This window comes from Stegostoma tigrinum, chromosome 28 (genome assembly GCF_030684315.1).
Source record: "Stegostoma tigrinum isolate sSteTig4 chromosome 28, sSteTig4.hap1, whole genome shotgun sequence".
NCBI classification, from domain to species: domain Eukaryota; kingdom Metazoa; phylum Chordata; class Chondrichthyes; order Orectolobiformes; family Stegostomatidae; genus Stegostoma; species Stegostoma tigrinum.
The window spans coordinates 30,904,906-31,011,941 of record NC_081381.1 but is presented as its reverse complement, the minus strand read 5'-3'; the positions used below and the strand labels follow the sequence as shown (position 1 = coordinate 31,011,941).

General features: G+C 41.5%; 4 protein-coding genes across 12 annotated transcripts; 2 read left to right on the top strand and 2 right to left on the bottom strand.

Moving 5' to 3' along the window:
* Window positions 1–6,732: 6,732 nt before the first annotated feature.
* dnajc16 (DnaJ (Hsp40) homolog, subfamily C, member 16) lies at window positions 6,733–46,476 on the top strand. Of its 2 annotated transcripts, XM_048561873.2 has the most exons (16): window positions 6,733–7,107; window positions 7,333–7,436; window positions 12,650–12,820; window positions 14,300–14,366; window positions 16,660–16,993; window positions 20,754–20,938; window positions 22,520–22,624; window positions 23,675–23,833; window positions 24,361–24,491; window positions 25,623–25,806; window positions 27,356–27,544; window positions 33,042–33,118; window positions 34,940–35,020; window positions 40,118–40,228; window positions 40,953–41,123; window positions 41,730–46,476. In XM_048561873.2, exons 3-16 carry the CDS (start codon window positions 12,651–12,653, stop codon window positions 42,154–42,156), a joined length of 2,391 nt encoding a protein of 796 aa, XP_048417830.1. In that variant the 5' UTR covers window positions 6,733–7,107; window positions 7,333–7,436; window position 12,650; the 3' UTR covers window positions 42,157–46,476. The 2 variants fall into 2 exon arrangements, with proteins under 2 accessions (XP_048417830.1, XP_048417832.1); XM_048561875.2 differs by lacking the exons at window positions 6,733–7,107; window positions 7,333–7,436; window positions 14,300–14,366 and having other exon boundaries at window positions 12,712–12,820.
* agmat (agmatine ureohydrolase (agmatinase)) lies at window positions 45,883–56,339 on the bottom strand. Of its 2 annotated transcripts, none has more exons than XM_048561878.2 (7): window positions 55,795–56,339; window positions 54,550–54,752; window positions 54,356–54,404; window positions 50,301–50,496; window positions 48,805–48,984; window positions 46,962–47,046; window positions 45,883–46,437 (listed from the first exon to the last, which is right to left on the bottom strand). In XM_048561878.2, exons 1-7 carry the CDS (start codon window positions 56,049–56,051, stop codon window positions 46,409–46,411), a joined length of 999 nt encoding a protein of 332 aa, XP_048417835.2. In that variant the 5' UTR covers window positions 56,052–56,339; the 3' UTR covers window positions 45,883–46,408. The 2 variants fall into 2 exon arrangements, with proteins under 2 accessions (XP_048417835.2, XP_048417834.2); XM_048561877.2 differs by having other exon boundaries at window positions 45,883–46,423; window positions 55,795–56,336.
* A 6,059-nt stretch (window positions 56,340–62,398) lies between these two features.
* Window positions 62,399–77,020, bottom strand: pink1 (PTEN induced kinase 1). 3 transcript variants are annotated; one of them, XM_048561332.2, is made up of 8 exons: window positions 76,351–77,020; window positions 74,031–74,522; window positions 71,464–71,561; window positions 68,316–68,480; window positions 65,977–66,140; window positions 65,348–65,475; window positions 64,784–65,020; window positions 62,399–63,500 (listed from the first exon to the last, which is right to left on the bottom strand). In XM_048561332.2, exons 1-8 carry the CDS (start codon window positions 76,675–76,677, stop codon window positions 63,249–63,251), a joined length of 1,863 nt encoding a protein of 620 aa, XP_048417289.1. In that variant the 5' UTR covers window positions 76,678–77,020; the 3' UTR covers window positions 62,399–63,248. The 3 variants fall into 3 exon arrangements, with proteins under 3 accessions (XP_048417289.1, XP_048417288.1, XP_048417290.1); XM_048561331.2 differs by having other exon boundaries at window positions 68,316–68,498; window positions 76,351–77,014; XM_048561333.2 differs by lacking the exon at window positions 76,351–77,020 and adding an exon at window positions 74,641–74,773 and having other exon boundaries at window positions 68,316–68,498.
* On the top strand, window positions 76,124–106,775 carry slc66a1 (solute carrier family 66 member 1). 5 transcript variants are annotated; one of them, XR_007250482.2, is made up of 9 exons: window positions 86,000–86,514; window positions 87,015–87,231; window positions 91,149–91,278; window positions 92,080–92,167; window positions 94,200–94,351; window positions 94,926–95,018; window positions 95,497–95,682; window positions 97,282–98,632; window positions 102,234–106,775. XR_007250482.2 is itself a non-coding variant. In XM_048561335.2 (8 exons), exons 2-8 carry the CDS (start codon window positions 87,074–87,076, stop codon window positions 97,342–97,344), a joined length of 870 nt encoding a protein of 289 aa, XP_048417292.1. In that variant the 5' UTR covers window positions 76,124–76,942; window positions 87,015–87,073; the 3' UTR covers window positions 97,345–106,775. The 5 variants fall into 5 exon arrangements, 4 of the variants coding, with proteins under 4 accessions (XP_048417292.1, XP_048417294.1, XP_048417291.1 ...); XM_048561335.2 differs by lacking the exon at window positions 86,000–86,514 and adding an exon at window positions 76,124–76,942 and having other exon boundaries at window positions 97,282–106,775; XM_048561337.2 differs by having other exon boundaries at window positions 85,999–86,514; window positions 92,152–92,167; window positions 97,282–106,775.
* Window positions 106,776–107,036: the final 261 nt, after the last annotated feature.

The following is a 107,036-nucleotide window of genomic DNA, read 5'->3' as shown; positions in this document are numbered from 1 at the left end:
AACACTTCCTCTGGCAGCTCATTCCATACACGCACCACACTCTGCATGAAAACATTGCCCCTTAGGGCCCTTTTAAATCTTTCCCTTCTTACTTTAAATCTATGCCCTCTAGTTTTGGACTCCCTCATCCCGGGAAAAAGACCTTGCCTATTTACCCTATCCATGATCCTCGTGATTTTTTTAAACCTCTATAAGGTCACCCCTCAGCCTCCGATGCTGCAGAGAAAATAACCCCAGTCTATTGAGCCTCTCCTGATAGCTCAAACCCTCCAACGCTGGCAACATCCTTGTAAATCTTTTCTGAACTCTTTCCGGTTTCACAACATCCTTCTTACAGGAGGGAGATCAGAATTGTACGCAATAATCCAAAAGTGGCCAAATCAATGTCCTGTACAAACGGAATATGACCTTCCAACCCCTTTACTTAATACATTGATCAATGAAGGCAAGCATATCAAACACCTTCTTCACTGTCCTATCTACCTGCAACTCCACTTTCAAGGAACTGTGAACCTGCACTTCCAAGGCCTTTTCATTCAACAATTCGGATGGCACGGTGGCTCAGTGGTTAGCACTGCAGCCTCACAGCGCCAGGGACCCGGGTTCGATTCCAGCCTTGGGCGACTGTCTGTGCAGAGTTTGCACATTCTCCCCATGTCTGCGTGGGTTTCCTCCCACAGTCCAAAGATGTGCAGGCTTGGTGGATTGGCCATGCTTAAAATACCCGTTGTGTTCAGGGGTGTGTGGGTTATAGGGGGATGGGTCTGGGTGAGATGCTTCAAGGGGCAATGTGGACTTGTTGGGCCAAAGGGCCTGTTTCCACACTGTAGGGAATCTAATCTAAACTCCCCAGGACCTAACCATTAAGTGTACAAGTCCTGCACTGATTTGCCTTTCCAAAATGCAGCACCTCACACTTATCTAAATTAAACACCATCTGCCACTTCTCAGCCCATTAAACTAACTGATCAAGATCCTGTTGCACTCTGAGGTAAGCTTCTTTGCTGTCCACTACATCTCCAATTTTTGCAGAGATAGCAGGAACTGCCAATGCTGGAGAATCTGAGATAACACGGCGTGAAGCTGGATGAACACAGCAGGCCAAGCAGCGTCAGAGCAGGAGGAAAGCTTGACAATTCGGGTCGGGACCCTTCTTCAGAAATGGGGGAGGGTAAGGGGATTCCAAAATAAATAGGGAGACAGGGGGAGGTGGATAGAAGATAGATAAAGGAGAAGATATGGTGAGAGGAGACAGACAGGACAAAGAGGCGGGGCTAGAGCCAGTGAAGGTGAATGTAGGTGGAGAGTTGGGCGGGGGAATAGGTCAGTCCAGGGAGGACGGACACGTCGGGGGGTGCAGAATGAGGTTAGTGGGTAGGAGTCGGGGGTGGGACTTGAGGTGGGAGGAATGGTTAGGGCCCGCAGGAAATAGATGGGCTGGTTTTGACATGTGGTTGGGGAGGGGAGATTTTGAAGCTTGTGAAGTCCACATTGATACGCTTGGGCTGCAGAGTTCCCAAATAAAGGAACTCTGTAGCCCAAGGGTATCAATTGGCATTCCACTCCCAAACATCCCAGATGTCTTCTTTTTTCAAAAACCGCACATTCCCCTCCACAGTGATCAAAAATGCCCTCAACCGTGTCTCCAGCATTTCCCGCAACTCATCCCTCACACCCCCTATTCGCAATAACAACCAAAACAGAATCTCCCTCGTCCTCACGTACCACCCGACCAACCTCCAAATCCAATGCATCATCCTCCGACATTTCCGCCATCTGTAATCCGACTCCACCACCAAAGACATTTTTCCCTCTCCACCCTTATGTGCCTTCTGGAGGGACCACTCTCTCCGTGACTCCCATGTCTGCTCCACACTCCCCTCCAGCCCCACCACTTTTCCCTGCAACCGAAGCAAGTGCTACACCTGCCCCTACGCCTCCACCCTCACCCCGATCCCAGGCCCTAGGAAGACTTTTCACATCAAACGGATGTTCACCTGCACATCTGTCAATGTTATAAACTGTATCCACCGTTCTCATTGTGGCCTCCTCTACATTGGGGAAACCAAACGGAGGCTTGGGGACCACTTTGCGGAACACCCACGCTCTGTTTGCAACAAACAACTACACCTCCCAGTCACGAACCATTTCAATTTCCGCCCCCCCCCCCCCCCCCCCCACCCCCCCACTCCTCGGACGACATATCCATCCTGGGCCTCCTGCATTGCCACAATGACGCAACCCGCAAGATGCAGGAACAACATCTCATATTTCGCTGGCGAACCCTGCAGCCCAAGGGTATAAATGTGGACTTCACAAGCTTCAAAATCTCCATTCCGCCGACCACATGCCAAAACCAGCCCAGCTAGTCCCCGTGTTATCTCACATCTCCAATTTTGGTGTCATCTGAAAACTTAGTAACCATACCTCCTATGTTCACATCCAAATCACTTATATAAATGACGAAAAGCAGTGGACCCAGCATCAATCCTTGTGGCACACTGCTGGTCACAGACCTTCAGCCTGCAAAGCAACCCTCCACCACCACCATCTGTCTCCTCCTTTTGAGCCAGTTTGGTATCCAAATAGATAGTTTTCTCTGTATTCCACGTGATCTAACCTTCCTAACCAGCCTACCATGAGAAACTTGACCAAACTGCTTACTGAAGTCTATATAGATCACATCCACCACTCTGCCCTCCTCAATCCTCTTCACTACTGCTTCAAAAAACTCACTCAAGTTAGTGAGACATGATTTCCCCATGCACAAAGCCATGTTGACTATCCCTAATCAGTCTTTGCCTTCCCAAGTACATAAAAATCCTGTCCCTCGGCATTCCTTTCAACAACTTGCCCACCACCAATGTCAGGTTCACCCCCCTATAGTTCCCTAGCTTTTCCTTATTGCCTTTCTTAAACAGTGGCACAATGTCAGCCAATCCTCAGTCTTCCATCACCCCACCCGTGGCTATCAATGATACAAATATTTCAGCAACGGGCACAGCAATCACTTCCCTAGTTTCCCGCAGATTTCTAGGGTACACTTGATCAGTTCCCAGGGATTTACCCACCCTTATGTGTATTAAGATGTTCAGTACCTCCTCTTCTGTAATATGGACATTTTTCATGATGTTGCTATTTATTTCCCCACATTCTACATTTTCCATATCCTTCTCCACTGTAAACACTGATGCAAAATCCTCATTTAGTATCTCCTCCATCTCCTGCAGTTCCACACATAGGTGGTCTTGCTGATCTTTAAGGGGCCATCATCTCTTCCCTAGTTACCCTTTTGTCCGTAATGTATTTGTAGAATCCCTTTGGATTCTCCTTAATCCTATTTGCCAGAGCTATCAGAGGTCCACTTTTTGCCCTCCTGATTTTCCTCTTAAGTATACTCCTACTGCCTTTATATTATTCTAGTGAGTCACTCAATCCCTGCTGTCTATAGCTCACATATGCTTCCTTCTTCTTATTGACCAAATTTCAAGATGGTTGAAATAGTTGTATATAAAATAATTAAAGATAAAAACACAATTCTTGATAAATAATATGCAGTAGCAAAGCAACTGAACACAGATCACTAAAAGTATTAATGCAAGTATATGTTTATAGAGAAGCAAATAAAGCACAGCAATTCATTCCTAGAAGAATGAAATTAAGAAATAGACTTTAGGGAATATAGTGCGACAGAGATCTTGCTCACTGACTGGACAGCTGATGAGAACTGCATGCTACCAGCTTTTTTGGAAAGCCTGCAATATGAAGTGTCATTATTTGGATAATGGCTGGCTTACCCCAGGTTAGAGGACCACAGCAGCAGATAAGTCATACAGCACAGGATGAGCTGCTAATCAGGGACTGGCAACTGTAAGTATACTGCCAGCAGATAAGCACTGTTTGCTGCCGGTTCAATATATACCTAAGGCCTTATCTAAACACTCAACTGCAGGCTACTGGTGAGTGATGTTGGCTGGCGGGGTGGGAGTCAGAAGGGAGGACAGTGGAAGGAGTTAGGTGATCAGCAAGAGCAGGGGTGGTTCTCAGATGGCTTTTACTACCCTCTTTCCTGATTTTTTTTAAATTACAAAAATATACTTTATTCATAAGATATCTTTATGTACATACACAGTTACTGAAGTGTTTCTGAACAGTTTTTGCACATGAATAATAAACAAACATTGGAATTTTGTATTCCCTATAGCCGTAAAAAAACCCAAGGCATTTCTTACTTACACAAGATTATACTTACACATACATTTGAGGCACTGAGGAGGTCTCAGAACTGAATGCACTTCCATTGTACTTTGACAGAAAGACATCAGACAGTGGACTTTTCGGATGTTGAGGTTGCCAACTCAGAAGGAAACTGTTCTAGGAGATTTTTTTCACTGAACATAATGATGTCATCAACTGACATTTAACATGTTATTTCCAAACCCATGCAAAATAAAGCAATCAGTTTTTGATTTAGTGACAATGAGGGGTGTAAGCAGTGCATTTATTTCACCAGCGTCTTTGTTTTAATATTAAAAAAGTACCATACACAAAAGGCAAAGCAGAAGCACATCTGATTTTATTCCATTCATGTGTTATTTATTCTGTGAGTTATTTTTATCATTCAAACAACATGAAGCTTCAGATATGGCATCAGCGAAGCCAGGAACGAGAAGCAATGTTCCCTCTAACCTTGAAACTTGACTTTTCAGTTTAGGTCCTTTGTTCTGCAAGTTCTATCTCTCCTAACTCGAGGATCGCTTCCTCATAGGCTCGGCGCTGATTGGAAAATAGATATTAGTGATAAATAAAGTATGCTTGGGTAGCCACAAAGTACATGCTGCCTGTCAATGTAATCACCCATCTCTTATTATGTAAATGGACTCAATTAAATAGAATATGAGTTAATTGGGCAAAGACTACAAAAAGCTACAACACAGAGGAATTTGGGAGTCCTCATTTCTAAATCAGAAAAAGTTAGCAAACAAGTTCAGAAGGTAATAGGGAAAGCAAATGGATATTGACCTTTACTTCAAAAGGAATAGAGTATACATATAGGGAGGTCTTGCTAAAACTATACATGGCACTAGTCAGACTACAGCTAGAATACTGTGAACAATTTTGGTACCCTTTCCAAAGGAAAGATATACTGGCATTAGAGGCAGTCCACTAAAAGTTCTGAGGAAGGGTCACCAGACCTGAAACATTAACTCTTATTTCTCTTCACAGACGCTGCCTGACCTACTGAGCTTTTCCAGCATCTTCTGTTTTTGTTGGTGTGTAATAACATCTCTGAACAGGTTAAATGGAAAAATAAAGGATATTCTATTTAAATTGTTGGTATATTAGTAGCTGGGGATAATAATTTCAAGATTGTCAGAAATAGGGCTAGGAAAGAGATGAAGAGAAACTTCTTTCCTCAGAGTTGCTTGGATTTGGAAGGCACTCCCTAGCAGAGTGGTGGAGGTGAATTCCATGGGTGGTTTTAAAAGATAACCAGCTATATATTTGAAAGTGATAAATTTAGAGGGCTGCAGAAAAAGGGCTTGAGAATGGGATTAGCTGGCTAGCTCTTTTAGCAACTGGTACAGACGTAATGGACCAAATAGCCCACCTTCTGTATTGTAAAATTCTATGATTCTGTGTTAAGGGCCCAGAATAACAATGGACAGGAAGGAATTAAGGTTATTTGTCAATAAGATTGAGTTGAATGATCTGTTTCTGGGCTGCACAATATTCTATAAATGTAATTTCCTGAAATTAAACTATGGAAAGAGATGATAATCAATGTTCAAATTTGAGAAGGCACTTTGAGGATATTCATCAAGAAAGTCTCCATCACAGCACAGAAATAAAAATATCAAATGATCTGCAATGACCTTATTAAGCATTAGAACGCAGAACTAGCATGTGATTAAGTAGTGCCTCAGGAACGAAAGGGAAAATAAGCTGAGCGCTGACTTTTATCTCTCTAGGTGGGATTAATAAAATTTATTAAAATGTTGTTTTCATCAATCATAATAACCTTGCAAGCTAGTTCAACGTTGACTTTATTTTAAAAAAGAATCACAACATGAGTAAATTCAATTCAACCAGAGATGAGTGACATTAAAAAGAAAAGTTGTTTCTTAAAAGGAGAATGACACTGATGAAGGGTCTAGGCCCGAAACGTCAGCTTTTGTGCTCCTGAGATGCTGCTTGGCCTGCTGTGTTCATCCAGCCTCACATTTTATTATGAGAGATAATGGGAACTGCAGATGCTGGAGATTCCAAGATAATAAAATGTGAGGCTGGATGAACACAGCAGGCCAAGCAGCATCTCAGGAGCACAAAAGCTGACGTTTCGGGCCTAGACCCTTCATCAGAGAGGGGGATGGGGGGAGGGAACTGGAATAAATAGGGAGAGAGGGGGAGGCGGACCGAAGATGGAGAGCAAAGAAGATAGGTGGAGAGGGTGTAGGTGGGGAGGTAGGGAGGGGATAGGTCAGTCCAGGGAAGACGGACAGGTCAAGGAGGTGGGATGAGGTTAGTAGGTAGCTGGGGGTGCGGCTGGGGGTGGGAGGAAGAACCGGTTAGGGAGGCAGAGACAGGTTGGACTGGTTTTGGGATGCAGTGGGTGGGGGGGAAGAGCTGGGCTGGTTGTGTGGTGCAGTGGGGGGAGGGGATGAACTGGGCTGGTTTAGGGATGCAGTGGGGGAAGGGGAGATTTTGAAACTGGTGAAGTCCACATTGATACCATATGGCTGCAGGGTTCCCAGGCGGAATATGAGTTGCTGTTATGTTGGATTCTCCAGCATCTGCAGTTCCCATTATCACTGACACTTTGCGTGTTTTGTTTGCATCAGAGTGACATAAACCTCACAGTCACAGGCTTTAATTGTGCTCGATTTTGATGTAGGCCCCGAAACTATAGCAACCCCTTCAGGGAGCGGGGCCGGGGAGACAACTGCGCAAAAGCGGAAGTTCGCGTCAATGAGGGAATGAGCTGTTTATTTTCCTCAATTTTTACCGGTCTGGCGGTTTCGTTTGTGTAAAACGTGACCGATTCCAGGATCGCTATTGGTATCGACCAGGGTCAGCGCGTGTGAGCGGTTCGAGGAAAAGCCCAGGGTGAGACGGCTTCCCTCAGTCAGAGCATCGCCGAGCTGCTTCATGTGAACACAATAGGACAAATGACAGGCCAGGAATACAGCAGGAGGCAGTGCCTAAAATAGGACTGTATCAAGGGGAGCAAGGATTCTGTATTCAGAAAAATAATAGTTGTTACATAACTTGCCCCTGTTTTTAAATCTCAGGTTCTTGAGTAATCCCAGTTTTTCTTTTACTGTCCTTCAGATTTTGCTCCCTTCTTGGCTGCGAGCTCGTGTACAGATCAATGGCAGTTGGTTGTCCTTTGGCACTGTGTCCATGTAGCCTTTCATCGTGTGTGAGTCCAGACTGTGAGTATGCACAGAACATTATGTTGCATGACAGCTAACCTGACAGAGCACTGTTTCTGCCGCCTTCGCGTCCACGCTTACTTCTTTAACCAGGAGCTTAATCCTCCCTCCACTAACCCCTTCACCCGCCTCTAACACAAGTCCTTCTTCTGGACACCACCCCCAGGCCTCCTACCCTCCCTCGACCTCTTCATCTCCAACTGCCGTTGAGACATTAGCTGCCTCAACCTCTCCACCCCTCTCACCCACTCCAACCTCTTCCCCCACAGAACAGGCAGCCCTCCGCTCCAACCCCAGCCTCACCATCAAACCTGCAGACAAGGGAGGCGCAGTGGTAGTATGGCGCACTGACCTCTACATTGCCGAGACCCAACGCCAACTCTCCGACACCACCTCCTACCGCCCCCTTGATCATGACTCCACCCCCGAGCACCAAACCATCATCTCCAATACCATCCATGACCTCATCACCTCAGGTGACCTCCCACCCACAGCCTCCAACCTCATTGTTCCCCAACCCTGCAGGGCCCATTTCTATCTCCTTCCCAAAATCCACAAACTCGCCTGCCCTGGCCGACCTATTGTTTCCGCCTGCTCCTGCCCCACCGAACACATCTCCACCTATCTGGACTCCATTTTCTCCCCCTTGGTCCAGGAACTCCCCACCTACGTCCGTAACCCCACGCATGCCCTCCACCTCCTCCAGAACTTCCAATTCCCTGGCCCCCAACACCTCATTTTCACCATGGACATCCAGTCCCTATACACCTGCTTTCCTCATGCAGATGGCCTTAAGGCCCTCCGCTTCTTCCTATCCTGCAGGCCTGACCAGTCCCATGGCCACCGACACCCTCATCTGCCTACCCAACTCGTCCTCACCCTCAACAACTTCTGTTTCGAATCCTCCCACTTCCTACAGACAAAGGGGGTGGCCATAGGTACCCGCATGGGCCCAAGCTATGCCTGCCTCTTTGAAGGTTACGTGGAACAGTCCCTCTTCCGCACCTACACTGGCCCCAAACCCCACCTCTTCCTCCGTTACATTGATGACTGTATCGGCTCTGCCTCTTGCTCCCAAGAGGAGCTCGAACAGTTCATCTACTTCACCAACACCTTCCACCCCAACCTCAAGTTCACCTGGGCCATCTCCAACACATCCCTCACCTTCCTGGACCTCTGTCTCCATCTCAGGCAAGCAGCTAGAAATTGATGTCCACTTCAAGCCCACCGACTCCCACAGCTACCTAGAATACACCTCCTCCCACCCACCCCCCTGCAAAAATTCCACCCCCTATTCCCAATTCCTTTGTCTCCGCCACATCTGCTCCCAGGATGAGGCATTCCACTCCCGCACGTCCCAGGTGATCGAGTTCTTCAAGGACCGCAACCACCCCACCACCCCCCCCACCCCGCTCCAGTGGTCGAGAACGCCCTAGACCGTGTCACCCACATTCCCCGCAACAGATCCCTCATGTCCCACCGCTGCAATAACCACCCTAAGAGAATCCCCCTTGTCCTCACATACCACCCCACCAACCTCTGGATACAACGCATCATTCTCCGACGCTTCCACCATCTACAATCCGACCCCACCACCCAAGACATTTTTCCATCCCCACCCTTGTCTGCCTTCCGGAGAGACCACTCTCTCTGTGACTCCCTTATCCACTCCACACTCACTCCAACCCCAGCACACCCGGCACCTTCCCCTGCAACCGCAGGAAGTGCTACGCTTGCCCCCACACCACCTCCCTCACCCCCGTCCCAGGCCCCAAGATGCATTTCCATATTAAGCAAATGTTCACCTGCACATCTGCCAATATAGTATACTGTATCCACTGTACCCGGTGTGGCTTCCTCTACATTGGGGAAACCAAGCGTAGACTTGGGGACCCATTGCAGAACACCTCCACTCGGTTCGCAATGAACAACTGCACCTCCCAGTCACGAAACATTTTCATTCCCACTCCCATTCCTTAGACGACATGTCCATCATGGGTCTCCTGCAGTGCCACAATGAGGCCACCTGAAGGTTGCAGGAACAGCAACTCATATTCCGCTTGGGAACCCTGCAGCCCAATGGTATCAAGGTGGACTTCACAAGCTTCAAAATCTCCCCCTCCTGCACTGCATCCCAAAACCAGCCCAGCTCGTCCCCCTCCCCCCCACTGCATCACAAAACCAGCCCAACTCGTCCCTGCCTCCCTAACCTGTTCTTCCTCTCACCTATCCCCTCCTCCCGCCTCAAGCCGCACCTCCATTTCCCACCTACCAACCTCATCCCACCTCCTTGACCTGTCCGTCCTCCCTGGACTGACCTATCACCTCCCCACCTATACTTTCCTCTCCACCTGTCTTCTCCTCTGTCCATCTCCGGTCCACCTACCCCTCTCTCCCTATTTATTTCAGAACCCTCTCCCCATCCCCCTCTCTGATGAAGGGTCTAGGCCCAAAATGTCGGCTTTTGTGCTCCTGAGTGTGCTGCTTGTCCTGCTGTGTTCATCCAGCTTCACACTTTGTTATCCCAGTCCTGTTCTCACTGCTCCATACACCTTCCAGCAGGAGCTGCTGATAATCACTAGTAGAGTTATTCTCCCATCATTAAGACAGTGTTCTTGTACCAATTGTATTGAATTTAGAAATCTAACAGCAGAACTTGGAATGAAACCTCGGAACTTATAGGGTGTGTGTGTTCAGCTACTCATTGTACCTGATTGGCATTTGAATAGCTGTAATCTAAAGTATGTTTAATGTATTGGATGATTTAAGGTGGTTGCTGTAATCCTGTAATTCCTGTTCAAAGAGTATTGTAAGTGTATACCCCAAGGACTGCAGTGGTTCACGAAGGCAGATCACCACGACCTTCAAGTGAGCAATTAGGAATGGGCACTAATACTGGCGTAGCCAGCAATGCCCTCATCCCCTAGAATGATTTTAAGAGTTTTTGACAGTTGGGCATTAAACATCCTTAACTCACGTCCCTGCAATGTATCCTGCCTATGCAGGAAGATACCCATCTTGCACGTAATGCCTCTTTTTCATATTCATGTGAAGAACAGAGCAGATTGAATCTTTATCGAGTTATCCTAGTAACCTCTGTGTTTATCCATTGAGTAGCTGAGTTGTTGTACCAGGCAGGCCTCTGGTTTGAAACTGACTCAATATTTGAATTGGTTAGTCCTAGCAATCGGTGCTGCAATCAACCTTAGTGAACCTCAACTAAGAATGGAAAAATCAACCAAGGTTCCTAAATTGCTGGAAAGCATCAGTATGTGATTGTAAGTAAGTTTTTAGTTGAATAGCCTGCTAACACTGCCCACTGCAGATGTTAACTGCAGGTACAGTACCTGAAATCTGGTAGTCTAAAAACCAGAGTTGTCCAGAAACCAAACATTTTGAAATGGCACAGTCAGGGTCTGTATTATTAGTTATGCTGCACTTCAGTCTTTTTCCCCAGTTGTCTTCCTTCATTTTGGCCTTGTCCAGATTATCTCCTGCATTAAGAGAAGCTTCAGCTTTTTACTCCCAGTCTTCTAGGGGGATCTTTCCCTTGGACTTTCTGTGGTTTTGGTTCTTCTCCAACAAGGAGCAATCAAATATGATTGAGTGGGTGGCGATGGGATGAGAGAAGTACATGACTGCTGGCGAATGCAATATGGTTTCACCATCCTCGGGATCACTACTGACATCAGCATCCAGAGAGGATGATCAGTTGTTGACATGTTTCTCCTTCATTTGCATGTCAGTTCTGGGCCTAAAGAAACATTGATAGAAGTGCCTACCTTGGGGTTAACCTGAATCCCAATTTAGTATTCTTTAGTATTTGCTTGAGGGTCTTTATTTTGTTTAGTCATTGTATAGGAGGTACACCCAAAATCTGGGAACATCTGAATTTTAACAAAGCCTCAGATTCCAAGGTTGGCAAATTTAAGGTACTGCACCTGTTTGTTTAGGAAACCTTCTGAGGCATGTGAAACTCGAATCTGGAAAGGAAGAGCTTTCCTAAAAGTATATAAGATTCTTAAAGAACTTAATAGGGTAGATGCAGAAAGATTATTTCCCTGTATAGGACCAGAGGGCATAATCTCGGAATAAGGGGTCGCATATTTAAGACAGTCGAGGAGGAATTGCTTCTCTGAGGGTGTTGAATCTGTTTAATTCTTTATTAAAGAAGGCAGTTGAGGCTCAGAAATTAAATATGTTCAAGGCTGAGATTTTTAATCTAAGAGGATCAAAGGTTATGGGATAAAGGCAGGAAGCTGAAGATTATCAGATCAGCCACGATCCCATTGAATGGCAGAGCAGACTTGATGGGCTGAATGACCTACTTCTGCTGCTACGCCTTATGGTCTTATAATGGCACGTAAGGCACAAAAAGCATGAGCTTGTGTCTGACTTCGTAGTTAGTTTTCCTGGAACAGGTTGCTATCCTGAAACCAGAGGCTATAACTTCAGAAGCGCCACTCCAAGTCAGTCACGGCTGACTAGGAAACTCTCCCACTCTGACTGCCCGTCATAGGTGTACTGGAAGGATTTACTGTTAATAGTCTGTTTGTCCAAGTTAATGATGCACCAACCATGGCCATCAACTCCTGGAGTGGAATTCAATCCTGGAGCTTCTGGCTTGAATGTACAAATGCTACCACAGTGCCACAGGTTTACAACAAGGAAGGAATTAAGTTGAATCCCTTATTTCTGCTTTATACTCTTCAAATTCTCCTAACCTATAAAGTTATTGCATCTACACTGAGGGCCAATTACCTTTAGTAAGTATCAGTTTTACAGGTGGAGAATCTTTATTAATTTTAACAGCATTTTTGCATAAGTTTGTAATTGGTAGTGACAGTTTCTCCTTAGATTGCGAACTGTAGTCGAAGGCTGTGTGCTGTTTTCAAGTTTGTTTTGACCAGATTGCTGCAGTTCCATTTTTGTTCTTTAAAACATCTTCCTAGGTTCCTTCATACAGAGCTGGCTATCCTGAAGATATTGTGTACTTGCTGGTCTTCCTAATTTGGCATCAGATGCCATTATAATAAATGTTTTCAGTAGGACATATCGATTTTTGAAATCCAGCATATGAATGAAAATATTTTTTGATGCCCTAAATCATTTTGACCTACTTCAGATTCTCCAACATGGCTCAGCTTGGATACTGAGGAAGGATTGTTATGAACCATTGCTAATAATATGTATTATTTAAATCACATTTTCAGAATGGCTGGTTTATGGTTGGCTTCCTGTGGAAGGTTGGTTTTTTTTGTCCTTCTGCTGAACACTCCTCTCCACCATGGAATAGCATTTGATCCTTACAGATCATTGGGAATCAGTCGAACTGCAACCCAAGCAGAAATAAAGAAAGCTTACAAACAACTGGCCCGGGAGTGGTGAGTTTCTGCCTGTACTTTAACTTAAAGAACGTATATGGACTATATGTCCAGCAACTGTACTTCTTCACTGAAGTGTTCCTGTTTATAACTTTACGATTTGTTTAAGACATCAAATTAAATAATACAGTCCAGTGACATGGAGCCAAGGCATAAGATATAATTTGCTGGACTTGGAAATACAAACTCCCAGGAAACTCTCTTGTTATAAAGTTTGCAGACTGTAAGGTCTGTAAATGCTCTGAACTAAAGAAAATATTGGTTTGTTAAAGCACTGGACCATTTGTGAATTTGTAAATTTGATTTAATCCAAATACTCTTGTAATCAATTCAAAGCTGTTTTCTTTTTATCCTCTGTGTAACAGACTCTGTAATAGTAGCTGCTAAACTAAAGTATGACATGGTATTAAAAGAAGTTGTAAATATTCCTTGCATGGTGCTTAGTGCATGTCGTATATTATTGGAGCTCTGTAGCTTAAAGAGTGAATGCATTATAGGTATGTAAGTATGCTATTATGGGTGGAGGGAAGATATACAAGAATATCACCAGGATTGGAAAACTTTAGCTTTGAGGAAAGATTGAATAGATTGGGGATGGTTATGTGTGGAACAAAAAAGGCTAAGGGATTAAATAGAGGTATAAAAAATTGTGGGATCTGAGTAGAGTGGATAAGAAGGATCTATTTTCTTAGAGCGTTCAATATTCAAAAGAAAAAGATCTACAAATTTGGTAAATCGAATAGAGGGAAGTTAAGAAATATTGTGACACTTGTAGGCTTGTGTGGTTTTGGAACTGACTGCTTGAAGTGGGGAGTAGAAGCCCTCATTGCATTTAAAACGTACTTGGATCTGTACTTGAAGCGTTGCAACCAACAAGATAATGTACCAAGAACTGGAAAGCAGTTTTAAGCAGGATAGCTTTTGGCTGGCCCGATCTTGATGGGCTAAATGGCCACCTGCTGCTCCATAAATTTCTGTGCTTCCTTGAAATTCCCAAGTGGCCTACGCTAATCTCAATTCAAGCTGCAATGGGGATACTGCAATTAATCTTTATGCCCTAGGGCTACAAGAGGGGAAAAACTGAATCAACGTTCCTGCTCCTGATTGCTGCACCATTGAAGAATGTGTGTAAAGTCCGAATGGAAGTCACCTATGGTGAACATTACGGGAAAACAGTGTGCTGACATTTAATCTAGAGTCCTACATAATGAATTACCACTTTGATTTGAAGACTTCAGAAAAGTCAGTGAAATTGTACCTGATGAAAGGTGGTATTTTTACAAGGGTAAAGGAAATTAGTTGAAAGAAAAGCACACAGGCCAAGTTTTGTTTTGTAACATGTAAGTCGGTTCTGTGCAGTGGGCTGGTTAAAGACTCTAATGCCAGAATTTTAATCTTGCTGTAGAATGAGTTGAGACAATATTGAAATTTTGCATTCTTTTACGAAGAGTCGTGCTAGTGTTTGTTATTGCTTTTCAGGCACCCTGACAAAAATAAAGACCCAAAGGCAGAAGATCAGTTCATTCAGATTAGTAAAGCATATGAGGTAATCAAAATGTTGAGTGGAAGTTGTGATTTTTTTTTTAAGGATTTCCTCTACAAAGGGTGATAGTTGAAGATTTTGTAAACTCTGGATTTTTTTTCCCATTGTGGCAGGGATATTTCCTTGAAGAAAGTATAATTTAATATATATTCTTTATATAGGTAGAACCTAGAATATCTTTCCAAATATAGCAGTTCACTGAGTCATCTGGTAACAAAAGATCAACATTGATCAAAAGCAATTGCCTGGTCAGGTGGGTTATATGTTGTACTTTCCATCATATTTCCTTGCTGCTTTTGGGAGAGGCTTTGAGTTTGAATTGCGCCTACTGTGGTCACATTCAGGGATCCATCTGCAATTGCTAACTTTCCTTACGGTCTACAAGGGAACTAAATTGAATAATTTGTTTCTATTGACCATTACAATAATCGTTGAGCCTCTGTATATAAATAATAAATAAATATAAATAATACTTACTTGTGTACGTGGAAAATAAATAATTCTGGATAATGTTCAAATATGCACTACAGGTGTGGTACTTCCCAATATTTGAAGGTTAAAAAGGAAGACTTGCATTTATATAGTGCCTTTTAGGACAATCAGACATGCCACAATACTTTGTAACTAATAAAGTACTTTTCTGAAGCTTGACCACTGCCGCCAACAGTGGCCAACTCCCTAAACAGCAAATGACAATGACCCGATAATCTGTTTTTGTATTAAGAGATAACACGGTGTGAAGCTGGATGAACACAGCAGGCCAAGCAGCATCAGAGGAGCAGGAAGGCTGACGTTCTCGGCCTAGACCCTTCTTCAGAAATGGTCCCGATCTGAAACGTCAAACTTTCCTGCTCCTCTGATGCTGCTTGGCCTGCTGTGTTCATCCAGCTTCACACCGTGTTATCTCAGATTCTCCAGCATTAGCAGTTCCTACTACATCTGTTTTTGTATTGTTGGTTGAAGGATAAATATTGACCAGGACACTAGGGGTAACTTCCTGCTGTTTGAAATAGTCTCTAAGTCCACCTAACAGGCAGGCAGGGTCTGGATTTAACATCTCACTTAAGAGATGGCACCTCTGATAGTGCAGTGCTCCTTCAGTACTGTGCTGGAATGTAAGCCCTGATTTTTGTGTGTCTGGCGTGGTATTTAAATCCACTGCCTTCTGGCTTGGAGGTATGTGCGCCAGTAACTCATGACATTTCTCAATTGATTTCCCTTCATCCTCTATCTTCATGCCAACATTTCAGATCCATTTCCTATAATAAAAGAAATCTTCCGTTCTTAGAATACGAGCATGTGTTGCAATAATCTCCTGGCCCTTGCGACACTTCGTCTGTGCGCCTGCCTGGAAGATTGTTCTGGAGTTCTTAATTTAAGACACCATCCCCCACCCGCCCCCCACCCCACCCCACCCCCAATCTGCCATCCTGTTAAGATCAATGGATGGATCCGTGAGGCTGTAGCAACAATTAAAGGATCGCAGCTTTGTAAAGAGCATCATCACACTGTTGGAGGTGGGTGCTGCCGCTGTCAAAACTAAATGGTGTCTTCATTATGATCCCTCTGAAGAGGTTAAAATTTAATAGGAAAACCGACCATAGCTGTGAAGGTGTGAAAGATAAATCTCTTTGCAGATTGGCTGACAGTGCAGCAGTGATTGTCGGAGATCTTGAGGGCTTCTCAATCTAGCTGCTAGAAAACTGGGTCAAGGCATTGACTGATCTTAGGACTTAGCAGGGACCTGTGATGATGTAAGTAATCAGCCCACTCGTAGGGAAGTGATTATGCCAATTGGCTACCCATGTTTGCAGGTGATGACCCTTCACCCAGGAAAGTTGCTGGAGGCAGGAACATGTTGATCTGCTGATCCAGTGTCAATTTCTGTGAAATTTCTCCTGGCTTTGTCTTTAATCCTACCTCTCTTCTGGCTTCTTCATCAAATTTAACCTATCAAGTTTCTGCCCATTTCAGCAATTTATCTGCGTCCTCCTGGAGACTGCTACTATCCTCATTGTTAGCTACATTTCAGCATTTCCAGTCATTGGCAGACTTTGAAATTTTGTCCTGCACATGGTAACCAATGCATTAATACACATTTTTTTTAAAAAAATTCTTTACATTGCAATTTATATGCAATTTTCTAGAAATTGCAAGTTCAGCTATATGAAACCACAGACTTTTTGAGGACCATAATAGGAAGATGATGGGCACACTATAACACCAGTCTGTCTGATAAAGTTCCAGTGAAAGCCCAGCTCACTAGATTTACTGATTAGCTCTCTTTTTGCTTTAGATTCTTTCAAATGAAGAAAAGAGGTCAAATTTTGATAAGTACGGAAATCCAGATGGACAACCAGGGAATCTCCAACATCCACAGCAGCATTTCCGGAGTTTCCATAAATACGACAGTTTCTTCTTTGATGACTCTTTCTTTCAATTCCAATTTAATTCTGCCAGAGACTCATTCGATGATAAGTACCTACTGCATTTCGCGCAGTACATGAATGAAGTTATGCCAGACAGTTACAACAAACCATACCTCATCAAAGTGACTTCTGACTGGTGTTTCAACTGCGTTCAAATTGAGCCAATCTGGAAGGAAATGGTACAGGAGTTTGAACCTCTGGGTATGTCAGTCTCTGTATCATGAATTTTTACTAAGCTTTGTTTTAAGGGGAAATATGTTCAAAGTTGAAGAGTTTTCTTTCCATTCATTTGTGGGATGTGGGCATTGCTGGCTGGGCCAGCATTTCTTGCCAATCCCTAGTTGCCCTTGAGAAGATGGCAGTGAGCTGCCTTCTTGAATCACTGCAGTCCTCCAGTTGTGGGTTGACCCTCAATGCTATTTGGGAGTGAATTCCAGGATTTTGACCCAGTGGCAGTGAAGGAACAGTGATACATTTCCAAGTCAGGATGGTGAGTGACTTCGGAGGAACATGAAGGTGGTGGTGTTCCCATGTGTCGGCTGCCCTTGTCCTTCTACATGGAAGTGGTTGTGTGTTTGGAAGGCGCTGTCTATGGGTCTTTGGTGAATTTCTGCTGTCCATCTTGTAGATAGTAGCGGTAGTGTGTACTTAGTGTCCATGGTGGAGGGAGTGAATGCTTGTGGATGTAATCAAGCGGGCTGCTTTGTCCTGGATGGTATTAAGCTTCTTGAGTGTTGTTGGGGCTGCACTCATCCAGGCAAGTGGGAAGTATTTCATCACACTCCTGATTTGTGCCTTGGAGATGTTGGACAGGCTTTGAGGATTCAGGAGATGAGTACCTTGCTAGCTATTCCTAGCTGCTGACCTGCTCTTAATGTAGTGAGTCCAGTTGAGTTTCTGGTCAATGATAACTCCAAGGATGTTGATAGTGGAGTATCAGTGATGATAATAGTGTTGAATGCCAAGGGACAGTGGTTAGGTTGTCTCTTGTTCATGATGGTCATACCGTGGCATTTGTGTGCCACGACTGTCACTTGCCGCTTGTCAGCCTATGCATGGATATTGCCCAGATCTTGTTGCATTTGAACATGGACTGCTTCAGTATCTGAAGAGTAGCGAATGGTGCAGAACATTGTGCGGTCATCGGTGAACGTCCCCACTTCTGACCTTGTGATGGAGGGAAGGTCATTGAAGTAATTGAAGATGGTATAGCTGAGGGCACTACTTTGAAGAACTCCAGCAGAAATGCCCTGGACTGAGATGATTAACCATCTTCCTACGTAGCAGGCATGAGTCCAACCACTGGAGGGGTTACCCCTTGATAACCACTGATTCCAGTTTTGCCCAGTATCCTTGTTGTCACGTTTGGTCTAATGGAGCCTTGATGTCAAGGGCTGTCACTCTCACCTCACCTCTGGAATTCAGCTCTTTTGTCCATGTTTGAACCAAGGCTGTAATAAGGTCAGGGGCTAAGTGGCCCTGGTGGAAGCCAAACTGGGCATCACTAAGCAGGTTATTGCTGAGCAGGTGCTGCTTGCTGGCACTGTTGATGTCACTTTCCGTCATGTTACCGATGATTGAGAGTAGATTGATGGGGCGGTAATTGGCTGGGTTGGATTTGTCCTGTACATAGAAAGCAGGATGTACTTGGGCAATTTTCCATTTTGTTAGGTAGATACTAGTGTTGTAACTGTACTGGAACAGCTTGGCTAGGGGAGTGGCAAGTTCTGGAGTGCAGTCTTCAGTTCTATTGCCTGAATGTTGTCAGGGCCTGTAGCCTTTGCAGTATCCAATATCTCCAACAGTTTCTTGATATCACATGGAGTGAATTGAATTTGCTGAAGACTGGTATCTGTAAAGCTGGGGACCACTGGTCAAGGTTGAGATGGATTATCCACTCGGCACTTCTGGCTGAAGGTTGCTGTGAAAGTTTCAGCCTTATCTTTTGCACCGATATGGTGGGCTCTTCCATCATTGAGGATGGCGATATTTGTGGAGCCTCCTCCTTCAGTGAGTTGTTTAATTGCCCACTACCATTCAGAGCTTAGATCCAATCTGTTGTCTATCACTTGGTGCTTTTGCTGTTTGGCATGCAAGTAGTCCTGTTTGGTGGCTTCACCAGGTTGATACCTCATCTTCAGGTATGCCTGGTGCTGCTCCTGACATGCCTCCTGTAGTCTCCATTGAACTAGGGTTGATTTCTTGGCTTGATGGTAATGATTATGAGATATGCCAGGCCATGAGGTTCTAGATTGACTGGAGTATAATTCTGCTGCTGTTGATGGACCGCAGCACCTCCATGAATGCTGAGTCTTGAGTTGCAAGAACCGTGTGAGGTCTGCCCTATTTACCACGGTGATAGCGCCACACAACACGATGGGGGTTACTGTCAACGTGAAGGTGGGACTTCATGTCCACAAGGAGTTTGCTGTGGTCACTCATAATGATACTACCATGGACAGATGCAACTGCACCTGGCAGATTGGTAAGGATGAGGTCAAGTATATTTGTCCATCTTGGTTCCCTCACCACTTGCTGCACACCCAGTCTTGCAGCTGTGTCCTTTAGGACCTGACCAACTTGATGTGTAGTACTGCTAGTTGTTGAAATCCTCCCACCCAGAGTATATTTCATGCCCTTGCCATTTTCCGTGCTTCCTCCAAGTGTTGCTCAAACATGAAGGAATACCGATTCATCAGCTGAGGGAGAACGGTATATGGTAATCACCAGGAGGTTTCCTTGCCCATGTTTAACCTGAAGCCATGAGACCTCATGGGCGTCCGGAGTCAATGTTGAGGACTCCCAGAGCAACCCCGTCCTGACTGTTTACCATCATGCCACGATCTCTGCTAGGTTTGTCCTGCCAGTGAGACAGGACACATCCAGGGATGATGATGAGCGTGTCTGGGACTTAGTCATACTCACAGAATCATACCTTGCAGATAATGTCGGGTGGTTGCTTGACTAGTCTGTGAGACAGCTGTCCCAATTCTGGCACTCTCCCCCAGATGTTAGTGAGGGGGACTTTACAGGGTCGACAGGGCTGTTTCCATCGTTGTCTTTTCTGGTGCCTAGGCTGATGCCAGGTGATCTGTCCAGTTTCATTTCTTTGAGACATTGTAGCGATTTGTACAGCTGACTGGCATGCTCAGGCATTTTGGAGGGCATTTGAGAGTCAGCCATGTTGTGCATCTGGAGTCACATGTAGGCCAGGCCAGGTGATGATGGCAGATTTCCTTCCCTGAAGGATATTAGTGAATCAGGTGGGTTTTTCTGACAATCGACAATGATTTTATGGTGATCAGTAGATCCTTAATTCCCAGGTTCTGTGGTTTTTTTTTTAATTATTGGACTGAAATTCCACCACCTGCTGTGGGATTCGAACCAGGGTTCCCAGAGTGTTAGCTGGGTTTCTTGATTAATAGTTCAGCAATGTCCCCACTAAGTCATCACCCACCCTGATAGTGCAACATGCAACTGTGTTGACTGGTGTATTCTGATGTATAAATCAGAAAGAACTTCGATGCATTTTTTTTCTTCTTTCATGGCATGTGGCTGGCATTTGTAACCGATTCAAATCTGTGGTCTGTTTTGAATTTACTAGTGTCAGCTAAATACTGAAGTTGGCCTTCATGATTCTTGGCTATAGAGTACTTGAATCAGTTGTGTATTTGATGTTGGATAGGGCAGAACAGACTGCTCTGATGACTGTATTATGAATAACGCTGTCTGTTCAGGATCATGTTAAGTTTGACTAAGTACTTGTGCAAAGTGCTAGAGAACTACCAAAGCTTGTGGAACTGTGCCCAAATAATGATTAATATTTACTGGAGGGAAAGTAGAAATTGGAGGCAGTTGAGGGGGTAGGGGGAGGGCATGGAAACCAAATGAAAACTCATGAAGCATGACAATGTTCATGGAGTGGTTGAGAATAAGTAACCAATTGTTTGTTTATTTTCAGGCCTCGGGATTGGAGTCATAGATTCAGGGTATGAGCGTCGTTTGTTAAATCACATTGGCGTGTATCAGCATCCAGCAATAGTGGGAGTCATCAATGGACGAGTAACGTTCTTTAAAACCACGGTGGTTCGAGAAAACCTAAGACAATTTGTGGACAACCTTCTGCCAAACAAACTGTTGGAGCAGGTGTGTGACCAAATAATCACAGCTTGGAGGAAGCAAGGGCTTACTGATTTCTTGTGCCTATTAAAGTGCAGCTTTATTGAACTGTTGAAAATGGTCAAATCACTTCTCAGCCTTTTGGCTCAGAGCATGTGTAGGTTCTTCTAATGGTTAATACAATGATTTTTGTTTTGGTATTTGTGTTACAGATTTAACCCAAAGTAATGTCTGGAGTGATATTATGCTATGGCCAATTATATGTGCAATATTTTGTCTGTGCAGTACCCTGTACAAACGTGTCATTAAAAAAAATTCTCTGTTGTCTTTTAAATTAGTTCACTCGAATCACATAATCACCTGTTTATTGATTAAAAGGATGTATAATAATGAGTTGTTGTGATAAAATAGGCAAAAAGATTTTGTGGGAAAATCATCAAAAGAAAGTATTAAGAATGGAGGGACAGTACTGAAATGTGCGCAAATTTCTTCAGCGTTTCTTTCTCCCATCGCCACTGAAATAATCTCATAGGGGCCAGTATCTCATCACCAAGTTACCCTTTATTGTCACACGCATAGTATTTGACACTAGTCCACATTCCTCAGAGCTAACTCTGAGAGAGCAGAACCTCTGATACTCCTATTTATATCTGTAAGCAGGGCTCCCTGATTGGACCAGATTAACATTCTATGAGGTCTGCCTGGCTGACATATTACAATTACTACATATACTACCCAAATAAAGCGAAGTATTGGCTATCTCTGTAACAATTTTAACCCCGCTGCGAAACCTCTGATGCTGCTTGGCCTGCTGTGTTCATCCAGCCTCACACTGTTATCTGAAATATTGGCTGTCTGGCTAATGTTGTAAAATGTACTGAGACAGTCAAGAAATTCTGACAAACTTAAGATTATTAAAAGATCATTAGAATAATGCAAGCTACATGTGACCTCACACATTCTCCAACTAATACATAAATCCCTTACGGGAAAAGTATACACTGAAACAAAGCCGAACAAAAATAAGTGGGGATTTGTTTTGTCGGTGCAGGTGCCAGAATTATTCAGATCAGCTTTGTAGCTTTTGAAGATAAATAAGGTTGACTTGCATTTATATTACACCTTTGATATCCCGAGGATTTCTTTGCAAGCAATGAATTGTAATCTCTGTTATAGGAAACATGGCACAGCAAGGTTCCTTAACAGCACTGTATTTGTGACAAGGACTATTGTCTGTTATAGTTGTTTTGGGATTACTTTTCTTTGCATAGTGCCATGGGAGCTTCTAAATCTATCTCAGAGAGGTAGGGCTTTGATTTGACGTCTCATCCATAATAAAAAGCTTTAAATGGTACTATCACAGAGGCTGAGATTGTTACACACTTGGCAATCTGAATGGGGCTGTAACTTACAACCTTGCAACTTTGAAGCAAGAGTACTACTACTCAACCAAAACTAAAGGTTTGAATTCTTACCTTTTGCGCTCCAGTAATGAGTAGTATGTTAGCTTACAATTGTCAAACTATAATGAAATAACAGGGCAATGGAGAAATGGGCTGCAGTATCTTGGGATGTAAACATTTACCAAAATAATTGTCACATTTTTAGGTAACCAACAAGAATTATATACAATTCCTGTCTTCATGGGAGCAAGACAACAAGCCACGTGCACTAATGTTTCACCAGAAGTCCACGATACCACTGTTGTACAAGGTAATGCATCTTAGACTCTTTATTATGAAATGAAGGGTATAATGGTGAAACTGCAGTTAAATATTGCTTTAATTTGCTCCGAGAGTATACCAAAATCTAAATTATGCTGAAATGTTTTGCTGAATCTCTTTTTGCATGGTCTTTCTGTCATGTTTCTTTTAATAAAATCTCAAAATATATTAAGGCATAGAAGGACACCATTCAATCTTTGAGTTCATGTTGGCTGTCGATAAAGCAGTCCTGTTTTTGTCGGCCTGTAAGTTAATTTCCCTCAAGTGCCATCCAGTTTCCTTTTTAAAATCATTGTCTTTTTCACCCTCACAGTTCTAGATCGTTACTCAATTGCTGCATAAAAACGTTTTTCGTATTTCATCTCTGCAACTCTTACCTAAAACCTTAAATCTGTGTCTCTCTCTCTTCTCCTTTCACTGTCAAATAATGGGAACAGCTTTCTTTTATGCTCGTCTTTAATTACAAAACACATCCGCAATGAATTGTCCTCCCACTTTTGATGGAGGTGATATTAAAGAAACCCTGTTGCAGTAATATTACCCAAGCCACTTTAGTAAATGCAAATCAAGAAAATTACAAGTATTGTTAGTGAGCCATTTACAACCTTAACAACTGATTTTAGACTTTTGAAAATTCTTCCTTTAAACCCTGAAGCATGTTATTTTTAAAAAGAAGCTTGCAATATTTTAATTATGAAATAAGCTGCTTTTCTCTAAATTTGTCCGAGCTGTGCTGTTCGAAGTTACTTATGTCATTGAATTAATCAATGTTCAAGTAAAAATTACTTGTAATTACTGTTTGAAGACTCTGGATTTTTGGTTCCCCATGTTCAACACTTTGATCACACATTGTATATATTCAGTGGAACCTGCAAATGCTTGACTTCCATTCCTAATGCAGATAAAGAATATAGTGCAAATATCTGCAAGCTGTTGGCAAAATGCATTTTTTTACTGCTATTAACTGTTTTTGGTTAATGCAGACAAACACAGGAAAGGATTAACTTGCTGTTCTTGATGTACATTTTTCTTTCCAAAGCTGATTGCCTTCCACTTCAAAGATTATGTAAAATTTGGAGCTGTGCAGACTGGGATAGAGCTGACTGATGAAATCTTGACTTATTACAGTATAAGTGTTTACGCCTCCACCATAATGATTTTTAAGGAGAATGTAGACAAGGCAGCTGATAGCATCCAGGTATGTACTATAACTTTTTTTCTGAATTTCTTTTCAAAATGAGAAATGATGTTGATGGAGAAATGGTGCAACCTTCTAAGAATACACAGCAAAGGTTAAGAATAGTCCCAAACATTACCTTGAAATTAGTCTTAAGAGTTTCGTCTAACTTTCTTTGAATACATTGTAGTCAAAAAGCAAATCCCTGATTTCATTTCGCTATTTTCTCTTTCCTGAAATACTGACACTTACCAAAACCATTTGGTCTTGGCTGCTACACGTATTGCACCCATATGACCATTCTTTCTGCATAAGAAATCCCTATCCACTTCTTCTGTGGTTGAGTAACCTTTTTGACAGTCCCTGCTATTGTGTAGATTCAAAGATGGGTAATGGCTACAAAACACAGAATGAATTTGAATGGCATCATGGCAAGAATCAGCGGAGGGAGGGAGGAAGTATGAAGAAAAATTGTTCAGAATAAATGAAATGCATTTGTGTTCTTGGGACTGCATTAAAAACTCATGGTTTTGAGTGATTTCTTGCAGGCTAAAGGAATGAAGAAACAAATAATAGATGATTTTATTTCTGGTAACAAATACCTACTGGCTCCTCGCCTTACAAGCCAGAAACTCTTTGAGGAGCTGTGTCCTCTGAAACAACACCGTCGTCAGAGAAGGTAAGTGACAGCAATGACGGGTTTCTTTCCTTTTGGTGCTGGCCACTAAATAAGTTGTATAAGGTTGCCTGATGCTAGTTGATCCTAAATTTAAAGAAAAAGGAAAGACTTGAATTTAAATATCTACAGAACAACTTTGCTGACTTCAGGACATCCTATACATCTAACTAAGCACTTCATTTAAAATAGACAGTGATATTGTAGAAAATATAGGATCAAATGTTGTACACAACAAAACGTCCCAAGTGACAATGTGATCATGACTCGATGGTTTGCTTTTGTGACATTGATTGAGGGTCAAATATTGAGCACAGCAGTCAGGAAGAATGAACCTGCTTTTCTTTTGAAATAGTTCCATGTGATTCTTTTTTTAAGTACACTTAAAAGGGAAAATTTAGCTGTATTTAATATTTCACCTGAAAGATGACATCTCAGTGCCGCCCTCTTTCATTAATGAACTGAGCGTCAGCCTAGATTTTGTGCTCAAGGTACTGACTTTCTGCTCCCATAAGTAAGTCCAAACCACCTAAGAATCCAGGGACCCCACAGATGCTATTGAGAGACTGGAACACTGCATGTAAATCAGTATCATAGATTTCCTGTGCCATTGCAGAGCAGATATTTGAGGTTTGACATTCTTTTTGAATAGAACAAAAAAAATCCATCTCACTTTCAGTGGAAAATTGCATTCGAGCATGGCATTGTTTAAAGCTTTTATTAAGGGCATCTGGCATCAAGTATCTTCACTTCCTTGTCGAATTGTAACTGTTTTTGAGAATGTTTCTGTTAAGTTACACAGTTTTTGGATCCCAAATTTATAACTGAGTTCTGAAGAAGAACCTTTGGATGTGAAATGTTAACTCTATTTCTCTCTGCACAGATGCTGCCAGACTTGCTGAATTTTTCCAGCATTACTGTTTTTAGTTCAGATTTCCAGCATTAGCCATATTTTGCTTTTAATTGATTTCGTTGTTGCAGATAATTATGATTTGCCATATTTATTTGAAAGTTTCAATAAATTTTTTTTTGTACTTAATTTATTTAAAGGTTAAATTTTCATATGGTAACTTTGTCCAGGCTTTATAATGGGTCATGATTTATGTACTTGATTTGTCTTGAATTTTTCTCTAGATATTGCGTCCTGCTAATCATTCAAAGGAAAGATGAGTTGCAGTCTCCGTATCGCTCCTTTGTCTCCTTCGCGTCTGTAAATACGAAAGAGTCAATGAAATTTGTTTACGTTTATTCTGAACGTCAGCAAGCATTTGTTAATGCCTTCCTCCCACCAGCACTGCAAAACAATCCATTACCAAATGTGAGTAGAACAACTGTGTCCAGTTTTAAGCTGTATATTTTGATGCATGGCTCTGTTTTCTTTCTGCATGAGCCTCTAGCCTTAACAGAACACTTCACTCCAGGCACAAAACCAACTGTTCATTAAGCAGTGAGTTGTTTGCATGTTCTGTGCTTAATATTAATTGAACAGTAATTGGCGAGATCGTCAGTGGGCCCAATCCATTTGCCTGAAATTCCTCTGCTAGCTGTCTTTAGTTTGCTTAAAATAAGTAATAAGGCAAATGAAAATAATGAATGAAAGAATGTCACTGAAATATTAAATTATTTGTCCACAACAGTCAACATCAGTAAATCTTTGTTGTGTATGTCTTTTAAGTTGGTAATCTTTCATTTTCAAATTTGTGGTCCAGTATGCAAGGGCAGTACATTCATGGGAACATCACGTACAAGTTCCTCTCTAAGCCTCTCACCATCAGGACTCGGAACTGTGGGCTGTTCATTCATTCTTGTTGGGTCAAAGTCCTGAAACTTCCCAACCAACAGCACTGCAGGTGTACTTACACTGCATAGACTACAGTTCAACAAAGTTGCTAACTGCCAACACCTTGAGCGTAGGGAAAGGCCAGCATTTATTGGCTATCTAGAGATGCCTGTATCCCTTTATAGAATTTTTTTAAAATTCAAAACTTTTTAAAATAAAAGATATTATTTGGCTTGAGCACATGTTTTAAAGTAAATACTACAGAAAATAAAGGTTCTTTTCAAGGTAGACAGATTTTTGTTTCAACGCGATATATTGCCAAAATGTGGTTTTCATGTTTGCTGAGGAGATAGGTTTGAACAATTTCATGAGTATATTTGAAGATTGTTTGTTGAATGGAACAAGTTAATTTAAGATGGGAGAAATTTTCTTCAATGAATAGAGGTCTTTCAAACCTTTTCGCTTAATCTACACTAAGGCAACCTCCTAAATTTTTTTTCAGGTAATTCATCTGTGATTGTGCTTTGGAATTTGTACAACACTATCAGAAACCCTTTTTAGCCCAGACCAGGAATGAAACAACTTGCAACTTGATAGCACCTGTCACATTCTTATGATATCCTGAAGTGTTTTACGGCTTGTGAAGCGCTTTTGACATATAATCACTGTTATAGTGTACCAAAGCAAATTACTCCAATAAAGGAATTAGGCAAGAAAACTGTTGAAATAACTTGTATGATGCATTTTTGGTATTCAGTTCACAGCTCCTATGTTTCTTGACCATTTGTTTTTTGGGTTTGAAACAATCCTCTGGTCCAGTCTAGAAGTCTTCCTAGCTTCGAAGAAAGTTCTTCCCTTTAAGTATCTGACACCTTGCCACAATTTTCTTACAAGGACAACAAAACGCCTTCAATCACTTTACTGTAGGTCAGTCACAGAGCTGCTCCCTGTAAAAATAACATGGATAAAGGAGCTGTAATTTTCACAACTCTATGCATTTCACTTTTTCAGTTAGAGGGGTCATGTCAAATACTAGAATTCTTAAGAATTCTTTGTTTTTTTTTTCTGACAAAATTCTGTTTGGCAGGTTGTGATTCTACAGCGAAGCAGCATTCCTGGTAAAGTGTTCTATAAACTATTGGAAAATGGATGGAATGGGAGTGAGGAGGACAAAATGCTTTTATTTAATGAGCTGACTGAGTTACTGGGAATGGAAGGCCACACAGTACTCTCTCATGATGTTGTGTTACCTGAACTAAATGATGAATTTGCTCCAGTAAGTATTTTATCTGCACAAATGATCAGGTTAGTTTCTGTTATGTTATTTATAGTTATCATTAGTTGTTGGAACAGTAATGTGAGCAAGATGAGGAAAAGTGCCTTTGCATCATCCATTTTTAAGTTTTGTTAGCGTGAAGGTAATGAGCCAGAATCTACTCCCATGTGAAATTGGTGACGACTAAACATGCCATAATGTTGGGTAACTACAGTAGCTCAGATTACCAACAGTAGTTGGACCTAATCCTGGAGCTCTATCAGTTGACAAGTTGGGCATATGATAATCGGTGCAATTTGCAAATAGAACAGTACAGCTCAGGAACAGGCCCTTCAGCCCACCATGTCAGCTGACCATGATGTCATTCCAAACTAATCCCTTTTGCCGGCACACGGTCCATATCCCTCTATACTGTGCTCATGGTCTGTCTAAAAGTCTGTTAAATGATGCTACTGTGTCTGCTTCTACCACCTTCTCTGGCAATGATTTTCAGGCATCTGCTCCCCCTGTCTAAAAGAAGAAAAATCTTTGTTTGCACATCTCCTTTAAATTTTTCTCTTGTCACCTTAAACCTATGCCGACCAGTATTTGACATTCCTGGCCTCAGAAAAGATTCAGAGCTTACACTTTTTCCATGCCTGTCCAAATTTTTTATACTTTAATCATGTCGCCCCTTGGTTTCCAATGCTCTCGTGTAGATGATCCAAATTTGTCCACCTCTCCTTATAGTATGTACACTTCAATTCAGTCATCATCCTGGTAAACCTCTTTTGCATCCTGTCCAAAGGCTCCATATCCTTTTTATGGTGTGGCGACCTAAAACTGTACACCATACTCCAGATGTGGCCTAACTAAAGTCTTATACAGCTGCAACGTGACTTGCCAACTTTTAGACTCAGTACCCTGACCAATAAAGACAAGCTTGTCATATGCCTTCTTTACCATCTTATCTACTTGTATTGCCACTTTCAGGGAGCTATGGACTTTATCACAAAGATTCCTCTGCTCCTAAGGGTCCTGACATTTACTGTATACTTTCCTTTTACATTTGACCTCCCAAAATGCATCCAGTCTCACTTATATTGATTAAACACCATCTGCCATTTCTCTACCCAACTTTCCAACTGATCGATATGTTGTTGAATCCTTTGACATCCTTCTTCACTATCCACAACACCATCAATTTTCGTGTTGTCCGCAAACTTTTGAATCAAGCCAACTGCATTTTCATCCAAATCTGAAGTCCCAGCACTGATCCTTGCAGAATGCCGCTAATCACAGTCAGAAAAACACCCCTCCACAACTTTGTTCTGTCTTCTATGACCAATTCAATTTTGCATCCAACTTCCCAACTCAGTATGGAACCCATGTGACTTAATTATCTGGACCAGCCTAACATGAGGGATCTTGTTAAATGAATCATAGAGTCATACAGCACAGAAACAGACCCTTTGATCCAACTCTTCCATGCCAACCAGGTTTCCTAAACTGAGCTAGTTCCATTTGCCTGCATTTGGTCCATATTCTTTTAAAAACCTCCCTAAGGAGTTGGATCACGACTGAGAACCACATGGCGGGAGCTGAACGTGCAGGTTATGTCCTGCAGCCATGTTGGATCAAGGGTGGGCCGGAGTAACGGCGGCGGGTCAAGAATGGGCCAGCAAGAGCAAGCCGGTGAGGCAGCGGCTGTGAGAGCAAGCCGGTGAGGCAGCTGAGACTGGGCTGGTGAGGCAGCAACAGCGAGTTTGGGCCAGTGAGGCCGCCCAGAGCAGGATGCTGGCAGCGGCATGGCATGGGCTGGAGAGCCGTAAGTCGGACTGGGGCAGTGGAAAGGAAAGTTGGACTTTAAGTTTTCTTTCCTTTCTTATCTTATTCTAAGTCAATGTGAATGGTGCCATGTATGTACAACGAAGGTACACACTTTTCATTGTATTTTTACATTGCATACACACGATAATACATGATTTGATTCAATTCAATCCAATTCAATATCCTTCTAAATCTTTCCTATTTGCGTACTTGTCCAAATGTCTTTCAAATGACCACCTCTACCACTTCCTCTGGCAGCTCATTCCATACACGGACAACTGTGTGGAAAACGTTCCTCCTCATGTCCCTTTTTAAATCTTTCCCCTCTCGTCTTCAGCTTATGCCTTCTAGTTTTGGACTCCCCTACCCTTGGAAAAAGACTTTGGCTATTCACCTAATCCATACCCTTCGAGATTTTATAAACCTCTATAACGTCACCCCTCAGCCTTCGACGCTCCAGGGAACAAATGCCCCAGCCTCTACAGCCTTTCCTTGTGATGCAAATCCATCAGTTCCAGCAACATGCTTGTAATTTTTTTTCTGCATCCTTTCTAGTTTAACAACATCCTTCCTAAATGGTCTAGTGAAGCCTACCTTCATTAGTCATCTTCATTACTTCCTCCAAAACCTCAATCAAGATTTTGTGACAGGATTTCACCTCCATAAAGCCATGCTGACCACTTCTGATATGTCCATTCTTTTCCAAATGCAAGTATATCCTGCCTCTAAGTATCTTCCGTACCACTGATATAAATATAGTTTACTAGATTATCCCTGTCGTTCTTCTTAAAAGAACAACATTGGCAATTCTCCAGTCTTCTGCTACCTCACCTCTGACTAAATAGAATGCAAAGGTCTCTGTTGAGGCTCCAGCAATCGCCTCCCTTTGACTTCTTCAGTATCCTTGGGATAGATCCCGTCAAATCCTGATTTTCCTTTATCTTACCTCTTGAAAGTGCATTCATATTCAATAAATTTTACATTATCCCATGTTTGGGATGTCAGGGATGCACTGTCATGAACTGGAATACTTCTCTTCAAGCTTGTCAGCCATACTATCCAGGAGATCTAATAGTCATTCAGGTGATTTCCAGGTAAGCTGTGAGTATTGTAACTGTCACTCTGAATCAAGGGCAACTTTAAATACAGTTCTGAGGAAATGTTCAGGTAGAACCATAGAAAAGTCATAGCACAGAAAGAGGCCTTTCAGCCCATCGTCTCTGTAGTGAACTAGCCATCCATTGTCGTTCACTTTCCAGCACCTTTCTCGAACCTTGCAGGTTGCAGTACTTCAGCTGTGGATTTGGGTTCCTTTTAAACAGGCTTTTACCTTAAGAACCAAGCTGGACAGTAGACACCACCACCCTCCTGGGCTCAAAAGGTGTTTCATTATATCCTCTCTAATCTTTCTATCAATCACCATTGAATCTCCAGTAGGGGAAATGGGTCTTTGCTGTCCACTCGATCCAAGCCTCTCATTATTTTATACATCTCAGTTAGGTCATCCCTCAACCTTCTCTGATCTAAGGCAAACAATTCCAAGCTATCCAGTCTTTCCTCACAGCTGCAGTTTTCTAGTCCAGACAGTTCTAAGAAACCCCCAGGAAAACGTGGTGAAATGATTTTAGTAATTTAGGTAATTAACTCATAGTTTATAAAAACAGATGTTGTTCACAGTTATTTCACAGAATGTACAAGTAGCTGTTCTTCACTCTTGTTTCTGCTTGGTTCCTCGTACGTTATAATGATCTGTTATTACATATTATCAATTGTAATCCCAATTAATTATTTGGGGCTGTCACATTTAAAATTGTGCAACAGAAATATTAATTGCAAATGGAAAGTTATGCTGCAAATTTTGAAATGTCAGTGCTTGCTGACTTATAAACGAAACCAATAGAAAGAGAGGGAGGAAGCAGATGTGAAACCTCAAACTGCACAACTTAATCACTACATTATTTTACTCAACATATTAACATTTGTTTACTGAACTATTTTTTGAGAAGTTTGGGTTTATCCTGAATCACATAGTCTGAAGAAGAAAAATAGTCTTCCATTTAACCATTCTAGATGAAGTTTTAAGATTTGTACTTCTGTTGCCCTGACATAACCCCACAGGAGAGAGATAGCAAGAACTGGAGATGCTGGAGTCAGAGTCAACACATTGTGGAGCTAGAAGATCACAGCAGATCAGGTAGTATTAGAGGAGTAGAAATGTCGATGTTTCAGGTCGGGACCCTTCATCAAAGGGTCCTGACCTGAAACAGCAACTTCCCTGCTCCTCTGATGCTGCCTGACCTGCTGTGTTCCTCCAGCTCCACACTGTAGTGACAATAACACTATAAGAAATAGTAGCAGGAGTGGGCCATTTGGCCCCTGAAGCTGACTGCACCAATCAGTTGGACCATAACTGGTCCAACTTGCCTCGTGTCCACTTTCCTGCCTTTCTCCCCATGACCTTTGATTCACCTATTGATCAATAACCGAACAATCTCAGCCTTAAATATACACAAGGATTCTGACCCACAGCTCTATGGCAAGGATGTCCAAAGACGCTCAAACTTCTGAGAGAAGAAATTTCTTCTCGTTTCAGTGTTAAATTGACACCCCTTAATTTTGAGATTATACCCTCTGGTTCTAGACTCTCCCATGAGGGGAAATATCCTGCAGCAATTATCTTATGAAGCCCGTTAAGAATCCTGTCGGTTTAAATGAGATTACCTCTCATTCTTCTAAATTCCAACAACTACAGTCCCAACTTGTTTAACCTTTGCTCATAAAACAATCCCCCCCCTACCAGGGATCATCGTATTGAACTTTCTCTGAATGGCCTCCCATGAAGTAATATATTTTCTTAAATAATACATAAACATGTATAAGTTTGATCTTCTGTTTGAAAACAAGAATGAGGTTACATAATACCATAATACATAGGAATAAAAGTAGGACATTCAGCTAAACGAGTCAACTCCACCATTCAATAAGATTATGGCTGATCTAATGATCCTCAAATCTACTTTTCTGCCTTTTCCTAATATCATTAATTCCCTGTCTGATGTAAAACTCTGTCCGTCTCAGCCTTGACATTTCATTGCAGTAAATAATTCCACAGATCTGTGACAAATGAAGAAAATAAATTCCTTCATTTCAATTTTAAACAGCTGACCTGTCACTCTGAGTTTATGCCCTCTGGTCCTAGACTTTCCCACAAAATGAAATAAAGTTTCTGCATCTACTCTATCAAGACCTTTGAGAATTTTGTATGTTTCATTAAGTTCTCCTCTCATTCTTCTAAACTCCGAGTACAGCCCAATCTACTCAACCTCTCCTTACAACCCACCCACACCCAGAATCAACCTAGTGAATCTTCTCCAACCACTTGGAGATTAACACTTCACAATTTTCAATGCATGGTTTGACAATGTTTTGTATAGTTTTGTACTGTCAAAGTTCAGTTTGTGACTTCTTTCAATCTGATTTATCAGTACATGCGTTTAGTATAATTGACTGACTGTTCCACAGTAATTCACCTAGTTGGTGTGCATGTTCAGGTTTGACGAGTCTTTAAATATAACCTGCTGTTGCAGCTTCAGGAGTAACCTTTACTTTCCCTGTGTAGTAAGAAGTTGCAGTGTTAGTTCATTTGAGGTGTCATATAAAAATTGAACTCAATGCTTTTTCTCTACAGATGTTCCTCCTTCGCTGGTTGTATGCCATAATAGATTATGCATCTCAAATTTGGGCATCTGGGTTCACTCAGAACTGGTATGTAGCTGGTGACTATACCATTCATCACTAATACTACTTGTACCCTGAAATCTAGAAACACCAGTTGTCAGAAATTGAATATATGACATTGAGCTGCAAGAAAGTTACCGTGGAACTAAAATGCAAATCCTCAAATTCAAAAAATCTGGACTACAGAAAATGCTGGAAGTGCACAGCAGGTCTTTGTTAGAACCATTGTTGCGTTTAGAATTGACTATTCCGTCAGAGTCCTAGCTGGTCTCCCACATTCTACTCTCCACAAACCTGAGGTTATGAAGTTTGTCTTCCCATATCGTAATTTTCTTCAAGTTCTGATTATCCCCAACCTGTGCTTGCTGAGCTACATTGATTTGCAGCCTGGCACCTGGGTGATTTTAATGTTTGCACCCTTATTTTCACATCCCGCAAAAGCTTCGTATCTCCAGTACCTCTGATATACCCGTGTTCCTCTAATTCCATCGCTTCACTGTTAGTGGCAATGCCTTCAGCTGCCAATCTTTAATCTTAGGACTTTTTCTACTAAAATCCTACAACTCCTCTACCTGTCCTCCTTTTAAGATGCTTCTCAAAACCTACTCCTTTGGCAGGGGGACTAACCATCCTCTCTCGGACTGCTCAGTACTCGAGATGCATGTCCCATGATGTCTGTATCCAGGATACTGTTTGTCCAGTGTTTTCCAAGCTTCATATTTTGTGCATGTGCAACATACGCTCGCACATGTGTACCTTGTCTTTGCAATGGTCACTCTCACAAATCACCCGCAACCACCATCACAACGTTAAAATCAGCAGCAACCACTCGAGCAGAGACACACAGGGGAAGCAAGAGTGTATCTTAATTGATTCCTGAAGAGTTAGTCATCCTGATTTTTGAGGGAGCTTCTGGTCATCTGTCTTAATATCCTTCATGTGCCTCATTTTTCTTTATACATTCCAGTGATAAACCTTAGAACTTCTAATATGATAAAAATGCTTTTAATTACAATTTATTGTTGCCAATTGGAGTCTGAAAGAGGCATGTGTTTCACAGCAATTTGATGACATTCATTGTCAATGAATTAGGCAAAATATTAGATGTGACATCTAAAAACTATGAACTGTACCACAGCCAAAGTCCAAAATCTTCAAAGGGGCCATGGCTGATACTGAAAACACCTTAATAACCTGTTTTGACCCTGTATTTCCATGTGTCACTCCATCACTATCTTATCCAAAATTGACAGAATAGTTTGTAAATTTTCTTAAGAATCAAACTGACTCTCTCTACTTCATAATTCATGGTCTAGATTGCTGTCCTCAGTTTGAAAATCCAAGCTTGATTCAACATGACTATTATTCCCTATTTGATCTTTGTGATTTTTCTTTTATTCTTTTTCTGTTTTCTTTTAAAGTACACCATTCACTTTTAACCTCAATAACAGAAAAAGTAATTGGCTTCTTTTTAAAGCAAAAAAATGGATTTAATGTTAAGGTCGACATTCTTTGCTGAGAATTCTCTGTTGGGATCAATGCTATTTTCCTTTGCTGGACTTGCCCTGGTGTTGTCTGTTGCTGCTATCGAAAGCTGTGGATTAGAATTTTATGATTTTTTTTTTGGGTTGCAAACTTTCTCTCGCTTACCCAAAATGTTCACTGCTGTCACAGTCTAAATATTTGGTCCGTATCAAACCGGATGTTGTGTTTTTGGATTTTTGTATCTCCCTTGTTGCTCAGTGATTGTTTTAAAATTTCTGTCCATCAGCTGATCATTACTGTTAAGTATGTTTATTATGACACCAAAAATAACTACGTTCTGTCAACTTTCTTTTTCTGTCTCAGGCGGGAAATGATGCCTTTGATTTCTCTGCTTTTCTCTGTGGTTTTCATTCTGTTTGGAGCTTTCATCATTCAAGCTTTTGGGTAAGAAACGTGGACGTTCATTTAGCAGATTTAAGAGAAAGAAAAATCAAGGCTTATCTGTTAGTATTTGAAAGGGAAGAAAATTTGTTTCATGTTTTGAGTAAAAATGGGATTTCTGAAAAACAGCCTTGGTCCTGAAAAAGGAACCTGTCCTTTCTCTTTATGATGCTGCCAGACTTAGTGCTACTGTCTATTTTTTTTAAGATGGGATGGGAGTTTCATGTAAAGTTGTATGTTAAATACGTTGTGGATAAATGTCCGAATGATGCCTATTGATAAAAGTAACCTGTTCTGTTCATTTCTGTCCTCAACATTTAAGTGATTAGCAGAGCACAGGCAGGGAAGTGAGCGAACAGAGGATGCAGACCTTTTAGGGAGGATTACTTGCTTTCATTTCCAGTTCAATAGGCTCAGAGAAGGCTGATAAATCCAGTGCGCATTTTGCAGACTTTGCTCCATATAAGCCCGGTGGTGCTTGAAGAAAGGTTGAGTTTCATTGTAGGGTGGATCTAAAGAATTCAAGGTCATGAATTCCCCAGCTCTGGCAGCGGAGCACTCCACTTGGCCACTTTAAGGATTGATTTCAAGGGTCAGTAACTACACTTCATAGGTAAATGAGCACAGCAGTGATGGCTGTATAGGACTTTCTGTGAGCTAGGAAATGGGCATAGAAAACACTGAGAGGTCCAATTCCCATCACACATTGCATCCTTTCCACTGATTACATGTCGCTCCCACAGCCACAGTCATGCATTCACAGACGATTCACAAACTGGCCTCTAATATGATTCTGGGCTTTGAGCTTAATTTTTAACTCCATATTGTTAGAACCCTCACTGACATTTTTTTCGTTTTTCATTCTTTTATCATTTCTGATTTGGAGTATGAGCTGGGAATTGAAAGCTGAAGATGACATTTTGACTTCTTGAAACAGCTTATGGTAAAAGGAAAAGAACAGACCAAACAAGCTTTCGTTTGTTTGCGAGGGCAGCCCTAGAGGCTAATTGCAGGCCGATTCTTGATTAAAACGGTTCCCGCAGACACAGCGACACCAGGAAGAACATTGTGTTTAAACAGATATAGGGAGTAGGCAATGGCCTATTGGTATTATTGCTAGACTATTAATCCAGAAACCCAGCTAATGTTCTGGGGAGAGAGAGAGATAATGGGAACTGCAGATACTGGAGAATCCAAGATATCCAAGTGTGAAGCTGGATGAACACAGCAGGTCAAGCAGCATCTCAGGAGCACTTCATCGGGTCTAGGCCCGAAACGTCAGCTTTTGTGCTCCTGAGATGCTGCTTGGCCTGCTGTGTTCGTCCAGCTTCACACTTAGTTATCTCTAATGTTCTGGGGACCTGGGGTTCAATTCCCACCATGGCAGATGGTGGAATTTGAATTCAATAATTGGGGGAAACAGAAAGTCTGGAATTAAGAATCTACTGATCACCATGAAATCTTTGCTGATTGTCAGAAAACCCATCTGGTTCACGAATGCCCTTCAGGGAAGGAAATCTGCCATCCTCACCGGTCTGCCCTATACGTGACTCCAGACCCACAACAGTGTGGTTGACTCCCAGTTGCCCTCTGAAATGGCCCAGCAAGCCACTCAGTTGTACAACTCGCTATAAAGCCTCAAAGAAATGAAACTGGACGGCTCACCTGGCATTGACTCAGACACTGGAAAAGACAATGATGGAAACAGCCCTGTCAACCGTGCAAAGTCCTTGTGACCAACATCTGGGGGCTAGTGCCAAAATTGGGAGGGCTGTCTCACAGACTAGTCAAGCAACAGCCTGACATAGCCATACTCTCAGAATCATACGTTCGAGACAACGTCTCAGACACCACCATCACTGTCCCTGGAAAAGTCCTGTGCCACTGGCAGGACAAACCCAGCAGAGGTGGCGGCACAGTGGTATACAGTCAGGAGGGTATTGCTGTGGGAGTCCTCAGTGTTGACTCCAGATCCCATGATTTCGGGTTAAACAAAGGCAAGGAAATCTCCTGCTTTACCACGTTCCGCCCTCTCAGCTGATGAATCAATACTCCTCAATGTTCAGCAACACTGGGAGGAAGTACTGAGGATGCTAAGGGCACAAAATGTACTCTGGATGGGCGATTTCAACGTCCACACCAAGAGTGGCTCGGCAGCAGTACTACAGATCGAGCTAGACTGGCTTTGTGGCAGGTGGTGAGGGATACAACAAGATGGAGAAACATACTTGACCTCATACTTACTAATCTGCCAGCTGGCAGTTGCATCTGTCCATGACCGTATCAGTAAGAATGACTGTCGCATAGTCCTTGTTAAGATGAAGTCCTGCCTTCACATATTGAACAACTTCCATTGTGTTGTATTGCACTATAACTGTGCTGAATGGGACAGACTTCACACAGATCTAGAAAGTCAAGACTCTGCATCAGTGAGGAGCTGTGGACCACCAACAGCAGATAGAATTGTACTCCAGCACAATCTGTAACCTCATGACCCGGCATATCCCCCACTTGCCCGTTACCCTTAAGCCAGGGGACCAATCCTGGTTCAATGGGTAATGCAGGAGCGCATGCCAGGAGCAGCATCAGGCACATTTGAAGATGAAATATCAACCTGGTGGAGCCACCAAACAGGACTACGTGCACGCCAAACAGCAAAAGCAGCAAGTGATAGACAGAGCTAAGAGATCTCGCAACCAGCAAATCAGATCTAAGCTCGGCAGTTCTGCCACATCAAGTCATGAATGGTGGTTAACAGTTAAACATCTCATTGGAGGAGGAGGAGGCTCCACAACTGTCCCCATCCTCAATGATGGAAGAGCCCTGCACATCAGTGCAAATATAAGGCTGAAGCTTTTGCAGCAATCTTCAGCCAGAAGTGCCAAGTGGATGATCTATCTCAGCCTCCTCCAGTAATCCCCAGCTTTACAGATACCAGTCTTCAACCAATTCAATTCACAAGAAACAGTTGGTGGCACTGGATACTGCAAAGGCTATAGGCCCTGACAATATTCCGACAATAGTATTGAAGATTTGTGCTCCAGAACCTGCTGCTCCCCTAAGCATGCTGTTCCTGTACAGTTACAACACTGGTATCAATCTGACAATGTGGAAAACTGCCCAAGTATGTCCTGTACACAAAAAGCAGGACAAATCCTACCTGGCCAGTTATCGCCCCATCAGTCTACTCTCAATCATCTGTAAAGTGAAGAAACGTATCATCAGCAGTGCTATCAAGTAGCACCTGATCAGCAAATACCTGCTCAGTGATGCCCAGTTTTGATTCTGCCAGGGCCACTCAGCTCCGGATCTCATTACAGCCTTGGTTCAAACATGGTCAAAAGAGCTCAATTCCAGAGGTGAGGTGAGAGTGACAGCCCTTGATATCAGGCTGCATTTGACTGAGTGTGGCATCAAGGATCTAGTGAACTGAAAGGGACACGCGTCAACGTTTCCAGAAAAGCAGCCAAGGAGTCTTCATCTTTTGCATGTGAAAAAACACACAGTCAGAATCATTTAAGTCATCTGGCCAATTTTGTTTAATTTTTTTTATACCCTAACTGTTTTTGTTTGTCTATTTTGTGTGAATGAGGGCTGTAAACAGATGTTTTAAGCTGAAAGTATAGACATTAATCAGATTGCCTCGTTTGATATTTTCTGCTAAAGTTATGTGTATTGAATAAACTGTTAAGCTTTTTGTTTAAGGTACAAAACTGGTAGCTGGAATTAATTATTCGCAAGGTCTGGAATTGGCTATTCAAATATACCACTGGAATATTGGTTCCAATAATTACTGGGGGTCTTCAGTTTTAATCTTACCATTTTGCAAATGCAAGGTAGAAAGGTTTATTTGGTTCAGCTGTCTGTCCCTGTGTCATGACTTGATTCTCTCTATCACAAAAACTGCCAACATCACCAGTCTGCATTTATGTTTTTAAACGTCCTTATCCGGGATTCTGTCACTACCACACTTGACTAATCCTCCTGTACGTTTGCTGTCCTGGTCAGCCTCTTAACCCACAACATCTTTATTGACCATCAACCCTGTCTTCACAGAATTGGATGCAGTACCTCAACTCTGCCAGTTTAAAATTCCATCCTTTTGTGGCTGTGAGCTCCCAAGTTCCATAACCTTTAATCCTGCATACTTGATAGAACTCTGTTGGTGGAATAGCGTTGATAGATCACTTGAACTTTTTCTGTTCTTCTGGGTCTCTGAATAAAGTCTGTGTGTGTCATTCTGTTCATGACTTGTCAAGCCCCCATATTGTAGTGCTTTACTTAGGAAATTCTCTATCTCTTTCTCCTCCTTTTATTCTTTTATGGATATCATTGGCAAGGCCAGCATTTATTGGTATTTTGTAAACATCCTGAAAAAGATTGTTGAGTTACTGAATTGAAGTACTGCAGTCTATCTGGTGAAATTATTCCCTTTCAGCTGTTAGGGAGGGTGGGCAAGCATTTTAACCCAGCAACATTGAATACCGGAAGTATTAAAGAGACACGATTATTCATGGCACTTGTTCTAGAAATCTACCTGACAGGCAGGGTTACTTAAGATGAATGAGAAGGATATGTCACATGTGAGAAATGAAGATTTCATTTGATAGATAATGAATTCTCTCTTTATCCAGTAGGTCCCCAGAGCAGAATTTTGTGGAAGTGACTGAATTGACCTATATCAACTATAACAGTAAATTTCTCAAAACTCACCTATTTTAAAGAAGCTTTTGGTCTCCCCCTCTGTTATTTCCTACATTTTTTCTTAGCACCCATTGAGGGCTGATCACACCTCTAGGAGCATCTCATATTTTAAAGGCACTATAGAAATTCAGCTAATGTTGTTACAGTTTGGGTGCATTTCATTGCTGAATGTGATTTTTAAATTAACCTGCTGAAAATGTGACGTTCAATGAATGTGTGAAGTATTGAAGTTTGACAAGTGCAGTTGCTGCAGGATACATTAACTAATTGATATCCGATGCTGACAGAGATGGGAATAAATAGCAGAACATAACATAATCTGGGAAGTGATGAAGTGTACTCCTGGTATGGAGGAGAGAGTTTTCTGCAGATCTATTTAATTTCCTTCAACTTCAGGGAACCAAGTGACATGGAGAGCAGGTCTGAATCTGAGAAAGAACAGGAACCAGCAACAGATAAGAATCGGGAAACAAAAAAGCAGCAAATCAACACCAACAGGAATTTAAGGTATGGCCTTCTCAACAGTCAAACTCCACAATTCACTTGCATGTTTTTCCTGTCCGTTGCTGACATGTAACATTTGGGGCTATTGGCCTGCATTGTACCCAACCAGCCACTTTGAGTCAGACACATTTAATATTATCTAAGTCACAATCTATAGCCACACACTGTAGATGCTCTGGCTGTTTCAGAGCCCTGACATTTAGCTATGCATTCACAAGAAAGGATATACAGTCATGTTCACTATGTATGTTCAATGCAGTTGATTGGTCCTTGCAAGTAAAGGTGAGAATCAGGTTTGTGTTCAGACTCACCAAAGTGATTAACCTGTTGACATTCCTAGTCCAGATATACACATGATATACTATGGGGAGAACTAAATAGATTAATTTACATATGACATGGAGGGCAACATAATTATTTTAGGAAATTTATTTTTATTGCTACTTCCTAAATGCTCTCAAAAAGATTGTTGAGTTGCTGAATTGAAGTACTGCTGTCAGTCTAGTGAAGTTATTCCCTTTCAGCTGTTAGGGAGGGACAGCAAGCATTTTGACCCAGCAACATTGAATACCAGAAGTGTTAAAGGGACATCATTATTCATGGCAGTTGTTCTAGAAATCTACCTGATAGGCAGGGTTACTTAAGATGAATGAGAAGGATGTGTCAGATGTGAGAAATGAAGAAGATTTCACTGGATGGATAGATAATGAATCCTCTCTCTATCCAGTAGGTCCCCAGAGCAGAATTTTGTGGAAGTGACTGAATTGACCTACATCAACTATAACAGCAATCTTGTGCGGCTAATGCCTGGAAACATTAATGTACTGGTTGTGGTCACCGATGCTACAAAGAATGCTTTAATTCAGAAGTTTGCACATGAAGTGTATCCTGTTACCTGGTGAGTAAAGTATGGGGTGGGACGATATCATGTGGACTCTCCGCTGCAAAAAACTGGAGTACACTGCACATTGCAAATTAGAAGATCCCAGCACAGCTCCTACTTTGCAACATTTAGATATTCACAGGTAGAGGTGAAACTAAGCATAATGCAGGTGATTCTGAAGGTATACCATTTACATTTCGCAGAAAGTATCTCTGGGTTCTCATCAAGAATCTTAAAAATTAGTTTTCTCTCTCTGTTTAAACAGAAGAAAAAGCATAATTTTGCAAAGAATCGTTAGCCATTTAGTTGCAACAATTCTGTTGAGTACTACTGATTGAAAGAGTTAAGCATATTCATCAATAAATCTATAACGAAAGAAAGTAATAGAAATATGCAGCAAGGTGAAGATCTAGTTTAGTAAGTGATAGTTGAAACACTAATCTGGTTCTTTACACATGGTAGCACACCCTTGTTCAAAATGCAATAGCTTCTAACTTAAATTTCAAATATTTTACTTTGGATTTTATCTTTGTTTTGAAAGTACTGTTTGTAGTAACGAAAAATACTGTACAAGCTCTGCGCACTTATTAAAATGTACATTCTTTTAAAATTTTGCTGTAGGAATAAATCACTACACTTCTCCTTTTTAAACTTATCAAAACATCGGGGGTGGCTGCTAGATCTGTTAGAATTTGCCCAGGATCCTGCTCGGATTTCCAGTCTACAAGATGAAAGTTGCCATACCCAGAACTACATTGGCTATGTGTTGGCATTAAACGGACACCGGAAGTACTTCTGCTTGTTCAAACCTCAATTCTTTAAGGGAACTGAGAACAGGAGCATTCTAAATGGCTTGGAACCAACGCAAGATGGGAAAAGGCCGACTGAAGCAATGGAAACAAACAGCCCACATCAATCTCCACCCAGCTCCAATGTATCTGTGAAACAGACCGAGCAACTACTCAACAAACTTCACCTTTGGATGGACAGACTGCTTGAAGGGATTCTGCAACGATACTACGTACCCTGTTGGCCGGAGCTTCACTGATATTCTGTAGTTTTGCTGGTAGAATTTTGTGCTGAAATGCACCTGAACCACAATTGAATAGAGCAGGAATTTACAGCTCTACGTTATTTTTTCAGAATATTTTCTCAGTCTTGTTTAGATCTGTGATGCAAAGAGCCATGTAAAGTGAAACAAAAGGACCAGGTGAATCAACAGGTTAGAAAACTGTGTACGCACAAATCTCTTTTAGTTTGCACATTAACAAATGAGGAATTGGTAGAGAAGTAGAATTTAAAAACAGATGGCAATGCTATGATGGAGTTTGAGCCACTGACCTCACACAAATTTGCATACTAGAATTATTGTAGTTCTAGGTTTTGTTCTTCTAACCCTCCTTTCCCTGTCTTCCTCCTAGTAAGAAAATCCTACTTTTGCTTGTGCATGTAACTCTGCCATAATATCGAGGGGAAGGCAAGAAACATAGGCCTCCGACCACTCCAACCACAGATATTCTACCTTCTCCGCAATGAAAAACTGACCTCTCTGTTAAAATTGAGTGCTGGTTTCATGTTTTTGTGAAGTTATATGCAGCGATTTATTCTAAACTTGTACTTTTCTGCCTACTGCATTTCTCAGCTGTATTCTCACCCATTTACTCTATCAATTCCTCAAAATGATAACATTTGCTAAGATTCCAGTACTCAAAGTTATCGCTTAGATATGAGATGTCAGCAAGTTTTTTTTTGTTGTTGTTAGGATATCACAGCTGCTATCCTTATCTGATGTCCAGAGGCACGTGCACTTACTTTCCAGGAGCAGTGAATAGACAGTGATCAAAATTGGAAACTTGGAAGAATGTTTACTTTCCTCATTCTTCACAGTGTTGCATTGACACCATTTGTGAGGCTGTGTTTTCCCTTTTTTCCCTAACCTCCAATGTCCAAGACAAGATTAGGATAGACCAGGGATTGAATTTTCTGATCCGTGTGGCCTAGTGCAACATTGTAGTGACTTCATTTGAAGTGCTGAGAAGCACTTTTCCACCAATCTTTTTAAAAAAACGTTGTTTTTGTAATCTGAATGGCAGAACACTGGGTTATAAATTTCTGAAGAATAGCTACTAAACAGGGTTAAGATACACAGTTACTGTCTCCTAGATTAGATGAGGTGCTAGCAGATTTGAAACATAAATGTTAACCAGTGGATGAAATAATGGAGTCTGCACCTGCCTGAAACAACAGTGTTTGGTTGCTGTATACAAGTACCTAATGCAAATAATATAAACTATTTAATGTATTTATTAAATGTTAGACGTTTAGACTTGTATATAGCTGACTTCACTTGCTGGCTGTATATTCTGTCACAGCAAGATAGTGGATTCTGAAATAAAGGAAGTAAATACTGAAATTGCATGGCATATTGATGAACATCTGACAGGAAAGGGCAAGTAAGAGAGTGCCCACAAGTCAGTCTGCCCCCCTTCCCCTTTTGGAATGCCAGTGTACTACTAAGGTTTCATTATGGTGGTTGGAAGGCATATACAATTATAGCCATAAGTACACCACCAGCTATATTGGGCACGAACAGCAAATGTTTTAGCCACCCCTGCAGCAGAGACTTGGATTTTTGCCTCTACAGGGGATCAGTTAGCTCCGTTAGTTGAATAGCTGGTTTGTGGTGCATTGGTTCAATTCCCACACTGGCTGAGGTTACATAAAAGGGTCTCCTTCGCAACCTCTCCACTCACCTGTAGCGTAGCAACCCCATGATTAAACCACCACCAGTCATCTCTCTCCCTAATGAGAGAGCAGCCCTATGCTCAGGTAGGATTGTGGTGACTTTATCTTGGTGCAGTAGGAAGTCTATAATCTGTTTAAGGTCATCCAGCCAAGAGTGGTATGGCCTGAGGCTGCGCATGACCAACAAACTCTGCTCGGGGAAACCCAGACCAAGGACATAGATGTCTGGGCCCAAGAAAGAAAGTAAATTACTTTGCATGGACTCCCTGACCTTTCAGCCCCACACTGCCTGGGAAAATTTCATGTGCCCTTTTCTGCCCAGAAATGAGTGTGCCCCTTATTTCTAAACCAACATGTTCTTCTGTTCAAATGTAATTATGGTTCTAGCATTTTATTTATTTCAGATGTCCAAGATGTGCAGTTTTTTAAAAAATTCCCTGATTTTTACCCATTCTTTGTGCAGTTGCTAATACTAACCAGATTTCTTTAAAATTATCCTCCACATTTGTGACATTCCTTCTTAAAGTAAATACTGCTGGAAATGTTATTTTATTCAATTGGAGTAATTCTATGAAATCATAATCCTGAAGTTAAGTCTCACCCAGTCAGGTCAGAGACCATGTTTGTAGGGTTCTTGTTGTCTTTAATGATAGTAAGTTGCGTAGAGTGCAGACCTGGATTCTGTATTGCATGTACTTCTGACAGATGCATCTGTGAAACTAGATTATGATTGAGTAACATCAGCTTTTCGTTGAAGATTTGAGCGCATTGGCATTAACCAAGATTGTGTTTGTGAAGCCACAGAACTTGTCATTTAGCACAGTTCTATTTCTCAATTTTCTTGCCCTCCATTTTTCTTAGAGTCAGGTTCCCTGGGCTTTGAATGTCTTCCATTACTTTGTGGCCATTCTTTGTGCAAACTGATCCTGTCCTTGTCCAACATCTTAGACTATGATCACACATTAGTGACCAAGAATGGGAACTCTGGCTATCTTCTTTCTGCCTGCTTAACCCTCAGTTCTTGAGTCAATTGTTGCAACCTTCATTTTTTTTTTGGCAAAGATCTGCTAACTCAGTAAAGAACAGGGCAAGTAACCTAGGACCATCTGGTGCATTGTTGTTGAAAAAAAAGCCAGCTGGTACATTTACTACTTCACCCAATTGCTGAATCTGTACAGGATGAGTTATGAAAAAGGTGATTAATTTTGCAACATGCAGTTAAATTGGGATTTTCACTACTGTCTTATTGTATGCACTTGAATGTTTCTGATACTAAATGTCACTTTAAATATTGCAAACTGTAGGCATTTTTAAATTAGAATAAAATTTATATTCATGGATATGTTTAGTTGCACCCAGCATTAACAAAAAGTTGAAAAGCTGATGCCATTACAGTAAGTGAGAACTTGGTGTGATTTAGCTAATTGTGTATGTCACAGCCACATTGAGGGTTGTGTTTGTAATATTCCACATTCATGAAAAGTTCAGAAATTGGTTTTAACTTGACAGAGAACATGCGCTGGATATTTGCACCTTTTGGGGCAAATGAATTATGTTAGTGTCTCAGTGGACCATAACTTACGGCTAGGTACAGGTTTGTATTGCTAAGTTTACAGTACCCAATACAAAAGTCAGGATCAATGCGTGTATTAAATGCCAAACATCTGATCCACCCTATCCCATGCTGCAGTGAGTGTGGACCCAAAACAGAGAATGATTCAACTATCTTTGCACCATTACTCTTTCCTTTTTAACCATACGTCTGGTCTCTGATTGATTCCATACTTTCAGATTGAAATTCACTTGTATCTAATTTGTTTCCACTCGCTTTTCTTCTAAGGCACAGTGATGTTTGCTGTGTTTTGATACAGCAGGAATCCTTGTCCATTCTTTCCCATCCTAACCTAAAGGCACTGTTTAAAATTGCAACTTTGTTACTGTTTTGAACAGTAGGCTACTGATCATACCTGCTGTCCTAACAGGATGAGTGCTGGCTTTTAATAAATAACTTCAAATCATTTGAGATCTGTGAAGACCAACAAGATTAATTTATTTTCAGAGTCACTCAATTACAAGCAATCTCAGTAACAAATCATTACTGTTTATTCATATTACGAAAGTCAAAAGTTACAATAAGAAGGGAATTGCCAGTATGGATCCTAAAATATTTCTCAATCAATGCTATGAGTCAACTGCAGTTTGGTAGGCTGATTTAACGTGGGGTTTTTTTCAACATTAATGAAAGCAATTAAGATAGTACCAGACATGACAAGGCATTTCTTGATTATAGATCTCTGCAAATTATCACACACAACATGTCCATTGTAACTGAGGCTTTTGCATGTAAAATACTGCATGTTCCAAATTGTTTAAAGTTTGAATTAGTAGAACGCATTTAAGTCTTTTCCAGTAACGGTTGCACTGCGTGAGAAAGCAGTTAGTTATTAAATGATTATCACTCATTCTAATAAATGTGACCTAAACACCATACAAAGTTCAGTGATACTTAACGTTGGGTAGAACACAAAGCATCTCGAAAAGCAGATTGGCAGCTGTCAAAGCTGTGTTACCTGAAAAATACAGACTTGTGAAATTGTTGAAATAAATTGGCATATACCTTTCATCCTTAAGACTTTCCTTTTTACACTGTTAGTATTTATCAATATCACCACTGGTAATGGTGGTACTCAAGTGTTAGCACTTATTTCTCAAAGTTATCTATGCAAGTGAGTTTTCATAGCTAGTATTATCAAGCAAACTTGCCATTATGCCAACACATCAGGGACACCACTCACAATTATTACTTTTAATTCACTCAACATTTGTGTGCCAGGTTACCAAACTTTATATATTCATCCAAACTGTCCAACAGTGCCTCATTCAGAGGACAACGCCTCTGAAAAATGCTGCATTCCCTCTGTTTTACAATGGAATGTCAGCCAAGATTATTCACTCAAATCTCAAAGTGGAGTTTGAGACTACAATGTTTTGATTTAGTGCTAACAATACAACCATATTAATCAAGATATTGTTGACAACTGCTTGTTTGTGGCAGTTGATAGTAACCCACAGTAACAATAATAAAACATTTTAGCTTTATTTTCTTACCAGAAGTATCATATATTGGTGAAACCTCAACCAAGTCACAACCGATTACTTTCATTCCCCGACAACCCCGGATGATTTCCAAAGCCTGTAAACACAGTAGTTTTTCAATTCCTCCTTATATTGAATGATTTCTTAAGAATCTGAACAACCAGAACTTGGCTTTTTTTTTCAACTTAATAATATCTAGTATTAAAGTCCATTCCTGGTAATATTTTGCTATTCTGTGAACATAAGACAATTGTACAGTTGGCTTAGTGTTAGATCAGCATATGGTGGTATCCTCATGTAAGTCATATGCAAGGTGAGAAATTAGGCTCATTAGTGGATTGACAGCTTGAACTTGTGTTGAATTCTTTATGCAGGAAAATGGTCAGAACATCCTGAAGTGTGTTTGTGATGCATTCTCAGCTATATTTATTGGTTTACAGTTTGGAGCACAACTTGGGGGAATTCTATTTTGTATTCAGCCAAAATTCACTTAAGACTTGGTTATCTTAACATTCTCAAAGTAAGACATAGCTTCAATCCTGTTTTGTACGTGGTCAACAAAATTCTCTCTTCTTGTGGCCCATACCTCTAACTTTTTCTTTTATAGGTTTTTTTTTTAAATAGAATCCCTACAGGGTGGGAATAGATCATTCAGCTGAAAAAGTCCACACCAACCCTCCAAAGAGCATCCCACCTAGTTTCACTTCTTCCCCAAGCTGCCATCCCTGTAACCTCACATTTTCCCATGGCGAATCCACATAACCTACACATCCCTAGATACTATGGGCACTTTAGCACGGCAAATTCACCCAACCTGCATATCTATGTATTTCGGGAGGGAATTGGTATACTGGGAGGAAACCCATGCAGACAGGGAGTGATTGTGCAAACTCCACACAGACAATCACCTGAGGCTGGAACTGAACCCGTATCCCTGGTGCTGTGAGGGAGCAGTGCTAACCACCTTGCTGTGTTTCTTTGTTGCTTTCACCTGCATCTCTATTTTTCTGTATCTTTTTGTTGCTTATCTTTTCACTGTTTTCCTCTATTACTTTCTCACTTTACTCTATTACTCAATGCCTTGGTTACCTGCTGTGAATATCTCTATTACACTTCCCTTTCTGTTTGCATTGATAGTGCCTGGGGTTGTTATTCTCCTTTCCTGTGGTGTCTCTGCTACCTGCTTTCTGTCTTTGTAATTATCTGTTTGGTATTAATTTGTTTCTGAACAGATAAACTGTGTGCTGTCTAACTGAGGCTCTACTCAAGCCTCTAAAACATAAAATTAGCACATTAGCTGATTTGAAATGATGTTTTAGGAGTTGTGTGAACATGAACAGACAGTGATGTAGTAGTAATGCTCTAGTAATACAGAGGTTAGGGCAAGTACTTTGGTGCCATGGTTTAAATCCCACCCAGTGCAGCTGGTGGAATTTTAAAGTAAATTAATAAAGTCTACATCTAAAAGCTAGTCTCAGTAATGGTGACCATGAAACTATAATTGACTTGCAAAAGCTCATCTGGTTCACTAATACCCTTTAGGGAAGGAAATCTCCCATCCTTGCCTAGCCTACATGTGACATCAGCCCCACAACAATGTGAGTGACTCTTGACTGCCCCAAAGGCAAATGAGGATGGATAACAAATGCTACCTTTTCCAGTTAAACCTACATCTCCTGAAAGAAGAAAGGGGGAAAAAAAAGTTGAATCAGAACACTATGACTAGAATATGCCCAAGCACTTGAAAAGGTGAAACAGCCTCGTATCGTCTTTTCTCTCTGTTCAGTTTTGCCATACGTTTCACTTGTCAGCTGTGTTCTATAAGAGTAGAGATCCTCTTATTCTGCTCACTTACCTGGCTGGGTTGAAGACCTGCAATCTCTGGAGTTCCAGTACCAGGAGCAAAGGCTGGATCCAGGCCATCAATATCAAAACTAATATACACCGGGCCATTCCCCATCTGCTGCCTCACCTCCTTCATAAGGGGAACAAGGGAACGTAACCAGCAATCCTCTCCAGTAACCACTCGAAAACCCTATGAATATTAGAACACTAAAATGAAAAGCATTGATGAAGAATGTTTTTTTCTCAAGTAATAACAATCAAAATAAATGGTCTACTGACCGTTCCAATGCAAGCATGAAGAAAAAGAATTAAGAGTTAATTAGTTCTTAATTCTCCATTTTCTTAATTCAGTCAGGCATTCCCTGGTTTTTGTGTTCATACAGGGCTATGAGATAGCATCCACCACCGCCCCCCCCCCCGCCAAACACAGGAATAAGTACACAAAATAGCAGAGATTGACTACATTTCCAACAAATGCAACCCAATTTTACTTTTGTGTTAAGCTGAAGCTGGGTCACCCCCTGAAACATAGTCCTTAGTTGGGAGTTCATGCTTATATTTTGTTGATGTCATATGTTCCCTAACAATGAGGGGGAGAACCATTTGATGGAATGTTGTCAGGTGAATGCTTTCTCACAAAAAGGGAGGTCACCCTCAGCTTTTCAAATTTGCACTGGGAATGGTTTTCGGATGCCTAAAATCTTGAGCACTCGGCATTCCCACTTGGAAATATGTTAACATTCCTTTAGTGTCATCGGTTTAAAATCCTGGAACTAACTTCCTAATGACATTGTGGATGTATCCACCTCAAATCCGTAGATACACCACATTAATTGTAGAGGTTCAAGTAGGCAGTTCACCACCACCTTCTCATGGGCAATGAGGGATATGCAATATGACCCAGCCAGCAACACCTACATCCCATGAATGAATAGAAAAATCTCTTAATCTCTCCATATCGATCTCTTTTAAGACACTCCTTAAAACTAATCACTTTGATGAAGCTTTTTGTCACCTGTCTTAGCAGGACCTCATCCGGCTTGGAGTCTAACTCACTTGGTAATGTTCCTCTGAAGTGCCATAGACTGTTTTACTATGTTAAGGGTACTAAATGAATGCAAATTTATGTAGTTGTAGATCAATATTAATCATCAATTATCCAACTGTCAATGTGCTCATTGTACAGATAAGGAGAGTCTTGGGTGAAATACTTATTCAGAGTTCAGAGGATCTCAGCCTGGTCGCAATGGAGTGTTGCCACTGGCAAGAGACACTCTGGCTCTGTGATGAGATGGATGGCCCCCCAGCTTACACTGTGTAGGACCACAAAAGAACAGTGCTACCTGTGCAAACACAACCTGGAAGTAGCTTGTTTCAGAACATGAAGAAAAGAGAGAAGTCACATGGGAAAAGCATGATTGGCAAACTCCAGTAAACACACACCCTATCCAGCTGTGCAAAGAATATAGAGAGGAGAACACGAAATTTTAGAAAGAAACACTTTACCTGTTCTTTGCTCCAAAGGTAACCATCTGGTTCATAAGTAGAACCGCGGAGCCCAATCTGTATCACACGCTTACAATCAAGCAGTCCCTCTTCCACACAGCGCCTGAAGGGAGTTCCATGACAGATCTTTTCCCCTAGGACAATATCACTTGTGTCAGCATGTGCATCAACGTGAACCAAACCTAATGGACCATATCTGATCAAAACAGAACAACAGGAAACCGTGGTGAAACACAGCTTGCAACCAACTGGAGCAAGAACAAGCAATGAGATTTTGATGTTTTGACATGCCTTCACTCCCTCTCCTTCTCTGCCACCAATTATTCCGTTGTTTCCTTGGTACTTACTCTCCCCAGCAAATATTCTGTTATTGGACCTGTTTCTTAAAGCCACCTTTCTATTATTTTCTTTGACTTGGGCATCCAGACAACAGTCCAGTGACTTGCCCTAGTGAGTAACTAAGAATGTGTCCAGTTCAATCTCAGCTCTTTGTTGAGCTCACTGATTTCAACTTGGAAAGCAGTAATTGTAATGCAATTGGCTTTGTGTCCCATGATCATATAATAGGCAAAATTTATGATCCCCATCATTATCCATTGTTGGAAGTACATGTCGCAGAATAGCATGTAAAAAAAATCAGGTCGACTGTGATGCTCCTCATGGTAAAATATCCATTCTAGGCTCATAATAAAGGCTGCAAATGCAATAGTGAAAGGCCAATAGCCAATATGAACCCTTACAGAGCTAACGGGATTCCCTCGATCATGACCCCACCTCTGATCACCAAGCCATGATCACCCATCAACAACCTCATCACCTCAGATCTCCTGTCCACACCCTCCAACCTGATAGTTCCCCAACCCGACATTGCCTGTTTCTATCTCCTACCCAAGATCCATAAACCTGACTGCCTTGGTCAATGCATTGTCTCTGACTGCTCCTGCCCCACCGAGCTCATCTCCTCTGATCTCAACTCCATCTTTTCCAAAAATTTCAATTCCCCAGCCCCCAATGCCTCTTCTTCACCATGAACATTCAGTCCCTATACACCTGCATCCCCCACAATTATGCCCTAAAAGCCTTCCACTTCTTCCTCTCCCGAAGGCCCACCCAGTCCTCCACCGACACTCATTCGTTTGGCAGAACTGGGCCTCATTCTCAACAAATTTTCCTTTGATTCCTCTCGCTTCCTGCAAACCAAAGGGGTAGCATGGGCATCTGCACAGGCCCAAGGAATGCCTGCCTCTTCGTGGGATTTGTGGAACAGTCCCTCTTCAGCAACTATACTGGTACCAACCCCCACCTCTTTCTCTGCTAATATTGATGACTTGATGCTGCCTCGTGCTCCTGCGAGGAGAGTGACCAGTTCGCCAACTTCACCAACATCTTTCACCGCGCCCTCAAATTCACCTGGACCATTTCTGACACCTCCCTCCCCTTCCTGGACCTCTCTGCCTCCAGCTTCAGTAACCAACTCACCACTGTTATCCATTTCAAACCCACTGACTCCTACAATGACCTCAACTACACTTCCTCTCACTCATCCTCCTGCAAAAATTCTAACCCATACTCACAATTCCTCTGCCTCCACTGCATCTGCTTCCAGGAAGACGCATTGTACTCTAGGACTTCCCGGATATCCTCCTACTTTTGAGACCATAGTTTCCCCACCTCTGTTATTCAGAAAGCCCTCAACGTATCACTCCCATTTCCCATGCTTCTGCCCTCAAACCCCCTCCCTCCAACAACAATAAAGGCCGAGTCCCCTTAGTCCTCACATACCACCCCACCAACCTCCGAATACAACACATCATCCTCCAACATTTCTGCCACCTTTAATCACACCCCACCACCAAAAAGACATTTCCCTCCCCATCCCTCTCGGTACCTTTCCATACAGGAGGTGCTACACCTGCCCCTATACCTCATTTCCGTTTGAGACCCCATACAATCCCTCCAAATCCAGCAGAGATTCACCTGCACTCATCTAACATCATCTACTGTATCCATTGCTCCCAATGTGGTCTCCTGTACACTGGGAGACCAAATGCAGAGTTGGGCATCAGTTTGTGGAACATCTACATTCTGCACACACCAACCAACCTGACCTTCCAGTTGCCATCCACTTTAACTTGCCTCCCACTCCCCTGGTGAGATGTCCATCCTTGGCCTCCTCCACAGTCAGTGTGAAACCAAACATAAATTGGAAGAACAAAACCTCATATTTTGCCTTGACAGCTTACAGTCCAATAGCCTGAATATTGACTTCACCTGCTTCAAAATCTCTCCTCCCCCAACTTGTCCATCTTCTGACTCACCTATCCACTCCATCCTTCCCACTGACCAACCACAATAACTCCCTACCTGCATCACCAGCTTCAAAACCTCTCCATCTACAATGTGTCATCTTTCTACTCACCTATCTTCTCCGTCCTTCCCACTGACCAACCACATTAACCCCTGACCTGCATCCACCTATCTCCATGTCATCTACCCTCCACTCTGCCCCACCCTCCTCCCTCTATTTCTGGGGTCGCTTCCCCCTCCCCAGTCTTGATGAAGGGTTTCGGCCCAAAATGTTGACTTTCCTGCTTCTCCGATGCTGTCGGACCAGCTGTGCTTTTCCAGCTCCACATTTATTGACTTAATTGGATCCAGAACTGGCTGCTTGGCAGGAAGCAGAGGACAATGGTTGAGGGATGTTTTTTGTAACTGGAGGCCTGTACTGACCTCCAGTGGAGTTCAACAGAGATCAGTAATGAGGGCATATGCTGCTTGCAGTATATATAAATGGTTTCATCTTGAATGTAGGAGGGTGTTCAATAAGTTTTCAGATTATATGAAAATTGGTGGGTAGTAAATAGTGAGGAGGGTACCTTTTGATCACAGGAGGATATAGACAGGCTGGTCAGATGGGCTCATCAGTGGCAAATAGAATTGAATCTGGATAAGTATGAGATGATGCACTTGGGCCGGACAAACAAGGTAAGCAAATACACGATGAACAGTCAGACCCTGGGAAGCACCGAGGAGTAGAGGGACTTTGGTGTACATGTCCATTAGCCCCTTAAGATAGGTCAACAGTTGAAGAAAGTGATTAAGACAACATTTGGGATACTTGCCGTTATTAGCCTCGGCATGGAGTTTAAAGAACAGGAACGTTATATTAAACTGTATAAAACATTGTGTGCAGTTCTGGAATCCACATTACAGGAAGGATGTGATTGCACTGGAGACCATGTAGAGATTTACCAAGATGTTGCCTGGACTGGACAGTTGTAGTTATGAAGAGAGATTGATCAGGCTGGGGTTGTTTTCCTCAGAGCACAGGAGACTGAGGAAGGACATGATTAAGAAGGACATAGACAGGGTACACAGGAAGAAACCTTAACCTTTAGTGAAGGGTTCAATGACTACGGGCCATAGATTTAAGATAAGGGACAGGAGGCTTAGAGGGGGTGGGAGGACTTTTGTTTTTCACCTATAGGGTGGTGGGAATTTGGAACTCATTGTCTACAAGGGTCACGAAGCAGAAAGCCACAGAACATTTAAGTATTCAGATGTGCAGATGCAATGTCAAGGCATACAAGGCTACGGGCTAAGTGCCGGAAAATGGGATTAGAATAGTTAGGTCATTGATTTTGGCCAGCATGGACGCAATGAGCCAAAGGGCCATTTTTTTCTGTGCTGTAGATCACAATGACTCTGACTTACAGCATTCAGGAAAGGAGAGGGGGCAAAATTCAAGGGCAAAATGATGTTGAAAATTCAGCTGTATCTTCTGTAAGAATTTACTTTAAAAAGGGTAGATTTTGCTGGTAATCAAAATTTGCAACTCGACACACCAGCACCATATGGAACATGTTTATAGCCTCCCCCACCCCAACCCATTCAAGTGACCAAGTGGCACACTTTCAGGCAATGAGACCTCCATACCGTCTCATTAAGCTCTCCCAGGACAGTTGCAAGACAGTTTGGATAAACAGCCTCTCACCTTTAGTTGAATGCAGCAATTATCATCAAAATGAGCAATAACAAGACAAAACAAGACTTACTTTTCTGCCATTGTCTGCAATATGGGATATGTTATCGTGTGGTCACCACCTAGGCACAACAGACATAATTAGTACTTTTCACCTGCAGTACAGAAAGATTTAAAATTCTGTTTTGATCTAGTCTTCTGAATATTATTCCATTTTCTCTTCTATTCATCCCAAAGAGCCGTTAGCCTACGAAGGTAAAACCATACCCAGTGTCAAAGGTATGCAGCCTGTGGACACAATCTTCTTGAAAGCTTTCCTGATCATCCTGCAGCTGTCCTTCAGGTCATAAAGATTCACGTTGATATCACCAATATCAGCCACCATAAGAGATTCAAAAGGGGCTGCCCTGGTGCCACCATTATAGGCTCTGACCATGGCCGACTCAGCTCTGATATGCCTGGGTCCAAATCTAAATGGAAAAATAGAATTGAAAGATTTCCCTCCCTCATTCTCAATATAATGACACTGTGAAACAGAATCCCCCAGGCAATGTAAAACCTTGGAATTTGATTTTGCCAATTTGATCTTTAAACCATAAGATTTTTTTTAAAAAATTCATTCACAGAATGAGGGCATCACTGACCAGGCAGCATTTACTGCCCATCTCTAATTAGTGAGAGGGCAGTTCAGAGTCAACCACTTTGCTGTAGATCGGGAGTCACATGTATGCCAAACCAGATAAGGATAGCAGTTTTCTTCCCTCAAGGACATAAGTGAGCCAGATGGGTCTTTTTTCCCCCTGACAATCTATGGTCAGGGTTTACGGTCATCATTAGATTCTTAATTCCAGATATTTAATAAATTCAAATTCCACCATCTGCCATTGCAGGATTCAAAACCAGGTAGCCGGGATGTTACCTAGGTCTCCAGATTAACAGTCCAGCAATAATACCATTAACCCATTGCTTCCCACAACAATTGCTCAGCAGCTCTTGATCATCATCGAAGAATCCCAGATGAGAATCATTCTTAAGTGCTTAAGCCTTGGTGTTCACTTTGCATCCATCCGTCAAGTGAAAAGAAGACAGGATGTGAGTTGTTTTATCAATTGGCAATTTTCCTTTTGTTCTTAATTTGCTGTGGCAGAGTATCTAAAGGTGGCAGAGACACCCATTGAATTATACCAGCATTTCCTCTTCTTATGCCATTAATTAGACTCCCTTGCAAATATATGTTATGTAATTTTTTTTCATGGAGTGACATAAGTTGCTTTTCCCAGCCCTTTAGCTGATATCTCCACGTAGACAGAACAAATTCACAACCTTCCAAGGGAGGTCGAAGGTGAAGCGGGGGGGAAAAATACCATTTTCGCAAATGGGGTTGTGCTGTTCAGACCGTAACATTCAGACATTAGCACTAAACCTGTTCATTAAACCTGAGCATATTTATTCCGTTTGGCATACCCTCAATTAGTGACTGAATGATTGATTGTCTATTGGCTTGTATCCTACCTGGCTCCGGGCCTGTTCGAGGTGCCAATGTCTAGAGGAACTCCAACAAAAGCGGCATCCAGGCCCTGTGAAGAGTCCTGTGTGGGCAGGCGCATCATGGAGCAAATTCCAACCGGCCGAGCGATCTCAGCGGCGCTTGGTGGCACATTAAACCGAGACGAGGAGGAGCTGCAGCGGGACACAGTCTGCAGAAACTGAGCATAGCGATACTCTGGCCGCAGCAAAGAGGGCAAACAGCGCAAGAGAACCCACTCCATTCTTACCAAAGAAGTTAGAAATCCCTCTGGAGCTTTACAAAGTACAGGCGAACTCTGCCCCGGTCAAAGTTTCATGGATGAATGAACCAGCCACAGCTCCGCCTCCGCTAGTGGAGGACACAACGGGAGACCAATTACAGCACCCTTGAACTATTCACGTACGTCAATTTTGCCTGTATGTAGCAAGTCTACTCAGGCCTCGGAGTTTATTTAAAGTGGATTTTCTCTTTTTTTATTTGGAGCCATCAACTTCCCATTTCCAATCTGACACTGGTGACCCACCCCAATGCACCTGCCAATGTCACTCTGAAGCTTTTTATATCCCAGCTTTGTCTGATTTGTCTCCCTCCTGTTCTTCGTGACCTCGCTTCACTCTGCCCAGGGAAGCAGCAAAACAGACTTACCTTCAGGTGGCAATGTCACAAACTCACCGTCAAACTGCTACTGGTCCTTCTCTCTCCTAAAGACATCTACCTGAATTGAAAATGTTTTTCTCTGTGATTGCAACAATCGTTATAACTGTGTCAGCTGATCATATCCCCTTACTATATAACACCCTAAACCAAAGGCTTTCACAGTCTGGCTAGTGGAAGCAGATATTTTGCAGCAGCTGCCTTATGACAGTTTGGCTAAAATTGTCTCTGGACCTCCAATCTTCACACCATCCTGATTTGGAATTAGGTCACCCTTCCTTTGCTGTTCCTGGGTCATAAATTCTGGAAACCCCTCCCTAAAAGCACCGTGGTGCTCTAACAACACATGAACTGAAATGGCTGCCACGTTCTCCTGGGCAAGAAGTGTTGGCGCAGCCAGCAATGCCCCTGTCCTGTGAATGATTTTTTAAAGAAGTAATTCAAATTTGTAAGTTTTTTTTGTCCAGAAGGTACTGGTCCTTCATGCAGTTGAGTTCCATAAAGATGAACACATTCTTATTCTACATCAAACTGGTTACTCTTCACGAACAGGTTACTCGGTGACCATCAGAGTATTTTGTTACAGGAAGCGTCATACTCATACCTGAGCCCATTGTCATCTTCATGTCTTTGCCATGACTGCTTTTAAGTTGGGGGTCACTGGATAATGATTGGGAACACAAACCGTGTTTGATATTTGCTTCTACACTCCAGGGATATTGATGAGCATTGCCACTTGTCAGCTGCAGCTCTGAAACCACCTAACATGACAAAGACTAAGATCGAACCTAAGACTATCCTGCTTTGTACAGCTTGGTGGGCAATGCATTTGTTCCCTGAAGCATCTAAATAATTCCGGGATAAGAAGAGCGAATATTTTCTTGGCTGTTTATTTTCAAATAAGTAACAACTTCCAATTGTCCTTATAAATTGAATTATGTTTCAATGATTCAGATTATCTTCTATTTTCCCTATGAAACAAAATTACACAGGATAATTGTAGCAAGAGCAGGTCTTAAGATGCAGAGGATTGCTTCCTTGCCTCTCAGCAAGAAGGTCCAGTCTTACATCCCTCTCCAGGACTTGATGACCAAAGAAGATGTATTTAAACCATTGCAAAACATCCAGCATAAGCAAATCATAAACCATATGCCACAAGAGCAGAATTATGCCATTCAACCTACTGTGTCTGCACTGCCATTCAATAAGATCATTGATGGTCTGATATCCTCAACTCCACTTTTCTGCCTTTTTTCCCCATAACTCTTGATTCCTTACTGATTAAAAATCTGAAGAAGGGTCACTGGACACGAAATGTTAACCTGTTCACTCTCCACAGCTGCTTACAGACCTGCTGATTATCTCCAGAATTCTCTACTCTTGTTTCAGATCATCAACATTCACAGCTTCTTTTTTTATTTGATTAAAAATCTATCTACCTCAGCCTTGAGTGCACTTAATGATTCAGCCTCGAGAAATTCCACAAATTAACTGCCCTCTGCGAGAATAAATTCCTCTTAATCTCTGATTCAAGCATTCAATCCATTAGTCTGAGATTGTGCCCTCATGTCTTAGATTCTCCCACAAGGGGAAACAACCTTCCAACATCTGCCCTTTCAAGTCCCCTAGGAATCTTGTATGTTTCAATGCGGTAACCTCTCATTCTTGTTTGTTTCAGTAAGTACAGGTCCAAACTTTGCCTCATAAAACAGTCCCTCTGTAACTGGTATCAGCCGAGTGAGCCCTCTTTGGATTGCCACCAGTGTTTGTGCATCTTTCCTTAGACGTGGGCCCAAAATTGTGCACAATATTCTGGCTGTGGTTTGAACGGTGCCTTGGATAGATTTAACAAATCCTTCCCACTTTTACATTAGAACATAGAACAATACAGCGCAGTAAAGCCCGTCAGCCCACGATGTTGTGCCAACCTATTATCCTACTGAGATCAAACTACCCTGAATACTCTACATTTTACTATCCTCCATGTGCTTTTCCAAGAGTCGCTTAAAAGCCTCTAAACCAACTGACTCCACTACCATTGCCGGAAGCGCATTCCACACGCCCACCGCTCTCTGTGTAAAGAACCTACCTCTGACATCTCCCCTTTACCTTCCTCCAAGTTCCTTAAAATTATACTCCCACGTAATAGTCATTTCCACCCTGGGAAAAAAGTCTTTTTACCTTGAAATAAAGGTCAATATTCCTCTTACATTCCCTATTATCCAATGAACTTGAATGCTTGCTTTTTGACACTCCCAAATTCCTCTATTCTGTAGTTTTCTTCACAGTTCTAAATAATTTAGCTCCTCTGTTCTTTTTACTAAAGTGTGTAACCTCACATTTCACATTATATTCTATCTGCCAAGCTTTTGCCCACTTGCTTAACCCATTTATATCCATCTGCAAACTATTTGCATCATTTTTGTGTCATCTGCAATGCTTGCTGTAGTACATTCACTTTCTTCATCCAAGTAATTTGTAAATAAATGTGGCCACAGCACTCGTCCCTATGGCATACCAGTTGTCCACTAATACTTCCAATTTTAGTGTCATCTGCAAACTTACTATCAATACCTCCCATGTTCACATCCAAATAATATATATAAAGTATGAAAAGCACCAACCCATCTGGCACACTGCTGGTCGCAGGCCTCCAGTCTGAAAATTCAAAATCTCCCTTTCCCCCACTGCATCCCAAAACCAGCCTAGCTCGTCCCCTCCCCCCACTGCATCCCAAAACCAGCCCAGCCTGTCTCTGCTTCCCTCACCTGTTCTTCCTCTCACCCATCCCTTCCTCCCACCTCAAGCCGAACCTCAATTTCCTACCTACTACCTCATCCTGCCTCCTTGACCTGTCCATCTTCCCTGGACTGACCTATCCCCTCCCCACCTCCTCACCTATACTCTCCTCTCTACCTATCTTGTTTTCTCTCCATCTTCGGTCCGCCTCCCCATCTCTCCCTTTTTATTCCAGTTCCCTCTCCCCATCCCCCTCTCTGATGAAGGGTCTAGGCCCAAAACTTCAGCTTTTGTGCTCCTGAGATGCTGCTTGGCCTGCTATGTTCATCCAGCTCCATACTTTGTTATCTTGGATTCTCCAGCATCTGCAGTTCCCATTATTACTTCCACCACCACCCTCTGTCTTCTATTTTTGAACCAGTTTTGTATCCAATTGATTAGTTTTCCCTGTATTCCAATGTGATCTAACCTTGCTGACCAGTCTACCATGAGGAGCCTTGTCGAGTGCCTTACTGAAGTCCATATAGGTCACTTCCACCGCTCTGCCCTCATCAGTCCTCTTCATTACTTCAAAAAATGCAATTAAATTAGTGAGACATGATTTCCCACACACAAAGTCATGTTGACTATCCTTAATCAGTCCTTGCCTTTCCATTTACACGTAAATCCTGTTCCTCAAGATTCCCTCCAACAAAGTTGCCCACCCCTGATGTCAAGCTCACTGGTCTAATAATTCCCTGGCTTTTCCTTACCACTATTCTTACATAGTAACCCACTGAGTGAGCCTGTATAAACATAAATCAGACGATTTTACAAACTGATTTGTACACTGGGTACATGTCCCATTCCAACATTGAAGTTGAGGTAATCGCATGTCATATGATGGCTGACAATCAGCTCACCATAATCCTCCCTCCTCCAAGTTCACACCCCTTCATCGCTTACATTTTGACCTAACAGCAAATCACTCTTTTTATTTTAATTTTATCTCCTTTTTGTTACGACCACTTTCATGGTTTTAAAGTCAGTTTCTCTACGTGTAATGTGTACCTAACATCTACTGTATACCGTATCATTTCAGCTGTTTTTTTTAGTCTTCCAGGAGACAATAATTTTTTGTCAAATAGATGTACATGCCCAGGAACCATCCATCAATGCATTTTCACTGCATATTCTCCCATATTTGTTACTTATACTGTAACAATCACTATTGCACATTTACATCAATATCCCAAGATCATGCCATGCATTCTTGACTTAACAGTTGATCTTTAGAAAGATCAGAAGTTGAAGGAGGGTGCTTGTATATCTTCCTGGCCTGGACCCAGTGTTCCAGGTGGTGACCAAATCAACCAGTCCATTTGCCATGATAGCTGATTCAGCTATAATGGGAAGTGAATCAGCTGAGTTGACTACCACCTGGAACATAGGGACCAGGCAAAGAGAATACGCAGGCACCCTCCATCAACTTCTGATCTTTTGAAAGATCGACTGAAAGTCACAAATGGTGAAGTAGGCTTAAGGACTTTCATGGTCTTCTCTTGCTCTTATGTTCTGATGTAGCCTCTACTTATTTAACATCTTGACTTAAACACCCACCATCAAAATCCCTTTCAGAATTTTCTCATTGTTTTTACTGCTTAGGTGGCTTTTTTCTACAACAGTTAAATTTCACCTTTCAAACTTCATACCCTGAAATCTTTTAAGCTCCTTATGTTCCATAGGTCTGAATTCAACATTTTTATTTTGAAATGTTTCTGTGGCTTTCATATCTCCACAATGTCACTTCCTCCACTGCATTCATTCTCAAGATCCATCTTTTCAACAAAGTTTTTGCCTCAGCTTTGTAAGGTGGTGTGAGATATCTGTACATAAAACAATTGTTTTTCCACTAACCTCATACAGATAGTGGTTAATAGGGTGTGAGATTAGGTCACTTACATCCCTGAAGTAACTTATCCCCATTTTTCCAATCAATTTCTACATAGAGTACATTGCACAGAGCCGTGTCATGCATGGCAAACATGCAAACCGGTGATTAAGCTCCAAATGAGACTCATCCCATCCAACTTGCTTAGCCCAATCCACTTATCCTATTTAAATTCTCCCATGCTCTGTTGAGTGCTGGATGTGTAGAGGTAGTATATTAGATGACAGTGTTGAGTTGGGGGGGAATTTTCAGGATGGCACTGTATATCTACTGATCAGAGACTGAGGTTGACCTCATAGAGGTTTATAAAATCATGAGGAACAAGGATTGGGTAAATAGACAAGGTCTTTTCGCCAAGGTGGGAAAGTCCAAAATTAGAGGACATAGGTTTAGTTTGAGAGTGGAAAGATTTAAAAGGGACCTAAGGGACACATTTTCACATAAAGGGTGATGTGTGTATTGAATAAGCTTCCAGAGGGAGTGGTGGAGGCTGGAACAATAACAAAATTTAAAAGACAGCTGGACGGGTAGATGAGTAGAAAAGATTTAGAAGGATATCGCCAAATGCTGGCAATCAAATGGATTTATTTAGGATATCTGGTCAGCGTGGATGAGGTGGATCAAAGTGTCTGTTTCTGTGCTGTGCTTCTCTATAACTCGAATATGATCAAAGCTCACATCCAGCTTCAACACCACTTTCGTGCTCAGTTCCTATAATCCCTGAATTCCAAGACCAAACATCTTAATGTAATGAAAGTTGAGATGCACCATGGTGCATCCACAACTCCTTGAGGCTAAAAATTTTAGATATTCACAACCCATTGAGTGAAGAAATTTCTCATCTCAGAACTAAATGACCACCTCATCTTGAGATTGTACCCATGTTCTAGATTCCCTAGCCAGAGATAACAGCCTAGCGGTATCTACACTGTCCCTCCAGAATCTTGTGTGTTTCACCTTATCGTTGGAACATTAAATGATAACAAACTTCTAATGTTGTGAAGGATCATCCTGACAGTATTTTTGAAGTTTATGTCACACCTGAAAAACATATTTGAATTACTGAAAAAAAAACAAAGTGCTGGAGAACCTCAGCAAGTCTGTTAATATCTATAGAGAGAGAAACAGAATTAACATTTTGAGTCGAAATGATTCTTTCAAACTTTAATGGCTGATGTTGATTCATGAGAGATCAGAGTGCTGGGTATTAATGATTTATAGAACAGCAAAAACAAGTCAATGTAAATGAAAAAAAAAATCAAAGGTTCAAATTTCAGGTGATACTGTTTATTTATGTAGCTTTAAACAGACTGAAAATATATCTGTGCATCAATGTGAATGACTAGTTAGATAGCTCAGTACCTAAATGTAACTGTAAGATAAACACAAGCTGCAGAAAAATGTTCCAGTTATTTCCAAGACCTTTTCCAGAAATGGAACCTGCAGATGATAAACAAAGTAGGCCCACAGGATTAATACTTCCTATAGCCACAAATTTATTTCTCCCCAAAAAAATCCTAAAACTGGAATTCTTTACACTGACTCGTTTTCCCATTGCTGTGGTAATCTACATGTGTTGAAAACCTACACTTTGTGTCACCCATCACTACACAATAATTTGTTTTAATTCTTCTCATACACTTTACAACTTGACAGTGTCATGCACTGTGGACTTCAGACTCTCATCTGGGCTTTTACTGGTCACAAGAGGTGTTGAGTTCCAGATTTAAAGGTCAAGGTACAGTACAAAGTTATGCAAGAAACACAAGTCATAGCATGCTGACCTTCATTTCAGATTGGCAGGCTTAGCACATTTATGGATTAAATACAAGATTAGCCACAATATCCATGTACTTATTTATCAGCTCTTGCAGATCAAAAAAAAACATATTTAATCTAGTCATTTATTTCTCTTCAATGTCAGAAAAGTAATATATGGCATTAAGTATTTATTAACTGCTCAGGCAGGATATGTTCTAGACATTTTGAATTTTATTCATGTAGTTAAATTATGAACTAAATGCATAGTTTTATTCCTAGATCCATAATTAGTAGCAGTGGTTTCACCAAATTCTGTTTTCAAACTGAGTGTTTTATTGATTGATGTGAACTCATTTAGGTTTTCACATGTAGAAGCAGATCTAGTCCGAGCCTTAGTTCTTCAAAACTGAGATTTGCCAAGAAGCTTCTCTTTAGTTCGATCTCCACAGGTAATTTATGATTCTTCGAAACCTGCAGGAGGGTGAGCAGAGTCTGGCATCGAAGCCATCTGAAAACATTCTCCACAGTGATCGGAGCTGAGGCAAGGAGCTCTGGCCCCCACAAGTGTAGGTGAAGCATGTCTGCAGCTACTCTCGCTGACAGACGCTGTGAGCAGAAAGAAAAGCAAAAATGTTCATTTCTAACTTACACCATTAATGAAATCTACAGTTGATGTCAGCTGTGTCAGGAATTGGACCGAATATTCAGCCTTAGTACTAGATGATAAAAACAGAGAGAAAAAACATTAAGGCAGAAAATTCTTTAGGAGGCTTTAGACGAAGCGTAGCAGAAGATAATCCTTCCCTACAAGCTTTGTTGGTCCCCTCTGCTGTAGAAAGTCAGATATTAAAAGATAATCAATTTGAAATGCTAGCTATACACTTCTATCCAAAGTCGCTGCCTGAACTGCTGAATATTTCCAATATTTTCTGTTTTTATTTCAAAATTGTCATTTTCACTTTCAGGGACAGTTGGGTGAAGTCATGTTGGGTGGAAGGTACAACTGCATGTGTTGAAACAAGCCTATTGAGCCTGCTCCACCTTACAATATAATTATTGTAGATCCTGAGCTGCAACTCTTTTTTTTAAACCCACTCTCCAGATCCCTCAGTATGAGACATGTGCCAAACATAATTAACTTTGATCTAATCATCAGATAAGCTTGCATATCAATGCCAAAGCAGCTACTCGGTCAGAGTAGGAATTTAAGCACCACAACCAACCTCAAGATCAGCCACGACAGCATCCCTGCTGCAACAACAGGATCAGGTTTGGGGTGGCTATGACATGGTTCGTTCAAACTGGTTTATCATCATTCACTGCTTCGGGCTTACAAGTGATGAGTAGGCATGTACTCTGTTCCTAAACCTGTATTTCAGGAAGTCATCCTTTTTAGGAATGGCAGTGGAAAAGCTTGCAAAACAGAAGAGAAGCAGGATGCTATAAAGGTGCAAAGAGATATTAACTAACCAAGTGAGTGACCAGAATTGATGCAGGAATAAAGGGACATCCAATGATATGACCTATGCTTCATTTTAAGTTGGCAAATTCAAGTAAATACTTATGTTTTCTTTAGCGGCTTTGTAAATAATGGGTTATAAAGCTGAACATGCTACACATCCACAATCTGAGGGGGGTTATTTTTCAGAATTTTTTTCCTCATTTGCTCTGGGTTATTTTTCTTCCAGTGGATTACATACTTGGAATTTTTGGAGAAAGGGGGTTATGGAGGACACAAGTGCTCTGAGCATCAATGGCACGATCAACAATCTGCCTAATAATTTTGTTTGTTCACGAAACAAGAAACTTGTGATGTTCCAAGGGTATTTACAAAAGAATCTTTTAATTTCAAATCAATGAGCAGTTTCAACTATTGGTGCTGCACTCACCCTCTTAGGATCTCTGCACAACAGAAGTTTCACCACCAGTCTCATGTCTCTGTGAATTGAGCTTGGCAGAGGTGGCAGCTTATCCTCTTGATAGTTACAGCTTTCCAGGTAATCCACTCCATATCCATAAAATGGATTACGAAGACCGAGGATCTCATAGGCCAAGGTGCCCACTGACCAGGCATCTGATTTGCTGTAATCAATTATGACTCCCGGTCCAGGGATTGCTGTAGAAATCTGGGAAGTACAGGAGTATGGATTAAATTTATGATATAATGCACTATCAAATCAGCCTTGTTTAGTCACCAATAAACTGGTGGCTCTGACTGCAGTTACAAATATATCCAACCACTACAAAAATTAACTGCATACAAGTTCTAATGAAGAGTCACTGGACTTGAAACATCGACTCTGCTTTCTTTCCACAGATGCTGCCAGACCTGCTGAGTTTTACATGCAATTTCTTTATTGTTTCAGATCTCCAGCATTTGCAGTTCTTTGTTTTATACAACTGCATACAAGTAATGGCCTCACATGTTTTTTGTTTGTTTGAAGTGCACTTGCCTCAGGAGCCATTAGGCAGATATTTCCACCCCGGTTGACATCGTTACTGGTAAAGGGAAGCTTCAACCCGAGAGATTCTTCAGCCAGACAGCAACCAAAATCAGTGATCACCAAACGTGGGCAGCCAACTAAACAGTGTGTAAAAAATAATTTTACAAGATTTACATTTATACTTACTAAGTACATCTTAAATCAGCAATTCCACAATTGAGGTTAGCATGCCACAAAGTGAAAATTAAGTATTTTCCATACAATTAAAATTGATAAAATACAAAATATGTTAGAAAAGGGATACTAGCTATCACAGAAATGTTGCAGCCGTCCATGACCTACATGAAATCATGTCTCAAACTCTTCCATCTTGTCATTGCACATTTTCAGAAAATGAAACAAAAACATGACGTACCAAAGGGATTGTGTCATTATATATTGTGTAAATGTTGAGCCAGACCTTTGTACTGCAAAGAATCCTGGACCAGTCCTCTCTTATTTCATTTTGCTAGCTTATGCCTCATACTTCTATCAGAATAAGTGATTTATGCATGCACAATTCAATGCACTTTCAAAAATCTAAATATTACTGACAGTTTACAGGCTCTTCCTTGCTCCCCCTCAATGTGTACAATCACCTGAATCAAACTCCACCAGAATATTATCAGACTTCAGATCTCGGTGTGCAATTCCATGCTGAACTAGATGATCCACTCCCTCCAGCAACTGAAGAATCATCACAGTAGCACATTCTTTGTTAGGGATACAGACCCGCAGGTACTGTTGCAGGGTACACGGATAGCTGAGGCAGAAAACGCACAACTGTTAGCTCTGCATTTTTCCTGCTAAAAAGATGTGGTTAAATAACTAACTACAAAGATTTTCAAATGTAATGCATCAGTTTTTTAAAAAGGCAACAACACTTGCAGAAGTGTCTTACAGGTTCACATGGTCAAGTGCCATCTCTGGAATGGTGTCTTTTCTCATCCCTACCCTTTCCATGTTGATTTCCTAAAGAACTTCTGAAAGGCATTCAAAACAGTACCATATGGTACAATTCACATGGATGATCCCTGGAATGGTAGGTTTAACGTATGATGAACGGCTAAGGATCCTGGGATTGTACTCATTAGAGTTTAGAAGGTTGAGGGTAGATCTAATAGAAACTTACAAGATAATGTATGGTTTAGAAGGGGTGGACGCTGGCAAGTTGTTTCCGTTAGGCAGGGAGACTAGGACATGTGGGCACAGCCTTAAAATTAGAGGGGGTAAATTTAAAACTGAAATGAGACGACATTTCTTCATCCAGAGAGTGGTGGTATTGTGGAATTCATTGCCACGGAGTGCAGTGGAGGCCAGGACGTTGGATGCCTTCAAGGCAGAGATCGACAAATTCTTGATCTCAGAAGGAATCAAGGGCTATGGGGAGAGTGCAGGGAAGTGGAGTTGAAATGTCCATCAGCCATGATTTAAATGGCGGAGTGGACTTGATGGGCCGAATGGCCTTACTTCCACTCCTAATGTCTTATGGTCTTATACTACAAACCTGTAATATAACTTCTGAAGAAGGGTCTAGGCCCGACACATCAACCTTCCTGCTCCTCTGATGCTGTTTGGCCTGCTGTGTTCATCCAGCTCTACACCTTGTTATCTCAGATTCTCCAGCATCTGCAGTTCCTACTATCTCTGATACAACTTATAGGTCATGGAATTAAAGGGAAATTGGCAACACAGATACAAAATTTTCTCAGAGATAAATAAAAAGAGTACTGACTGATGGGTAATTGTTTAGGTTGGAAGAAGTTTTGAAGTAGACTTCAAAATATACAAATGATCTAGGGGATTATTTAAAGTTTACTAACAACACAAAACTTGGGAGAATTGTAATTCGCAAGAACAATAGTGTAGATCTGTTGGTGGAGTAGGCAGATAATTAGCAGATGAGGTTTAAAGCAAATTAGATACCCTTTGGTACAGATAATGTTGACAGACAGTACAAACTAAATGGTACTATTCCACAAGGTGAGCAGGAGCAGAGAGAATTGGGAGGTATGTGTATATTTAATTAATGATGGCAGGCAGGTAGAGAGAGCTGTTAAAGTATACCATGTTACAGGCTTCACAAATAAGGGCATGGAATACAATGATGAACTTAAATAACAGACTAGTTAGATCTCAATTGCAGTAATGTATACAGTCCTGGACGTACTACAGGAAGGATGTGAATACATTGGAAACAGTGCTGAACAGGTTTAAGAGCATGATTCCAGGGATAATACATTTCAGTTATGAAACAAAAAAATTGGAGAAGTTAGGCCTGGTTTCCATAGAGAGAAGGCTGATAATGGAGATTTGATAGATGTTTAAGATCACAATGGGTCTGAATAAAATGGACAGGGAGAACCTGTTACATAGCTAATATTTGAACTCAACCTCTAAGCTTTATGTTCAGTCCCATAACCATGACATGACCATAACTGAGATGGATTTCTTAGTTTTTATATTGTATTTTGCCAAAATTTGAACTTAAACAATGGTTCAAAACAAGGACCTTTTGTTCCAGTTTGAGAAGCTCAAAGTAGAAAGCTACAAGAATCTTTGCATTACAATTTGTAGAAGACAGCTAGGAATCAAAATCGTTTCAAACTCACTATAAAAAAATCTTTTGGTTTGAATGTGTTGACTGTCTTTAATAGTTCTATAAAACCAATTTCTCAATAACTAAAATCAGTGGCATTAATATGTTCTATATATATTTTTATTTTCAAATATTAATAATTCAGTAATTCTTTAAGTCACCTCCCGCTCAGTGCTTACCATTCCAGCTCACAGCTGTGCCTCTCTCAGTTCACCATCTCCCTCACAAACCCTCCAGCTCACCATTTCCAAGCTCAAGCATGACAGATGATGGACCACAGCTAATCCTTCAGCTCTCAGCCCCTAAACATACACATCTTCCAGTGCTTGAACTGCTTACCTCTTCATTACCAGAAAGAGGGTGCGGTCGTGTCCCAAGCCACAAGGATTCAATCTGGTTGGTAGCACATCAGGATACTCCATCCAAGCTCCAGGCAAGAGTGGAACATTGTCTATGAAAGCTCGGACAATCTGAATGATGTTTGGATGTGGTTTCATTTTTTTTCTGTTATGAATATAGGATCTAGTCAAAAGTAGTAGGGAAAAAAATTATGAAGCAAAGAACACTTTGGTGGAAAAGTCATACAATTTGACAGTGTCTCCCTATATAGTATATAAGAAAATATTACATGATTTCAATTGAAGTTGTTGCTATACTCCAATATGGTGGTGGAACTACAGCACCATAACCTGGTATGTCAGCATGCTATGCCACATCATTAAGAAGCAGATTCACTGCCACAGTGCAGAGTTTCCATCATAGCTATAAACAGGAGGTAAGAGGTCACTTAAAGCCACTCTTTCATGTCATGGGAAACAGAGGAATTGGTATAGACATTTTAACCCATTAAGCAATTTCATCATTTCACTGAATTGTGGTGAATCTGTTCCTTATCTCCATTAATCCATGGTTGTTCCATAAACCGAGAGACTTGATCAACATGAATCCATCAACCTTTACCTTGAAAATGAGAATTTACCCTAGATCACAGCATTTTGGAGGAAACAGTGTTTAGTCTGCCACCATCCCTTGTATTGATGATGTGGAATGCACTGCCCAAAAGGGTGAAAACCGTACAGTGAAACTGGAATGTCATTGCCAGGGCCAAAGCCTGGGCAATAAATTATGGAGATCCTTCTCTCAAACTCACCACTTGCCTTCAAAGCAATGCAAACCATTACTTGTTGCATCAGCTTGGTTACAGGAATTGCTAAAATTATGTGTTTAGACACCAGGTCTACCTTAGGCTCCACTTCATATTTTTTGTCAGTGCATACACCCTTCAACTTCAACAATCGAGGAATACCACAAGGCAGTTCAGCTATTTGACTTTAGCGGGGAGTTCGTACACGAAGACCAAGGCACACCCATACATGTGCATTTGCATGCCCTGGGTAAGCCTCTTCCAGGTTACTCTGACGCATCCTGGACACATAAGGGAGCCAGGTTCTGTGTCTTGACATAAGGAGGCACAACTGAGAAATTGCTGACAGACCGGCTTTGTCATTTAGCTGTACTTTTGTATTGATGCTAATCAGCATGGAGGCTGAAAATGAGATATAAACCAGCACAAGAGCTTAAAGCACAATAACTCCCTTCACCCACTCACTAGATGCATCATATCAACTTATTGGACACATATGATGTAGAAAGATACAGTAGTTACTTTCAAAGGGAAATTGAATAAATTCTTGAAGGGGAAAGTTTTGTAGGGCTTTGAGGATGGGAATTAGACTAAAACAATGTCAATACCTCATTCAAAGCACAAGGGCAATGGCCCAAATGACCTCATTTTGTGTCGTAATTTTACGGTAATTCTATAATAATTGAAAAGCCTTGGTTAGATCAGCCCTCAGGCTTCTAACTTAAGAGAAAACAAAGTGTTTATATAACTTTGTCGTCGAGCTGGAATCTGTCCAGCCCTGGTACCATTAAGTCATCATATCATTCTTGAAGTTCTATACCTAAAACTGAATCGGTACACTATACTGGGTTTGATCTAATATCTGTTCAGTTTAAGTGGCAATTTCTAATTTTAAAAATTTAAAACCCTTAAGAAAAATAAAAACATGCCATTAATGTTATGATTACCATTTTGTTCTTCTACACTAGTTTCCAGTGGTGTGAAAGGGTAGTTATTGAAATGGGGAACGATCAGGAGAGTGAAACTATTTTGATTACTCTTCAAATACTGGCTCAGAATTTATTGTCTGACTGGCCTCTTGAATTCTGCGATTCTACAAATCACTTCTGTTCCTGACAATATAACCAATCACTTTCCTACTGGTGATGTTGAATTGATGGGTATGCAGGTTCCTCAACTATTCCTGCCAATATGCTGGAGTGAAAAACCACATTCTGGGACCTGTCAAATTAGAGTTCAATTATTTTCTTCATTGTCATTTTTTAAATATTAAAAATCTACTAATACTGCATATATTTTGCTGTCTGTTTTCATTGTAATGTAATGGAACAGACCAAACACCCTCAAAAGACATCAAGGAGATAGCGTAGACCCCAACATCATCTTATTTTTCAAGGCAAGTACCATGCGTTGCGTTCCAGATGCAATTCGATTGGTCAGACTTGTAGACTTTTAAAGTAAAACACACTTTATGCATATGCTATAGTTAAGATACAAACAAAATTAAAATAAAGAATTGGCTTAACTGTAACTATCAAAACATTTTACAATAAATAATAAATTACTCATTAACTGCTCCAAAAAGTAACACCCTTAGCAAAGATAAAGTCAGTGAAATAAATTGTCTCACATGCAATTCTGGCAGCAGGAAGAGAACCCCACCTTTTAGCTGTGACAGAGAGGAAAAACAACTTCCATATCCAGCTTCAAGGGGCCAGTAACTACTGAAAGCTAAAACCCAGAAATCCTGGTTCTGTGGGAGCCTGACCCCACCCATTCAGGCTGATTTTATTGTTGCAACTTTTAAAAAGAAACCCAAAGCTTCACAAGCTATTTACTTTATTAGCTTGAAGCAGACCCTTCATCAAAATACACCTCTTAAAGCCATCGTATCATCACAGTAAAACATACATGTATTTCTTTGTTAGCCAATATAATCTCTTCTCCATCTACAATTAATGAACTCACATTCCCTTTTGCTAAACTTTCTCAACATGTTTATTAAAAACTTATATTGTTAGTTATAAAGGTCAGTTGCAAACTTTTATTTTTCATGCTTCCTTTTGCAACTCTAACAGTTTCTTTCAGTAACCTATTGTTGTTTGGTACTGCTCCCCCATCAGCTTGGTTTCTATTTTTCCTTCAGTTGTATTAACCTTTTCATTTAGCTTGATTTGGAAACTAACTGTTTAGGGCGAGACGCAATACGTGATGACTAGACAAACAAGAATTAAGCAAGTCTGGCAAGCTAATGCATTGAAATCAACTGTACTATATCTGAAAATCATTTATCCTGTGACATACCAATCATTTAGGCAAATAAATGCAGAATAGATGACTAACCCTTTCATTCTGCCAAACTCTCCGATTAATGCATTTGGGATGGTTGGAACCAGCTCCTTAACCATTGATGTTAGTATTGCATCACTGGAGGATCCCGCCTGCAACAGAAAGTTCAAGCACCAAAGCAATGAATTCAGCAAAAGTTAATGTGCAAAACACTAGTGCCAGCTTTCAAATCTTTTCCATTTTAAGTATTTTAACGTTTCACTTTATTGCAGAAATCCCAGGCTTAAAACGGGAGAAGACAATGATCTCAGTCTAAGGGATCCTCAAAACATTAGCCGTAAAGTTTTCGTCAATTCACTCCAATTCTCTCAGGTCGGTTCATATCATTTTTCCTGACAAAAGCACATCAACAACCGTGTTAGCAAAGTGTGGAGCTGGATGAACACAGCACGCCAAGCAGCATCTCAGGAGCACAAGAGCTGACGTTTTGGGCCTAGACCCTTCATCAGAGGGGGATGGGGTGAGGGTTCTGGAATAAATAGGGAGAGAGGGGGAGGCGGACCGAAGATGGAGAGAAAAGAAGATAGGTGGAGAGGAGAGTATAGGTGGGGAGGTAGGGAGGAGATAGGTCAGTCCAGGGAAGACGGACAGGTCAAGGAGGTGGGATGAAGTTAGTAGGTAGGAAATGGAGGTGCGGCTTGAGGCGGGAGGCAGGGATGGGTGAGAGGAAGAACAGGTTAGAGAGGCAGAGACAGGCTGGGCTGGTTTTGGGATGCAGTGGGGGGAGGGGACGAACTGGGCTGGTTTTGGGGGAAGGGGGGATTTTGAAGCTGGTGAAGTCCACATTGATACCATTGGGCTGCAGGGTTCCCAAGCGGAATATGAGTTGCTGTTCCTGCAACCTTCGGGTGGCATCCTTGTGGCACTGCAGGAGGCCTATGATGGACATGTCGTCTGAAGAATGAGAGGTGGTGGTGGGGGGGGGGGAGAGAAGAGTTAAAATGGTTCGCGACTGGGAGGTGCAGTTGTTTACTGCGAACCGAGCGGAGGTGTTCTGCAAGCAGTCCCCAAGCCTCCGTTTGGTTTCCCCAATGTAGAGGATGCCACACTGGGTACAATGGATACAGTATACCACATTTGCAGATGTGCAGGTGAACCTCTGCTTAATACGGAAAGTCATCTTGGGGCCTGGGATGGGGGTGAGGGAGGAGGTGTGGGGGCAAGCGTAGCACTTCCTGCGGTTGCAGGGGAAGGTGCCAGGTGTGGTGGGGTTGGAGGGCAGTGTGGAGCGAACAAGGGAGTCACGGAGAGAGTGGTCTCTCTGGAAGGCAGAGAAGGGTGGGGATGGAAAAATGTCTTGGGTAGTGAGGTCGGATTGTGGATGGCGGAAGTGTCGGAGGATGATGCGTTGTATCTGGAGGTTGGTGGGGTGGTGTGTGAGAACAAGGGGGATCCTCTTTGGGCGGTTGTGGCGGGGGCGGGGTGCGAGGGATGTGTTGCGGGAAATGCGGGATATGCGGTCAAGGGCATTCTCGACCACTGCGGGGAGGAAAGTTGCGGTCCTTGAACAATGTGGACATCTGGGATGTGCGGGAGTGGAATACCTCATCCTGGGAGCAGATGCGGCGGAGGCGGAGGAATTGGGAATAGGGGATGGAATTTTTGCAGGAGGGTGGGTGGGAGGAGGTGTATTCTAGGTAGCTGTGGGAGTCGGTGGGCTTGAAATAGACATCAGTTACTAGCTGGTTGCCGGAGATGGAGACTGAGAGGTCCAGGAAGGTGAGGGATGTGTTGGAGATGGCCCAGGTGAACTTGAGGTTGGGGTGGAAGGTGTTGGTCAACCGTGTAGCATGTTAACTGATTGATGTGACTGAATCACATCAACAAGTAGTACAGAAATGTCTCAAATCTAGACCTGACAGTTTAATGGTGGTAGCTCAGAAGACAGCCAATACTAGCTTTCTAGGCTAGAGAGCCTCTGGATCAAAACTCAAATGAATTCAAGAAGCTAATTTCTAAACTTATCTCCAGTACTCCTCTCCTGTTGAGCATCACTTTGATGCAAAAGAAATTGCAAAGGTTTTCATGCTTTAAGGCATGGAGAGGCTTAAACATGAGAGAAATACAATTAAATACATCTTCACAACCATCTACAGTCACTTACCCCTCAATGATCCACTCCATAATGATTTTAGGAAGTGTTACCACTATAGCACTGCCAAACTTTAAATCCTCCACAGGCTGCACATCAGATATGGTTAGTTCTGATGGTCACTTGTTTTCTTATGTGCAATTATTTCGGGCCTATGTAGGGACTTCACTCATCCATGGCAAATATTTCGATTCTTAGTTTTGCTTTGATTTCGTCCTGATGTTACACACTTATTATTAAGGCTATTAATTACATTGACAAGCAATTGTGTTTTACAGGAAAAAAATGTAAATTTAAAGAATGCACCTTTTTACAATAAAAGACAGAAGTATTTTAAATTGAAAGCACTGCAGACAAATTATTGGAAGCAAAAGAAATTCCAATTGCAAGTCTCGTGCCACATCACCAGCATATGGTTATCTTCCACTTGGCTCAAACAACAAATTGTGCATTTCAATGTTTGACTTACATTTATGTTCCAAAGCATTTTTAGAGCAAGTGGATAGCTGGTTTCTCCTTCAGGTACCTTCAGGGGGTAGTTGGTGTCTTCCTCGAAGGCCCTCAGGAGGTAACTGCTGCCTCCACAAGAAACTCTCAAGGGGTTGCTGGTGTCTCCTTCACAAGCCCTCAGCGAGTCTGTTAACATTTCTTTTTTCAAAATCACAAAACTCAAACTTGAGTTTTCCTGTGTAATCGCTACCTTCTTTCTTTCTCCAGAATCCTCACCAGAGACACACTGACCTTCACTCTTCACCTGCCTGTTAACTACTTCATCTTTCTCCTTTGTCGTGATCTTGTCACTTGCTTTTGTTTTGGGTACTTCAGGGATAAAGGCCTTGTACACAGCTGCATTACACCCCTTTCCAATGTTGTATCCAATCTTGTAATCTTCAAATCGATATCCACTCGTGTGTGAAGGCATGGAGTTTTCATACTTGATTTTCTTCCTTTTAAACAATGTCTGGCAAATGGAAATAATTCAACAATTATTCTCATTAACTAACCAAATATATGCAAATAAGTGCACATTTATGCAAATTGGAACTTTTTCAAATGTAGTTATAAAGAATGAACCAAACCTCCATTCAGTTTTGAGTAGAATTGATTTTAAAACAAAAACAAAGCTCTGCCAAGAAGAGATCCGCCATTAATATGACTCCACCAAATTCTTCACCACTAGCGAACAGTGCAATTCTCCAGGGCTTGCTTAGGAAATTATGAAGCTACGGCTTCATTGTCAGACTATGAAGAAAGAAAGACTGACATTGTGGTAAACTCCTACGTTTCATAATAATGTTGAATGTTTAGGAACATAGAGTCCCTCAAATCTGTGCTCCCATTCTAGATTATGACTGATCATCCACCCAAAAACCATTTTCCAATACTATCCCCATATCCCAAGATGTTATTAGTACGAGCTTCCTTGTGGTAGAAAACGAATTATATCAAGCAAGTCAAAACAACGCTCACTGATGTAGCAGAAATTTTGCTATTTGGGCATTTTGTTGCTCAACTAAGTCTTATTTTGTCTCAGTTTTCTAATTCTCCAAAAGGTGTGTCCTCTGTTAACCTATTGGTTCATGTTTACAATTGGCAGTGTTAAATAGTGACAGATCATATTTGAAAATTAAATTTAGGAAACATTTTACTGATTTTTAAAAAATTTTTAAACATTTTTATTTGCCATATCTCCACTCCTTAATCTCATCTTTCTTTTGCTTTCTGAACATAATTGCTCAGTGAATTCAATATTAAAACTTACACTTCCTGGTTCAAACTTTGAAAGTGTCAATCTTTCTATTTCTTCTCGTGTTCTTCAGTACTCAAATTCTCTGTAGGATATTGTGTTGTCCATTTCTAAATCACACATTTTTTATTGCTAAAGCTCATACAAAGTCTGTAGGCAATTTTATGTCTTATGCACGGCTAGGATGAGAGGTTGAGGATAAGAGGTAGCAGATTTAAAGAGAGAGGAGGGGAAAATTACTTCTTTCAAAGGGTTGTGAATCTGTGGAATTCACTATTTCAGTATGCGCTGGATGCTGGGACATTGAGTAAATTTAAGCAGGAGATAGACAGTAAATTGGCTAAATGGTTATGGAGAGGACAGAGGAGAGTAGAGTTGAGACCAAGAAGAGATCAGCCGTGTTCCTATCAAACGGTGGAGCAGGGTCAAGGGATTGAATTGCCTATCCCTGCTCCTTGTTCTTCTGACATTTTAAAAAAATTTGCTGGGTAGTTATTGGGATATGATTGCACAGCATCTATTTAATAAAATGGACCAAAAGAGCCTAGACCATCATATCAAAGTTTAAATGGAAGTTGACCGTCAAAATTTGGTGACGTCCAAACTGACAGAGAGCTTAATCAGGTAAACTACATCAGGTGCATGTCAGAGATCATAATAAAAGTTTAGGTAAGAAAGGAGAGCATTCAACTTGGGGCTTTCGCCTAAAATTGACGTTGAGAAAATTAGCTTCCAACACCACTATCACCTACAGCGAAGCCGGCGAAAAGTCAGAGATAACGGGAACTGCAGATGCTGGAGAATTCCAAGATAATAAAATGTGAGGCTGGATGAACACGGCAGGCCAAGCAGCATCTCAGGAGCACAAAAGCTGACGTTTCGGGCCTAGACCCTTCATCAGTCCAGCCTGTCTCTGCCTCCACATTTTATTATCCGGCGAAAAGTCAGGCGGCTGTTAGACAACAGCAAGACGGAAAAGCAGCATATCGCAAGGAGCATTAATCTATTTGTTCAAACGATGCCCGGACCGACGTTTATTTACCTGGATCTCCTCGCAGGCAGCGATGCTCGTCCTCACCTCCTCCACCTGCTGTTCGATGAAGCCCAGGCCCAGGCCGAAGGCCAGCAAAGCACCGCCCGGCCCGCGGAGCTGCCAAGACGCCCGGCGCTGTAGCTGAGCCGCTAGGCCGCCCAAAGACAGGCGGAAATAGCGGTAGCGGGCGGGTAGGACGGCTTGGAGCGGCTGCTGGGCCCAGGGTTGCACAAAGGCCGCGCCCGCCTGAGCCCGAGCTCGAGCTGCGGGATTGACGAGGCGCAAGGCCGAGCGGCTGAGGTCCAGGCCGCGGGCCAGGAGTCGTCGCACCGACATTTTGAAGGTTTAAAACCTCCGATTTATCTTTTCAACATTGTTGAAGATAAACAGCAACCGTTTGAGACGAAAGGGAACGTTAAATGTTACCAACCGGGAAATATCACCTTCAAAACAAGCCCGGTAACCATAGCAACAGTCATCATAAACCGCCTCCGAACTGGGCAGTTACAAACCAAACACCAGCTTTATTTTCAGCTGCAGATCCGCCCCTTCAAAGACCAATGAACACAATAACATGGAGACAGCGTGGTCCACTTCCAAGGTATTTACGATTTTGTTGCTTTCCCATGAAGGCCAGCAGAGAAAACTAGGAGAAAATATCTTCCAGAAAATCTCAAGCCCACAAGACATGGAATTAGCACTGACACAAAATTTGGGAGAGAAAAGGCCAACCTCGAAGCTTGAAAAATAGTGAACAGAACACCCTCTACGAAAAGTAAAAAATAGCAGTGATGAAAACATTGGATGGGATGGAAATTTTGGGAAAAGATGACCAACAGCTTGAAAAACAATGATAGAATTTCCATAAAAGCCCACAATTCAAGAATATCCGTTCTATTACAGATACTTCGCCATACAAAGTTGATGTCTCTACCCAGCATTGTTAAGCACGTCCTCTAGACCCATATTTTGCTTCTTAATAATCTATTAACGCTCCCCATTATGTTTTGCTGCCATGTTTTCAGCTCAGTTCCACAACTCAGCTTCTTGTCTCTCTCCTTGCGTAACCCTCCTTTTTATCCGGCTTTGTACTCGCTTCTAAACTGTTAAACCTCTTATCTTGTTCTCATTATGATAAGTGATCATTGACCTGAAGCTTAACTGCACTTATCTGTACTCTGATGCTGTGTAACCTCCTCAGTGCTTTCAACGATTTTGTTTCATAGCTTTACCTTTTAATGACTTGGAAAATGAAACAAGTACCAGCAAGCCTCAAAGGAGGAACACAAACATTAAAAACACAGATCTGGTTATGAGTCCTTTAAGGAGGGAACTCCTAGGGTTCATACCCTCATGGAAAATTTTAAGTTCACATTTTACAGTTGAAAATTCTGGTTACAACAACTCAGATTTATATAGTCACTTGGCGGAACAGAATCTGAGTATGATTGTAACACCAGCAGGATGGGTTCAGTTGTCATACTAGCTGAGGTTACCATGAAGGTCTGTCCTTCTCAACCTCTTCCCCTTGCAAGGTGACTCACAGGGTAAGCCATCACCGATCATCTCTCTCTTGAGAAAGCAGTACTGTGGTCTTTGGGACTATGGCGACTTTGCTCTGTGGGGAGTCGAGTAGCTTACTTGGCTGGCTGGATTGCGATACCAACATGTGAATTGAATTCAAGTACTGCATGAGGTCACTATGAAGGTCCCATCTTCTTGAGCTCACCCCTTGCCTGAGGCGAGGTGACCCTCAGGTTAAACTACCGCTGGTCGTCTCTGTTTAATGAGCGAGCAGCCCTACGTCCTTTGGGACCAGGGTAACAACTTTATTACTGCAAAAGGAAACATGCTGTTGAAATTAGAGATAATGGGAACTGCAGATGCTGCTTGGCTTGCTGTGTTTATCCAGCTCCACACTTTGTTACGCTGTTGAAATGTTTTGTCCTGCAGTCATCATGACAATTACAAGAATATCAAATTTCAAACGGAGCAACAATTTATACTACATGGGGGGGGGGGGGTATAGATTAGAGTTAATTGCAATTTTCTTTTACCTGGGATGGGGTATTTCAAAACTAGAGGGCACGTTTTTAAGATGGGAGGAGAGAGATTTTAAAAAGCCATGAGGGGCAATTTTTTATTTTACAAAGAGGGTAGTTCACGTGTTGAATGAATTTCCTGAGGAAATGGTGGTTGTTGGTATAATAACAACATTTAATAGACATTTGGATAAGTACATGAATAGGAAATGTTTGGAGGGATATGGACCAGGACCAGGCAGGTGGGGCCAGTTTAGTTTGGGATTACATTTCGCATGGACTGGTTGGACTGAGGGGTCCATTTCTGTGCTGTATGACTCAATGACTCTATGCATGGAAAAAGGATACTGATTGTTTGGCAAGTAGACGCTGACTGAGGTGTTTACATGGAGAATTCCCCTAGAGAAATGTTGTTCCCTCCCCCCAACCTTTTTGGTTTGTTGAAAAAGGCACAATATCTGCAGGGTTTTATTTTGTTTTGCTAAAAGCTACATCTATTCATACACAGGACTCTCAAAAAGCCTATTTCTTCCCCACATTCAACATTTCCTTCTTATTTATTGCTCAACCCAACCCCTCCCCTTCTTAGTTGTTACCATCCTACCTCTCTCCACATTTATCACTTATTCATTGCCATCCAAGTACTACCACCGTTATCCCCTTCATTATCTCTCTCCCCTGCTCTTTATTCACTCCCACTACCCTTTATTAATGCCCATCTTCCCTTCACTATCTCCACCTCAAAGTGCGGATATCCATTTGCTCTGTATGTAGAAATGAAAGGTACTACTCCTCTGCATTTACTTCACTCAAACAAACCTCTTAAATTAACAGCATAACCAATGTCATCAGTATCTTTAAGCATAGAGACATTTAAACAATGGTAGGCACATGGAATGGGAAGAGGAGGTTTTGGTAAACAACCTAAATATCTCCTGTCAGCTAGTTTCGTAATAAAGAAAAATCTTGTATCAGCTGTAGGTCAGTTGATAGTACCCTTATCTCCCAAGACAGAAGGTTATGAATTTCAGTCTCATTCCAGGATGCAAGTACATAAGTTTAGATATCAGATCGTTATTACATTGCTATTTGTGGGAGCTTGCTGTGTGCAAATTAACTGTTGCTTTCTCTACATTACAATAGTGACTAAACTTCAAAAAGTACTTAGTGGCCATAAAGCATTTTAATTCATCCTGAGGTCATGAATGTGCTATAGAATTGCAAGTCTTTATTATCAATTTTGAGGTAACCCTCCTGTTTTTTTTTCTTCTATTGTGGGTGTTTCTGGCAAGGCCAGCAATTGCTGCCCATCTCTAATTACTGTTGAACTGTGGCTTGCTCGGCCGTTTCAGAGGGCAGTTAAGAGTCAATTACTTGTCTGTATGTCTGGAGTCAAATGTAGGCCATTCCAGTTAAAGGTAGCAGATTTAATTCCCAAATGGACAATTGTGAACGAGATGGGTTTTTATAACAAATTGTCATGGTTACCAATACTCAAACTGGCTTTATAATCCAGATTTATTCACTGAATTAAAATTTCATCAGCTGCCATGGTCGGTTTTGAACCTCAGAGGATTAACCTGAGTGATGATTACCAGCCCAGTGGCATTACCATTACTGCACTAAACATAAACACCAGTGCTGCACTGCAAATTTCCAAAATGAAAGGCAAATATGTACCGTGAGAAACATAGGTCATCATTCAGGTGTTAAAAATAAATTACCCTACATACGAGGTATTGTAGTGGATTTCACTAGCTTATTTTGAGAATACACTTGCCTTTTTTGGCATGGTCCCCCTATTTCCCATTTCTTTCTGATCTTGGCTTTAGTGAGCCCTGCTTTCAAACTTCTAGTTTCCAGCTTCACCTTTGTGATCTTGGTCTCCCATTCACCCCTGTCTGGGCTTTTTACTCTTCTGTTCCTTTCCTTGTCCTCTGGTCTGTTGATCTCCTGGCTTACTTTTGAGGTTTCCCATCCCCCTTTCCCAGGAGAATTAGGACGTCTGTAGCCATTTGTCATATCTTTCGGAAATGCCCAAATCAGTTTAAATGTATGAATCCGATTTCAAAGTATTGACTTAGCAAAGTCCCACACAGAGCAAATGAGATGAATAACCAGTTATCTTGTTTTTGGTCACATCACTCACAGGAGGATTTTGTACAGGACACCTGAAGAACTTACTTATTCTTTCATTTATGTGCTTTCGTATCCACTTAAATCACCTGGACAGGTGATAGAATCTATCTAATTTGTCTGCAAACAACACTTTCCTTTAGCATGTTTTGTTTTTGGGCGGTGTCTTGGAAGGTTTTACAGTGCACTACTCAGTGCAAAGGATATAGCTAGAGACCAACTTTTTCAAAGTAGTTCTTTATTTACATTATGTTAAATACATACATTCTAGCAAAGCACGCAACCTGGGTTGTTGCTCCTTCTTCAGAAGCTTATGTGATCATAACATTATCAATAAGTAGCTTCCTCTGTATATGTTCAATAGTTAGTGTTAGAAATAACCCTTTGCACTACATCTTACCTCTCTCCTGTTCAATTATTTTTCTCTCTGCACAATGGAATTCCTGCTCTTCCTACTCCTGTATACTACTGCACTGGAATCACATCACCAGCTCAAGCTCTGAATTAAGCTTGAATGTACAATCAAAGGGGATCTAATTTTGAGATCCCAATATGTAAGTCAGTTTTTACCATGATTAAGGACAGATGCAGAGCACTCTCAAAAATTGAATGCAAAGTAATTCAAATCTATTTGCAGTGGCATGGGAGAAGTAAAACTTTACTTTGTCTTTTGGGTACTGTGCATGCATTTGAGCTTTATGTTCTCCTAAACCCCATCTCCTGGCTTTGAAAACCAATATTATTCATTGATTTCAGAATAATGGGCATTCCAACGCAAAATTTGAATATCTGGTTGTATGCCCTGAGATTTTCATTTTATTATATGAACTCTGTCCTGTAGGCTTTCATGTATTCATGCTGCAAACATCTGCAAAACAGGTGAATGTTGAACATATGCTTAAAGCTATCTTAAAGATACAAACAAAAGACTCAACTTCTAAATACAAACAGAAAATGGTTAAACTATTCAGCAGGTTAGACAGCATCCATGGAGAGAAAAACATTTAACGATCAGGCTCATGTTCTTTCAACAAAACTTGAGGAAAGATAGAAAAAATAATAAATTTTGAGCAAGTGAAAGGTCTTGAGGAGGACAAGAAAAATTAAATGGCAAAAGGTGTCATGGAAAAAAGAAATGGATGGTAAGTACACCCAAGGACTACAGCAGTTCAAGAAGGCTACAGAATTGGATAGAAAATTGGCAGAAAGCTGGGAGACAGAGTAGTGATGGATGAACAAAAACAAAGTTGCTGGAAAAGCTCAGCAGGTCTGGCAGCATCTGCGAAGGAAAAAAAACTGAGTTAACATTTCGGGTCTGGTAACCATTCCTCCTGGACGTGAAATATTAACTATGTTTTTTCCTTCACAGATGCTGCCAGACCTGCTGAGTTTTTGCAGCAACTTTGTTTTGTTCCTGATTTACAGCATCCACGGTTCTTTCAGTAGTGGTGGAGTGTTGCTTTTCAGACTGAAGGCATGTGACCAGCAGTGTGCTGCAAAGATCAGTTCTGAGTCCACTGCTTTTTAATCATTGATGTAAATGATTTGGATGTGAACAAAGGAGGGATGGTTAGTAAGTTTGGTATCATCTGCAAAATTGGTGGTGTAGTGAACAGCGAAGATGATTACTTCAGAGTACAACAGGATCCTGATCAGATGGGCTGAGGAGTGGTAGACAGTTTAATCTAGATGAATGTGAGGTGCTACATTTTAATAGGGCAAATCATGGCAGGACTTATACACTTAATGGCAAGGTCCTGGGGAATGTTACTGAACAAAGAGACTTTGGAGTGCAGCTTCACGGTTCTTTGAAATTGGAGTTGCAAGTAGACAAGGTAGCGAAGAAGGTGATTGGTATGCTTGCCTTTATTGATCAATGCATTGAGTATAGGAGTTGGGTCATTTTGCGGCTGTTCAGGACATTGGTTAGGCCACTTTTGGAATACTGCATTCAGTTCTGACCTCTCTGCCATAGCAGGATGTTGCGAAAATTGAAAGGGTTCAGAGAAGATTTACAAGCATGTTGCCAGAGTTAGATGGTTTAAGCTATGAGGAAAGGCTAAATAGGCTGGGGCTATTTTCCCCAGAGTGCCAGAGGCTAAGGGGTGACCTGATAGAGGTTTATAAAATCATGAGGCGCAGTGATAGGGTGAATAGTCAAGGTCTTTTCCCCAAGGTAGGGGAATCCAAAACTGGAGGGCTTCGGTTTAATGTGAGAGTGGAAAGATTCAAAAGGGACCTAAGGGGCAACCTTTACATGCAGGAGGTGGGGCACGTGTGAAATGAGTTGCCAGAGGAAGTGGCGAAGGCCGGTACAATTGACATTTAAAAGAGTACATGAATAGGAAGAGGATTATGGGCCAAATGCTGGCAAATGGGACTAGATTAATTTAGGATATCTAGTCGGCATAGACAAGTTGGACTGTAGGGTGTGTTTCCACTTTGAACTTTTTCTACAACTCTGAGGCAATTTACTATCACTTTTGCAAGGCAGTCAGAGATGAGTAACAGACGCTTCTCTGCTAGTGATATCCATATCCCCCAAATAAATGTATATCCAACCTAGAGAGATTAAGAAACTAAAGATGTGACCAGATAAAGTGTACTGACTGAACAGCATGCGTATGACTGCAAAGTGAACATACTAACAGAAAGCAGAAGTAGGCCATTTAGCACTTCAAACCTGTCTGCTGATCAAATGGTTGATCTATAACTTTAAATCTGTATTCCAACTTACCCCAATAACCTTTCAACCCTTTGGCTTAACTAGAATCTATCTGCCTGAGCCTTAAAAATATTCATGGACTTTGCTTCCATGAACTTTTTTAGAAAAAGAGTTCTAAAGTCTTGTGACCCTCTGAGAGAGGTAATGAAAGATGATTTCATCTGTGGCTTAAATGTTCTGAGGAAGGGTCACCGGACCTGAAATGTTAACTGATTTTTTTTTTTCCTTCACAGATGCTGCCAGACCTGCTGAGCTTTCCCAGCAACTTCTGTTTTTGTTCCTGGTTTACAACTTCCACAGTTCTTTCAGTTTTCATCTGTGGTTTAAATGGGAAACTCCTAATTTCTAAACAAGTTCTAGAGAAAACAATAAATACATTGGAGACAATGATTTAAAATAATTGAATGCAATGTTGAAGAGGGATATCTTCCCTGTTTTTCTTAAAATAATGTCAGAAGATCTTTTACATGCACAGTGGCTAGGAGGCATAAAATGTTACCACCAGTTGGGGAAAAAAAGTGGCCAAACCTGATAAAATGGATATAAGATATCAAAGTATGTAGCTGGATGAACACAGCAGGCCAAGCAGCATCTCAGGAGCACAAAAGCTGACCCTTTCGGGCCTAGACCCTTCATCAGAGCGGGAGATGGGGAGAGGGTTCTGAAATAAATAGGGAGAGAGGGGGAGGCGGACCGAAGATGGATAGAGGAGAGTATAGGTGGGGAGGGGATAGGTCTGTCCGGGGAGGACGGACAGGTCGAGGAGGCGGGATAAGGTTGGTAGGTGGGAAATGGAGGTGCAGCTTGAGGTGAGAGGAAGAACAGGTTAGGGAGGCAGGGACGAGCTGGGCTGGTTTTGTGATGCAGTGGGGGGAGGGGGCGAGCTGGGCTGGTTTTGGGATGCAGTGCGGGAGGGGGAGATTTTGAAGCTTGTGAAGTCCACATTGATACCATTGGGCTGCAGGGTTCCCAAGCGGAATGAGTTGCTGTTCCTGCAACCTTCGGGTGGCATCATTGTGGCACTGCAGGAGGCCCATGATGGACATGTCGTCTAAGGAATGGGAGGGGGAGTTAAAATGGTTCGCGACTGGGAGGTGCAGTTGTTTATTGCGAACTGAGCAGAGGTGTTCTGCAAAGCAGTCCCCAAACCTCTGCTTGGTTTCCCCAATGTAGAGGAAGCCACACTGGGTATAGTGGACACAGTATACTACTTTGGCAGATGTGCAGGTGAACATCTGCTTGATATGGAAAGTCATCTTGGGGCCTGGGATGGGGGTGAGGGAGGAGGTGTGAGGGCAAGTGTAGCACTTCCTGCGGTTGCAGGGGAAGGTGCTAGGTGTGGTGGGGTTGGATGGGAGTATGGAGCAGACAAGGAAGTCGCAGAGAGAGTGGTCTCTCCGGAAGGCAGACAAGGGTGGGGATGGAAAAATGTCTTGGGTGGTGGGGTCGGATTGTAGATGGCGGAAGTGTCGGAGGATGATGTGTTGTATCCAGAGGTTGGTGGGGTGGTATGTGAGAACGAGGGGGATTCTCTTAGGGTGGTTATAGTGGGGGCAGGGTGTGAGGCGGGAAATGCGAGAGACACGGTCAAGGGCGTTCACGACCACTGCGGGGGGGAAAAGTTGCGGTCCTTGAACAACGTGAACATCTGGGATGTGCGGGAGTGGAATGCCTCATCCTGGGAGCAGATGCGGCAGAGGCAAAGGAATTGGGAATAGGGGATGGAATTTTTGCAGGGGGGTGGATGGGAGGAGGTGTATTCTAGGTAGCTGTGGGAGTCGGTGGGCTTGAAGTGGACATCAGTTTCTAGCTAATAAAATGTGAGGCTGGATGAACACAGCAGGCCCAGCAGCATCTCAGGAGCGCATAGCTTTTGTGCTCCTGAGATGCCGCTGGGCCTGCTGTGTTCATCTAGCCTCACATTTTATTGTCTTGGATTCTCCAGCATCTGCAGTTCCCATTATCACTGATACAATCAGTTTCTAGCTGCTTGCCTGAGATGGAGACAGAGGTCCAGGAAGATGAGAGATGTGTTGGAGATGGCCCAGGTGAACTTGAGGTTGGGGTGGAAGGTGTTGGTGAAGTGGATGAACTGTTTGAGCTCCTCTTGGGAGCAAGAGGCGGCGCCGATACCGTCATCAATGTAACGGAGGAAGAGGTGGGGTTTGGGGCCAGTGTAGGTGCGGAAGAGGGACTGTTCCGCGTAACCTACAAAGAGGCAGGCATAGCTTGGGCCCATACGGGTACCCCATGGCCACCCCCTTTGTCTGTAGGAAGTGGCAGGAATCGAAAGAGAAGTTGTTGAGGGCGAGGATGTGTTCGGTGAGGCAGCTGAGGGATTTTAACTAAGGGGGAAGTGCTGGCTGGATTTAGTGGAGTCTTACTTCCTATTGACCTGAACTAGAACTAAGTCAAAATAAGAGCAGGTAAATGGTTCTATTGGTTTGGCATCCCATCTAAAAGAGAGCAAAACCTGGTTGCAAACATTTTTTTTAAAAAAGTAGCTAACATTTACGCGTATCCACTGCTTCTCAATCACGAGATAACCGATTTTCTAAGACTTGCCTTGAGCAGAGAAATCATATAAATTTTACTGTCCAGAAGAAGACAATTCGACAAATCATGTCTGGTCAGCTCTTCAAATGGACTACTGCCAATTTCCTGCATTCCCCCCCCCCTCCCCCTTGGATGCCTCGACACTTCTGCCTCCACCACGCTTCCAGGGTCTGCATTTCCACACCGGAACTGCTCATTCGGTGAATTGTCCTTGATTTTTCAAACTCATGCGCAAAGCGGATAGAGTAGATTGGGGGAACTTCTTCCGTCTCGTTTAAGAGTCACGTTTTTGTTTAATCGGAGGGCAGAGATTTGATGTGATTTGCAAAAGGAAAAAAATGTCACGGAAGAAGTAGCTATGCTGTGATCTGTACTCAAAGCAAGCGGGCACGAGTTATCTCATGATTGAGAAACTGAACCACATGGCGTTTGCATTATTGCTGACTATGGTTGTTTGGTAAATGGCTCGCAAGCAGACTTTGCTGAAGTAGTAAATTTTAAGGGGAAGATGAGGAAATTGAGTGGGACCGATTTGAAAAAGGAATAGACAAACCCATTCAAACATAGAGCAAATAGCACCTCAATGCACGCCTCTGGAACTCGAGTCTCCGATCAGATGCCATAGATAATATCACGTGACGCATCATGTGATCTCTGCCAGGCTGAAGTTTCTGCGGCTCTGTCTTCAAGATCTTGCAGGCAAAGTGGGAGCAGGTTGTTTCAACAGTTACTTTGGTTCTTGGTGACTATATTCCCCCGCTGAACTTGAGAATTGACTCTGATTTTATTTTCCTCCTCATTAAGCGATTTCGCAATCCCCAATCCTGCTGAAATGCCATTTTAAATGTAACCAATAACTCCATATCCAGCCAACCTATTGCTGAAAGGGGCTTTCCTGCTCCTCTGATGCTGCTTGGCCTGCCGTGTTCATCCAGCTCTACACCTTGTTATCTCTCTTGCTGAAAGGACGGGGTAGCGATGTACGGTGATTGAATATTCTTCATTTCCTGTACATCCCCTTGGTGGCCCAATTCGGGCAGTTAATTTAACTTCCAAATTTGGATGTCATCATAAACGTTGCCGTCCCTTCGCCCCTGCCACAAGCCGCTTACCTACAAAATCTGCTGCCTGTATCGGTGTTGATGTATTGGGTTGTTTCTTCGATATTTTTGCTCTGCTTCTTGGTCAGTTTCTTGTTTATTTCCATCCCCTAGGCTCTTACTGGGGGAAGTTGTCTGACGCAAAAACTCCTCTGAACCGTGTGGTGTGAGTGATGGCGGACTACCTCATGGGAAACTTCACCACTGATTGCCCGAACGGATCCCTGTTTGTTTGGAACGTACTGAAAGAGTGCACCGAGAACGGTAGAGATATGGCGAGTGTTGTTCTGGGCTTGTTCTCCGTCTTTTGTTTCATGATGGCTGCTTTCCCGTAAGTATAATTTGCCGTTCATGCATAACTCTACCAACTGAAACGCTCAGTTGGCTCCGAGCGCCTGAAAATGTATAAATGCGTACATGTTTTCTCTCAATTATATGCTTTTTCCACCGTCACCAAAAACTGTTGATTTTGCACCGCATAATCCTGAACAAGGGACCTATTGGAGCGCAAGGAAGCTATTCAGCACTTTGAGTCGATTCTATGAGAGCATTTTTCCATAGAATCCCTACAGTGCGGAAACAAGCCCTGGCTGACAGATATAAACAAGGAGTGTCAGAGATTCTGTTCACTTGAGCCGCTTCTGTACTAGCCGTGTCAGTGTCATCTACTGTGCACATGTAGACAAAAGGTGACGGGATACCGGCCTACGTTGTTATTTCACTTAGCATCTCTCTTGTGAATACTTCCAAAGTTTCCCTCCTCTCCCCAGAAAATCCTCCTTTCAGCCCTAAATTACCAACAGCTTGTTCTGAAGCCGTTGCTGCGTCAACCCTGCCGATCCCTGTAGGAACTTTGAGTTTTAAATGAGATTGCCTCTGATTCTTCAAAAATCCAGATAATATCTGATCTGTTAAACCTTTCTTTGTGGATCATTCGCATCATTCCCAAGAATTACTTGAGTGAACATTTTTGAAAGTGGAGAAAGCCAATTTATTGATTCAGCAACATTGATCTCTGAGTAATGTTTAACGAAGGCTGGTGAATAACGTATAGAATCGAGTAGAAGTCGATCTCGAGTAAAAGTCAGCCAAAAAAGTGTGGAATTTTCCATAGATCTCATGTAAAAATTGATCTTAGTTCTTCACAGATAACAGATCAACACATTATCCTGTAAGTAAATGTTACAGTGAAGAAATGAATTATTTCGTGCTATTGTGCTTGAAATTGCTTCATCGTTTTGCGTAAAAATCCCCTCCCAGGAAAAAAAACAAAAAGTAAACAGCAACATTTTAAACGGAAAATTATTGAAGTTGCAGAGAAGACAGATAACTGTGTAGCAGCAAGAGAATTTTTGTTTCAGAGAAACATGAGAGACTGGAGAATGATATTGAACCAACTTCGGACAATGCTAAAGCGAAAGTGTGCCAACAGAGGTAAACCTAGCCAGAATTGGAGAAAAAAGTTGCTGAGTGGGTGCTTGAAAATTATCAAAACTGAAAATGTGTTAGTTGTGAAGTCATCCGAATCCATACGCCAAATGAATCGAAGAAGGATGGAATTTCAGATTTTAAGGCAAGAGCTGGATGGTGCATAAGGGTCATGAGAAGGCATGACTTAGTACTTTGACAGGGAAGTAAGACTGCACAAAAGCTGCCTGCTAACCTAGAATATATTACAGTAATTACTGTTATTCATTTGAGATCAATTGGGCTTCTGCTATTGATACAGTATTTTGGAGTGTAGTATGAATTTAAGCCCCTCCAAAAGAGCGGCACGGTGGCTCAGTGGTTAGCACTGCAGCCTCACAACGCCAGACACCCGGGTTCGATTCCCGCCTCGGGCAACGGTCTGTGTGGAGTTTGCACATTCTCCCCGTGTCTGCATGGGTTTCTTCTGGGTGCTCCGGTTTCCTCCCACAGTCCAAAGATGTGCAGGCTGGGTGGATTGGCCGTACTAAATTGCCCATAGTGTTCAGGGGTGTGTGGGTTACAGGGGGATGGGTCTGGGTGGGATGCTTCAAGGGGTGGTGTGTGGACTTGTTGGGCCCAAGGGCCTGTTTCCACACTGTAGGGAATCTAATCTAATTGTAAAAGTGGCATTTGTGTAACCGTTGACTCCATGAGTTTAACCTTAAAGGACAGTCTAAAAAAAGTTGTTCTTTTACAGGAGTATATATGGTAATCCAAATAAGGAAATAAATACATTTGCAGCAACATGAAGTTTCGATTTGCTTGGTGAATGTTGATTAGTTCCAGCACACAGCCTCATTTTGTAAATGCCTGTTATCTTCCTCCTTAGGCTCTTTAGGCACAAATTTCAACAACCTCTAGGGTAATTGAGGATGTAAGAATAAAAAAATCACATCCCAGACAGTGTATTCAACTTAATCACAATTGTGCCAGATTCTGCCCTCACTTTGCCGATGGAGTCCATCCAAGCAATCAGAAGCAGGAATTCTTGCTCTTTTTCTTCAACTTTTGCAGGACTCTGAGGTCCCAAACACCGTTTTAAGAGACTGGAAAATGTGCACCTTGTGTCAGTAAAAGTGGCCACAAAGCAGCTTGAATTGTTCTAAGGATCCTGGTGCTCTGAGCGTCCATTACAATTTGCCATTGCTTACGTGGTCAGACCTCTGTGGTTTGGGGCTAGTGCCAGTGTGGCTGACCTTTACTTCCTCTGAATTGGTCTTTTAAAAAAAACCTCTGTTGTATCGGAATGGTACAGTGGTTCACACTTCCTCAGAACAACCAAAGGTACTTAATAAATGCCACCCTTGCCAGTGAGCACATCCCAGGAATTTATTTTAAAAATGCTTACTGGGAACTCATTCTGGATCTTATTGGTCCATTTTGGATCAGTGCCAGACACAAAAAACAAGAACATTTCAGATTCTTCCTGCAGCCAGTATGGTCTCCTACTAAGAAGTTGGGATGTCTTTGCCAAGTGTGTCCAATTTCTGCTCACCCTCATTTGAGGTTGCTATTTGTAACATAATTGAAATTGGTGGCACACTGTATCACAGCAGTGTTGATTTGGCTGAATGATGTCTTCCAATGCGGGGGCTGCCGACTTAGCCTGCCTCCCTGTTTGTGTTGTCGTGCATTCTTTCTCTTGTCACGAATATATCTAACCAATTCTCTTTTGAAAATACTCCATTCAATCTGCTTCCACCTCCTCTTCACACTGTATACTCATTGCTTGGAAAATGTCCCATTTCAGTCTGGTCCTTTTGCCAAATTGTCTTTAAACTTGTCTCCTCTTGTTCCTGACACTGCTCATTGAAACAGCTAAAGAGGAGAAACTATCAGAATCCTGACAAATGAAAATATTTTATGTACTCAATGAATATGAAAGAAACAATTGTTTCACTCTTTCCTACAGTGTATTTTTTATGTCTGTTGGTCTATTCGGTTTCTGCATTTTATATTAGCTGTACCTAGAAGTAGTGTCAAAGAATATTAGAGATGGTCCTTGTTAATGTATTTAATCAATCTGTCCAGGTATATAATGACACACTTCTGAAATAGATTGGATTTGAACTCCACTACTATGGCCAGAGGTAAGAGTCTGTCCAAACCGTTCACGTAGCTTGGACAGATATGATTTGAACTTGATCTCCTGGAGAATGACGGGTATAGTAGGCGAAGGGCTGTTGTGGTGCGGATTCTTTACCTATGAGAATGTTGATCTGAGTTTAAATCCTACTTGCCTCAGTTATGTGAAAAGTTTGGAGAGATTCTTGTGAAGTGGTGGTATGCCCCTTCCTCTGGCCCATGATACCTTGGTTCAGGTCCTGTCTATTTCAGAAATGTCATAGTATGTCTAGACAGGTTGATTTAAATATATTAACAAATCTCAAATTTCCTTTGACCGTATGTGTAGCTAATATAAAATCCAAATGCTAACCAGGCCCTGAGCCTGCGTAGCTTCTGGGATCAGGCATTTTCATACTCAAGGCTGTAGGCTGCCCTTGTTAGTAAGTTTGGGGAAGGATGATCGTCTGTGAAGGGCGAAGCAAAGAGTCATTCGAAGTAGCCATTGAGGAAATGTTGTACCTGTGTTGAGGGGTAGAATGGGTGAACCTGAATGGATTATCTTGGTGTTAAAATTATTTTGGGAACATGCTTAAAACTTTCTCCTCTATATCTAGAAAGGGCTATACTCCTGTTAAGATGTGAGCTAATGTCTACAACTGTCTTTTATTGAAGTTTTGCAAAATGATTTATAACTTGTCAATTTTACTTTAGGCAGTGTTATAGTTCTTATCTGAAAGGAAACATGGACCAAGCTGTATCAATCTGGTTCCTGATGGGTTGGCTGGCTGGTGACTCATGCAATGCTCTTGGTGCATTCTTAGCTCAGCAATTGCCAGTACAGGTGAGCAGTCTTCACATCATAAGATGCTAATGTGTGCAGCCCAGTTAAATGATCAGTTGAAGACTAGAATAATTTGAATATGACTGCAAACTTTCTGAATCACAAGATCTGTCGTGTTTTACATTCTGGGCTAATTTTGTATTGACTGCCTAGACTGAAACTCTATTGAATTACCTGTTTTGAGTTGTTATTATGCATTGTGAATCTGTGTCATGTGCATAGCGATTGCTGTACCTTATGCAATTAAATCTTTCTGTCACCTTTGGCCTGGGATTTTCCCTAGATCCTGAAAGATTACAATATTTTAAGAACTACTTGATCCTGCTGAAGCTGGATGTGGGTGTGGTGTGGGGAGAGAATAAAATTGCAGGGAGAGTCACTTGAAGGATCCATTGGTGAGTCTTTGTGTCATTCTCATGATGGTAACCAGCTGGATCAATGCCACTTCTTTTTAAAATTAAAACTTAATTCTCTGCTAACAGTTGCACAACCTACATGAAACTGAGTTTTACAAAGTAGAAGACCAGTTGCAATTCCTAACCATCCATCCATGCTGCACAGCAAACTTGATCAGCTACCCTCATAAGAACCAGCTTTGGAACCTGGCCAATGTGACTCAATAATTCTTTACCATTACTTTATGCACTGAGGAGTTGTTCCATTTAAACCTGATACCAGCGCTGCCTTTATTTGGTCATGTACAAACATGCTTTAAAGAATATTTGCTGATGTTTCGGTAAGTGCAGTGAGCTCTTAACAGTAGAGGTAGAACAGATATTAATGACTTGTTTGCTTTTCCAGATTTACACTGCTGTGTATTATGTTGTGGTGGATGTGATAATGGTCTCACTGTATATTTATTATGCAATAAAGAACAGGTCCAGACGAGGTGAGTGGCTTTTTGTTAAACTACTGTTTAATAATATTTCTTACTATTTTTGTTTCTGCCCAGATTCTCCTTTTTATCTCCAACCTAGGAAGTATACTTTTCGTACTGCATTGGATGTAGTTGCAGTTCGGTGTAGCCAGGCATGTGCATAATTTGGAATTGGCAAATCATACAAAACAAAAGGAGATGACTTCGCTGATTAGCTAGTGGCTACATTTGTCACCCTCTCACTGGATATAGTACTAAATTTCTTTTGGCTTTTACAAAATAAATAGCTATTGTTATTTATATATTGTATCCCTTTGGGGTGTAGATTTGGATCTTGATTTCAGTTGGCAAGATTATATATGAATTAAGTAGCTTTTTTTAGTTGCTGCAAAATATTCAACTGAAAAATGAAGTGCTGTACCTTGAGTTTCATTAAAATGTGTAGGAGGCTGAGGACAGAAGGGAAAGGGGAATAGCATGTAACTGGGAAACAGCTGGCAGCGCAGTAAAGAACTCACCCAAACCAGCTTTAATCTCCCAGTGTGGAGGAGACTTCACTGTGATCTGTGCTCCCACAATAACCTTGCCCTCCTATATTGCTCTGGTGAAGTTCAGCAGGAGCTTGAATAACCGCACCTTTCAATGACCTGAGAGACTGTCATTTTGGACGTGGTGGGATGAGAACGTAGGCAATCGGAAATCAATTTTGCCTGCTGAATCCAGCATCCTAACTTCCCTTTAGACAGTGGACGTTTCCTGAGACTGATTTTGTTTCTGCCAAATAAACCAAATAAAGTTCACCTTCAGATATGGTTGGAGAGGCAATGTGATGCCTAGATGAAAGTGAGTGATTTGTAAAGAGGGGTGCAAAGAATAATTTGAGGTCAGTGTTGGTAGAAATAATGCCTTATGTGATCACCCGAAAATGGATAAATCCATATGTAATTTTTTTTCTGAGCTTATATTATCAACTTTTTTTATGGATGTGTCTAAAGTCAACCAGTAAGTAATGTTTCAAATTTTCCTGAAAAATGAGCTAATGCACCCCCATCCAAACATTAATGCATCAATGTATAATCTGTTCAGTGTTAATTCGGAGAATTATCTAAAATGTTATGTTCGTGGGCCAAATTTAGGTTTATTAAAGTCAGCAGGGGCATAAATGGGAACATTTATCCCAAATCTTGTCAGGTAGGATATAATAATAACTTTAAATCCAATTCCAATCCACTTACTTCAGGCTTGATCTCCATTTTCAATTTCACCATGGCTGATCTGGGCCTTGGGAAAGCTCTACCAACTAAGGGAAGACTAGGATGCAGGATCCAAGCCAATTTTCAATTACCTGCATTCCCACCCACCACTTCCACATGACATTCTCTCCAGTGAGTGAAACGAGTCGTTCGTCTTTGCTCTATTTGAGGCTCAACAGAAGCACATGGGAGGCTGATTTTGAGACTAGGAGTCCAGAAGTGGAATGGGTGAGCCCTTTTGCTGTGTTGCCTGTTGCTTTCCATTTAAATCTGCACCCCTCTCCCCCTCTAATCAGAGACAATGTTTTAATGAAATTTGAGGAAAGCACCTCATTTTTTTAGGTAATTTGCAACCTTGCAATCAATCTTAAGTTCTACAATATCAGACCCCAACTATTGATCCTGTTGTTCAAATTGACATCCAGTGCTACTAATGACTTTTTTATGTTTCTGTGCACCAAAATCCCTTTATTCAGTTAATTTCTCCCACCTTTCACCCACTGACCCTATTCCCTCTTGTTCTTTCCTCCCGTCTTTCCCTGCACCCACCCCATCACTCATTTCCTGCTTATTGTTTAACACTAAGTGTCTTAACATTCTTTCAGTTCTGGAAAAAAAAATCATCAACTTGAAACTGCTTTTCTTGATGCTGTCAAACCTGCTGAGTATTTCCAGAATTCAGTTTTTATTTATAACTAACCACCACTGTCACTGAACAAAGGCCTCAAATAATGTATAAAAGTTCAAATATTTCAAATGTGCAAAGAATTCAAAGCTGTGGTTTCTTTCAGATGGAACTGTAATCAATACCATTGTTGTATTTGTGATGCTTGGAGCGACGGTCTCTTTGTTACCAGGGAACCATTTGGGGTCTTCAGTTCAGGACGTACCAAAGTTTACTAGGCGTTCTCTTTTGGCTTTTTCACACTTCTCCGCTAACCAGGTCAGTTCTAACTTGACCATCACCTCCTGTAAGAATAATACCATTTACTGAATCCCTACGTGTGTTGCAATGTCCACTCCCATCCTTTAAGGTACAGATGTCAATAATTCTGTCACCTGTAACAATTTTGTTTTGTGTATTTAAGTCCAGGCCAGCTATATATAAAATTGACTTATTCAGTCTATTTGTAAATTTTTATCTGGAAAAACTCCTCCTATTCTCTCCTAGCTCCTTTTGTCAAATATTAAGTATATGCTGAGTGTAGTTCCCCTGTTTGATTGTAGAGGGTGTCAACTTTGTGATAAACTGATTCAAGTAACTTGCTATTGTACCTTCTACCCTTCTGTTTTATTTTTCAGTACAGAAGTAGCCCTTTGAATAATTGGTTTGGAGACTTGGTCGTAACATTTTCTCCCAAACCAGCAGAATTGGTACAGTTCATTCAAATTCACCAACTCCCATTGCAGAGAAGAAAACTTCCAGTGCCATTCAGCAAGCATTTGTAATGTTGATTCTCTCTTTTTTGTGTTGTATTAAGCTGTTAATATTTCATCTGTATTGTTCCAAAATTCAGGAATTTACTACTCAAGAAATCATCGGATTTACAATTGGCTCCTTCTCATCTGTGCTCTACCTGATGTCAAGGTTACCACAGCTGTGCAGAAATGTGAGTGTTTATGGCTTTCAAACAGGTGGTTCCATAATGCAGTATTGAAACCTTGTGGTCCACCCCAAAGCCAACAAGCCTTGGTATCATAGCATTCCAACAGTATGGAAGCAGGTCATTTTGGCCTATTCCCATCTTATACTGATCCTCCAAACAGCATCCCACCCTGTCCCCATGACCCTGCATTTCCCATGGCTAATCCACATGGCTTGCATGTCCCTAGTCACTATGAGCAATTTAGCTTGGCTTTGGACTGGGGGAGGATGTGGGGAGAATGTGGAAACTCCACACAGACTATCACCCAAAGCTGTGATCTAACCTGGGTTCCTGGCACTGAGGCAGCAGTGCTAACCACTGAGCCACCATATAACACTTGAAGGAGCTTAGTGAATATTTGCTGCATTGCTGTTTTGTATTCTCTCTCTTTTTTTTAACAATATACTTTTCTCTTCCCCCCCCCCACTCCCCACCCCCACAGTGGAAAAGGAAGTCCACAGAAGGCATATCCCCTCTTCTCTTCACCCTGATGATTCTGGGAAATCTGACATATGGTCTGAGTGTGCTGCTGAAAGACCCAAGGAAAGGTCAAAGTGAGACGAATTATGTCGTACACCATCTTCCTTGGTTGATCGGTAGTTTGGGAACCATGGGATTCGACATGGTGGTATCCTTTAAGACATCACTGGCTGATCACATCAGAATGACAGGTTATGCAGATCATTTCAGACATCCCATTGGTGGCAGCAGACAAATCTACCACCCAATTCTGGATTGTGTTGTATGGTTCTGAAAGGCTGCCATTTGATGTCTAGTTTGAGTTACTGGTATTGGTCAGATTGATAGCTTTACTGTAGGTGGCCTGAGTGCATGCTGGGCTGGTGATCATTATTTGTAACAATCCAGTCAGTCCTTCTGAACCCTGTCGATATCACCCAGTCCTGAAATGTTATGATACACCTCTGGAGCTGGAGGAACTTGAACCTGACCACCTAGCCCAGATGTAGGGACAGAATTGTTGTACCACAAGCATCCTGTTCTGAGCACTATATGTTTTGTGTAAACTTTTTTTCCTCTTTGCGATATCAGTGCCACTGACAAGGTCAGCATGTGTTGTCTGTCCCTAATTGCCTTTGTACTGAATGGCTGTTGGGCTACTTGGGGATAGCTCAGAGTCCACCACATTGCTGTAGACAGGTTAGGAGTCCAGATGAGGTAAGGATGGCAGATTTCTGTCCCTTCAGGGTATTAATGAACCAGATGGGTTTTTACACCAGTCAAAAACATCATTATCGTCATTACTGAGACTAGCTTCCAGTCTGAGTTAATTAACTGAATTCAATCACCCTTCACCAACTGCGATGTACAATTTGAAACCAGGGCACAAGTCTAGGATCTGGATTTTTATCTCAGTGACCTGACCACAACAACATCATTTCCCCCTTGTATCTAAAGCTTACAAAAGTTATGTTGCCTGTCTCAATCTTGATTCAGATATGAAGAATGAACATGAGCATAGAACAGAAGAGTGACTTACTCGTTAAACCAAACTCTTAAAAAGTGCATTGTGTGCAATCGGGGAGGATACATCTGGAAATGAAATAAACAGTAAATGTGTCTTTCTACACACCCTTGACCTAACATCTTCACTGACCATTGGCTCTATCAAGTGTAATATTGGAACATTCAGCTGAGGGGAGCATGAGACAGTGAAATGTTCAATACTGTTATAATTGGACATTTACAGTGTTTGCTTAAAAAAAATTATCAATAGCTGCCTTATTTCTGGGGAATCTGTCAAGGATATTACTCATACAGCAAATTAACTTGAAATTCAGGGGAGAGTTTGGTCAGAAACCATGGCAGGTATCTTGTGAATGAGACTCCATGAACAGTGAGCCTTGACGTAAATGACCAGGTGGTGCATGATGGGTTTTTATGGTGGGTGGGTATGTGTGAGGGAAGAACCAGGAAAGGAGAGAGAAATGGTTGGCCATAAACTAGCAAACCAATGAGCTATTTGCATGGCTAGTCTGGAAGGAATTGTCTTGTGGGCAAAATGGAGGAGCAGGAGTTGAAGTTTGTTTCGAAATGTGTTCGATCAGACTAGAGGGAAGTTTACTGTGAATCCCAGTCTGATTGTACCTAACCTGGGTTGCTCGATGATGAGATGTTTCCTTTTATCTATGAATATGACTCAATTTGAGCAAACTTTTAAGAAAAATGGTTTTCTTGTCCTTAATGTTTTTTCAAAAAAAAACTGCAGATTTTGTTTCAATTCTTCATCTATCTAGAAGAGAAATCTGATGAAAGAAGACCATTGGTTTAATTCAAGTGGACATTGAGCTCCTTAGCAGTGAGGCAGTGCTTTCCAGTAACTGTGACCACCCTCTACGGAAAAATCTGTTAATTTTTTTTATTTTTTGAAAGCAATTTTGAAGCTGGACCTACCCAGGCCTTTGTTGGATTTCAAGCTGTTATTATAAGGAAATTATTTGGAAAAATTCTCCAACTTAATATCACCACCAGAGAGAGAGCTCCTCTGTAAGAGCAATTTTTTTGTGCATCATTACATTGCTACTGTAACTGAAGATAAATGTTCAATGCCTAACATTTAGACCTCGGATATCAATCAACACAACGCCATTGCCAAGGATGAAGTAGGTGCCAAATGCATCTAATCAAATCATCTCACTCCTTCACTCTGGACCAGTGGTTTTTATTTGGCTTTGACTGCACAACTACACCAGGTCATTCCTTCCTTCCTTCCCATGTGTAAGGAAGGCCATAATCAATCAACTGGAGGCAAGCTGCTTCTATACTAATCCAATCAGTAATGTGAATGTGTGGTTCTAAAGAGTAACTAACTGGAAATCTCCCATTCTACTTCAAACAATGTTACATCCAAAATGACTGCAGTTATTATCTATTGCAATCCAGTAAAACCATAGCAACTCTGGATAGCAAAAGAAACTTAACAATCTTCATTACTGCTAGATACAGTCTAGATTTTAGAATTTTATTGAATCCAGAACACTAAATATAAAAGGCCTCAACACACAAGAAGTGGTTTCAATCTGAAGGTATATTCCTGTCTGATATTATACTTGATCTTTCTGATTTGATTCCAGTCTTGGACTGACTTCGCTACAGCATTCCCAGGATGAGGAGGAAATCGACCACACCCCTGATTGTTATACAATAACTCTAACGGATAAGTGTCTGTCGACATTGAGTGTGAGAACATTGGTAGGTGGATAATCTGGTGCTTGCTGGCCAGGATCCCAATTGGAAATGCCCACTTGAACAAGGCTGCAGTAAGGGCAGAATTGTAGCCCAGCAAGGAGTTGATGCCCTGGAGGAGGTAGGGAGAAGTGGGAATCCAATCTGCTGGTGCTTGATTTTTTTAGACTTCAGTGGAGTCCGGTTCAGAGAAAATCTGGAGCTAAAAGCTGAGGTGTAGCTCGTGTGCTGGTTCTTCAGGCTGTATCTCACACCCGGGCAGGATGGGGTCTGATCTAGCCTGTTAATAGTTACCCAATCGAAGGAGGTCAACTAGGATTCTTCAGCCAGTCTTCGGGAGGCAGGAGCCAGCATAGTTGCTGGTTGCGGACTGGGTGAGTAGCACTCAAGTCTGAATTGGAGGTTTGGTGTGTATGAATGAGAACAGTCACAGTTCACCATATAGAGGTGGCCTGGCTGTAAAAGCCATTTCTTTAAACTTTTAGCCCTGACCTCATTTGGATGGTGAACCCACTGTCTTGTCACTGTCACGGTGGAGAAAATCACAATGAATGTGCACTTTCCTCATGGTGCCAGCTTTGCATCTGACAGTGCGATTCAAAGGCCTTCACTATCTCCATGCAATGGGCTGCTTGTAAACACAGCTATGGTTTAAAATGGTGTGAACTGGAACTGAAATACATGACTATGTTATGTATGACATTTACAATCAAGTCATTGAGATTTTTTTGCTTAAATTTGACGGATATGGTTGGAATTTTTAAAATATTTACCAGGATTCTGGAATTTTGATTTCAATCATCAGGGCCAATTCAGAATGTGAAAGATTTTTGTCTCCCGAAGGCTGAGGGAGCAGCAAAGCTTAGTTACACCAAAGGATTTAAATTTTAATGTTTTACTCATTTTAATCAGTATTCCTTTGACAGAATCCAGCTCCTAGGCTGCAAATTCCCTGTCTTAAGCTTACTTTTACTTGCTGCATCCCTGTGTTGAGATCAAGATTCAATGAATTATCTGTTCATAACCTAGTTTTAGTCAGAACTGTTACTTCCTTTAGTTTTCCTTTCCTCCTACATTTGGGCAAACTTTAAAGAGAAACAGAAATCCGACATGGTCTTCTTTTTCTCTTTCCATCTTGTCACTTGTTTACTCAATTAAAAATGATTTTGCACAGTACATTGTATTATTCCCCTTGACCTGTGTGTGTGTGGGCCAAAGGTATGTCCTCATTGTTCATTACTTTGCACTTTACATAAACAAATTATGTAAGTTTACTTGGTTTCTCATTCTGTCCAAAGATTCAACAAAACATTTTATTTCAAGTTGCCATATTTTTAAAAAACAGCTTCTAGGTTTTATCTACTGTATATTTGTTTGCCATTGAGAGTGACTTGTGCACACTTTAATAAAAAAGCATATCCAGACTTCTACCTGTGTGTAGCCAGCAGTTGGCTGCGCTCACTGCTTGCCTTCTGGGTCTGCACGAATTGAAAGAAATTTTCTATGGCCACCAGTTATCAAATAATTTGAAATTGGGATCTGATTGGCAAACAATTCCTTTATTTAATCTTAAAAGGAGAAAAGGGATTGATTGGTGATTGGTGAATGTCTTTAGCTATTGATAATGTTTAGCACTGGCAGACTGAGCCTGCCCGTTTAAATGCAAATAGTGGCAGCTTCATTATAATGCCAGAAACTGAAGTTTCAGTCTTTGCTTTTGCATTAGAAAGTTTTTTTTAAAAAAAAAAATCACAGATCTGGACTGTTGCATTGTGCGTTTGGTCCATTTCCCTGGGGTGCTCTGTCACCAAGGCCTAGCCAATGTCCTAACTGAAATGTGCATGGTGCTATTCTTGCTGCACATGTTTGCTGCCAGTGAAGTTTTATCACTAGTTTACTGGCATTGTTTTTAGAAATGCAACAGGTTGCACTAAAAGACAAAGTATATCTTTTAAATTGGAAAAACAGAAGCCCATTTTCTGGAACTATCTCAGGGAAGTGAGAGGTCCTGAACAACTATTTAAAATTGTTTGAATCATCATTAATCTCTCAGTTCTGAGTTGATTCCATGTTCTTTAATTCCTTGCATAACACAGCCCTGTCAATTTTTGGGCTTGATTTGTCAGTCAACGTCACTTATTCAATGCAGCTTACCAGCTTTTTCCAGGTTTACACTGATGTTTTTATGGTAAGAACTCTCCCCAAGTATTTCACAAACCATGCAAGGAAAATGATCACAACCACTTGGGGTTGCTTAAGACTAGAAGTTAGTCCCTAGATGAACTTTTTTTTAATATAAATCAGGTAAATTCTATGAAGTGTTACAATCAAAGGGCATTATCTTACAGTTAGGGCTTTACGCTGAAATCAGAGTGTCAGCAACAGGCCTTTAGAGCATGGGTGTCATTGGGACTCTAAATGAGTTTGGTTTTATGATTGAGTGTGTAGCTTCTGGGCAAAAGGATTTGTTGACTTATACGCAATTCATAGGACAGAATATTGTAGAAGTGCACAGCAGATTTTTCAGTTCTGGAAAAGGGAAGGCAGCTTAATGTTATTGGGGAGACTCACTGGGAGTTCCCACTTTGGATGTTCACCTCACTTGGATCATGATTTTGTTTCCAGAACAATGCTGAGAATCAGCTATGATACATTCGCCGTAGGAATCAGCCCTTGTCACTTTAGCAGTCAGTCCTTGCATGTTCAAATTACCTGATGTGTCTTGGCTGCCTGATTTGGAGGGATTTTCATTCTTCAAGTAAATGGTGCTAAGACAACTTGTAAATCATCAAATTGTAGGGTAACTATTTCATGATTCATTATGCATTACATTTTTTAATCTTATGAGACACAATTTATGATTTAGATTTTTCTTTTCACAATACATTTAAGATTCTTTTGAACTGTTTGTTTCTTTTTCAGTTGAAATAGTATTCAAGATTACTATAATGTAGAGGCTGTTTTATAATTGATGTAAACTAAAACAATTTCTGGGTTTATGATCCTTTTTGTTCAGCCTTGATATATTTGTGTTTTGTTTCTTCCTGAATATTCTTGTTTTAAATAGGATTGGCTCAGCAACATTCACTCAAGATAAAACTTGTTATTTGCAATCTGGAAAACATTTTTAATGGAGCAGATAAAATAGTTGTACTACCAGTTGCTAAATGCTTTGAAAGGGGGGACAAAGGAAGCAGTCTGGCCATATGTGATAGTGGGAACTCTTCATAGAATCATGCAGCAAAGCAGGAAGTTTTCAGCCCATCATGCAATGCCAGCTCTTAGAGGATGTCATCCAATTCTGCTTTTCTTTCTCGGTCCCTTCCCACCCAATAATCATGAAATGTTTTCAATTTCTAATTCTATTTTGAAAATTACTATTTAATCTGTTTTCACCAATTTTCAAGCCATTCTAGAGCATCCTAACTTCCCAAGTAAAATGAAGGGGATTTCTATCTGCTTCATTTGTAAATTTCCTTTATATCTGTGTGCTGGTGGAGATTGACTCTCCCAGCTGGATCGGGTGATACTGTTATCACTAACAAAATCTTTTCAACTTTGAGCATTACTCAATTTCTCCTTAACCTTTTCTGCTCTAAGAACAAGCTGCACTTTTCCAGTCTCTCCAATGACACAGCCCACTTCCACAGCACCCTTGGCATCCTTCAAAGTCTGGTGACTGGAACTAAATGCACTATTTCAGCAAAGGCCTGGTCAGTAAAGTTTATAGCACACCTAATAGGCTGAATTTCTGCTTTGCCCAGTAGGTGCCACTGTGGTCACATTGATATGTTGTGTCCAGATTGCAAGTTTGTTTCTTACACCAGTTGGAAAACAACAATCACTTATCTGAGGGAGGAATAAGTACGGTGACTGCTCTAGCTTTTTAGATGTTTAATTATAAATTTAACAGATTACGATAGTATGCACTAACTTCCTTGCTGTTGTATTTGCCCCTTTTTTTTTCAAAACCAGTGACTCCATGTGCTTTATTGACAACCTTTTCTTGGAGAGAATCTATTCAGCTGAATGAAGGTTCAGTCTACATCAATGCAGTACAGAAAAATAAGGATTTTCTGCACGTATAGGTGATTTAATTGCACTGACCCCTACAGTACTAGTCAGGATTAGCCTGTATTCATGTGGTTTTGGCCATTCTTAGACAAATTCAATGTGTTTCCAATTAATGCTCTTACAGATTTTTTAAAATTTTTAATTTAATTTAATTTCTTCTTATTGGTGTAATCCATACAAACTTATACATTTTTTAAACAAATTCCTCTGACATTTGTGTAATTGTTATTTTGTTTGAAAATTATTTTTAAACCTTTTTTGTCTTTTCACTTCTACAGTTAATGTTGTGATATGAGTTTTTTTATGTGCAGCAATGTATTAAATGGGACTGAATGACTTTGTTCTTGTGGTGTGGTCATGTGTCAAGCGCATTGCAAAAATGGAAACTGTTGTATTCCTTTCTTTCTTGTATCTCAAACTCTGAATCCCTGGTTGTTCTCCTGACAGTGTAGTAATATTCTGAGCTGTATAGGAAAGGACAAACACAGAAAACAGGAGCAAGATTAGGCCATTCAGCTCTTCGTACCTGCTCTGCTATTCTGTATGATCATGGCTGATCATCCCTGTTCTTGTTTTCTCCCCCACACCTTTTTTGTCCCTTTTGTCTTTAGAACTATGCATTACTCCTCCTCAAAAACATTCAGCATTTTGGCCTCCACTAATTTCTGTGGCAGAGAATTCCACAGGCTCACCACTCTGGATGAGGACACTTTTTCTGCAACTCAGTCGTAACTGGCCTTCTCCATATTCCTTGGTTTTGAAAACAAACTCAGATCCAATCCCTGGCTAATTAGTTGAGGTGATGAATGAAAGATGTGGTCGGGTTGGGGTGAAGTGTTCATCTACTTTTGGGGAGATAAAATGATACGTTTCACTCCAGGGAAGTGATTCTAATAAAAGGGATAATGAGTTCATGTATCTTGGAAAATAAATTTAGATATTTTTAAGGAATTAATCTCAAGTACAGATTCATTATGAATCATTATAAAAAGTTAGCAGGATCATTCTTAAAAGATGTAAATAAAAACCATTTGAGTTCCCTCTTCTGGAGGAATGGGATTGAAAAGTGGCAAAGTTTGCAGTGTAACTTAAATACTTATGATATTTCCATGTCACACAGAATTTTGAGGCATTGATTATTTTGTGGTGATATACAGCTGGAAATGGAAGAAAACTACTCTGAATGTGGAGGCTGGTGGGGTGGAAGGTGAGGACATGTTTGTGGAGTGTGGGGGAGGTGTGATCCCTATAGTAGGTGAGGGCAGAAATGTAGGGAATGGGTTGGACACAGTTGGATGGTGGGAATCTTCAATTGGCAAAAAGAAAGCATTGGAAGGAGGCCAGTAGGAGGTGGCATCATCAAACCAGATATGACGGACTCCTTCCCATTCTCTGTTTCTCCCTAACTAGGAAGTGGGGTCTGTAGTTGAGGAAGCTTATGGGGGTTGTGAGCTTATATGGGCAGCTTATTCCTGGAAATGGAGTGAGACCTGTCAAGAAAAGGAAGAGAAGAGTCTGAAATGGACAATGTGTAAGTGAGAGAAAGGTAGAAATTGGATATAAAATTGATGCAGTTATCCAGCTGTGGGCGAGTGCAGGAAGTAGTGCTCTGCAATCATCGGTGTCTCTGAGGAAGAGGGGTCTGATTTTAAAACAATGTTCCACAACCCCCACGAAAAGGTAGGCATAACTGGGAACCATTACAATGTCTTTGTGTATAGGGAAAGTGAGACAAATTTAAAGAAATTGCTCAATGAGTGGAGGGAAGAAATGTCCAGCCAGGGTGGAGGAAGGTGATGGCATAGAAACTTTGTGTTTGAGTTTGTTCCAGCAAGGAGAGGAGAGCCCTTCAACAACCTTGGTCTGAAACAAAGCTGTAGAGGGATTAGACCTCCGTCATTTGGAGGTGGTTCAGAAATTGAAAATTATTGCATAAGAAGAGGCTGGATAAAAGCTGGAGAGCAAAACAAAATCCAGAAAGCAAGAAATAATGGGTTTGCTAGGGCAGTTCTATTTGCGAATTTTTGGAAGAAAGTAGGCGGAACCAATGTGAGGTTGAGGGACTGGGTGTTAGAAAGCTGTCCAGAGGAGGAGTTCTGTGACAGTCTTGGAAAGAAGGGTCTCATGTTCAGTGATGGGATCATGGTCCAGGAAGAAGTGTTTGAGAGTTGGCATTCAGTCTCTGGTGGGCTTGATAAGCTTGATAACAAGTTCAGAGTTAGACCTGAGAGAACAAAGTGCAACATGTTCTGAGAGAGAGAGAGAGGGTAGAGTGGCTGAGGGAAATTGATGTGGCCAATGTCATGTTTAGACTTGGGTTTTGTTATCACATCTACTCAAGTACAAGAGTGCTATGCCATGCTTGAAATTCATTGAGGTGAGGCCACAAGTGGATAAACCTGAATTCTCTAATTCTTTTGGACAGAAATTGTTCATTGTCACTGATCAGGTCAGAGGGTGAGCAGTGCGATTAGAAGAAAGGATGGGGTCAAAGAGAACTGGGTGGGTGGAAAGATTGGGGTGGGGTGATGTTAGTCTTCATAAATTGCTGGAGTTTGAGTTCATTTAACACCCGACAAACATTATTTTTAAGAAAGTTTTTAAAAAAAAATGTTCTTAGTTCTTTTATTCACTGGAGATGATTTAAAAGCTTCAACTGGGATTGTTAATCCAGGAGACAAGAGATAGCCAGGCACAGAATTTGATTAGCTCCAAGTTATGAAAACACTGTTGATCTCCCAGGATTAAAATGTGTGTGAAAGAAGCTGAGATGGAGTAATGAGGATGAGAAAATGTGCGCCTTCTGGCAATTTCAGATCATCTTTCCAAGTAAGCCAGTCTCAAAACTGGGAGATGTTAGTCACAAAGAGTTAGCATGAAACTCCACTTGATGCAGCAGACAACTCCCACGTGACCATTTTGAGAATTCACAAATCTCATTATCTTCCTGAAGTGCCAGCCTAACGGCAATGAAACTAATTCAGAAGCTTCCCAATGTGTTTAATTAGCGTTACTACCTGTGGCTCTGGTTCATTTGATGAATCCACATCATGTCTTCAATCTTGACCCAATTCAGCAACAGATTGTCAGAGGAAAAAAGGTTGAGTTTAAGAGTCGAGCATAAAATTGATTTATTTGAATTGAGGAGACAAAAAAAATTAATGATCAATCCTTGTAATCCAGTAATAGGCAGGGTATTGCCTTCAATCCTGGATTAAGTTTATTTTGTGTTGTTCTCTCACTGTCCTGTATATGTTACATTTATTACGTTAATAGTTTTACAGAAAACTGGGTGGAAAATTTTGGGGCTTCTTCCAATTTGCATGCTATTCTGGGAACCATTTTCTTTTGCACTCCACAAGAACTGTTCTGCTGCCAGAACTAGATGCCTTCCTACGATCCCAGAGTCTCAACGGAATTCACCTAAACCCCATCAGGGAGCTGCCCTAAGCTCACCCAGAAAATATAAAACAAAGAACTTTGGATACTGGAGAAACTCAGCACTTTTGTCAGCATCTGGGGAACAGAGTTAATGTTGTTTTGTAGTGACTAATCAGAAGTGTTTGAAGAAAGGATTTGAACCCAGGTGCCCTGGCTCAAAGGTAGAGTCACTACTGCTGCACTACAATTGGCCCTTACGCTATATTTTATCACAATAACAGTAACCTGTTCCCCATTGTGAGTTACTTTTGTGTGATTGCTGTAAGTCATATATACCTTAAAGATTGAGAGTTTGATTAAACAGGAATTGTTCCTGAAAGGATTAACTGTTAGTTAACCACTAGTAGTTAAGAAAATAGACCATATGGTGTAGTAGTGAGCCACACGTACAGAGTTTGGGCACAGGTTGTGAACGTATTTTGGGGGTTTGGGGGAATAATTATGTCATGTTGATTTAGGGACATTTAGTGCAAATCCTAAACTCCACAGTGAAAGGACGGGGTAGATGAGCCCAAAACACAGGGAACACTGTTTCAAAATTAGGGCTGGCTCTTTAGGACTGAGATGGAAGCTAGGATGTATAGGACGGGCTGAAGGGCTAAAAGGTGAATATTTGACCGTTGCAATGAGAAAATAGATTGTATAGGATGGGAAAATCGACTGGGAAAGCTAATGATAATACTCGACAAGTTGCATAACCTTGAATGAGTCCTGTGAAAATTCCTTTACAGACCAAAGACAACACCTGCAGCTTTTTTCTCTGTAGCTGTGTGTTTTCTGTACCAGCCAGCAGTTTTGCCTTCTGTATCTGCTTGCTTTCTGCTGGCTATTTGTTACACTGTATGAGGGAGAGAGAGTTTCATTCCAAGTTTCTGGACTTGTCCTCTGACTGGAATTGTGAATGGCGTGAGGAATGAACCTAAGCCTCCAGACGAGCTGTCAGTGAAGGGGTCCCAATGGGCAGAAGGACATGAGATTTGTTGCTTCTTTTCTATTTATTATTACCACTTTAATCATTACTTAATAAACATTCATGTTTAGGCGAATCGCTGTTGTTGAGTCTTCTATTAATTATAGTGGTTCTATTAGATACATGTTGTGATCCAAGATATTTTTGGCAACAAGAGTGGGATTTGGGAAAATGTTTAAGAGAATGGAAAGGCAACCTGATGCTCCAGAGATCTTCTGTATTCTGGCAGGCTCTGGATTTGGGTCCATAGTTAACTTGTTAGCACATTTAGGACCTCTGCAAGAACGGGGGAT

What these genes read in the sequence shown, in the direction of transcription:
- dnajc16 (XM_048561873.2), top strand. Translation starts at nt 12,651, where the DNA reads ATGGCTGGTTTATGGTTGGCTTCCTGTGGAAGGTTGGTTTTTTTTGTC. An exon ending in AGATTAGTAAAGCATATGAG is followed by an intron (nt 14,367 to 16,659) that starts GTAATCAAAATG and finishes TTTTTGCTTTAG; the next exon opens with ATTCTTTCAAATGAAGAAAA. An exon ending in CGATACCACTGTTGTACAAG is followed by an intron (nt 22,625 to 23,674) that starts GTAATGCATCTT and finishes TTCTTTCCAAAG; the next exon opens with CTGATTGCCTTCCACTTCAA.
- agmat (XM_048561877.2), bottom strand. Translation starts at nt 56,051, where the DNA reads ATGGAGTGGGTTCTCTTGCGCTGTTTGCCCTCTTTGCTGCGGCCAGAG. An exon ending in TCGAACAGGCCCGGAGCCAG is followed by an intron (nt 54,753 to 55,794) that starts GTAGGATACAAG and finishes TTTTCCATTTAG; the next exon opens with ATTTGGACCCAGGCATATCA. An exon ending in CTGCATACCTTTGACACTGG is followed by an intron (nt 54,405 to 54,549) that starts GTATGGTTTTAC and finishes TGTTGTGCCTAG; the next exon opens with GTGGTGACCACACGATAACA.
- pink1 (XM_048561331.2), bottom strand. Translation starts at nt 76,677, where the DNA reads ATGTCGGTGCGACGACTCCTGGCCCGCGGCCTGGACCTCAGCCGCTCG. An exon ending in CTGCCTGCGAGGAGATCCAG is followed by an intron (nt 74,523 to 76,350) that starts GTAAATAAACGT and finishes TCCATTTGCCAG; the next exon opens with ACATTGTTTAAAAGGAAGAA. An exon ending in TGTGCAGAGATCCTAAGAGG is followed by an intron (nt 63,501 to 64,783) that starts GTGAGTGCAGCA and finishes TTCTGCTCACAG; the next exon opens with CGTCTGTCAGCGAGAGTAGC.
- slc66a1 (XM_048561335.2), top strand. Translation starts at nt 87,074, where the DNA reads ATGGCGGACTACCTCATGGGAAACTTCACCACTGATTGCCCGAACGGA. An exon ending in CTCAGCAATTGCCAGTACAG is followed by an intron (nt 91,279 to 92,079) that starts GTGAGCAGTCTT and finishes TTGCTTTTCCAG; the next exon opens with ATTTACACTGCTGTGTATTA. An exon ending in CCATGGGATTCGACATGGTG is followed by an intron (nt 95,683 to 97,281) that starts GTATCCTTTAAG and finishes AAAAAACTGCAG; the next exon opens with ATTTTGTTTCAATTCTTCAT.